Source organism: Lemur catta, chromosome 2 (assembly GCF_020740605.2).
Source record: "Lemur catta isolate mLemCat1 chromosome 2, mLemCat1.pri, whole genome shotgun sequence".
Classification (NCBI taxonomy): Eukaryota; Metazoa; Chordata; class Mammalia; order Primates; family Lemuridae; genus Lemur; species Lemur catta.
In genome coordinates this window covers 57,136,584-57,275,891 of record NC_059129.1, presented here as the reverse complement: position 1 = coordinate 57,275,891, position 139,308 = coordinate 57,136,584, and the positions used below count along the sequence as shown (strand labels likewise).

The 139,308-nt window shown below is 36.5% G+C and overlaps 4 protein-coding genes across 11 annotated transcripts; 1 reads left to right on the top strand and 3 right to left on the bottom strand.

Annotated features, from left to right (window-relative positions):
• Nucleotides 1-19,598: 19,598 nt before the first annotated feature.
• C2H6orf141 (chromosome 2 C6orf141 homolog) lies at nt 19,599-24,062 on the bottom strand. Of its 3 annotated transcripts, none has more exons than XM_045542147.1 (3): nt 22,785-24,062; nt 21,945-21,998; nt 19,600-20,387 (listed from the first exon to the last, which is right to left on the bottom strand). In XM_045542147.1, the coding sequence occupies exon 1, from the start codon at nt 23,663-23,665 to the stop codon at nt 23,084-23,086; it is 582 nt and encodes a 193-aa protein (XP_045398103.1). In that variant the 5' UTR covers nt 23,666-24,062; the 3' UTR covers nt 19,600-20,387; nt 21,945-21,998; nt 22,785-23,083. The 3 variants fall into 3 exon arrangements, with proteins under 3 accessions (XP_045398104.1, XP_045398103.1, XP_045398102.1); XM_045542146.1 differs by having other exon boundaries at nt 19,603-20,387; nt 21,945-22,201; XM_045542148.1 differs by lacking the exon at nt 21,945-21,998 and having other exon boundaries at nt 19,599-20,387.
• Nucleotides 24,063-44,388: 20,326 nt separating this feature from the next.
• On the bottom strand, nt 44,389-60,299 carry GLYATL3 (glycine-N-acyltransferase like 3). Its single transcript, XM_045542145.1, has 6 exons — nt 60,248-60,299; nt 56,485-56,601; nt 53,272-53,379; nt 52,331-52,457; nt 48,923-49,049; nt 44,389-44,815 (listed from the first exon to the last, which is right to left on the bottom strand). The coding sequence occupies exons 2-6, from the start codon at nt 56,560-56,562 to the stop codon at nt 44,389-44,391; spliced, it is 867 nt and encodes a 288-aa protein (XP_045398101.1). The 5' UTR covers nt 56,563-56,601; nt 60,248-60,299.
• Nucleotides 60,300-65,462: 5,163 nt separating this feature from the next.
• Nucleotides 65,463-85,422, bottom strand: CENPQ (centromere protein Q). 4 transcript variants are annotated; one of them, XM_045543709.1, is made up of 10 exons: nt 85,333-85,422; nt 84,933-85,007; nt 78,716-78,823; nt 77,878-77,932; nt 76,748-76,868; nt 76,083-76,151; nt 74,266-74,395; nt 68,587-68,706; nt 68,372-68,449; nt 65,463-66,338 (listed from the first exon to the last, which is right to left on the bottom strand). In XM_045543709.1, the coding sequence occupies exons 3-10, from the start codon at nt 78,815-78,817 to the stop codon at nt 66,207-66,209; spliced, it is 807 nt and encodes a 268-aa protein (XP_045399665.1). In that variant the 5' UTR covers nt 78,818-78,823; nt 84,933-85,007; nt 85,333-85,422; the 3' UTR covers nt 65,463-66,206. The 4 variants fall into 4 exon arrangements, with proteins under 4 accessions (XP_045399665.1, XP_045399667.1, XP_045399666.1 ...); XM_045543711.1 differs by lacking the exon at nt 78,716-78,823 and adding an exon at nt 77,416-77,528; XM_045543710.1 differs by lacking the exon at nt 85,333-85,422 and adding an exon at nt 85,162-85,300.
• An 80-nt stretch (nt 85,423-85,502) lies between these two features.
• Nucleotides 85,503-119,577, top strand: MMUT (methylmalonyl-CoA mutase). 3 transcript variants are annotated; one of them, XM_045543707.1, is made up of 13 exons: nt 85,503-85,582; nt 89,432-89,855; nt 91,102-91,469; nt 94,639-94,796; nt 96,580-96,751; nt 98,305-98,553; nt 100,737-100,848; nt 101,902-102,017; nt 106,837-106,952; nt 109,906-110,037; nt 111,692-111,839; nt 115,644-115,811; nt 119,034-119,577. In XM_045543707.1, the coding sequence occupies exons 2-13, from the start codon at nt 89,471-89,473 to the stop codon at nt 119,160-119,162; spliced, it is 2,253 nt and encodes a 750-aa protein (XP_045399663.1). In that variant the 5' UTR covers nt 85,503-85,582; nt 89,432-89,470; the 3' UTR covers nt 119,163-119,577. The 3 variants fall into 3 exon arrangements, with proteins under 3 accessions (XP_045399663.1, XP_045399662.1, XP_045399664.1); XM_045543706.1 differs by lacking the exon at nt 85,503-85,582 and adding an exon at nt 85,598-85,707; XM_045543708.1 differs by lacking the exon at nt 85,503-85,582 and adding an exon at nt 85,791-85,938.
• The last annotated feature ends 19,731 nt before the right edge of the window (nt 119,578-139,308 follow it).

Below are 139,308 nucleotides of genomic sequence, written 5' to 3'. Positions count from 1 at the left end.
TAAAAGAAAGTCTATCATTTTGATGTGCTAAGGAACCGGGTTGGGATGGCCACCAACCCCTGGCTTGTGAACACTCCCTTCTGCTTTCTTGCAGTGCAGTTTCTACGAAGAGTAAAGTCTTATTCTTTAAATCCTGGGTTAGTGGTCCTTTTTTATCTATCTTACCTGGACTTTAGCGAAGCAGTTTAATCTGAAGACTTGAGTCTTCTTCTGTTCAGATAAATTTCCTCCTAGTATTTAGTAACTTCCTCTTCTCTATCTGTTCATTTTTCTTTTTCAGGTCCTTTTCAAAGAGCCTATTTAGTATAGGATTTATGTATTTCTTATCCATTTAACATGGTGTAAACTGCACTTTCATTTTTATTGGGTTCCGATTTTGCGTGTGTCTCTGTGGGGGGGGGGGGGTTGTGTGTGTGTCACTGATGAAGTGTTTCAGTCTCGTGCTCCAACCTCATTTTTCCATAAGCCCTGTGATTTTTATCATATGATTCTGCATGGCACAATAGATTCAAGTAATGTGTATGCCATGTTATAAAAGAACTCACTTGATTCAAAACTGTAAATTCATGCAAATATGTCTAATTCTAATCCAATGTCCACGATTCATTCTAGTTTTCTCCTTTTCTGTATTTGGAGCCCCCTTGCCCAACAGTGATAAATCTGACTCCTATTATCCTTAGTACAATTACTTACTTGGCCAAGCTCCTGCGTGTAACCAGTCTCCCTCATGACTGTGGCCTCATCATCCATGCAGACGGCTTCTTGCTACCCATACTCAGGCGCCATTGCTGGGGTTCTCCCTGCATGGATGCCACTTCACCCTGCACCAGGCTGTGACAACTCACAACAGATCACCCTTCCATGTGGTCACCTTCCTTTCTTTCTTGTCTCTTATTCTCCCCAGTGAGCAGCCCTCTTTCACAGACACCATCCTTACACTGCTCAGGCTCCTGCAAAATGTTCTAATCTGAACCATCACATCCCATTCACCACCAGGTGTGGATGCCTATCTTGTTCTGCTTGAACCAATGGCTATATAACAGAATCATTCATTAAAAGAAGAAATGGGAAGGGGAAGAGGAAGAAAAAGTTACAATTTTTGGTAGCGGAATAAAAAGTAGTGACCTGTCACCCTGGGGTTACTCTATCTTGTGGACTTGCATTATAGAATTAGCTTTTTTCTACCTTGGAAGAGTCTTTTAATCTTATTGAAGGAGCAAGGGACTCGTATCTATACTAAGCCAGAACAAATTACCAGCCATTCTTCTCCCAAAATTCTAGTGCAATATATACAAAATGGGGCATGAAGTAATTGCAAAATATGGCTCCATAAGCTGCCGGTTCAATATGGGGTGGATGTTTAATGTGTTGTGCACTGAGGAAATCCAGTTTATCCTTGATTTCAAGAAGCTAGTGCTTGCTTTTCTGTCCATGTGAGCTCTATGTGGCCGTGATGACAACATATAGAACATAGTTCTCTTACAGACAAAGTGAGGCCAAGAAGGCAGGGTAGGTGCACAGGGACCAGAGCACACAAGCAGTGAGCTGTATCGTGGTGCTGCACCTCTGGACTGCACCAACAAACAGACAGCCAGGACTCGGTTCAGAATAGAGAAAAACCAAACATTTGTAAACCAATTGATAAACACCTCTCCACTTGCGTGAATAAATGCATAGCCTAAATTTAAAATCTCAGGGTGAAGTATCTGAAGGCAAAATACTGAAAGATGAGACAATTAGGAGCCACAGGAGTATCTCGAGGATCTAATCTAAGAAGAATCTAGTTCAGCCAAAACTATTCTCTTAGACACACTCTTTCTTTTATCACCAGCTGACCCGTTCTTTTTTTTTTTTTCATTGTGAACTTTGTACAGTTGGGATTATTGCCCATTAAATGATCCTTAGCTAATAGCCACTAACTTTTCAAATTAAGGAAATTATATATAGAATACTGTAAAAACACAGTAAGAAGACTGAAGTTTGCCCATTTCTGCTCAGGAAGTCCTTTCACTCCCTAGCTTCATATGTTGTCCTTTTAGCTCCAAAATTTACTACTGTTTCTCCTCCTTTTGATCTTCCTTTTGCTCCCCCGTGCTATATCACCAGTTCTTGAGTAAAATAGAAATGAGAGTTTATATCAGATCCCATAACCCATCCCTTTGAGTTAATCAACCATAAGTACACATAGTAAAGTGCAAATATTTTGCATTATAACCTGGAGTTTCAGTCATTCTGTACAAGTCCTTTCAACATCTTCAAAAAGTCTTGGTTAAAGGAACCCTTTGAGGATATCACTATATATTCATACATAATGATTAGTAAAAAATTCATATGTCTGAAGTGAGAAAAATCAAGCAAAATAGTCTGCTTGTCATTTTCTTAACTAATATACAATATTAGTTTTCTTTTTCTCACACCCACTTTACTGAGCTCATTGAGTTAAGCAAAGCTGTGCAGTCCTTTTTAAAACTCAGCAAGATGAAAAACAAACAAACAAACAAAACCACAGCAAGATGCCCACAACAAGCTGAAAGCTTCCACATGATGCTCCCTGGTTTGAGTGATACCAGTTTTCTCCTATGTTCACCATTATCTGTTTATACCAATTATACATGTTGCTATAGTCATAGAATTCAATTACATGTTACCAGTTTACTTAATACTTGCTTGAATGATGCAATTTTATTAATAGCTACTTGCCTTTCTAAAACATCCAATTTCATGCTCACTTATGTTTCATGAGAGTACTTACTGAGAACAGCAATTTCTATGTTGACTACATTAGTGCAATGTTCAGCAGTCCCCAAGACCACTCTCAAATTCAATAATTTCTTTTTTTTTTTTATTTCAGCTCATCATGGGGGTACATAAGTTCAGGTCATATACATTGTCCATGTCCTGCCCATCCCCCCGAGTCAGAGTCCCAGGCGCGTCCGTTCTCATTCTCCAGACAGTGCGCCTGGCACTCATCATATAGTCATACCTCCATCCCCTCCCCACCCCCACCTCCCCGGGTCTGCATGAGGAGTGCGTTGCACACCCTCTGGGGAATGGTCATGCTTGAAGGTGCAAATTCAATAATTTCTTAGAAACATTCACAGTATTCAGAAAAATAATATTACACTAACGGTTATAGTTTATTACAGCAAAAGGACACAGATTAAAATCAAGCATGGAAAGAGGTGCATGGGGTAGGGCCTAGGAGAATTCCAGACACGAGCTCCCAATTGTTCTCTGCCAGTGGGGTCAAATGAGCAGGGCTTATTTCTGGCAACGATGTATGGCAAGACACACACGATATTGCCAACTAGGGGAGCTCACCTGATCCTTGTGTCCAGAGTCTTTTCAAGGGCTTGGTTATATAAACATGTTTGTCCACCCGCGTAGCTAACCTTAATCTCTGGTCCCTCCAGAGGTTAAGCTGATTCCCCATGGCCCAAAGCCTATACCATAAATCACATTGTTAAGATAATCTGTCTAGCATGGTCCTAGGCCTCCAGGTTAAAACAAAACAAATGAAAAACCTCTTATCAGGCAGGACATTTCAAGCGCTTAGGGGTTACCTCCTGGAAGCTGAGAGCAAAGGCCAGACCTCCAACAATGATATGTTATCAGTTTACTTAATACTGTTTGAATAAGGCAATTTAAACATCTTGCCTTTTTGGAGTTTCTAAAACATCCAATTCAAAGTTCAGTTATGTTTTATAAGTGCACTTAATGAAAGTGGTAATTTTTATGTTAAACATATTAGAAAGACTACAAAGGCAAGTTACTTAAAAAACAACAATAAAAAGGAAATGTAAAACCAAACCGTATCTTCTGCATTAGATATAAGCAAGACAACAACAGAAGACTGGAAAGATACAAACTTAGAATCTTCGTTCAGATTGCTTTTCAAGTTTTTTTGTATTCTTTAAAGAACCTAAACTGAACATTTTAAACAATGCACTTTCTGTGTAGTTTATGCCGGGAACAAGACAGAAAATTTCAACCAGCAGTCTCAAAGGAAGGCCCTTTGTCTTGCAACACAAGGTTGGTGAATAAATGCATACACGTGGATCTTCATCCTCTAATTATTTTCATCATTTTTAAATAAGTTTTTCAGTTTAAATGCCAAACATTAAATTGCAGAGATTTGACAATGTTGGATTTTACCTGAGCCCTGTGCTCCCGGAAAATAGTGGAGGTTAAAGGAATCCCTGACACACATACATACCCTTTTGGGTTCTGGAAAATGGCTTACTGCAAAACAAACAAAAAAACAAACCAAAAAAAAGTTTCTCCATATGACTCACACAAGACTTAGACTTAGATGTCCCCTTGTTTGCCTATGACAAGGCCAGGCACAGCTCCTCCAAATTCCTAGCCTTTTTTTTTTTTTTTTTTTGAGACAGAGTCTCACTCTGTCACCTGGGCTAGAGTGCCGTGACATCAGCCTAGCTCACAGCAACCTTCACACTCCTCCTGGGCTCAAGCCATCCTCCTGCCTCAGCCTCCCCAGTAGCTGGGACCACAGGCACGTGCCACCACACCTGGATGATTTCAAATTCCTATTCTTAACCTCACAAATGATTAGCTGAGCTACTTGTCCTCACTGATCAATCATAACAAAAATGCATGTTAACCAAACTAGTTAAGCCTCTTTCCTTCCTCCAGGCTGCCGAACTTTGGCACACCCTCAACCAGAGCCAGCACACAACCCCTCCTGAGAATAAGCCTGCCCCAGGATAAAACATTCTCTGATCCACTATCCAATCATGCCACCCTTTCATCCTACGTTCCCACACCCAACTCTTTCTATCCTCGTTTACTCCCCTCTGTACTCTTAAGACACTTGCAGACCTATGGTCATAGCATGCTCCCTATGTCAAGATTCCCTCCTCCCACATTGCAAGAGTCCTCCTTTTCCTTCCCTGGCAAAATCCTTTGGAATTAAAGTCTCTTCTTACTAAGTTGGATTTGTTTCTATTTGACAGGTTCTACTGAATGTTGAGGCTGAATAGATTATGGGGTGTATTTATATAAATTTAATTAGGTCAACATTCACACTAAAGAGTATTGCAAGAAAAATAAGACAAAATGCAAGGGTGAATGTGAAAATGGAGATAGGAACTCCCATTCACTTGCTTCAAAGACTGATGTTAGGCTGAATATAGTGTGTGCATGTGTGTAAATATTCATGAACCTAAAAATATTGTATATTGTAATGGCTATCCATGAACCTAGAATATTTTTTCTTCCTTTCCTTATATCTCTTCTCATTTTTTTCTTTCTAACATTCTTCTTTTTATTTAGTCTTTTTCCACTTTTATTGCACTAAAAGGCATCTCTTTCTTTCCTCTCTACTGCCTTTGAGTTATTGCCCTGCTGTCAGCAGCCCCACCTCCATCTCAACTTTCCATACCCTTATTGTCTCAGGCTTGGGCACAGAACACCAAGCCCTGCAGCCTAGCCCAACTCTGAGGCACTTAATGAATGTTTTTGGTATGTTTGTGCTATAAACTAAAATAAAACCTTAAGCTCCAGCCCCCAGCAGACTGAATGTATCCCCTCTTGGCCAAGGGGACCCTAAACGAACCTTAAAGCTGAGTTGCCAGCCATGAGGAGAAGGGAGATCAGACTAGTTCTGCTACTTCCCTTCTGGAGTTACTCTTTATAACAATAAGATGCTAAATCATTAACAGGAGCTAAGGCCTTGTAAAACAAAGGTTAAACCATACCTTCAGGTCACCCATTTACTTAACAGATGACTTGAGTCTTGGTATATGTCGGGTGGCTTGTCTCTGATTAACAGACTACCTTATCTTAACTGAAAACATTCTTAAGCCTTTAGACAAACCTTCCTTTCCTTATCCAATTGCAAATCAAGGAATCTTTAAAACCACTTATAACCTGTAAAACTCCCCCTTCCAGATGTCCTGCCTTTTCAGGCTAAACCAAGGTACACCTTCCATATATTGATTGATGATTTCAAGTGTAATTCCTGTCTTTCTAAAATGTATAAAACCAAACTGTAACCCAAGACATGGCAAGACCACTTGCTCAAGACTTCTTGGGCATGCCTCTCTGGGCCATGGTTGCTCATATTTGGCTCAGAATAAATCTCTTTAAATTATTTTACAGAGTTTGGGCTCTTTTCTGTTAACAGTGCCTTATCTATTTTAAAATCACTTAAAGCAGTAGGCAATACAATATAGATTGATTGTATGATTTGATTAAAAATTTCAAACTACTCAGATGACCTATTTCTGTATTATTTTTGATTCACATTTAAATCTGAGAGATTAGTTTATAATTATTGGTTATAATTAGAGCCAGTTGGGTAAAAACTGAGATGTTTTCAGGCTTTACCGGTCTTTGTTTATGACAATAATCTTTAACCCAGGTATTGTACAACTGCAGAGAGCTCTGCTGAATAGAAAAAACAAACTGTTTTCTCTCTGCTGTCAGACCACAACAACCAACACAGAAGATTTCTGTGACCTCTGGTCACCAAAAAGTTGTGGGGATTTCTCCCTACCAGCAACCACTCAATCACTTCTGCAGCAGACACCAGCTGGTTGTCCAATTCAATTCTCGCACTAGCTACCTGAAAATATTGCAGCATCAGATCACATAGATTGAGGGCTCGGTCCCAAAAGACTGCCCCCCACGTCAGATGTCAGTCATAAGCCCCAGGATGTTTTACATGTGCTTCTCACCAACCAGCTATACATTAGGGTTTCCACAACCCTCTTTGGGGGTTTGATTAATTTGCTAGAGTAGCTGACAGAACTCCAGGAAATATTTAGTTATGTTTACTGGTTTATGATATATAACGTTTTATGATCTTAAATGTCTCAAAGTGGAGTCACTTATTTTTTTTTCAAGTTATTGTATTACTTTTTTATTGATGTATGTTTTGGGAAAAAGCATTCTGTAGCAGCAAGAGCTGTGAGCTGGCTGTTTTCTTAATGCTGAATGGGTGTGGACGAAGCAAAGTGGAGTCCACGCTGGCAGAAAGCTGTCTGGTCAGCAGTCCGAGAAGTTGCAGTAAACAGCCATGTCTCCAGTGACTGCAGTCATGTAGGAGGTCTGGGAATGTTCTTTGAACAGAGCATTCTCAAAATGTAGAGACTGGGGAGTAAACGGCCATCTGTTTCCTGCCCTTGAGTTCCCTCATTCCCTCTTGGGTTGTGCGAATAAAAGCAATGTTCGCACCAAGGATGGGCTCTTTGCTCTTAGAAGCACGGAGTACCCTGCGCCCACTTGTCCTGATAATTAGCTACTTTGTCTTCATTTCTGCGGAGCCACTTAGTTTTGAGTTCCCTGTGCTGAGCTGGACTCAGCAGCATTCTACCCAAAAGTACACATTATGTCTGATGCATTTCCATGCTGTTTACATCTTTTCATGTCATATTTCCATCCTTTCTCAGCTTGTGTTTTTTCATAGCACATTGTACATCCTCTTCTGGCAGAGCCCATGTTTGTAAGAGAACAAGTCACAAATGGTGACAGCAGGGGCATCACACGGTAGGTGTTTCATCTGCCTGGAGCAGTTTTAGGCAAACCTGTTCTTTGAATTTTGTGATCCAGATCTTCTCTTTGTTTACAACTCTGTAGAGAACCAGTGAGTTCACCAAAGCTGATCATGTGATTAGCTCTATTGCTGATTTTCTGAACCACTTTATGCCACGTCTCAAAGAACATGAATATGACTTCAGTTGATCTGAGAGGTCAGTGAATGCCTTTGAATTATTGTAATCTGCATTCATATGTGGTTTTTGTACACCTTTTCTTTTTTCAGCTGCCTTAGTGTCTGCATGGTACTTAGTATGCATGGTACTTAGCATCAGTACGTCTCTCTTGTCCTTCCATTTGAAGACGGCGACTCCCTTGTCACTTTCTTGAGCAATTACTTCATTCTTGTTCACCTTCACCTTTACTACATCTGGAGGGTTTAGTTTCCTGTTACTTCCTAGTGTGCTCACCATATATGTAGAGCACTCAAAGAGTTGATGAGCTAGGTGGATGCTGGTGTAGTATATGTTCATGTATAAAACACGTCCACTATCTGGTAATCTTTCTAATAGCTTCATGACAACTGAGGATGAAACAAAAATGACATGTTGCTTCCTTCCCACAATAAATTTTCACATTCCAGGTGTAACCGTCTTTTAGGCAAAGTTTGAAAAGTTTTATTCCAAATTTATGGTCCTTGTTTATGTACTGTATATGAAACTCAAACATCCATGAAATGGCACCATTGGTTCTTCAATACGTATTTCCTTACCTGGAACTACAGCAACCTGAAACCTTTCAAGATGAGGATCAGGAAGTGGCTGGATCTTGAAGAGATGGTCACCAGGAGGACATACTCCATTGTTGGAGAAATGCCACGTTCTTGGAAGCATTTTGTTCAAATCAGTTACATGACATAAGCGTTTCCACTGAATTGTGATACAAAATGTTTTTTGACCAATAGTCTGGAAGTCTTGGCTTCTTGCTAAGGCCCATCCAAAATAATACTCCCAAAAATCATTCCATTTCTTGAGAAGTAACATCATACCAGTTTTTTAGTCAGGAATGGGGTTTGATATTACCCTTTTGTAAAGTCTGACTTACATAGATACTAATTTTCTTCACCATGTAGTCAATAACATCATCTGTTATGAAGAATCTGAAAAAAAATCATAAGGTGATTTTTCCTGGAGATTTACTGCAATTTTGGTTGGAACACCAGGGTTACTTTCAACAAAGTCAAAAATCTTCCTGTTACTTCCTGAAAGCGGACCCCAGGTCAGAGAACTTATACTAGTCACTACAAGTTCTTCAGAAACATCTGACGAAGAATCACTCTCACTGAATTGGCATGAAGCCTTGGTATGCCCATAGCACTAATTCTTTTTCTGGAAACCCAGTCTGTTCATTGCTTCTGGGCCCACCTCTGCATGAAGCCACAGGGCCGGTGGTTATGTGGACCCTCCCCACACTGTCACTTCCTGTCCTGTGGGAGCAAGGAGAACACATTCATCTTCAGAGTTTCTTTTCTCAGTACACATGAAGTACACTGTTGGACTGAATTAATCAGCGATGACATGGAAAAACAAACACAAACTATGTCAAAAAAAATTTTTTTAAAGGAGACTCTCATAAGAAAAGTAATAGTGGCAGGATTTTAGTTCCAGCTATCAACCTTGCTAGGGAGTGCACTGTATTAGAAAGTTAGAGGGCGTCTAACTGGGTGGGTCACCCAGTCACACTGAGCCCAAGTCATCTCTTTTGTGAAATGAAAATGACCTAGGACAGTTGCTATGAGGAGGAGAAAGTCTGTGTACAATGCCCAAGTGCATATAAGCATTCACAGATAGATAGATGAACAAAGTTTTTTTTTTATTATTATTTTAGACAGAGCAGTAATGTTTCCTATTTCATTATTATTTTTTTTAAAGACAGGTTCTTGATATGTTGCGAGGCTGGTCTCAAACTCCTGGCCTCGAGCCATCCTTCTGCTTCAGCCTACAGAGTAGCTGGGAATATAGGCATACTCCACCACACCCAGCCTAAAGTTTTAAAATAGATTATTTTAAAGCAATCGTTTGCTTTGCATGACTCAAAAGCTATACAGATTCATGTGAAATAGCAACTAATCGTGAAGATAGTATTCCTCAGCCTCCTTAAAGAGGAGGCAGCAGTGGCTGGACATAATAGCTCACTCATGTAGTCCCAGCTACTTGGGAAGCTGAGGCAGGAGGATCGCTTGAGCCCAGGAGTTTGAGGTTGCTGTGAGCTTTGATAATGCCACTGCACTCCAGCCCAGGCAATAGAGGGAGACCTTGTTTCAAAGGAAAAAAAAAAAAAAAGAGGTTAGCTGTGATTAATCAAGATGAAATAGTGAATATGAATATATTCCTAAATTTTAGGGGTTTCTTTTTTTATCACTATTTTATTCTTGTTTTTCTTTTGTGTTAGTCCAAATGTTTTCACTATTTTAATCATTTTAGTTCTCAGAATACCCTTTCCTCTATCACAATTAAAATTACTTTTTCTTTCTAGAAAATTGTTTCACAGTATGTGGCAAGCTATGGAAGCAGGAAAGCTTATTTTTGAGAATTTTTTTTTCATGGGCTTCTTTGATTAAGCATCCACTACCATAGTCCCTGTAGATAAAAGAGCAAATCCTCACTGAGCCCCCAAACCTGACAGGAACTGTGCTAGGTTCTTTCACATATGTCCTTTCCTCTAAGGCTCATAGTCCCAAATGAAGACTATGTAACTCTCATCGTATGAATTTAGAAAGTGGGGTTTATCAAAAGTTAAATAACACACTGTTATCACATAGCAACTACATGACCACGTAAAAATTTGTTCCCAGTTCTGAGTCCAAGGCTCATGCTTCTCAGTAGGTACTGGGTAAAAATGTGGTTGGGTAAATGAATAGTCCACACTGAATCACAAGCCCCGACTGCCACCTCTTTGGTTCCTCCTCTTCCATTTCCTTCCAGTACATGCTGCTTCCGAAGAACTGCGAACCGAAATCACAGTATGGCTTTAGAGAGCTTCCTTTTTAGGAAGGAATTTAATCTCTGTCACTAACATTTTTATTTCTAGGGCACTGAAGTCATCATCTTTTTGACCTCAGTACTTCGGGACCAAACACAGTGGGAAAAACAAGACATTTTTAATCCTGAGCATTTTCTCAACTCTAAGGGAAAGTTTATCAAGAAAGCAGCTTTCATGCCCTTTTCAGCGGGTAAGGTATATGACTTGAGAAAGGTGGTTTGAAAAATCTAACGAGATTGAGCATGTCTTAGCACTGTGCTAAAGTTTTGTACTTTCCCGTGTGGCACTAAACTTCAGAAGTGTGGAAGAATGGAAAGAGCAGGGATTCTATTCTCTCTCTGCCTTTAAATTGGCCGTGGGACATTAGACATTGGACAACATTTTCTGACAGAATCCTTGAAAATTCCTTGTGGCTAAAGCTAGGGTAGAGCCTCAGGAGTTTGAGCAGAAAGTTAAACAGGGAGACGATGGGCAGCCTACTTCACCCCAACCAGAAAAGCTTTGCTTTAATATGTGTAAATTCCAGTGTTTCTCTTAAGATTTCTTTGGGAAGTGGGAAGAAAGAGCTTTTCACTAATGTCAATTCTGAAATCAGAGAACTAAATGAACTGACTCTGTAAGTGTCTAAATGCCTAAGAGCCTGAAATGAATTCTCTGTTCCTAGCAGACTTAGCAAACTGCACCACAGGTAGTTTGTCATCTTGGCCTCTACTTAGATTAATACAAACAATGGCTTACATTTACTCCAGATACTCATTCAGTGAGGGGTAAACAGCAGCCACCCCAAGGATAGGCTTTCTCCACCCACCGATAACTAAGTAATACAGAGATACAACGTACGATCCAGTCTCCTCCTAATTTTCACACACGCACACACACACACACACACACACACACACACAGGGAGAGAGAGAGAGAGAGAGAGAGAGAGAGAGAGGCAGGGATGGGGACAGGGCTGGGGGATGATACCCTGAGAAAATGTTACATGTATTAATGACTTTAAAAAAAACCACATCTAGAATAAGAATTAAAAGAAATGAAAAACAATGTACATATAATTTGCAATGTTATGAGCTCCGTTTCTCTTAATTCTTCCTTACTTTGTATTTCAGGGGGGAAAAAAAGCTATAGAAACATAAATATAAAATGGTCTCTGGAGGGCACTTTAACTACCTCTAACTCCAAACCCTCATTTTGTAGGAGACAAGATGGAGCAGTGATTTTATCACTCCTAAAGTTATTTTCCAGGCCCTTTTTTTTATCAACTCTTGGAGTTACTGCTATTAGCATTTAGAGAGAAGGAATTATGTTCTCCTTGACACCCCATTTTTACTGTGAACAACAATTACCTTTCTTTTTTCTCTTGAACTCTGATGGACATCGTATTCAGCCTCTCCCTGGTTGCTCACACACCTAGGACTGGGGGCTTCTTTGGACTATAAGATAAGTAGTAATAGTCTAGATTTTTGCACAATGGTTATTCTCAAAGGATTTTGCCCAGCTTAGCTCAGGAATTCTAAATTTCTCTATTTATACCGGGACATTTTTTTGTTTGTTTGTTTTAATCAAGGAAATCTATAAGTAGTAATACTGGTTTTATCACAAATGGAAATATTCTTAAAATATTAACATAATCATGATCAAACTGTCACAATTTAGGAAAAATATTGTCAAATAATTTTGTGCTTCAACTGTGAGGGCTACAGTCTCTCCAAATCCTCACATTCTTCTAGTTCATTCTTCTAGTTGTGTTTAAGGCTCCTACCAATTCTTTCCTTGTCATTTACTAATTACGCATTAAGATAGAAATCTTGCTCTCTGGAAGGTTTATTTGGTCTAAATGTCTTTAATTGGTCTCCAGGATTGCTCCTAATTTTGCATATAGCATTTCTTTTAAAAATAAATAAAATAATCCTACTATGTTATCACTTATCCTTAAGAGTGAACAATAATGATGCATGCCTTATCTTCTTGGATTGCTAGACTTTAAGCAACAAGCTGAATAAGGCCTAAATATAGGGTAGATAACTCACACCCTAAGTTTCTTTAATTATCATCCAGTTAGATGACACCACTCCATAATGCATTTATTCCTGAATAGGTGGGAAAATCTAACCCAAAAGGCTGGATTAGGTGTTCCTTCCCTGGGCAACCCCAACATCCTATCATAATCTTATGGCACTGTATTATAATTACATATTTACTTGGAGGACTCACCTACTACACAGTAAATCCTTTGACAGCAACAGTCTCAGAGCCAAGCTGATTACCTGTAACTTGTTGACATTAAACATTGACATTAAACATACATTTGTGGATTGAATGCTTAGCTTTTATTTAATGAACATTTCCAGGCAAAGAGAGGTAATATCCGTGGCTTTTCACCCCATAAAAAATCCTGCCTTGTTACTAGGCATAGGGAGAAAATGTTTCCCCATTTGTGGAGTTAACACATTTACTGGAGGTCCTGTATAAACCAAAATACTAATTTGGGATATTTTCCCTATATTATAAAATATCTACATTTTAATATTTTTATGAACTTGGAAATCTTTTTTTTTTTTTTTTTTTTTTGAGACAGAGTCTCACTCTGTTGCCCAGCCTAGAGTGCTGTGGCATCAGCCTAGCTCACAGCAACCTCAAACTCTTGGGCTTAAGCGATCCTACTGCCTCAGCCTCCCGAGTAGCTGGGACTACAGGCATGCACCACCATGCCCAGCTAATCTTTTCTATATATTTTTAGTTGTCCAGCTGATTTCTTTCTATTTTTAGTAGAGACAGGTTTCGCTCTTGCACAGGCTGATCTCGAACTCCTGACCTCAAGCGATCCTCCCACTTCAGCCTCCCAGAGTGCTAAAACCAATATGTCTTATAACCCTCCAACATGTCCATCTCTCCAGGTTGCCGGATATGTGCTGGTGAGTCACTGGCCAAGATGGAGCTTTTCCTTTTCTTCACCAGCCTCCTGCAGAAGCTCACCTTCCGCCGTCCTCCCACCCCGCCCCCGGAGTCTGCCATCTGGACCCGGACCTGACCCCCGACATTGGCTTCACCACTCGACCAATGCCCCAAGAGATATGTGCTGTGGTCCGGGCCTAGGCTCTGTGTGTGCTGTAGCTCCAGTTCTCGATGTTAGCTTGGGTCCTTAGCCCAGGTTTCCCCTTCCTGCATTTTGCCAGGCACAATATTCTTCCGAGCACTTCAGGATTATTTAGGCAGTCAATCACACCTTCACAGAGTTCTCATGACCCATCAGACTGAGTTTCCAGTGTTAACTTCTGTAGTAGAAACCTCCCTACTGCCATCCTCCAAGACAAAACAAATAAACATTTGACAAATAGAACCTTCACTTAGTGCTCTAGGGTTTTGTCCTTCAAACATGAAACTGTTGTGGTCCTCCAAGGAGTATAAGACATCTAAGTATCACCAATGAATAATCCTAATTGGTGTGGTGTTTTGGGGGAGGAGGGATGTACCGTATAACACTTTGCCCTGGGATCAGGGACATTATCAAAACTGCAATGAAAAAAAAAACTGAAATGAAGAAAATTCAACTCTTAAGTGAAGCTCACACTAAACATAAGACATTGATTTCATTCTGTGAGTAACCAAAAAATAGTGGTTAATATCAGACAACTGGTTGTGAGTTAAGTCAGTTGGCTGAGATCAGAAAGTATTCACTCCTGCTCCTAGCATAATTGGAACTTGAAGACCCCACATCTCTGTGTTCAGTGCTCTGAAGCCCCAGTGAAGGCACGTGCAAAGGACTCTATCAGTACAAAAATCATTATCCGTTCTCCTGAGACAGAAAGCGTCTTTAGATTTTATGAAGTCAAATGTGGGTCCCCATCAACATAAGTGCTTCTCCCTGGCTCTTACCTAATTTCTGTCAAAGAGAAACTTGTGCTGGATAAACAGTCAAGGAAGATTTTATTTAAGGCCATTGCAATATGCAAGACAGGCCAGAACTCAGTGTAAACTCAATTCTGCTGAAAGGTTTTTAAGGGCATAAAGGTTTTTAAATGGTGGGATGAGCTATGGGAAAGTACAGAAGGTTGGGGGGAGTCTGATCAAGAGGATGATGTGTCCAGCATATTGAGTTGCCCCTGAATTTACAAATATTTTTTTCTGTGATCAGCCCACCTGTGCTTGCTAATTGGTGCCCACTGAAGTTGGGCTCCTATCCTCTTTAGTCAAGCTGAGAGGAATATTAGGCTGTTATCCTTCTTGGTGTCTCCAACCAGCATTTTCTACAAAGCCTTTTTAGAATAAGTCAACTGGGGAACACTCAGGTTCCCTGACTTCCTAGCTGAACTAAAGGAAAGTGTAAATGATAAAGAAATGGGACCCACTAATCTTAATTTATTGTTTGAACATATTTATGGGGTAGTTGTGTTTTCTGAGTTACACTTAGTTAATAATTGGTATTCAATAACATAGCAATTAATTCTGAATCCAAAGTCAAAATTAATTCACAGACTTCTTTCTCTTATAAGGGAATAGAAACAACTTTGATTAAAGATCAGGAAATCTCAGTTTTAGTTCCAATCCTGTCAGGCTTCCATTTTTATGACTTTATGGCTAGCAATGGCATACTTAGTGTATCTGCCATCAGAAGCAGGTAATTTTTATACCGATATGAGAAAATAATGTTTAGTAATATCATAAAGTAAAACAAACAAAATTTGATCCTTTGGTTACAGTCTAACAGTATTTTATATAAATGATAAGTAAACTTTCACAAAACTAAATGTCTGCCAAAGAAACAATTAAGACAACAACTTAATTGTACCAGTCATGTGATGTTTTATTTTCTTGATTCATTCTTTAGTGTTAAAAAAATTAACAATAAAAAAGAATAAATTTCATGTTAAAGGTATTAATTCAAATCTAGTAAAAGTTCACCTGTGAGCTACATTTGCACTTAACAAAAATACTGCATTTTCCTATTTCCTATTTTAAATTTTACATATAAATGACATATAATGTCAGTATTGGAGTAACTCAAATCCTTTTCCTTAGTCACTGTAATTGCTGTGTTATTGTTTACATTGAATCCACTCTTGAAATGTAGAAACATACAGGCATTGAAGACACAAAATGCACTTGAAGTGAGCTGGAAAGATTCTGAACCCTTAGGAATTTACTCTCAAAATGAATGCATGTAGCTGAGTCTGTGTGTGTGTGTGTGTGTGTGTGTGTGTGTGTGAGTGTGTGTGACAGAGAAACAAAAGAGAAAAAGAGAGAGAGGAGACAAATAAAAACGGAGACGACAGAGACAGAGAGATTGGGGGACAACACCGAGAGTGTTTTAAATGATCTTCCCCACAGAAAAAAATATATTAAAGGAAAATAGAAATGTGCTAATTTGAAATTTATATCTGTTTTATTAAAATTCAAATAGTAACCACAGGGATTTTTTTTTAGAATTTAGATCAACAATACATTTTCCTCAGAGAAGAGTATTTTTTATCACTATTCTATCACATGGCAATAAAAAAAAGCAGATAGGGTTTTAGTCTGGATTTTTCACTGTTTTACAATCTGTAAAGACAATGCACTGCTTATTGTTCACTCCTGGGCAAACCCTGCCCATTGCCCAGTCCTTGGCCTGCCACTGAGTATAGGTCACAGAATCCCCTTTCTTCCACTCCAACATACTCCCAACAGAGGAGAAATATGACCACTTTTGATTGTAAGATGAATCCATTTGGAGCTTTGTACATTTTTCCACCCAGCTGGGATGGAAGCACTGTAGAGCCTACACCTCATAACCTCAGGGACCTGGGTCAACACTGAGGCTGGCTTGGCAAGTCTATAAGTTGCTCAGGTCTTCCAAGTAAAACATGGATATCAGCGAGAGAATCCTTACAGAGTTGACTGCATTCAGAAGACCTCCCTGAAAGTTGTCTTGGTCTGGTAAAAATTATCTGGCACCCCTTATACCTCCTTACTCCTCTGCCCACTAAGTTGACTTTGGGACATTCAATTGTACTCACTTCTCCATGAATCTCATGGGCTGGCAAAATAAGCTCAAAGTCACAAAATTTTCTGGAAGTATTACATATGCCTAAGGATGATCCAGTGGGCACAGGGGTTTGGGGTGGGGGCAAGTCATACAGTCTCATGTATCCTATAACCTCAGTGACCACTAGGTAATATCCCATGCTTAGGTAGACTCTACCCAGGGTTTACTTAGCTTTCAATAAGGTGGCACTAATCCATCACATGGCGTTTTGGGTGCCAACGTTCAAGACTAAATTATGCTAATGTATATTTTACTCCCATAAAAAAACTCCTTGCAATGCTGTATTCTGGACGTTTCTACAAAATAAGTATAATGTGATTATCTCAAAAAAAGAATTCTGTGACTGGTTCTTCCAGTTTCTAACTCCATCTTCAATGTCTTCCAACATTAATGAAAGACTGAATATATAAATGGACAATGGCCAGATCATGTTGATGCAGGAAAGTAATTCCCAATGCTGGGATCACGTGAAGTCCAAGTGGATCTTTGGCTTCATGCAAGAAAGAATTTAGGAGCAAGCCAATAGTGTAAAGTGAAAGTGAATTTTATTTAGGAGGTATAGATAATCTGCTCCACGGACAAGAGGAGAGGCTAGTTTTCCCTGCAGAGAACAGCCCTCGTGGTTCCTTTAGTCCCTTTATTTAAGCAATGACTTAACTATAAGCTAAACAAGGGGAGGAATATTCATGTTACTTCTTGGAAAGGGGAGTGTCTTCCTAGAATTAGGGTGATGAAGCCCTCCTTTTGACTAAATATGGTCAATCTGGAGCTGTCATGTTGTCAGGTGCATGACAGGAGTGGGAGGTTTCCCTATAAAGATTTTATGGTAATGAGGGTTTAATGAAGCCCCAAGGTCAACAAGGGGTCCACTCCTCCACCATCTTGGTTCTAACCGGTTAGAACTTGTCCTGCCCTCATCCTGTTTTGATCAGGGTGGTCTGAGACTTCCTGACTCAGTTAAGCAATGCCTGCCAGTGCCCTATCTTGATATATGGTAATATATGAAAAAAGACTGAAAAGAGTCTTAGTAAAAACCACTGCTTTTGGTCTGATATTACTTCTTGCGTTGTATGTCTTCTGCTCTTTGCTATTAAATAAACACTAAAGCTCAGTTAAGATGAAAAGAGAACTAAACAGTAACACCACAACTACTAGTACTAGCTATAATAATATCTAATTCTGATTATTTGTTATATTCCAGACACTATTCTAAGTATTTCTCATTTAACTTAATCCTAGAAAAATCCCTATGAGGTTGATACTGTTTATTACAGAACGCCAACCTACAGCTTCTGTGACAATTGGCATGGGAAGCCAAACCACGGCCTGTGCAGCAGTCAGCCCAAAAGGTAAGAACTTGGTTAATGACTCCCGGCTTCTCCATTTCTTTGCCCCCTTCCAACTCAGGACCCATCTGGGAAAGTTCTAAACCAAGCATATATTATAAAAAGCTGCCCTTCCCATAGCATGTCTCCAGCTTCCCCGTACCAACAGGCTCCAGTCAGAGCATACCTAAAGCCTTTCTCTTTTCACTATTGTCAAAGAAATATTGCATGGGACAGAAGTAAACAAGCAGGGAGCCTATTCCAGACTACTGCATTAGGGGAGAGAGACTGAACTCAACTCCTCTGAAACAACAGGTGGGAGAGTTTTAAGTACTGGGGTGAGCTAGCGGCAAAGTACTGGAGGGAGATAGGGAGGACACATTGGTGGATGTGATTGTGCCATCTATTTTGCTAACTGACAACTTAGAGGTTGGGCTCCTGCCCTCCCAAAGACTGGGTTTTAGGGGCCCTGTCCTAGAAGATTACATTTCAAAAGGATGACTCCCAGGTCCTTAAAACAGACATTCCTACCTTGTTAAGATTAGCAAGAGGTTGGGGAAAGATTTACACCTCAAAGGGGCAGAGAAAGAATTTACAATTGCAAATTTTCTAAAGTAAATGCTCTCAGAAAAGGGAGGTCAGGGACCTACAGTCAGGAAGAAACCTATCTAAACTTTAGTCAAGCTGGCAGAATGTTAAGATCATCTTGGTCCCTATAAAGGGTTCCCACTGCCCTGCCTGCCTCTGCTCCCCTGCGAAGCGCAAGTGATGCTGGCTGACTCCCTTACTATACCAAGCTCTGAACACACAGCCTCTGTTTGTTCCGTTTTTATGAAGACTGCAGTCTCTTCAATGTACTCTTATTCTGTTTTAAGCTTAGAAATATGAGTTTGACTTCAGTTAATTCCTTACTCTTAAGATAACTGTGTCTTAACCTTTTGTTGGTGACTATTGGCGGCATAGTGCCTAAGAACTAATCAAAACCCCTTACTTACTCTCTCCAAAGTAATCTGAACTCTCTTATCTTCATCCAGAGAAGTAAATTCACAAGTATTTGCCCTCCCTAATTAAAGAGCAAAGTACTGGCTGCAACTACAGAGATGTCAGGGTGTTCAAGAGTCACAGCCTTTTGTTTTCTTATCTGAATCAGTTGATTCAAATTCTGGCTCACCTATTCCCCACCCCCTCACAATTCATCACAAGTGGCTGACAAGTCTTGACTCAGGCCAGCGGAGGTTTGCCCTTGTGCAATGTATTAATGACTTCCTGCTTATTCTCCCTTATGGGTGTTTTCTGAGAATGTGTTATTTTACATTCTTAGACAATGAAAGAACCACATTTCTGAAATAGTTTGAAATACAATAACGAATCAATGGTTCATTAGAAAAAAAACTTCAAAATAATAAGGCTTTTAAAAAAGACCTTACAAAACTTCTTAGAGATGTCTTTGCCAATTTACAAAACCATATATACTATATCTCACCCTCCTGAAATCTCTAAATGTTTTCATAATTCTACAAATTATTATCTTCATAGCATTGTTAACAATGAGGAATACAAAAAAATAAAAACTTCTTAGTTTTAGTAAGGGATAAAGTAAGATGCAGAACTTAGGTCAATGTTTCCCAAACATTAATTTGAATTACCAGAGATCTTGTTAAAATGCAAATTCTGATTCAGTAGATCTGCGATAGAGCCTGAGATTCTTCATTTCTAAAAACTTTCTTGAAGATACACATGTTGCTGGGTTCATAAACCACACACTGAGCAGAGCTTAGTTAATATAAACACAATACCAAGAAAATATACAGAGGTTACACTATTTAATATAGTTTATGATTAGAAAAGTATATGTATATATTTTTATAGAGAGACACAAAAATAGAATAAAATAAAACCAGACTTGAAACATAACCAAACATTAAGAGAGATTTTTGGTAGTGGGCAAGTTTTTGTTTCCTTTATTCTACTTTTCTTTTGCCTCCCAAAAATCCCAAATTTTTCTGCAGTGAGTATAACTTATTCTTTTAACAAAAGCTTTTTCTTCCTTTCTTCTTCTTCTTTTGTTTTTTTTTTAAAGCAAAGAGCCACATCAAGTTTAATCTCCAAGTGCTGGTAGTGTCCAAGAATAAAAGCAGCAAGTCAAATGTAATGAATTTCAAAGGTGATTATGGTTGTGGACAAAGGGTTTTAAGAGATGGGGACACTTGCCTGATCCATGGTGGTCACGTGACACTTACATGTCTTATGGTCACTGGGTCACTTGAGCGGCCAGGTGGCTTCTGGAAGTTTTTGATGTGATTCATCCATCTAACACAATTTTAAATGATCATATTTTTTCGGTGAGGTGGAGGTAAGATCAAAGAGCTAAGACCCAGCCACTCTCAGAGATTTTCAGAGTTTCACTTTGGATGCACTCCCAAGACACTTGTGAATGAGAAAAGATTCCTCAGGCTCCTCAAAGGACAGGGTTCTGCTTGGTTCAGGAAAACCTGTGAAGCAAATTCAACAGTACTTCAACACACTGCTTTTTGTTTCCAGTGAGAAGAAAATCTAGAAACATGCTATAGGCAGTTAACAGTATAGGCAGTTTACACAGAGATTAAATAAGCACTTTAAAAATAAATGTTCTGCCCTGACAGGGATATTTAAAAAAATAAAACAAAATAAAAACATAAATTTTCACTTGAAGGGGATAAAATTAACTCAAACATATTTGGATTAAAGGGGGTAAGCTAACTTTTTTGGCAGAAAAAAGATCACATGAAAACTAATTGTGCGTATTTTGCTTTTCTAGTTGATAGGGCAGCAGATATAAAATCCCAGAGGGAAAACAAACTAACCAGACAGGTCCTAAAGAAATTATTCAAAGCTCCCAACTGCCAAGAACGAGGCAGTCTGTGAAATCCTTTTAAAGACTCTGTCAAGCATAGCACACCTTAGTCCTAGTAGGAGTCTTTATACAAGATGGGGAGGTCATTTCTAAGGAACTTAAGCAATGTATTTATTGATCCATCAAACAGTGAGAAAAGCTAGCAATAAGTCCTTTCTTTTAGGAGTACAGAAGAGAGTCTTAGTAAAAACCACTGATTTGGCTTTCACTAGATTTCTTATGCTATATACTTTCTGCTCTCTGTTACTAAGTAAAAGACTAAAGCCTGGTTAGGATAAAAAGTGAACTAAACAATAACAACTATGCCAATAATCATGCACTAACTTTGAGCAGTTACTGTATGTCAGGCAGTATTCTAAGTATTTTCATTTAACTTAATCCTAAAAAATAACTCTATGAGGTTGATATTATTTATTATTCCCACTTAACAAATCAAAACACACAGGCACATAGAGATTAGGCACTTTGTCCAAGGTCACACAGTTAGTAAGAGGGGGAGCCAGTTCTGAACCCAAGCAGTTGAACTGAGAGCTCCTCTCCAGAGAGAAGGCCACTGACTGATGCTACCATTTTTGGTAATTGTAAAAGAGGCCTTTTTTTGTTGCTTACAGATAATGATTAATCACCTGGAGCGTCTGCCAACTAAATGAATAAGCTCAGGTCTGAAATTCATCTGCCAAAAAGGTTAACTTCACATTGAAAACAGGTAGGTTGTTAGTGGAAAAGAGAATTCATTCTTAGGGATCAAATATAACCTGTTCTATCTATCAAGCAGTTTTGAACACAGATGAGCTCAGATGCTGAATTCCTCTCTTAAGTGAGGGTTTCATAGGCCTGAGAACTGGTGGTGGTCATTCTCCAGCCAACAGGCCTTGTAGGGTTCAGGGACGTCAAGGTGATTTTAGTACTGCTCTTAAACATGAGTTAGAAAACCTAGGATGTCCTTAGTCATCTTGTGACCCCCTCCCGCTATCCCACCCCCACGCCACCAGAAATAAGTTCCTTTAAAGGCCATCGCCAAACCTTGGGGAGGCAGATGATCACATTCTTTGTTCACTTAGTAAGCATATGCAATTACTAGCTGTGTGACTTCTACAAGCTACATATAACCTCCAGGCCTCAGTTGGCTCATCTGTAAAACAAGGACGTATCTTACCTATCTGGCCTGCCAGGAGGTGGATCAGATGATCTTTTGAGGACAGTTCAACCTCTAAAATAAAAATAAGGGCAAAGGAGAAGGACAAGGATAGGAGGCACTCTTCAACCCTTTACTCATCAAAAGCCAGAGTCCCACTTGTTTTGTTAATTCTTGAAGGAACCAAATACTCCTTCAATAGTGGTAAGGTCAAGCAGTTCACCTCTGGAGGGCTGCATTGCTTCTCAAAGAGCTCCAACTAGGCCAGCTACTAAAGACTTAATACAGATTGAGTTTAATAGAAAAAAAAATGAATAAATAAAATAAGAAAAATAAGTTGTTTCAATAGCACCAGGAGAGATTTGTTTTTAACAACACCAGGAAAGGGGTATTATCAATCCATTCTTGACTACAAATCTCATTAACAAAGACCTATGGACAAGAATAAAACATGCAGTCATTTTACCGCAAACTATACATTTCTGCTTCTAGATCAGAAAATTTATATGCAGTATTTTTAACATTAAAGTTAAAAATGGAATTTCACCTTCAAATCTATCCCCCACTCCTTCTTGCCCTTAGCTCCTCTCTTTTTCTTCCTAACACTGAAATGCGGGGAGAAAACTGAGAACTCTGCACATCAGAACAGAGTGACAAGAAAAATTTTGGAGAAGGGCGGTGGGGGTAGGAGGCAGATCAATTGAAAGTTATTGGAAAATGCGAATTAACAACAGATTTTCTCATTTCAAAACTCCCACATTCTGCCCATTTGAAAATATCCTTTTTCCCCGTCTTCTGAATGACTTAGATCCCCAGACCGTCACGGTATTTAAGCCACAAAGGAGGTATTACGCTGCTTACAGTTCTTCAAGCTGTCCTGGGTGTCATCTGCTTCCCCGAAGCGCCGCGCCAGCGTCTTAAAAGGTCCCTTCTGTCGGCTAATTGCAGGCTGGGGTTCCCGTGATGGCATTTTCTTTTAAGGATTATCGCTCATCCACTGGACCCGAACGTTCCTCGCGCTCCTCTTTCGAGTTTAAGCGCCTTCGGGCATCGTGTCGCCGGAGACGGCGAAACTCCTCTGCGAGGGCGGACGCGGGCGCCCCTCTCGGTGCCTGGAGGGCCCGGGGTTGGGCAGGGGTCCCGCTGCCACACAGCCTGCCTCACTCTCTACCGGCGCGAAAAGTGACCGCGGTCATGGAATGTTCCTCGGTCCTCCTGGTCACGCGCCCCTTCGTCCACGCGGTCTGCAGCACTTCTTGCGTCACCTGATAATCCACGACCCGCACGAGCACTGGTTTAGCGGCGGGGGCTGCGGGGACCCGCGGCGGGGCTGTGCGGGGAGCGGCCGCTTGCCCGCCAGGAATTCGCTTTTCTCGCTGAAAACCAGCAGAAGGGCAGTTGGGTCCCTGGTCGTGATGGTTTCCGCTCGCTGGAAGAAGGTCCTCCCCGCCGGCCACCCCGTCCCGTGCAGGGTCCCCTTGAGTCCCCAACCACCTCTCTGGGTGCAGAAGAAAGAGCACTTTCTCTCTGACCCAGGAGTCACGGTCCAAATTCTCTCTGGCTCGCGGTCCGGGGGTGCGACCTGCCGCCCGGTCCCCGTGGCCGCCGCCCTGGGCCCGGGGAGCCCCGCGCCCCACTTCGCGCGGAGAGGAGCCGGCGCGCCCCCGGCTGCGGGGCCAGTCCGTGGGATTCGCAGCTCCCTGGGGCCCAGGAGTCCCCATCCTGCCCAAAGGGTCATTCATTCGTTCCTTCTCGGACGGGTTCAAGCAGCAAGTTCCTGCTGAGCTCTGGAAAGCGCGGGGCCGGCGGGCGCTGGGTGTGGCCTCCGCGGCCGGCAGGGGACTCCCCGCCCCGGAGAGCAGGGGACGGGGTCAGCCCCAGGGGACTCGGTGCCGGCGCGCGCCTCTTCCACCTCCACTCTCGGCCTCGTCCACCTCGAGGTTTTCCGTCTTTCAAAGACAGAATGCCCGGCAGGAACGCCGGTCGCTCCTCTTCTCCGTCCTACCCTGTCCTAGCCCGGTTCCCTTTGTCATTTACATGGTTACTTCTCAGCTCTATCCTGGTTTCCCAGCCGCCCTTCGCAAAAGACACCTTCGCACTGCGCTCCCCCGCAATGCCCCAAAGTATTTGCTTTCCACAGACGCTCCTTGAAGTGAAGGAACGAGGAAGCTTGATTGTTTTTTTTTAATTATATGATCTAATCAAATTCTTCTGAAAAGGATTTTGGGTCCACTCCGAATCCACCCCCACCGTGCGGCCAAGATTGGGGAATGTAGATCAGAGAGTAAGATTGGAGAAGTTGAGGCCTTGGAGAAAATAGATTTTGGTTTAGCAGTCCTTCTTCCTTTGGAATGCCAGGGTCTGTAGGACAGTGGTCACACCTGTTTTCACTCTGGTTATAATCAATGCTTATCTCAAGAAGGGGCTGAGTGGCCTTTGGTTTAAAACAAGCTATAAAACCAGAAGCAAAGCAAATAAACCGCTGAATGAACTTCTTCAGGATTTAAAACTGTGTGTGCGTGTGTGTCTTTTTGTTTTTTTTTAAATCCCCTCTCCACCCACCCCTTCTCCTTAACCCCAGAGGTTAAAACAAATCTGTATCTCTAGCTAGGCTTTCAGAATCTACCCATCTCCACCAGGCCCTCTGACACACTAGTCTTGACCTAAGGTTCATGGGAAAGGCTAGATAATGGAAAAAGAGGAGCATAGTTAGTGATTTGTACTTCACCTTTGTTAACAGGTGCTTGTTTTATAATATGCCCAATGTTTTCCTGTATGATTGAGAAAACTGACTGAAATAGTGGAAATTTCTGCCCACATATGAAGGACAAAGTAGTATGGTGAAAGAAATATTTTGGAAAGGGAGGACATTCTGATGTTTGCCAAATCATATAAAGAAGAAAGTGTTGTAGGAGGTGTGAGAAAATCTGGGTTGGATCTTGCTGATTAGATGCTGACCTTGGGCTGGTTATTGCTAAATCACAGCTAAAGTTTTTAAGTGTTTTAGATAAGAATTGGTCTAAGCACTTTATATTTTTAAGCTAATTTATTCTTCATAACAAAAGGAAGTAGTGCTATTTCTTTGGTTTCCTTGAGAGCTTTGAAGCACAGAGAGGTTAAGTATATGCCCAAGGTCAAACACTGATAAACAGTGGAGCCAAGATTTTAACGTGTTTAATTTTGCTACAAAATGACCTCTAAATAACCTTGATATTTTAAGCTTATGACTTCATATTCTTTTGTATTCATTTTCTTAACCAGTAATTACTGAGTACATACTAAATGTCAGCCACTTTTCTAGGTGATAGAGACATCTGGAGGAACAAGTCAAATTGCTTATCCTCTTAATGTTTTTATTCCTGTATATATACAGTAGCATACATTAATTCTCTGTTCAGAGGTAGGAGATAAAAAGATTAACTTTAATGCACATGAATACCCCAGGAGATCAATGTCCTACCTTACTCTCAAAGATTCTGTTCTTACAGTTTTGGGGTAGGGTTTAGATGAATATAGAATTTTACCACGGCCCCCAGTAATTCTGATGCTAGTGGTCCACGGACATTATGATCATCAGTTCAAGTTCAAATCTATATGGATAAGCTCTAGTATATTTTTGGTGCTTTAAAGTGGTAATGAGGATATTACAGTTTCCTTCCTTGCAGGGATATTGGAAGAATTCCAGTGAAGGTGCCTGTATTGAGGGAAGCATAATGTAAGCCACATGATTGATTGCTTTCAGATAGTTTTCTTGCCATTGGGGATTGTATGAGGAATTAAAGTGGGGGGTGAGTAAAGGGAAAAATGTATTTGCTGAGGAATGAGGTAGACTTGTTCGTCATGTAATACCTGCATTTCTAGATGTCAAGAAGTTGTGTATTAATGCATAAAAGAACATTAAAGGGACGTGCTACATAAATCAATCTTCAAAAGTCTAAAAAGAATATAAACCAGAAAAACAGGTAGCTTGTATGGTGTCTGCTGTGGTTTAATATCTCAAATGCCTAAAAGACTGAAAAAGGATGCTAAAATGAATCCATTTATTTCTTCTCTGAATTTCCCATAATAGCTGCAAATATGCAGGCCAGTAAGGAATAATAAAGCAATTTATATTCCTGGGGTCCAATAAGTGATGAGGGATCACCAGTCTACACTATGCCCTGGTAGGGTTCAAAAGCCCACTCTTGCAAGGGCTAAGCTCTCTCATTTTGTGTATTAGAACCAGAAGTCATTTTAAATTCTTGTGAAATTATTTTAGACACTCTTGTTATTTTAGTACCTCTGCCTTTAGAAGTTTTACCCTCCACTTGCAGGGCTCTGGCTTTAATTTATACCTGCAGTAATATTTCATAGTTTTCTTCCATCATATCTAACATTCTTGAGTTGAAAAACTGGTCTAGTAAACAATTTTTAACTTGTGAGAAAGTAAAAAGCAGGCCTTCAATCCGCCAGGCCATGATGATCCCAACTGAACATAACAGACACTCACGGAACATAAGTCCATAGAAAGCCACTCTGTGATCATGTTTGGAATAAGACAGACAGCCATTACAAAACCACAAAGAAAATTAAACATTTTTCTCTTATATCTAACAGAAACGACTATTGCTCCTTTACCAATGATAGCTCTGGTCTACTTCTGCTTTAATTCTCTCTCTCTCTCTTTTTTTTTTTTTAAAGAGTCGGTGTCTCACTCTGCAGCCTAGGCTGGAGTGCAGTGGTCTGATCATAGCTCATTGTAACCTGGAATTTCTGGGCTAAAGGGATCCGCCAATCCTCCTGCCTTGCTCTCCTGAGTAGCTAGGACTGTAGGCACATGCCACCACACCCGGCTAATTTTTAAATTTTTTTGTAGCGATGAATGTCTCACCTTGTTGCCCAGGCTGGTCTCGAAATCCTGGGCTCAAGTGATCCTCTCACCTCTGCCTCCCAACGTGCTGGGATTATGGACCTTACAGGCGTGAGCTACTGCACCCAGCCAATCCTCTCATTTCCTGGATAGAAACTACTGGGATACCCTATCACTGAGTTTACCCCATTTCTTGACAACATCTAATGCAGCACTGGCTCCTGCTTCCTTAAATCCTCCTTAAGATCATCAGTTCAAGTCCAAATACTATAAAAAGCCCAACTCCCAACTCTCCTTAATGAATTGTCTCTTAATTAATTAAGGGTGCATTCTTACCTGCTGAAGCAAGAAAAATAAACCTAACTTGTTTTTCTTTATTATGGTTGTGTTCCTGCTGTTTTTTGTTTACTAAGATTTAAACTTGTCGGTTTAGAAAGCATGTAACATCGTACCCACAAATGAAATAGGCATATGCATCGGGAGTAGGGGGTAGAAAGTGAGGGAGATGAACTGGGACCAGAATGGATGTGTAGTTGTTTGGCTACAAACAGTTTGAGGTGGCTCTGGCATTAGAAACTACAACAATACATCAATTGAACCAATATATTAATCAAATGAGCCAATACAGTAATCGGACTTCACTTTTAAAATTTAGGAAATGCAGAGGGTTGTGGAAAGTAGAGTGACAAAGAATTTTTCTATTTCAGCATATTGGCTATAATTTGTGTTTCTGTATCTGGTTTTAGAGCTAATGTGACACTATAGAGATCCTCAGTGCACTGTCAGATTAGTTTCCCATTATTGCTTTTGGGAACAGAATTCACAATTCAGACAACAGTTTTTCTTTTAGCAAAGACTCTTAGACCCACTTATTCTTACTGGGTCAGTTGGTAAGGAAATTTGTTTAGATAATGTTTTTCATCTTTAAAGATAAAAGAGCCTGGCATTTTATAACAGATTGTGTTCACTCACATATCAATTTCATCAGGAAATAGGTTAGTGGTGGTTCTCAACTATGACTGTATATAAAGTTCAGGCCTCACCTGATACTAATCAATCAGACAATGGGAGGAGGGAGGTGCAGGCAAGAGTATTTTTCTTTTTAAATCACATTGTGGGCCGGGTGCGGTGGCTCACGCCTGTGATCCTAGCACTCTGGGAGGCCCAGGCGGGCGGATGGTTTGAGCTCAGGAGTTCGAACAGCCTGAGCAAGAGCGAGACCCCGTCTCTACTAAAAATAGAAAGAAATTATACGGACAGCTAAAAACATATATAGAAAAATTAGCTGGGCATGGTGGCACATGCCTGTAGTCCCAGCTACTCGGGAGGCTGAGGCAGGAGGATCGCTTAAGCCCAGGAGTTTGAGGTTGCTGTGAGCTAGGCAGATGCCACGGCACTCACTCTAGCCCAGGCAACAGAGTGAGACTCTGTCTCAAAAAAAAAAAAAAAAAAAAAAATCACATTGTGTAAAATGGGTGACTAGGATTAAGGACCGCTGCATAAAGGATCTTATTATTTGGTTGCTAAATATGCACACTCTGTATAACTATGTTACTCTTGCTAAGTAAATGCAAAAATTTGTATCACTAGCGTTTACAATCAGGTTGGGATATAAAACTGATAGACACAAAACAGGCAAATTTTCCAATTTGTAAATGAGATTTGAAAAATACCACAGTAGTTGTCAAAATTGACTGTACATTGGAATCAGCTAGGGGTGATTTTTTTTAAAAAAATAATGTTATCTGTTGCATCTAAAAGGTTTTAACTTAATTGGCCTGGACTGGACCTTGAGGCACTGTCATTTTTAAAAACTGTTCAGATTCTTTTTTGATGATGGTGTTTCTATGTGCCTGAGCCAGTGGACTCACACGGTGTGCGCTTTTGGGTTTCCCCAGCCCCAATTTTTTCAGACCCTTCACTTTTTTTTTAATTAAACTGTTTTTAGGGAAAAAAAACTGTTCAGATGGTTCTAACATGCCACCAAGTTTGAGAACCACTGAAATAGATTATCGTTAAGACTATGACACTAAATAAGGAAAAATGAAGAATAAAGTGTATATTAGGGACCACAGTTTAATAAAGGGAATTTAAAGTAAAGAAATTTAGGCCAGGCATGATGGCTAATGCCTGTAATCCCTAGCACTTTAAGAGGCCAAGCCAGGAGGATCACCTAAGCCAAGAATTTGAGACTTGCCTGAGCAACATAGTAAGACCCTGTCTCTATAAAAAATAGAAAAAATTAGCAGGCATGATGGTACCCACATGTAGTCCTAGCTATTTGGGAGGCTGAGACAGGAAGATCACTTGAGCCAAGGAGTTTGAGAGTTTGAGAGTTTGAGGTTGCAGTGAGCTATGATGATGCCTCTGCACTCTAGCCCAGGCAACAGAGCAACACACTGTCTCAAAACAAAAACAAAACAAACAAACAAAAAACAGTAATTAAATCCCGCTCAGAAATATCCACGGGCTGAGTTTATGCTACCTACTTACCCCTTGACAATACAGGGCAGTAGAAGCAAAGATATAGTTGAAGAAACCTTTGGGGATGTCCTTGGCTTCTATAATGGAAAAGCAATCAGCTGAACAACAAAACACTTTGGATATGAGAGTGATAAATAAGGTATTCTGAATAAAGCAACATTGTGAGCCATTGTTGGTAAATGGTAAGTATAGAGGCATATGAATAGAACAGTTTTGGTCTTGCCATTTCTTTTATCACAAATCTAAAATATTGTCCATGATTTTATCCATTTCCACGGCTTCAACCACAACCTGTGCACTTAATTCTCAAATTTATATCTCTATTCTAGACCATGCTGTTTACTTCTAAACTTGTGGTAAATTATATTATTGTCTCAAATTATTTAATTCCTCTTCCCAAAGGAGGATCATACTTCCTGGTTTATTTTCCATGTGACTTATAATACTTCCTTTATGGGGATACACTTCCCCATCGCACTGATGTTGACATTGGCCCTGTGACTTGCCACAGCTTATAGCGTATAAGCAGATGTGACATTGAATGCATCTGAGTGGAACTTTGAAGAGTCATTGCAAGGTTGGCTCTGGGAATGCCCCAGATCAGGGCTACTATCTTGGCCATGATCCCAGAATGAAGACAACGCTTGGAACAGAGCTGAGTAGAATCCAGCAGAGCTGCAGCACCTAATGTGCATTTTGAGCAAGAAATAAATTGTTGTTAAAATAAACCAATGAAATGTTGGGGTTGTCTCTTACCATAGTCTAACCTAGTAAAATACGTTTCCCTTCAGTTTTCTACTGGACTTCTCTTATGAGAGTTCTACAGTAACTCTAAATCTAAAATGCCTAAAATTTAATTAATTGTTAATTCTCTTAAATCTCCCTCCTCTTTCTGTGTTTCTTATTTCAAAGATCAGCATGACTGTCAATTCTATTATTTTCCCTTTCCTTCAGTGGCTACCTCTATCCCACGTATCTAATATGTAGCCAGTGTTGTACATTCCACTTCTTTAATGTTTTTTCCTTTCTCTTCTTTACTTTCCAACCCTTGAATATTATAGAAAATGAAGTCAGATTCTTAGGCGTGGCATAAAAGATCTTCATAATCCTACCCCAACCAATGACTACACATAGCTGAATGAATAAATAAAAGAAGAAACAAACAAACAGCCTAAATGAACACAAAGTGCAGGTTTGAAAATAGTGTAAGTTTATTCTATATAAATATTATAAAATCCAGCCTTATTATGGGCAGACCTTGGAAACTGCAAGCCTTTTAAGTGAGATTTTAATGATATTTCCTTTTATAACTAAGGTTCTCATGACTTGGAGAACCCAGACCGGGCAAAGAAAAACAAGGCTGGACTCAGGAGTCAGGAGGCTTGGAGGGATCATGTTACCTCAGGCAAGTCTCCGATGCGTCCAAATCTATGTTCTCATCTGTGAGGTATAAACAGTACCTGCCCTGCTTACTTCTCAGGGTTATTATGGAGTCCACATGAAACAATCCTGCTGGTAACTCTTTGTATACTACAGAGTCCATAAAATATGTTTAATTTAATTTCTTAAAGTTTATTGTTCTTTAGAACTGGGAACACAAAGCATAGTTTTTAATGAGGTTCTCAGGGAAAGATGAAGAAGTCAAGGGCTTAAGGTAGAAAATGAGAACCAGACAAATAATCTTGGGATAGAAAGGCAAATTTTGGTAGTTATAAATTTGGCAGGGGGGAAAGAGGAACAGGCCAGGCATGGTGGCTCATGCCTATAATCCTAGCACTCTGGGAGGCTGAGACAGGAGGATCACTTGAGGTCAGGAGTTCAAGACCAGCCTGAGCAACAGTGAGACCCTGTCTCTTCTAAAAATAACAGAAAAAATTATTTGGGCAACTAAAATGAAAATAGAAAAAATTAGCCAGGCATGGTGGCGCATGCCTGTAGTTCCAGCTACTCGGGAGGCTGAGGCAGAAGCTGGAGTTGAGCCCAAGAGTTTGAAGTTGCTGTGAGCTGGGCTGATGCCACAGCACCCTAGCCCAGACAACAGACCGAGACTGTCTCAAAAAAAAAAAAAAAAAAAAAGAAAAGAAAAGAAAAGAAAAAAGAGGAACAGAGAGAAAATGGCAATTCTGTGAATATCAAACAGCTTAGCTCAGCGGTCTGAGATAAAATAGAAATTGAAGTAATTTTTTAAAAAGGGGATCTTTGGTTTAAATGTTGAGTGACCGATATGTGTTCCTGGGAAAAAATAAAAGAGGCTTAAGTTTACCTAACATATGGCCCTGAGACTAATATGCGATATACATATATGGGTACACACACACGCACACATATATTTTTGAATGAAACATTTAGGTTCTTCCACTCCACAGAGAGGGGGCAACTCATAAATGATGTAGACAAGACACTTTGAAATTGGGGGTTAAAAGACAAGAATACTAGGTTTGTCGGTTAACTGCAAAGAATGACTCATGTAGCACTCTGAGTAGCAGCTGCGTAGCAGTACAGAAGTGGAAAGCTGCCTGAATTGTACAAAGTTTTAAAGTATATGAATCATCATTCTCTCCAGTCAGAGATCAGGATTTAAGACCTGGCTCTCTGATTGAATATGAATAAGCAACTTATTAAACAGGAAATTTCATCACCAGTAATTGAGTCAGTATTTAATGATGATAATAAAGAACCAATATTCTTTAGCCCACATCCATTATGAGCACAAACAAAGGTTTACCTGTTTAACAGCAGCATGTAGTGTAATTCCAGAGAGATTTTAATCTTTGAGTCAATATAAGTTAATATTTACTAAGTATTTCAAAAAAACAACCACTCATATTAGTAAAAAAAAAATCACAATCTTAGTATTCAATCATGATTAGGTTATAATAACAACATTTTACGGGGGCAAGGCAATTTTTTTCTGTTCTTTTATTATATAATCAATGTACAAGATCAGGTTAGGGTACAACAGTCATGGGACTCCTCAATATCTTACATCCACAGACACTTCATTTCCCAAATATTCCACTCCGTATGAAAATTTATGAATGTGCTACATCAACAAAGCAAAGAGTAGGTGGGAAATACTGTTGTTTATCAAGTTTACAAACAAGTTGATCCAGAATGTCTATGAACTCAAAGAAACTGTTAGTAATAATCCCTCTTTATCTCCGACACATACTTCATAATTCACCCCTCCAGGGCAAGGCTTAGACAAAATGATATAATAGGTTGAGCTGGTCATTAGCCAACCTTGATCCATACCTCTACTCCTCCTTTTTCTCATCCCCTATGTTAAGAACAATCCTATGACATTTTCTTATTTTGAATACCATAATATTTCTAAGAAAGCCATGAGATTTAGCCTCCTCTCAGTTTAATATTCCTGACAGCCATCTTTTCTTCAGGCCATGCTTTGCATCTATTTTACTCTTTCTTTGCAATTTCTCACTTTCTCCTCTTTTTTCTTTCTTTTTTTTTGTTTGTATTGTATGCGATCTGTTTTAATCCATTTAATGTGCTGGTATAACAGATTAGCACAGACTGGGTAGTTTATAATGAATAGAAATTTATTAGCCCATGGTTTTAGAGGTTGTGGAGTCCATGACTGACAGGGTTGGCATCTGGCACGAGCCTTCTTACTGCATCAGCCCATAGCGGAAGGCAGAAGGGCAAGAGGGAGGGAGAGAGAAAGAGACCAAACTTGTCCTTTTATAATGAACCCACTCTTGTAATAAGGGCATTAATCCATTCATAAAAGCAGAACTCTCATGGCCTAATACCTCCCATTAGGCCCCACCTCCCAACACTGTTGCATTGGGAATTACGTTTCTAATACATGCTTTCTGGGGGACACATTCAAACCACAGCACATTCCTTCCTTACTTTCTAATGTGATGTAGTGCAGAATTAAGAGTGTGAATAGTGGAGCCAAACTCCCTAGATTTAATTCCTACCTCTGCTATATATTAGTTATGTGATCTTGGGCAGGATACTTACCTTCTACTTGCCTTAATTTCATCATGTGAAAAGTAGGGTACGAAGAGAGCCAATCTCGTATGGTGAGTTAATACATGTAAAGCCCCTAAAAGAGTGCCTGCCACTTAGCAAAAGCCATTTCCTCTAGAAGGAAGGCATTGATTTGATTTTTTTTTTCTTTTGTTCACTGCAGTGTAACCATCACTGCTGTAACCCCAGTACCTAGAACAGTGCCTGACATCATTGTTGAATTAATTTGGCCCTTTCCTTTCTATTCCTATCACATTTATCCTACTATTTTTTTTTTCCTTTGGAGCTCTGCTTTCTCTTTCTTTCTTCTGTGATATGTCTTTCTTTCCACTTCTGTACTTTTTTCTTCTCAGGTTTCCATCAACTCTCTCTGACACTCTTGTGTCTGGGTTTAAGGTTTTTGAGTAGAGTAAAACATTGCAAATTCAGTACTTATTAATAATTATTACTTACCAGGTTACTAATGAGAAGATAGAGAAAGAAGAAATCATTAGTCAAGGAAAAGTGAAAATAAAATAACATTTTAAATATATTTTACATTCAATTTGTGGTAACTTCTGAGACTTTGTACTCAGTTTGAGCTGCCAGTTAGTCTACCACTTTTATCAATAGTTTTATTTTAATTCAAACATAACAATAATTAAAAGAATGGTATAATAAACAGCTATATAGCTTTCACCTGGATTCATTAATTATTAGTATTTTATCACATTTGATATCTCTTTCCCACCTCCCATATGCATGCATCTACACGCAACTGTGTATATATCCCTTCACTAGGAAAAACTTGAAATTAAGTTGCAGATAACATACTTTACCATTAAATTCTTAAGCATACATTAAAAAATGAATTCCCATGTAATTACTTTACCTTATCATACCTAAGAAAATTAACATTAATTCAATAATATCATTTAATATAGAGTCCATATTTAATTTTTTCCAGTGGCCCCCAAAATGTGTATTTTAGATTTTATTCCCCTGAAGGTTCATAAATTATAGTTAATTAAGTCTCCTTAGTCTCTTACAATCTAAAATGAAGCATTCTTTTTTTTATGATATTGACTTTTTTGAAGGTTTCAGGCCAATTGTCGGATAGAATGTTCCACATTTTGGATTTTTCTGATTGTTTCCTTATGATTAGATTCCAGTTAAACACTTTCAACAAGAATTTTCCATAGGTGGTATATTGCAGTTTTTATTGCATCCATATCAAAAGGCACATGGTATAAGGTTGTTCCACCATTACTCATGCTAAGTTGATAAGTTGATCACTTTGGTTAAGATAATGACCACTGCACATCCTATGATAAAGCTACATTTGCCCTTTGCATTTAATAAGTAATCTGTGAGATGCACATTTGATACTATGTTATTATCCTGTTTCCCAACAGCCATTCATTCATTGACTTAGCCATCCATTGATAAACCTTGCCCAAATCAATCATTAAATTGGGTATTGCAAATGGCAATTTTCTAGTTTTGTCATTCTTCTACATTCCTTAGTAGGTATTTTTCTGTAAAGAAAAAATTTTGATTGTCATCTCACTCCCCTTTTCATATCATGGTAAGTGCAAAGAGTTTTTAAAAAATCAGTGTGTTATCCATTAGCATTATTGTTATTTTTGATGTTCAAATTATACCAAATTTGGAAAGTTGGAGTTCTGTTACACCAGTTCTGTTTTCTTTTGACATGATCACATTTAATCTTGTATTTCCTCACTTTCTTGCCCCAGCTATTCTTTACCTGCCACAGACCCAGACCTGAAACCAGTCCTTTCTCCAAGAGTCCTATTCCCCATAAAAGGTATTCAGAAACCAAGATCCGGGTGCTAGGAATGATCATTGCTTTCTGGGTGTTGTTACTTGTAGATCTTTTCAGTGGGCAGAGCTAGGGAATAGATACTATTTTTAACTTCAGGTTTATTCATTGTTCAAAAGGGATTTATTCTGGGAAGTCTTTTCTCTAACTCTCTCTCTACTACTTATAGGTCACTTTTTGTTAAATTAGTTTCTGTTTTAATTTTCCTGAGCTTCTATTTGCAAAATTAAGCAGAGATCTATATTGATACACACTTTTCTTATTCTTTTTTACATACTCTGTGCACTTAGCTTTTTTTAAACTTTAAAAATATATGATGAAAATTATTTTATATCAGAGGGAATTTCCTTACAACTATATAATGCTCCATTGTGTGGATGTATCATAATCTATTCAACTAGATACTTAAGGATGGAAATTTAGGTTGTTTCCAAAAGTTTGTTGTTACATATAACATCAGCATGAATTACCCTGTGCAAATATTTGTTTTATATTTATGAGGAGTCTTCAGGATAAATTCCTGGAAAACGAATAGCTCAAGTACATGCATATGTACTTTTTAATATTACTAAGTCTCCCTCATCAGAGTTGTAATATTTTGTATGCTTATTACAGATGTATGAGTATGCCTCTCCATTACAGCTTTATCAACTTGTGTTTTCAAGATTTTTGATTTTTGCCAATCTGATAGGTGAGAAATAGTATCTCCATATAGTTTAAATAGTATTTTTTTTTTAGTAAAATTAGGCATCATATGTTTAAGGGTCATTTTGTTTATGTTAGTTTGTGAATTGACCATGTCACTTGCCCATTTTTCTATTGAGTTTTAACTATTTTTTCATCTCTCAATTTTAGGGATTGTTTCTCTTCTATGGAAAATAGCCCTTTATCTGTGACATAAGTTGCAAATAGTTTCACCTACTTTGTCATTTGTATTTTGGCTGTAGTTACACTGTTTTGGGATTGAGAAACCACGTACATACCTGTTGATTTATTGAAGTTAATTTTTTTCCTCTATTGCTTCTGACATTGTAGTTTTGGTTGTAAAGCTTTTCCTTGTGTCTAGGTTATAAAAAAAAAAAAACAAATGTTTTCTTCTGGTAATAGTATGACTTCTTTTCTTTTCTTTTTAAAAGTATTTAGTTATTTATATCTTGGATTAATTTAGAATTTATTCTTGTATAGGGTGTGAGTTATGGATCAAATTTTGTTTTACTTTTTCCAGATCATTGTCCATTTGTCTCATTACTGTTATGGACCAGAGCGAGAAAGTCAACCACGAAAGACTGATTGAAATTTAGTGAGTCTTTCTTAGCTGGCCAGTGGCACGCTCTCCAGCAGGGAATCCCACCGAGCTCAGAGTGCAGCCCTGAGCACGAGTTTTGTGACAACTTATATACCCTTCACCATTGCACCATATGGAACATTAAACATATACACCTTGGGACATCTTAGGCAACAATTTCCAGCTTCAAGGTTATGAGACTGTCTAAAGACCCTCCAGTCCTATCTGATTAACTATTTTAAACAATCGAGTAAAATGCCAGCAGGTTCACAGAAGCAGATAACATCAGTTAGAACAAAGTACAATTTCCTACAACCTAAATAAGCATTGTAAAATTTAACTTCATATAGCTGGGCAGTATTGTTAAATCAACTCCCCCTTCCCTTGGACCTAGGACCTGCCTTACATCACTTTGATTATTCACCCATTGTACTATGCTAGCAGATAATCATTAACACAGTTAATAACCACGAGACCTTCTTTCTTTGCTCTGCATCTGGGGTGAACTCTGGCCTTCCGCCTAACTGGAGAGATCAGAATTTACGTCTGCTTATCACAAATTACCATTTATTTAAAATTCTATTTTTCCCAGTGGTTTGAGATGACAATTTCATCTTATTTCTAAACTTTTCTAGGTACTTATTGTTATTTCTGGTGCTTTTTGTTTTCTGTCTCATTGTTCTGCATAATCAAGTACCATTACTACATTGTTTAAATTATAGAAGCTTTATATTTTAACACTAAGGGGGTTAACCTCCCCTTTTACCCAGCCTTTTCAGGCTGGGTACTGCTATTCTTAACCTATTTATTTTACATATGAGCCCTAGAGTAAACTTTCCTAGCCTCAGAAAGCCAAAAACTTTTTTTAAAAATCTTATATTTTCCCCCTAAAATTGACATCTTTATTATGTTGAATCTCTTGTTCAAAAACAAGAGGTCTTTCCATAAATAATGGAATATTTGAAAAGAAATATTTACCTATCAAACTGACAAGTAAGGCAAAACAGAACTGCTTCAGTTTAAGATCTTGGATATCTTTTAATAAATAGATAAGAACCAATAACGATGAATTTGTTCATGATTTGAACATATATGCTAACTTATGGCTATTATAAAGGCTCAGGTCACTTATTTATAAATATTGTTTAGAAAACTTCCTAGTAGTTATAAATAAAATTTGAATTCAGCTTATATCTCAAACCAAAGTAGATTTAACATACGTTTAATTAAATCCAAAGTTGAAACTATTAAATTCCACTAAAATTACATATAATCATTAAAAGCAAAAAATCAAACCGTTAGATTTTTAGAACAAGATTTAAGTCACCATTTGAATCTTGAGTAGAATATACTTTTAGTATGATCATTTAAAAGAAAAAAAATTGGTATGAACTACCATAAAAAGATACTCAAGTAATATTGTTAAGACAAAAAGTAAGTTGCAAAGCAATGTATATAGCATGATCCCATTTTATAAATGATAAAGTGTATTCATGTGCTTTTTATTATATTATATGCATATATATACACATACACATGCACACACACATATATAGAGACAGAATTCTAGATGTGTACATAAACTATTAACAATTGTTATTCTTGAAAAGTATGGCCGGGCGCGGTGGCTCACGCCTGTAATCCTAGCATTCTGGGAGGCTGAGGTGGGCAGATTGTTTGAGCTCAGGGGTTCGAAACCAGCCTCAGCAAGAATGAGACCCCTGTCTCTACTAAAAAATAGAAAGAAATTAGCTAGACAACTAAAAATATATAGAAAAAATTAGCTGGGCATGGTGGCGCATGCCTGTAGTCCCAGTTACTCGGGAGGCTGAGGCAGAAGGATTACTTGAGCCCAGGAGTTTGAGGTTACTGTGAGCTAAGCTGATGCCACGGCACTCTAGCCAGGGTGACAGAGCAGGACTCTGCCTCAAACAATAAATAAATAAATAAATAAATAAATAAATAAATAAATAAATAAATAAATAAAAAAAGAAAAGTAGCAGGCATGAGAGATAAGAGATTAGGGACTCAATGCTTGCCTTCTATGTAGATAGTTTTATAATATTCAATATCGATTTTTAAGATAAGAATGTATTTCATAATGCTTTTAATAATTTTTTAAATTTAAAAATGAAGGCAATATAAAAATAAAAGCAAAAGATTTAAAGAATAGAAACTTAAAATATTTAAAGGTTTTTAAAGCATATCTAACATTCTACTACATGTAAAATCAAAAATTTTTGTAGCAAATAACAAAGGAGCTTATATTCTCAACAGGTAAACAGTATGCTCTATTTTTTGGTTAAAGAAATACATCAAAAACACAACAAAAAGAATACAAAAAGATCTGATATACAAAAAATTTGGGTTTTTTGGGTCTTATTTATTTTTTAGAACCAGCATCTCTCTCTGTTGCCTAGGCTAGAGTGCAGTGGAGCAATCATAGCTTACTGTAACTTCAAACTCCTGGCTTCAAGTCATCCTTCTGCTTCAGCCTCTGGAGTAGCTAAGAGTACAGGTGTGGGCCATTGTGCCCCACTGATTTTTTTTTTTTTTTTTTTTTGTAAGGACTAGCGTCTCACTCTGTTGCCCAGGCTGGTCTTGAACTGGCCTCAAGTGGTCTTACTGCCTTGGCCTCCCAAAGTGCTGGTATTACAGGCATGAGCAACTGTACCTAATCAATAATTTGTACCATTACAAATGAGTATTAAAAATACTGATGAAAATAATCTCATTAAAAATTAAAGGCACATAAATTTTAATAAACATAAGTGCTTCCCTCCCAATTAAATTAGCAAAGCGTTTATATTTACTGCTTACAAAGTAAAACAAAACTACTCAGCTCTGGGATAGTGAGGTCAAATGGGATAAGTTGGCACAATCATTTGAAACAAGCATTTCCTATTACATATTGAGATTTTAAAATGTTCATATCCTTTGATGTGGTAGTTAAGCTTCTAGGAATCAACTGAAAGGACGTAGTCCAAAATGCAGGAAAAATCCTAAAGAAACAACTAGAAACAATTCAAGTGCTCCCTCTGTTGAGAAATAATACAGAACTAAAATCTGACATCTAGTGTTCACTTCAATAACTGCATAGTATTAACTAAAGGTGAAAGTCATTTGTTATATAAACAATACCTTTTAACAGTGTTCAAAATCTAATTGAGCAACACTAAGGTGCTCACGTGGTAGTGATATTCACTGGATGCTGGTCAGGTAGGGGGGATGGGAGGGCGGAGGATAGAGGGGGTGGGGGTGAGGGTAAACTCACAGCTATTGGAAACGGGGCACACTGTATGGGGGAAGGACATGCTTGTAGTCCTGGCTTGAGTGAGGCAAATGCATTTCATGTAACTAAAATTAAAAATAAATAAATAATAATACCCAAAATCTAAAGCATATTTTGCCTCAGAAACATGTAGATCTGTTACTGGAAGAGGAAATTGCACATAAATTAGTAAGAGGAATACCCAGACATTAGCTATGCTTTTCATAATTTCTTCAAGAGTAGGAATAAGGGGAAGTGAATAAAAGTCCCCTCAAGATAAAAAGTTCCCTCAAGAACTGAACAAAACTGGGACAGGGCTGGGCACATGTGTAACACCAGTACTGCTGAGGTGGGAAGTGGGAAAAGAGCAGAGGTAGGAGTGGCTATCTTCCCTCTTTTATCCCATTCCTCAGGTATAAAGCATGGCCAAGACCAGAAAAAGCAAAGGGTTGTCAGCAATTGAGTTTTATAGTTAGAGCTAACATTGAGAATCTTGCATTATTATAAACTTGGGAAATGTGAACCAGGTTGTTAATTCTAGCTAAACTGACACAGAAAAAAAATATGTATTTCATACCTCTAGTATTTTCATTTTCCTCAGCGAAATAATTTTAATGCAATCATTCCAGGCAAGAAGGAAAACGGCGTCTTTGTACTTGGTGCTGTGCTATTCCACCTATCTTTCACTTTCAGTTCCATTTTTTCCTTGCCTCTGGTGTTTACTGAGGTTAGGGACAATGGTTACGAAACTTTAGGTGGGTCATAGACAACTTAAGGGAATTTAATATATAATTATTTCATATTCTTTCTGGAGATTCAAAGCACCAAAAATTACTTATTAAAAATGTAAAATTAGTAGAACCAAACCTTATGCTATCAAATGAGGTTCTATTCTAGAGGATGTGTAAATGTCCCTAACATTGCACTGCCTTATCTTATTCCCAACATTAAAGCAGATTGAATTATCAGTTGTTCCCCTCTATATTTCAACAATGTATCTGAGGTAGGGTGAATACTCATTCTTGCTGAAATATACAGATTCTTATGAAACCTAGTCAAGATCCATCCAGAACAGACAGGACAAGTACACATCTCAGGAGAGCTGAGCGTGTTATCTGCACCGACTCCTTTTATCATTACTTACCAAGGGCTCCTGTCTCTTCAGTCAAAGCCATGAGCTGATTTCAGAACTGTTTACCTATCTGCTTACTCCATTTTTACCTTCACAGGTGAATTTCAAATAGATTATATTAGTATATACTTTTCTATCATTGCTCTGCATTGCTTTGCATTTAATCCTATCATGTACATCTTTTCCATATCAGCGAGTGTAGTTTTCTAGTGTTCCATAGAATTCCACTGGATGGTTGTACTATATTTAATCAGTGAGTTATATAAAATATTTATTTTTTTGCCTTTACAATGTTGTAATGAGCATCCTTTTATATAAATCTTCACATACTTTTTGTTACACCAGTAAGATAAATTTTAAGAAGTGGAATTGTTAGGTCTAAGGAATATGCATTTTTCCAGATGCCAGGTTTGTTTTCTATTAATTAATATTCCTTATTGCAGTACGACATGATACAGAAAAGTAGATATATAATAATTGCATAATTTGATGAACTTGCACACAGTGAACATACCTATGTAGCCTAACCAGGTCAAGAATCAGAATGTTACCTGAAATTCAGAAGCCATTTTCATGTCCTCTTTTAGTACCTATCCTTCTGAAGGGCAATTACTTATTGACTTCTAAAGCTGCAGAATAGTTTTGTCTGGTTTTGAACTGTTTATGAACAGAATCCTACAATATATATTTCTGTTGATGGCTTCTTTTTGGTACACATGTTTAAAATATTTGATAGTGCAGTGGGAATTTCTCATTCCTTATGGATTCTTGACTTCTTAGCATAATTAGACACCATTGACCATCCCTTTATCTTTTTCTTTTCTCTTTTATATCTTTCTTCCTGTCTTCCAGCTGCTCTTTCTATGCCGGAACCTCCTCCTTCACTCACCTTAAATGGTTGATGTATTCAAGATCCAATCCTAGACAATCTCAGCCAAATCCATGGCTTCTGTTGCCATCTATGTGCTTCCAAATGCGTGTCTTTATCGCAGATAACTTCTCTGAACTGAAGACTCAGAAATGTCCAACTCAGTTCCATCATTTGTACATTTTAATACTCAACATCCCCAAACTGAACAATTTCCCCTTCTCTCAATTGCTCCAGACCTGGCATTGTTCCAGTGTTTCTGATCTCAGTGAAAAGTACCACCAGCTATGGGTTTCCCAACATAGAAGCCTAGGAGTCATGCTTGACATTTCTCTCTCACCATACCCTACAGCCACTAAATTACCAACTCCTGACAACTTTTCCTCCTACATAGCTCAAGCAACTGTTCATGCCTCGCTATCATCATTGCCAGCATTCAAATCCAAGTTACTGTCAACTTTGGCTTAGACTGTAGACTCCCAACTAATTTCCAAACAGATTAATGCTCTGCTCAAAACTCTTCATTTGTTTATATATTACATTGAAGAATTTCCTTAAATTAGCAAAGCAAATAAAGCCCTATATCGATCAAACCCTTCCTACTTCTTGAGTCTCTCTCTTCTTGTCCTTTTCTCCTTACTCCAGACATTTCTCTGCATATTCATTAAAAGGGTCAGAGACAGAATTGAAATTTGAGCAATCATACCCAACATGATTAGTTGCAAGAGAAAGTAAGAAAAAAAGGTAAAAATCTTTCAAAATATGGGGTCCATTTTGGGGTGGAGGTGGAAAATTCAGAAAGCAATGAGATAAAGGACTATCCATCTTCAGTGTTCCAAGATGCTTAACGGGCCAGTTAGCATAATGTCTAGTAGTACAGGCTTTGGAATCCAACAAACCCAGGTTCTGATCATGACTTGGCCACTTATAGCCTGCACAACTTTTGGTGAGTCATAATACCTCTAAGCTAGATTCCCACAATAAGACAATAACTTATCCTTCACAAGCATTAAGTTATACATAATATGTCTAGCATTTGGTGCAATTATCAGCATATAGAGGCAAATTATCATTAGGAAGAAAATAGGCTATACTACTATTGCCATATGTAAGGCAGGAGCAATCCACGCTTAATCAATGCTAAAGATAATGAGCATCCCTAGGGCAGAAACTAGATCGTATTCTCCCAAGAGGTTTATAAACTCCAGTTACTTGGTGTTCTTCTGTCTGGTACCAAGGATAAGTTTCCAGGTAACCACAGGTTCAGGATGACCTAAGCACATATTTACTCTCAAGGAGTCTTCTTTTTTATTAAAATGTGCTTTATAGTATTATCCAGTTTGCTTGCTTTTCTCAGAATAAATATCTAAAATGTGGATTTTCCCCTATCTTTGTTGTCATGATTTTGTGACCTCCCTGGGTATAAGAAACCAATATTTTCTATATGGCTAAGTGGACTTTATACAGATTAGACAAATCTAGCCATTGTTTTTGTGCCTGCTTCGGAAAAAACAACTGGCGATGTTATTTCTTTCTTTACTGCCCTTGAAAGACACACACACACAAACACACACACACAAGCAATTGGAACTCAAATTAAAAATAAATGACAAGCATAAAATAATAAAAGTATTATTTTAATTATTTAAGCATTTAAATTTTCTTTAAATGCTTGGATATGTGATTTAGTGAGAATAGATTGAAATGAAAACGAGAGCATTCTGGCTTGGCCTCCTACACTGATTACACAGAATATAATCTTGGAGAAATTATTTTCCCTAGTCCTCAAGTTTTTCATATGTAATGAGAGAGTTAAAGTTTATTATCTTATCAAAATTGTATGAGTATACACATATGCACATAGAAGACATGAATGGAATATATATATAGGTATATATGCTTACATGTAATTTGCATACCCACATACACATCTATATATGAATCTTAGTTTCATATGAGAAAGATTACAAATAAGGGGGCTGAAATAGATTATAGGTAACATCTAGTCCTATACTTACAACCATCTGTTTATAGCATTAAAATGCCCGTATCTCCATCCAGCCAAGGCAACTGTTAGAAATGCAAATTCTTAGGCCCTACCCCATATTCACTGAATCAGGAACTGTGGAGGAGAAGCCCAGCGTCCTATGTTGCAACCTGCCTTCCAGGTTCTTCTGATCAATACTAAAATGTGAGAACCATTGCATTTGAACATTCCCAGGGAGAACTATAGGCTAGAGTCCTAAGCAGAAGTGGTGAGCAAGTAATTAAAGGTAAAAAAACAGGATACTGTACAGAGGACTTGAGGTAGAGGTGGTAGGAACACAGGTTGGTGAGCAGGGGACAGGGGAATATTATGGCAGGAGGGAATTGGTGTGGTTGTGAGAATACAGAGCAGAACCCAAGCAGCAGTAATAAAGCAGTAGCCACATGGTCTTGTGTTCAATCATTTGTTCTCATGACGTAATTCCTGCTAGTATGCTAAGAACTGCTGGCTTTGGAATCTATTCCCCTGCAGTGGATCCTAAAGGAAAACAATCTTCTGTTCTCAGCCACAGACGCCCCTGACCCCTATGGTTATTTACTGTGGAAACATGAGATGGGAAGAGTTAAGGCTTCTCAGGTTGATCCTCTATGTCTTCTCCAAGCCCTTTTCAACAACCCAAGATTCTCCTGATTCCAGTTTTAATTCTTCCCTCATTGGCAGCCAGAGTGTGTTCAGGAAAAGTAAGAAAATTCCCAGAGTTTCACTGGGCTAGAGGGGAGGCTGGCCAGAGAAAGTCGTAGGGGTGAGAATAAGCCTATGAAAACGACAAGGTAAAAATTCAACATGGAGTCTCTTCAGGAGACTTATAGATGCCGTGTTGTCATCCAGGACATTGCCCTGGGAGGGGAATCCCCGGCTTTGCAACTTCCTAGCCAGCGTGAGGGCCACCAGCTGGCTATAACCTTTCCTGCGATGCTCTGGCAGGGTGTAGCCATGGCACATGGTGGAAAACTGGTCTGTGATAGACCAGGAGACTGGGTTTCCCTTGTCATCACGGACACACACACTGGGGAAGCAGTAGATGAGGCTGGCGATGTACCGGAGACATTGTTCATTGCCACCCCGAGACCAAGTCCGGTTGAGTAGATCAGCATCTGTGACACTCAGGTAGGTGAGTCGTGGGGAAGGCCCTTTCCTAGAAGAAATGACACGAGAAACAGGAGCTCAGAATCGTGTGACTGTAAACAGCTACTTCTCTTTCCATACCGATTCAAACTGAGAAACCATCTCTGAGCCAGTGCCTGACATTTTCAGTGAGTTAAAATAGGCTATTTCCCACTTACAAGCATCTTTCAGGGTTTCATCTCTGATGAAACAAAACACTTATTATCTAATTCAAGTCTTTCCTGCTAATTTTATGTCCACCTGTTTTTGTCCTCAGTACAGATTAAGGAAAGCGTTTCTGTTATTAAATCAACTTAAATTCAGCCTGAGGCTGCCTCCATACCTCAAGCCCCTATGTACTGAACTGCAATCTAACTTAGTATGTAAACAGACCTCCTAGGAGTAAAACAAACAGCTGAGTTTCAGCCACTCATAGGCAGCTAAGTGCTCAGACCATGCCAAGATAAGGCAGGCATCTAGCTGTCGCCCATCAGGTGATTTCTGTACTTTGCATCTGTGTCTGGCCTGCAAAAGCTCTCTGTGTACACTGCTGGGTGGAATTCTGAACCTCCACCTGATTCATGACCCATTCTGTGCTCAAATAAACTCTGCTAAATTTACCTGAAATTTTTCTTTTTTTTTTTCAGAGACAAGAGTCTCACTCTGTTGCCTAGGCTAAAGTGCAGTGGCATGATCATAGCTAACCATAACCTCAAACTCCTGTGCTCAGACGATCCTCCTGCCTCAGCCTCCCAAGTAGCTAGAACTACAGGGGTATACCACCATGCCTGGCTAATAAAGTTTTTCTTATAACACTGTCTTTCTGTAAAAAAGATCTCAGAATTGCTCTTATTAAGTCCTGACTCTGCTGAAATCTTCTGTGAGGCCTTGGGTAAGTCCAGATTCTTGGAGCTCTAATATTTACTGCTCAGTAAAATAAGTGTTTTAACATAGAATTTCTATCTTACATATCCATGGCCAGAAAAGTAACACAAGTTTCTTAATTTTCCAGGCATATGTACATGCTTTGGCCACGTTAGTTCTTCTATACTGTCCCCTAGGCCTACTCTTCTCTAGGTTAAATATTCTCTACCTCCAACTTCTCCGCTAGCAGTATTTTTATAGGCCACTAGCCTTCACTATATTTATTTTCAAGTTATGCAAGTTTTTATCAATTGACCATATAAAGCCCCTGATATTAAGATAAAGAAAATGGAATCGGAACAATTTCTAAGAACTGAGATGGATTGCTTAGCAGAAAGCCTATGAGGCTTGACAGCACCTCAGAATTTGCTTTCATTCTTGAAGTTATCAATATCATTAGACCATTCCAGTGACTGGTAAGAGATTGCTAATGTTCTTGCTATGATTTTTATATATATACATATATATTTTTTATTAGCTGTCTGTAGTGTTAGCTCACATTCCACGTTTACTGCTAGCTATGGAACTGGGCCAGTCATCTATCCATTAAGCGGGGAGGGGGGGAAGAAAACAATAATTGGCTTAATGAGATTTTCAATTTTTGAAAATTAAAGCAAGGACAAAGAAGCCTCAGGCAGAAATGTTGCTGCAAATAAAAACATTACCAAGGCACGTGTTCCAGGAATAGTTTATGTTAGAGATGCTAACTTGTATATGAAGGTCAGGATATTCAAAATAGAGTTCACAAATTTGGGTAATAATTTAGGTGTTAAAAACAAATTGTCTAACTTCCTGCAAAAGAGATCAATTAAAGTTAAAACCCTGTTTTAAAAGGCCTGACTGGGGACAGAGGGAAATTTTAAGTAATACCTGAGGGATACAATATAGTAAACAGACTGTGGGTAACTCTAAAGAACAAATAGTCTAATTTCTTCAACAAAACATAAAAAATAGGCCAGGCGCGGTGGCTCACGCCTGTAATCCTAGCACTCTGGGAGGCTGAGGCAGGTGGATCGCTCAAGGTCAGGAGTTCGAGACCAGCCTGAGCAAGAGTGAGACCCCATCTCTACTAAAAATAGAGAGAAATTATCTGGCCAACTAAAAATATATATAGAAAAAATTAGCCAGGCATGGTGGCGCATGCCTGTAGTCCCAGCTACTCGGGAGGCTGAGGCAGTAGGATCGCTTAAGCCCAGGAGTTTGAGGTTGCTGTGAGCTAGGCTGATGCCATGGCACTCACTCTAGCCCAGGCAACAGAGCGAGACTCTGTCTTAAAAAAAAAAAAAAAAACATAAAAATAAAGATGAAGGGGAACATACATGTCAAAGGAAACTTCACTTCAGATATATTAAGCAATCCCAATGTATGGATTTTACTTAGATGTTGATTCAAAACAGACTTAAAACCGTATATTGAAAAATCCCACCAGACTGTCTTATAACTTTGAATTCAACTGCCATACATATTAAAATAAAACAATTAATAAAAAGACTAAAAAATCTTATGAAAATTTGAGAAATATGACTACTAACTAGTTATTTTACTTTAAGGAAATATTGCTAACAAAATTTTAAGGGATTGTGCAGAAAAGTCATAATACAGAAGGCTTGAGCTATTACCCTTAGAAAAGCCTGACTGCCAGGGTGATCCTTAGCTGGTGTGTCTGGGAACTCGGATCTGGGAGGGGTCCTGCCATTCCCAGGACTCAGATCTAAGTGGTTCACTGTGACTAAATTGCAAGAACAATGTAGTTTATGCTGAACACCTGCATTTCTTCCAGGAGTCTAGGAAATTGGTTCGTGCTAGGCAGAGGATGCCTCTGATAAAAATCCTGGGTACTGAGTTTCTATGAGTTTCACCGCAGACAGCATTTTACTTACATTGTCACACCTCATTGCTGAGAAACAGAGCACATCCTGTGTGATTCTACTGGGATAGGACTCTTGGAAGCTTGTGCCTGGTTTCCTCTGTACTTTACCCAATACACCTTTTCCCTTTGTTGATTTTGCTTTGTGTCCTTTCATTGTAATCGATTGCAGCCATGAGTATGACTACATTTGCTGAGTCCTGTGAGTCAACGTAGCAAATCATAGAGTCTATGGGTGGTCTCAGGGACCCCTGACACAGAAGTGATATCAGCATTGTGCTTTCTTTGGGTAAAGAATCCTAATCTTTTAGAGATACATCTTAAAATATTTAAGGATAAAATCTGGGACATTTCCTTCAAAGCAATCCAAGAAGTGGAAAGAATATACAGGGGTATGGGTCAGATAAGATTGCATTCCTGTGACTTAAAATGTACATTAGGGTTAATCTTGTTTTGCTCAAAAATTCAACATTCACTGTGCAAGTGAAGAAAACGGACATTCACTGAGGTGGGTACTCTTCAAGTATCCTGCTTCATTCTCTTACAAAAAACATATAAAGAAAATATTAACTCAATATTAATAATGATAACTTAATTTTTGAGAGGAAACAATTGAGGTTTATAAAAGTTAAGCTGAAGGGAAAGGATTAGTAAATGACAGAGCGGGCACTACAGAGTAAGAGAAAAGAAGAATGAAGATTAAAACCTAACAAATGTTTTTGAAAGATTACATCCTGGAGTTGGACTTCTTGGGATTATTTCCTGGCTCTACAATTTACTCCTATGTGTTACTTCAACTTTGTTAAACAAGGGTATAACAATAGTCCTGCTTTGTAGTGTTGTGGAAGGATTAAAGGGGTAATCTCTTTAAAACATTTAGTGTATGGCCCATAAGAGCTCAACATAAGTCAGTTATGTACCCTTACCCCTGAAACAACAAAAACAATAACTTTGGACTCAGACAATAGAGATTAATTAGAATTATTTGGGGGAGGAGGACACCAAGGAATGATTTTTTCTATGTATACTATGAAAATACAGCTATACTGATTTCACTTATAACTATGGACAAAGATACTGATTTTATTTTCAACGAAATTATGAGCAGTCAAGCACAGGGGAGAGGAAAAGAATACACACACACACACACACACACACACACACACTCTCTCTCTCTCTCTTTCTCTTTCTCTCTCTCTCTCTCTCTCACACACACACATTTAGGCTCAATGGCCCAAATCGAAAGTGTCTAAACATTCTGTAATGACACTAAGTACTACAGTTACTGCTATCTGTACTTCTATAGAAGTCAGTCCTTCCCCAAATGCAGAAACTTGGTTTACATACAGGAAACTGACGTCTGGAGGAGTTGAAACAGGAGGAAAATGAACGGCCTTGAAGGAAGTTAGTTTTACGTTCAACTGCTTTGAGTTGGCCACAGCTTTGGAGACATCATATAACTCACTCTGCAACCCTGTATATAGAAAGATAATTTAAAATGTGGCATTTCATTTGAAAAAGCAAAAAGGAAAATTTTGGCAGTATTTTTATGCTGCGTATCGTCAACATCACCAGTTTGCCACCTTGTATTATCCTAAACGCTATACATTTACATATGAATTATTATAAGCTAGTTGGTGTCTGATTTGCAAATTTTGGGAGAATTTTCAAATTCTCATCGTGTTGCCCATTGTGACCACCCCTCATGATCTTTCATGGAAACTTCTCATGGGAATATCACATGGGAATTTGGAATATTCTGTGGGAGTTTTAATTTTTTTTGACTCCTTAGACTAATATTAAGCTCCTTGAAGTTAGTGAGAATGTTTTATACCTCTGAAGTCCATGACCTACCATATACCTAGAACTGTAAAAGAGCTTAGACTTGTATGGTGTGGCAAGTCACTAAAGACTCTTCCAATCTGTTGCCAGAATGGTCATTACAGAATGTAAGGTGTAAACTCAGTGTTGGTGGGATTTATCTTGAACTTAACTCATCCAGATCCCACTTATTTGTCATAGCTATACTATTTTACCTATAAATCTTCATTCAATACTTGTTATATATAAAGCACTGTGCTGGGCAATGCTTCACAGTGGTACACAAAAATGGTATGGTCTCCACTCTAGCTGTGCTCATATTAGTAGTATAACTCCTTTCTCTAGCCTTCCAAATCCCCATCTATTCTGTCCTTTTTAGTCTGTGTCTTGATTGACTGAACTCTCTGGAAACTGACTTTCCCTTTTCCTTCCATATCTAATGGCTTGTGTCCTCCCCTCTGGTGAGGGACTTCTCACAGTGACCCTGAGACTTGAAGAACACATGAGTGGGAAGGTGTATTGAACACAATATGATATCTGAGCCTGGGTTTCTCCCTCAGGGAGTTAGGCCTCAGAAAAGATAAGCAAGTCTTCAAGTTAATGCTATTAAAATTATAGGTGCTCTGGCTAGCATCCCATATTATAACACTGAATTACATCTAAGGAATTCAAAGGACTATGAGAAAGAACTAGGTAGGCAGTGCCAACCAAAGGTGTGGATGGTAGTTGAAGCAGAATTCCTTTCTCCCAAGTTAAATAGAACCAATTAATTTTTAAAACTTATTTAAATTGAAATATAAGAATATTTTTAATTTTTTTATTTTTAATTATTATGGGTACATAATAGTTGTATATCTTTATAGGGTGCATGTGATGTTTTGATACAGGCATACAATGTTCCTAACACAAAGAAATAAACTAATTATTTTTAAAAGTCAGTTTAACACATTTTAGAAAACTTTTAAAATTATAAAATATGCCATAGAAAACTGCGTAAGACAAATGCATAACTTAATTTTTATATATTTTAACTACTACTACTAAAGCCACAAAATAGAAATTTACTAACCACTTCTATTTACCTCTCTTTCAATCACAATTCATTCTCTTCCACTAAAAATAACCAGTATCATAATTTTTATGGCAATCATATATTTTCTTTATAGTTTTATTATCCAAGCATGTGTTCTTAATTTTGGCCTTTTTTCTTGTAAATCTTTTAATCTACATATTTTCCTTTAATTCCCACCTTTCTTGTTTTAATTCTTTCAATTTATTTGTTAAAAAATCTGGTGGTTTGCTGTGTAATTTTCATAGTCCTGGAGTTTGCTAATTACCCCTTCCCGGTGTTGTTGACCATGTCCTTCTACCCTATGAATAGGTTACCACTTTCAGTGAATGATTTTCTCCTTCCCCGCAAGAGAAAGGAACTTCCACATATTGCTTGTTCTCTGTCCACCTACCTCCTTAGAAAGGGAGGAGTCGCTAATTGGATAAGCCAGAACTCAGGACATTTATTAGACCAGTCACCAGTGGGTAGGTTTCTGAAACTTTCAGGTTAATAGACATTCCTTCTCTCGTCCATGCAACCAGTATTGAGCAGAAGAGCCTGGCCTGTCTGTGTAGCTGTGTGCTTCTTCACTTCCTGTCCTCACATGGCAAACACAAGAGGTTTGCCTCCTCTGGGTATGTTAGTGGGTTAAACCTGATAAAATATGGTTTATGAATGGCTTTTAGATGAAAAACAGCAAAGGCATTCTTGTGCAGTGTGTGCCGTTCCTCTGGACACCCAGTGCTGAAGCAGCTCTACTGTCGAATGCTTGCATCGACAAGTAGTCCAGCTAGCATCTGTGACTGGAGTCTGCACTGTGGCAAAGGATAAAAGACTGACCATTTATATGGGCAGTAGACAGGGTCTGAAGTTTTCATGATTTGGGGCTGTTATGGAAACAGAGGATTCATGATCTTTTTAGATGCTGTAATCAAGAATAGCAAAGGTACTGAAGACTTAGAAGATATACAATATTCTAAGGAGATTACAGTAATTAGCACAGAAGTCTACAGTCACACAATTACATCAGAAATCAAGAGTAATGCCTAAAGTGACATTTTTACTAAATAAGTGGCTTTCACCACTCCAGCTATATTAGGTGCTACTAATTCACATTTGTCTCCACCAAAGCTTTGGGAAGAATGATTGGGTCAATTTGGATAACTATGACTGATTCACAACTATCAGCTCAGCCTTCTGAAAAAAAAAAATGGCAATGGTAGGCATGTTTTCTCTATAATGATGGATTGAGGTGATTTAAGAATAGTAGGCCAGAAGCGCCAAGATCTATCGAATTACTGCCATGATTTTTCACAGCAAGGAAGAAATTTCCTCATTTCCGCATTAAAGTAATACTGGTGAGAATTTTTTTTCTAAATTGGCTAAGGGAGTGGTAGAACCATGTCTTACTTCTAATGAGCATAACTGGGATAAATCTATAAAGGTGAGAATTCAATGCTTCCTCCATAAGGTCTTTTCGAGCATTTACAAATGCATTTTATACAACATCCTAAGTCTTTAGGTTATGAATGTGTGTTAGTCATTATTTGTAAATTTTCTTAGTGGATAGAAGCTTTTTTTTGTTATAGGACTTCAGCTGTATATGGTTGAAAAAATTTGCTAGACTTTGTATTTCCAACATGGAGATCCCTACCTTCCTGTCAAATGATTAAGGAACTCATTTCATTGGAACAGTCATAAACAGAAACCTCATTGCCTATATCAACCCCCAGTCATTATGAAAAATTGGAAGGGTAAGTGGCACACTCAAGCACTGTATATACATTTCATATATATTAAATACCTATCTGTATCTATCTGATATATACCATAAAGAGAAGAAAAAAAAGATTGTATAATGTATGTCTTGCACTTGACCTCACCTTGTATTTGAAAAACTTGGTCCCAATTAATAACATTGTGCTCTTCCAACAGCTGTCGGTAAGCGCTGACATCCTTGTAGAACACAGCATAGGCATTAGAATAATGGTCAAGGTTATCTGTCTCAGCCTAGGACAGAATACATAATTATAAAAACATAAATAATGTCTCAGGATAATCCAAATCTTAGATAAATTAGGTACCATTAGCTGGGCATATCTAGCTAATTTTCCATTAATGAAATTAGCCACCTATAAAACGATGGCTAAGTGGGAATAAGGCTAATATGCCATAGTGAGGGAGAGAGGAGAAATTTTGTAACTTCTACTTGATTCTCTCCTCTGAGATTAGGAAAGTTTTAAGACATCTATTTCACATTTTTCTAGGACTTATTTATTTATAAAAACAGAAAGTTTATAACTCAATGGATTCACCTCCAAGAATCAAAACTCTCAAAATCTTTCTACTGTCGTCAGGGCAGCATCTCTTTGATCACTTGAGCTCTTGCTTATTCTCAGAGGCAGAATGGAGTGGTACTGTCTTCTTCAGTCTTGTTCCATATTTACCCACATGACCAAAGCCGTCAGTCATAAGGAATCATCCGCCCAGGGGAAAAGCTAGTATTTACAAATCAGCCACGTGTGCTTCGTGCTTCCAGAGATTACAAAATGCTAAGGAAACACTTTATTGAACAGGTTGGGACTGGAAGTTTTCCATATTCTTGATGGAAACAGGTTGGGACTGGAAATTTTCCATATTCTTTTCCATATTCTGAAGCCAGCCAAATTAGAAACTAATTTGGAATATGGACTATTAGAAACTAATTTGGAATACTAATTGGAATATGCAGTGTGGTAAGCTAATGTATATGGTTACTATGGTTATACTATCTCTGTTATCTAATCTTTCTTTCCAATCCTTTTTTTTTCCTTCAAAATTGTACCTCTCTCTGTCGCCGGGTGATGACAGCTTTGAAGTCTGGCCATGAATCCAATACCACTTCCTTTTGGAAGGGATTCCCACGATTTATGTTCATCACTGCTCCATAAACCTGAGCCAGAAAACCCAGAGAGACAAGCCAACCACACTATTAGCTGTTTCGGTTGCATATTACCTTCTTCACTTCTTGTTCTACTGTGCAATCCCGGCCATGATAGGGGACATTATATATTCACACATGCACAATATACACACATATAAACTTTTCTACTGTTATTTCATCAGTGTACGTGAAAACTGGTAAAAGTATGAAATCCTACGAAAACTCTCCCCAAACCTACTTTTTGTTTACAGTACAATAGCGAGAAGTACTAGATTGATACAGGCCTACTAGACAGGTGCTTGGCGCATAGGTCAGAAATAAACGTTTGTTGAATGAATCAGAATATGATGTGTGGATTTAGGGCTCATACATATTTAAAAGGTTCCACAGAGAATCCTGATGCTCAGCTGCTCTTCAAGTTCAATTTATTATCTGAAAATAACCTACTCCTTCAACTCTAAAATAAAATTAAATATCATTTGAGGGTGATATAGACCCAAAGCAAAAAAAGAAAAACCTACATCTCAGATTTTACAGAGAGAGGGTCTATAGCATTCCCTGAGGGTCATAACTATGTCTCATTCATTATACCCATGGAGCCTGACGTAGCTGATTGAATGCTTGGTGACTGAACAATACTGAAGTAACACTGGAATTCTGCTATGTGGCCTTCCACACTTTTTTCTCTATGGAGAAAGATGTCTGTTCTACAAAACAACTTTTATATGCCACGTGTGCTTATAGAGGTTGGAGAAAAATATAGGGATAATGAGGACTGATGAGCTATAGGCCGATGTTCATAGCATTTTCATAATTAAAAAAAAAAAGCTGGAAACAACCTAGATGTCCACCAACAGTGGAATGAATAAATTGTGGTGTAGTCATTCTGTGGATTACAAAACAGCAATGAAAATGAATAGACTGATGCTACATGAAATCACTACAAATCTCACAAACATAATATTGAGCAAAAGAAGCTAGATACAAAAAAGATACTTATGATGTGATCCAATTTATATTACATGCAAAACCAGGCAAAACTCAATTACAGCTTTGCAAGTAGGATGGTGGTCACTTTTGGGGAGTAGGAAGAGGCAATGGTTGGAAAGGAGCACTGGGGGTGGGAAGGAGTGGCTTGTGAAGTAATGATTTTCCCGACTGGAGTGGATGCTACACAGGTATTGGCTTTGTGAAAATTCATTGAGCTGCGTAATTCTACTGTGTGCACTTTCTAGTACGTGTTAGACTTCAATGAAAGAATTTTTTTTTAATTATAAGGGCCCTGGAACCTACCTACATTTTACCTGCTTTATACATTATCTTAATCCAAATCACCCACCTTTCATCAATGCCTAGAACATCATGCAACTTTCTTCTTTCTCACCCCATCTGGGCCTTCATTCAAATATCCTCATAACTAGGTCCTTCCAAATTGAGTACAGCTTACATTAATGTGTAGCATGTATCACCCTAAGTGAAAATCCAAGAACTAAAGTATTCTGGAAGGATCTTGCTTGTTCCTTTAGTCATTAACGTCTGTGGCTGCTCATCTTACACATACAGAGTGATGTTTGTTAAAATGGTTTCACGTAAGGAAACTGCACATCCTTATTCCAGAATGTAGCCTAAATATGACTGGAATGTTCAGAAGGTTAAAAGGGAAAAACTCTTCCTATATTTAGATTCTGAGAGAAAAAACTCTCCATAACTTGTTTGTATATGATTTGGCACCAACTGAAAGATCTGACATTGGTTAAAAACAAATAAACAAACAAAGAATAAATTCTTCCAATAGCTATTTATTCAGAGGGCAAGTGTTGAGTGGAGAGGGGGAGTGGCTAGAAAGAAGTAAAAATACTAGGGAAATGAGCCGATAGAGTTTATGAAGGAACTTTGGAAGGATATTTAATCACTTAAACACTAAGCTGAGGTTACACAATACATAGCCACAAACTCCAAAGAAAGGAGGAAGGGTGGTAAATAAACAAAACTATATGTTCTTTCATTTCTTTTTATTCTCTAACATCTTTTATGATCCTATAAAGATCCCTGAAACCTTTTTAGTTATCTCTGGCAAAAGAGTTAGCCAGACATGTTATTAAAGCAAAGTAGCTTTGCATTTTATTCCAGTAATTCACTTCAGGGTCAGCATTCAACAGGGGAAAATGTGGGTTAGATTGTCCATTTGGTACTTTTTTTAGCCAGATGATCCCAAATTATTACTCAGATTTTCCCTACCACATACAGTTTAAACACAATCCATAGGACAAGATGAACCAGATTTAATCAACATAATATAGTGCATTAGAGGATTCCCTCTAGATCACCTTTGTTTGAATTTTCATATACATAGGATCATCCAGGGTGTCTGTTAAAAATTCAGGACCCTGTTCTCTATTTTCAAAAATTCTGATTTGTTATGTCTCTCCTGGGTGATTTGCATGCCAATCACATTTGAAAACCACTTTTCAGGGAAATCTCTTTGCTCAAGAAACTCAGCCCTCAAAGGCAATTTCAATTGCATTCTGCATTTGAATGCAGTGCTCATTATAGTAAGCACCGAAGTGCTTATTATAACAGTTCTAATTTACATTTGCTGCAATGTTTGATTATTGACATTTTCCACAGTAGCACTGAATTATCAGCAGGGTCTCCTGGACTTTAAAACAGATAGGAACTTGATGACCAACAGAACCATTGAAAAAACTTCAAAAATAAAGATCTTGAAAGCAACAAAAAATTTTATTAACAATCCCTAAACTTCAGTTCTATTGTTTACCTAGGTTATATCCTCAACTGCAATGTCGCCAATTCATACTCTTCTGCCATTTAAAAAATTTTAGAACTCAAATTTACTTAAGAAATAATCTAGCCCAGTATTACCTAAATTTCCCTAGAAGTTACCTAGAGTGAGTATCAAAAGGATAATTCCCTGGGCCTTCTCCATAATCTTTTCAATCAGTATCTAGCATAAGGGGGCTGGGAAGCTGTATGTTTAACAAATGCTCCTAGAGTCTTTTTTAGGGAAAAAAATGGGAAACAGCTGCAAGTTTGACATTATTTTACAGATTAATAGCATAAAGCAATAAAATAAAATTCTTAACTTTATAGTACCTTGAGGGATTCAGGAAAGCAGCTCTTCAACATTTTCTCCAGCGTCAGTAATTTGGTAGAACAGTTTAGCACCAACATCTTCTCCAAGGCTCTTGCAATTCGACACCTAACTAGAAACTTGAAGGTAGGCGTTTAATTTTTGCTTGTTAACATTTGAATCTATTTAGGAATACCCTTGTAGTCCTGTTTTCATTGAGTATAACTGACTGCCATTGCTCCCTTAGGAGAGGCAAAAAGGAAGATGGGGAGGCACAGGGATGGGTAAATCAGACTAACCTAGTGAAAACGTGGAAATGGAGTGTTAATGACCTAATCCTGGACAGTTAGATGTGAGTATCTACACTGGATTAAGTCTTTCTATTAGACACATTCATTGCACTCTACACTCTTCCTTTGGGGCACTAACAATAGTTGTAATTTTACATTTATTTTTGTTTTCTTAAGTCTGTCTCAAGGAGCCTATGAGCTGCATGAAGGTAGGGCCCAGGTTTGCTTTGTGTTCCACTGTATACACAGCACCTGCCACAGGGCCTGGCACATAGGAGGGACATTCTAAATAGTTTGTGAATGAGTAATACGAAACTCAGGGTAAGAATCTTCAGCGAAGTAGGAAAACTCCTTTTTTACAATGTGGGACAAAGACTAGAGAAAGACTTGAGTGGGTCAGGTGGTTATGAGGAACAACTTGGAGAGAAACAACTAGAGTGAGGAATCAGATGTGGGAAAAGGCTAAGGCTTATTATAGCCAGGCATCATTAGGGAAAGAAGAAGGGCCTAAATATTATATAATGTATGCAAACTCATTCATTCACATGCACTTAACATTTTCTAGGTTTTGATGCTTCAACTCCCCTGCTTTGCTCCCAAGAAAACTTTTTCCCCAATATTCCAAGCAGGGCTTGATTGAATTAAAGAAAAAAAAATTCCTGCCGTCAATGTAGTGAAGCTTATCTACTTTCACTTAGCAGTCGGGCACTAGGAAGGCAAAGGTAACTCAGCTAGACATGAGAACCTGGTGCTTTTGGGATTATGGTGGAGGGCTGGGACCATTCCTTTACAACACATTTTCCAGGTAGAAAACACTACTCAATTTCCCTATGTGGCGTACCAATGTGACTACATGATACCCTGAATGTTCGATTGTAATCTACCTAAAATTTACTGTAAACCTCTATCATGTACTTTATGTGAGTCTGAACTTCTAGAAACATATGATCAAGGCCTATGGGCTCTGGTCCACTGAGTGGTACACTTGAGGTGTTTGTGTTCTCTATAAGCAATATTAAGGGTATACTTGAGTGGTATACTTGAGGTGTTTGTGTTCTCTATAAGCAATATTAAGGGCCAGGGCAGCACCAGAAAGTCAGGAGGTTTTTGGATCTTCATACTAATTGTCTGGACCACTGTTAGAAAGTTTGAAAAGATTGAGTTTCCAGATTTTAGGATGGCAAAGAAAGAAGTACAGCCATCATCTGTTTTCTCTCTTGTAGCTGCTTGACTTTTCACTCATTTGTGTCATCTCTAAATTTTAAATTTTAGTAGATACTTATTTTAAACATAGTTATTTATTCTAATTCAATATCTCTTGCTATGAAATGGAGGGCAGTAGGTTATGAATCTCTGAATTAGGTTTGATGTCTAGAGATCTTTTTATGCCCTAATATTTAGCAAAGTAGCTAATGCAAAGAGTAGGAATTATAAGTATTTCTCGATGATTTGCTTATTTGTTACCTGTTTTTTTTCCCTGGAGGATCTAAAACCATTTATGAAAATAGGTAAAATATGAGAAAAATTAAATTTATTTTAAAATTCAGGCAAGAGGAAAAATAGAGGGACAAATTAATATGGAGTCAAGAGTAAGGTTAGTATGCAGAGCATGGACTATAATCCTACATTTACAGTTGATTCTTTTTATTGGTGGATTCATTCCATGTTTGCAAATTCACCTGCTCACTAAAATGTATTTGTAACCCCCAAATCAATACTGGCAGCACTTTTGCAGTCACTTGCTGACATGCACAGAGCAGCAAAAAACATTGGGTGTCCTAACACATGCTTCCAGCTAAGGCTGTACAGGGCATACTCTGCCTTCTTGTTTCCATTCTCATACTGTAAACAAGAGTCCTTTTCTTTGTCTATTTAGTACCATGTTTTTCAAATGTTTGTGCTTTTTGTTGGTGACTTTGCTGTTTAAAATACTGTATAGTGCTTAAATGCTGTTTAGGTATTTCTAAGTGCAAAAAGGCTGTGATGTGCCTTACAGAGGAAAAACATGGGTTAGATAAGTTACATTCAGGCATGAGTTACAATGCTCTTCAATCAACAATATATATTAAGTAATGTGTCTTTCAACAAAAACACAATAAGGTTAGATATTGATCTGAAGACCAAAATATGTGTGACCAGAGGCTTGCAGGAACCTAACTATTTCCACCAGGAGCTATGTTTCAGTACTGACTAAGACAGTGTAATTTTACTGAACATAGCTACTACAAACAATGAGAATCCACTATACTTGCAGGACGTGAAAGGCCACTTTTGACTCTAGGCTTTCTAGCAGTTCACACAAAGAGAAACAAACATAAAAAAAACATTGTTAGTTACATAATTCAGTTTGCCCATAAAGTTATCCTTGCTTTCTTTCCCCTAGCTTGCTCTTTCACTTATACCGTCTCTAAAGTCCAGTTATCTAACTTCTTAATAGTCAAAACTCTTCTCAATCAGGCTTCAACCTACCTTTCCAGACTATACCCTTGCAATTCACAAACATTGCTCAGGGTTACAAATTAAAATCAGAGAGACATTTCCCCTGTGAGTTCGCACAGAGAAGACACCATAATTAATGCACAACATTTGGCAATAACTTTGCAGTAAACAGTGGTGAATCTCATAGAGATCTTTCATTAAATACAAAGATTTTTTTAAATGCCACAAAATAGAATGTGGAGATTCTCATAGATGAAGAAAATATTTTTTTACACACTTTTGAATTGTATTAGAAAGTTATAAGGACAACTTTAACTCCAAAAGCTACAGGATCAGAATGTCATATCCTTATTGCTCAATTACCACTCAATTACGGTATATGTGTTCCTGTTCTGGATTGCCCATAATCAGTGTGTGTTCCAGAACAGAAAGTTAAAGGTTTGTGACTCCTTTTATCAAACTATCAACAACAGACTCACTGAGTCTTTGTCAAGGAAAATAACAATGACAATGCTCATGTAAGTTTTAGGAAGTGAAGTTTCTTTGGGGCATTTGAGTGTTCATCAGCACCGGGCAAGCATCTAAAATATTTTATTAATTCATATTAATCATACAATCAAAGCATGAAACTCTGCTAGGAAACTTGTGTTTCTTATAAACAAAACATAAGATCTCTGTATAATGTAATTTACCGTTTATATTTCAATGGGTGGGCATTTGTTAAGAAAAGTTTTTTTAGCACTTGCAATCCAATGCTAGTAATTATTTTTCATCTTATAGGATTTTTTTTCAGTGAGAACAGCTCTCTTATCTGTTGCTCTTGTGTCCATATCACAATGTAAAGAATATTGGTATAATTCATAATGTTTATTTTCCTTATATCAAAATTTAAGAGTAAAAAAACAAAACAAAAACAAAATATATCTTTTCCTCTAAACCTAATTATATTCTTTTTGTATAAGGTTGAGTTTCATTTCTCCTCTATTTCTCCCATTCCTTTCTGAAATTATAAACTGATGACTTGGGGAATTTATTATTTTAATGAATAAATGCTTACCTGCTGTTGAGAGTTCAGTTTGAAACTGAGGGTTTTCAGCTGTGTATCAGTGCAGTGGCTCTGTCTATATAAATGGTAAGTTCATTCTTCAAGGCTACTTCTCTAATGAGTCCTTAGTGGAAAGAGGAGAGGGGAAAAAAATTGCCCACACCTGTGAAAGGGGAGGGGTTATGGTGAAAGTCGGTCAGGAGAAAATCATTTCACATATAGCACAGCCCTTTCTGCTTCATCTCTTTTTTTCCTGTCACCTTCAATCTTGTGGTGTAAAAGCCAACAAACACTACTCTTGATTTAGAGATGGACATTTTCTAAACATAAAACCCATCTATTCATCAGGATCTCATGGAAAATAAAAAGGAATGGGACTCAGGCAAATGGGGTACAATGAGAAAATAATATTGAAGTTTTGTCCCTTTAGGTACTTTTACCTATTCTGAAGATTTTGCTACCCTAAACTTCCAAGGCTGAAAGGGGGTAAGTAATCTCTAAAGAGGATATTTGTGGGAATGAGAGTGATTTTGAAAGTTTTAATTTCTTCACCCTATGCTTTTAAATGAAAAGTCATTTAGAGTTTACTCATTTCCCTTAAGTGGCCACAATTTCAACCACCAAATAAATGTTTACTTAGACATTTCAGCACACAATGCCTGAGTCTTGGAATAACAAGCAGTACAGATGTCTGAATAGCCATGCAGAGTGCTTCAATTTGAATGTGGTCACATGGGAGGATACTATTTACCATCTTTCTGTTTCATAAAATGGTAAGGTAGGACATTTTTTACTAGAAGTTAGGGCATTCTTTACTGAGCTAAGTAATGCAATGGGCAGTTGGTAAAAGTGACTGGAGAAATTGTATTAGATGTCAATTACTGGATGTCAAAATAAGAGTGTTTTTGATCCTGGAGTATTGATAACTTTTTAAAAAAGGATGTCATTGAGAGCAACATACACCTGTTTGCGGCCCTAAGAAGCCTCTATAAATATGATCTTTTATAAATATTAACTGAATGAAATTAAAAAAAAATTAAACAGAAGCTGTTATTTGTAGAACAGAAACTCTTTTAGATATTAAGTACAATATCCTAGGGAAGACTTTAAAAAGTTAGAGGTCAGGTTATTTTTTTTTTATTTCAAGGTCAGGTTATTTATGGACTCTGGGAGACGTATAAATGTCTCCCAAAATTTAGATTACATTCTGTTTCCAAGTGCATTCAAAACAGAAGCTTAAGTTTGTCATTGTCTATAACACATCAGAACTAATTAGAACAGTTGCTTTCCACCTGAAGGAAAATAACCAAAATTATATCCAGAAAAATTCACGGATTTGTACTTTGCTGTAATATAGGTTGTACTCATTAGATTCAGTAGCCCCTTCTATTTGTAGCTTATCAGAAAATTCTTAAGTCAAAATTTTAATCATTCTCGGGAATGATTTTATCATTTACTATTTTTATGATCTTAAGACAGTTACTTAGCCACCCGATGCCTCAGTTTCTTCACCTGCAGGGTGGAGATAATAATAACTGTTAGGAGGTTTAATCCCCATAGGATTGTCATTAAGGTTAAACATCAGTATGAATACACATATATGTGCAATGGGGTTAGAACAGTGTCTGGCATAAAGCAAACACTCAATAAATGTCAGCCATTTTTATCATGGCTATCATCGTCATATGTCCCTGTTGTCCCATTTGAAAACTTATATTAACCATCTCCTTGGGGGTGGAAATGGGGTGAAACTGGCTACAGCACATTTATTTCTATTGGTTAAAAAATGAACAATTTCATTTTAAAAGTGTACTCTACAGTCGTCTTACTGGACTTAGAAAATGTCTCTCCTTTATCTTCCTCTTTGTCCAATTTTAACAACTATAACCAATCTTCGGATACGGTTGCTATAGCAACTTCAGAGCCCTGTTAACAGCAGAGGCCACTTTAACGAAGAGAGCAACACCTAAGCCAAGAGAAAGTGGTTCTGTGGTAGTTAAGTAGTGAAGAAAAACATTCAACAACAGCGGCTCTTAACCAGAAAAGCGAATTAGAACAGAGAAATGGCTCAGTCGCTTTTCAACATGATAAACCCCAACTGAGAAGTATGAATTTCTCTCTGAGTTTGCCTTCCTTCTTTCCTTTCTTTCTCAAAGCTAAATATTTCTTTACAATGAAAGAAACATGAGAGGATTTAGACATGTTTAGAGACTAAGCCAATTCAAATACTAATTTTGACAGGTGCAACTGCATATTTTTGGTAAACAGAGAATGCCAAGAAATTCTATCCAGCCAGATAAAAGAAAGTAAATCCCTTAATTTTAGGTTCCAGCGCAGTTGTCTCATATTTAAACAGCTGAAATTTGAGGAAAATGGAGGAGCTTATATAAAGTAAGAATTTTAAATGACTGACATTACACTAAGGTTCTGCAATGTATCTGTATATCCTCTCTCAAAAGCTATACCAGTTTATCTTCTTCCTTCAGCGGAATTACCGGGTGTCCATTTTCAATAATAAAAGTGTGTTGCATAATTTTCCTTTTTAGCTTTTTCCAGTCTTCGTTAATCTGATAAGTGAAAACATTTGTTTTAATTTGCATTTGAGTGGTTATTATAAGATTGAACATCTTTCAAATACTTAAGATATTCAAATATATCTTCCTTTGAGTATTGTTCATTTTCCTACCAGTATTTAACCTATTTGTCACTGATATTTTAGAGCTCTTTATTAATAAGGGTTTTCTTTGTTTTATATATGGAGATATTTTCTGGTTTCTGTTGTGTATTCGCCTTGGTTTTGGGTTTTTAAAAATCTTATTTTAAAAAGCTGTTTTATGTAACGACCTTTTTTTCCCCTTTATGTTTTTAGTTTTGCTTATATGTGTAATAGGGCATTTGCTACCCTGGCATCCACTATTCATTCATAATTTCTTCTTAGTTTCTATTTTTGTTTATTTACTTGAAATCTATTTTGGCATAAAGTGGGAACATTAACCATCCTCCACCCTCTCCTCCTGGGGGGTTAGCCAGTTTTTTCAAGACCATTTATTGAATTATATATATTTTTCTGCATTTCATTTGAAATGTGATTTTCATTATATTTTTACACAATTTCCCTCTATTCTTAAATATGTGTCTTTTTTAGATTTAAAGTTTCTGGGATTGGCACTTATCAGTCACTAGACATGCATCATAGGTGGCATGGCCCATGCATGGGAGAACATAGATTAGTGAGGACACTACCCAGGAATACTGTTATCTGAATTACTGGGACCATGTACAGTTGAAGTTTAATTTTATTTGGATCTGTAATTAACTCTTAAATTCTTCACAAAGAGTACACCAAAATGCAGCCTTTAAGAAATATTGTATGTTTTGGATTGCCTGCTACCTAACAGAAGATACCATAGATCTCTCAAAGTTACATTATAAGCTATAAGAGGGTTAGTATGGCCAGTTAATGCAGGGGGAAGAACTATCACTCAGCAACAATGGTCAATTAAAAGTCTGGCTGACTTTCAATAATCTGTTAAGTATTAAGGTTGGTGAAAAAGTAATTGCAGGTTTGGACCCTGAATTTTAAATCATTATAATTAGGCTCAAACACATCTTTATTAATCAAAATGGGAACCATTATAATCCACACATTTTTGCCAGTGAGAAATAAGTTTGTTTATTCCTGTAGCGTAAAAATCCATGCTTCGGAATTCTATAAACACTTGGAAAGCATTTTCTGCATCCTGCTGGTTGTGGAAGCACTTTCCCTGCAAAAAGTTGTTGAGGTGCTTGAAGAAGTGGTAGTCGGTTGGCGAGAGGTGAGTATGGCAGATGAGGCAAAACTTTGTAGCCCAATTTGTTCAACTTTTGAAATGTTGGTTGTGCAACAGCAGTGGAGAATTGGGCCCTTTCTGTTGACCAATGCCAGCTGCAGGCGTTGCAGTTTTTGGTCCATCTCATTGATTTGCTGAGCATACCTCTCAGATGTAATGGTTTTACAGGGATTCAGAGTGCTGTAGTGGATAAGACTGGCAGCACACCACTGAACAGGGACCATGACCTTTTTTGGGTGTAAGTTTGGCTTTGGGAAGTGCTGTGGAGCTTCTTCTCGGTCCAACCACTGAGCTTTTTGTTGCATGTTGCATACAATAAGAGAAGACAATACTTCAAAATGGTGATTTTTTTGATTTTTGGTCAGCTCATGAGGCATCCACTTCTCGAGCTTTTTCACCTTGCCAATTTGCTTCAAATGCTGAACCATCTAGAACAGTTGACGTTGAGTTCTTCAGCAACTTCTCGTGTAGTTGTGAGATGATCAGCTTCGATGATTGCTCTCAATTGGTTGTTGTCAACTTCCAATGGCTGGCCACTGAGCTCCTCATCTTCAGGGCTCTTGTCTCCTTTGCAAAACTCCTTGAACCACCACTGCACTGTACATTCGTTTGGAGTTCCTGGGCCAAATGCATTGCTGATGTTGCAAGTTGTCTCCGCTGCTTTATGACCCATTTTGAACTTGAATAAGAAAGTCACTTGAATTTGTGTTTTGTCTAACATCATTTCCATAGTATAAAATAAATATAAAATAAACACCAGTAAGTCATTTAGCAAAAAAACATAAAGTGAAAAATGCACATGTGCACTGTCTAGGGGATGGACACGTTTGAAGCTCTGACTCGGGGATGGGGGGGCAAGGGCAATATACATAACCTAAACTTTTGTACCCCCACAATATGCTGAAATAAGAATACAAAAATAAATAACAAATAAGGAAAAAAAAAAGAAAAAAAAGATGTATAACACAACCACATTTAAGAACGTAATCCTGTATCAAATGGCAAATTTCAAAGATGCTAAGACTGCAATTACTTTTGCACCAACCTAATAGATGTCCTGAGAGAAGCAGCAGCATGTTTAATGCAACTCCTCCCTTCTCACCAAAAGCTAATAGAAATGTCATGATTAATGTTAAGAATCAATGAGTTAGGGGTTTACTAGTCATTCTAAAAGCATGAAGCTTTAAGTTTCCAAGTGAAGGGTTTTTAAGACATTTTGTAATATCTTTTATTTTTAGTCTCTTTGCCAGGCTTCCTTTCCTAAAGACTTTCCCTCTAAAATCCATCAATCCTCCATTACCGTTATTTCTTATGGGGATATTGCTTTTGACCCTTTCACTGAGCTGCCCCAGGATCCATATAATGTGTTATCTCCCTCATTACAATGAGCATTAAAATCCAACTTGTTTAACTACAGGTGTGCTCCTGGTGGTGTTTGCCTGAAGGGTATTAACATAATTATGGCATCTTCTACATTAACTGACAAGATAACTGAAAGATAGAAAAAATAATAAAATTGCAGTTATTTTATTTTACAAGTAAAAGTATGCTTTCATGACAGCAGAAAATAAAATGTTCAACATCTATTCACTAACCAACCAAAGAAATAAAATGTTAATGTTACCTCCAAAGTTAAACATACCTGACAAATGTTAACTAGTTCACAAAAAGATTAGAGACTTAGGTGAAAAAAAGTGAAGGCCCATGAGGATTTTTCAACTTCCAGATGATCAGACAGAAAATGCAAACCATCAGTACAGAATGAGTGAGAGCAAACACTTGTGCTTTTATATACTAGGTACTGTACATAATTTACATACCACAATTCCATATTTAACCAATAAATGAGCTCCATTTAACCATTATAAACTATTAGATCATGACTTCTTGTTTCATGGTTTTAGGCAAATAATTGCAGAGACAACAATGTAAGTGTTGATTTCCTAGATTTGGCAACTGCTAAAAAGAATTTTCAGAAATCCATTAGATGCTAATGATAGATCTACAGAAGCTAATTTTAAAGTGCATATCAGGGGATACATCCTGCAGAAGCCTCAGCCTCTGTAATATCATCGTGGGTTAATAGTTTTACAAATTCATAAACATTCAATAAATATGCAACAATCTAAAAAAAAAACTCTTCAAGTGGCATCCAGTTTCTCATAAGCTTCTTCAATGAACATTAACATGTTCTTAATCTGGGATGAATTATGAAGAATATCCAAGTCCTTTAGAAGAGCATTCTGGTTTGGAATCAGCGTCAAAATTTCTTTCTGTGGGTAAGATAGTATAATCAATTTTTAACAATTTATGAAAAATGTCAAAGGTATGTTATTTAGAGAGCATGGTACCCACCACCCAACTTCAAGTACCAACCCCCAGCTTCAATAATCATCAACTATGGCCATTCTTCTTTCAAATCTATCTTTCCCTCCTCTCCCCATTCCTGCTCCTTTTTACCACTGGAGGGTGATAGATAGGAAAATTTTAAATTACTTTTTGAAAAAACATGAAGACTTTCCACTGGCTCAAACATTTACACTGTAATATGTACTGGGTCCTTTGAAGAAAGATTTATTATCAGTGTGGGGTTTACTATAAATAAGACAGTGGTATTTTCTAAGGAGTTATATGTCACTGTCAGAAGTATAAACAAAAGCAACTGTCAATATTTATTTACTGAAATGTGTCTTACAATTATGACTATACAAATCTGTAAAGATATATGTACAAGGGTGCACCCAGTATTATCTGAAATACAAAAACTTATTTATTTCCATAATATAAAAATTATATTATAAATCCATGAAATGGAATGTTATATAGCTACCAAAAAGAATGAGAGCTCCAAATGAACTGACAAGGAAAGACATTCACTACATAGTCAAACGAGAATAGTAATTTGCCAAATAGTTGATATCAGGATCCCATTTACATAAAGAAATAGGACATGATGTTTTATATGCATGCAATGCGTACTGGTGATATACAGGCATACCTTGTTTTATTGTTCTTTGGTGTATTGCCCTTCCTAGATATTGACTTTTTTACAAATCGAAGGTTTGTGGCAACCCTGCATTAAGTCTGTCAGTGGCATTTTTCCAACAGCATGTGCTCACTGCATGTCTCTGTCACATTTTAGTAATTCTCACAATATTTCAAACTTTTTCATTATTATTTTATCTGTTTTGATGATCTGTGACCAGTGATTTTTGATGTTACCATTGTAATTGTTTTAAGGTGACACGAACTGCACCCACATACTATGGCAAACTTAACTGATAAATGTGTGTGTTCTGACTACTCCACGGACTGGCTGTTTCCCCATCTCTCTCCCTCTCTTCAGGCCTCCCCATTCCCTGAGACAACAATATTGAAATGAGGCCAAGTAATTAACACTACAATGACTTCTAAGTGTTCAAGTGAAAGGAAGTTCCCACGTCTTTCACCTTAAATCAAAGCTATTAAATAGAAATGATTAAATTCAATGAGGAAGGCATGTCGAAAGCTAAGATAGGCTAAATGCTAGGCCTCTTGCACCATACAGCCAAGTTGTGAACGCAAAGGAAAAGTTTTTGAAGGAGTTTTTTTGTTTAAGAGACAGGGTCTCGCTCTGTTGCCCAGGCTAGAGTGTAGTGGCCTGATTGCAGCTCACTGTAACCTAGAATTCTTGAGCTTAAGTGATCCTGCTGCCTCAGCTGAGACTATAGGTGCATGCCACCATGCCTGGCTAATGTTTAAAAAAATTTTTTTTTTTGTGGAGACAGGATCTTGCTATGTAGCTCAGGCTTGTCTTGAACTCCTGCCCTCAAGCTATCCTCCTGCCTTGGCCTCCCAAAGTGTTGGGATTACAGGAGTGAGCCACTGCACTTGGTTGGTTTGAGGAATTGACTACAATTTTGAAAGCTCTAGTGTGGGTACAATGCTATCAAAGAACATCGCATGCCACAGAGAAATCTTCCTTGAAAGGAAGAGTCAATTGATGCAGCAAACTTCATTGTTATCTAATTTTAAGAAATTGCCACAGCCACCTCAACCAGTCAAAAAGATTATGACTCACTGAAGGCTCCAACGATCATTAGCAGTTTTTAGCAATAAAGTACTTTTAAAATTAAGGCATGAACATTGTTTATTTAGAGATAATTCTATTGCACGCTTAATGAACTATAGTATAGTATAAACATAACTTTTATATGCAATGGGAAACCAAATAATTTCAGTGACTCATTTTATTGAGTTTGGTCTAGAACCAAACTCATAATATCTTTGAGGTATGCCTGTAGTCAGTATGGTAAATAGTATTTACCTGAAGTGTGGGTGCTTTGAGACTATTCTGAGAAAGTTCTGGAAGAGACAGTACACCACTACTATCCACTTGGAGCATCTAAAGTAGAAAAGAAAACTACAGATTATTTCAAAAGGCTGATTTCTCTCATCTTATTATACTCAAAAGTTGCCTTGGCAGAATTTAAGCATTAAAAATGATACCCAAACTGCAATAACACATTTTTAAACTATTACCTGTTTTAGTGTCTTCTCTTCTTCTTCCACCTCACTTGCCAGAATTTCAATTTTGTTCTTTAGGCTCTGAATATTCCCAGTCATCGACTCTGTGGTCTCTACCATTTTATCTATTTCTTCCTGAGTCAGAAAGAAAAAATTCATATTTCAAGTTAAATACATTATTAAACCATAACATATTGTTATACATATATACTTTAAAAACACCTCATATATTAAAACACTTCTGGAAGAAACCAGTGAATTTACTTTTGTTTTTCTTTCAAAAAACAGACTTCCTGGAAAGCTGCTTTGCCAATGTGATAACATATTATAAGGAAATCTAATTTCCCTAGAATAAGGAGATACACTCCATGTACATGAACAATTCCTTAAAACTTATCAAAGCTGCTAGTATCAGAGATCCTGGAAGACCCAGTCTGAATCTAGAAGAGCCTTGGGCCAATGAGATAAATATAGAAGCTTTCCTTAAGAGCATCTAACTTCCGTACTTACTCTAAAATTTTTTCACTTATTTGAGAACATTTGAGTATCTGCTATTTTAATTTGCCAAAAGAAAGCAATGCTGGGCATAGGGCAAGGACAGTAATAATAATATTAATAAAAAAAACCCGACAGTATCCTATACTACAAGAATATATAATTTATAGGGAAAGACAAAGAGAAAATGAGAAATGAATGAAATGAGTATGGAGACATCAGGGATTTGCTGTTTGTAGGCCAAGTATAGAATTAGTTAGCTTCTAGCTTTCTAAAGGGAATTAAGTATTAAATTGCTTTCAAATCTAGGCCTAGCAACAGTCAATGATAACATTGCCTCTGGGGATTAGGAAACCAATGAATAATGCAAACATAAAATATGCAGAAGTAATAACTCTTAAGTCCTGCTCAGCAACATGGTTGATGCTATATCTAACATTATTCTCAAAATACTGAAAGCAGAATTGTTGCTGGTAACTACAGTGGTCTTCCTTAAGAAATATATCTTGGCTTCTAAATGACCACTTTTTTTAAAAAAGGGGAACCAGCAGTGGTTGGCAACTGCCCATGGGATGTTTTTGTATATCCAAGAACTATGAATGGTTTGTACATTTTTAAAGGGTGGTTAAAACCCAAAATAAAAGAATATGCAACAGAGACAAAGGCCAAAATATTTATTGTTTGGCCCTTTATAGCAAGAGTTGTGCTGATCCCTGAATACCTAAGGTTTTGGGACTGTGAGCTCCGCTCACTAGAATGTAAACTCCACAGAAGACTGTTTCGAATTTTTATTATAGAAAATTTCAGACCAGGTGCAGTGGCTCACACAGGTAATCCTAGCACTCTGGGAGGCAGAGGCAGGAGGACTGCTTGAACTCAGGAGTTTGAGACCAGCCTGAGCAACAGCAAGACCCCATCTCTACAAAAAAATGGAAAAATTAGCTGGGCATGGCATGTGCCTGTAGTCTCAGCCCCTTAGGAGGCTGAGGCAGGAGGATTGTTTGAGGATGCTGTGAGCTATCATGACACTACTGTACTCTAGCTGGGGCAACAGTGAGACTATCTCCCCCACCCCCCAAAAATACAAATATATATAACAAGATAGAATGTTATCATGAAACTTCATGTATCTATCACCCAGATTTACCTATCAACTCATGGCCATCTTGTTCCACTTCTAACTCTATTTATTTCTCCTTCCCCTATAAATCCTAGATGTCCTATCATTTCATCTATACATATTTCAGAATATAGCTCTAAAAGACTTAAAAATATATAATAATATCATTATCACATTTGAAAAAAATCTCAATATATTACTTGATATCAAATAGTGTTTACATTTCTGATTTTCTCAAGAATTGGAATTTTTTTACATTTTGTTTGAATCAGGTTCCAGATTGGTTGTGACTGGTTGATTTGTCTTTTAGGTCTCTTTTTTTCCACTCCAATATTTTTGGTTCCTTGCAATTTATTTGTGCAGATTAGATAGTTCGCTCTGTGGGATTTCCTTCCCACAGGCTGAATTTTGTGGACTGCATTCCCTGGTGAAGCTTAACCTGTTCCTCAGCTCTGCATTTTCTGTGAATTGGTTGTTGGATCTAAAAACAGAGTGTTGTCCAGTGCAAATTTAAAGTAAACCATGTTAGTTTTTTGTAACTGCTGTACCACAAACTTGGCTTAAAACAACAGAAATTTATTTGGTCACAGTTCTAGAGGGCATAAAGTCCAAAATCAAGGTGTTAGCAGGGTCACGATCCCTCTGAACCAATAGGGGAGAATGCTTTGTTATCTCTTCCAGGTTTTGGTGGTTGTCCACATTCCTTATAGCTGTATCACTCCAATTTCTGCCTTTGTCCCCACGTGGCCTTCTCTTTGTTTCTGTGCCTTCTCTTGTCTCTTACAAGAACACTTTAGGATTTGGGATCTACCCATGATAATCTGAGATAATCTCATTGTCAGATCCTTAACTCAATTATATCTGTCAAAACCCCTTTTCCAAATAAAGTCACATTCACAGGTTTCAGGGGTTAGCTAGGACATAGATTTATCCTTTTAGGGGCCACAATTCAACCTGACACAGAGGGGAATGAATAACAGCACTGAATAAAGAAAAGAGTTAAATATAATAAGGATTAAAAATTTTCGAGGCCGGGCGTGGTGGCTCACACCTGTAATCCTAGCCCTCTGGGAGGCCGAGGCGGGTGGATCGCTCGAGGTCAGGAGTTCGAGACCAGCCTGAGTGAGACCCCGTCTCTACTAAAAATAGAAATAAAATTATCTGGCCAACTAAAATATATATAGAAAAAAAAAAATTAGCCGGGCATGGTGGCGCATGCCTGTAGTCCCAGCTACTCGGGAGGCTGAGGCAGTAGGATCGCTTAAGCCCAGGAGTTTGAGGTTGCTATGAGCTAGGCTGACGCCACGGCACTCACTCTAGCCCGGGCAACAAAGTGAGAATCTGTGTCAAAAAAAAATAAATAAAAAAAAAAAAAAAAATTTTTCATTATAAGATTTATTTTGTTCCATTGCTTCGCTTATATTCTTTGGGTAATACTACTGTAACCATGCTGTATCTTCTTTGTCGAATTCTTATATTTGTGCCTTTTTCTCAATTCCTTTTAAAAATATTTTATGATTCTGCAAATTTCCTCCTTAGTTTCCATTTACCATAAGCATTATCTGGTGTGTTTATTTGCTTTAGTGTTTCTGCCTATCTAAAGGATTTTTTCTTTTATGTCTAACTCTTTCCTAAATTCTGTTACTTCATTTATTCATATTTCTAATTCCATTTATGATTTTTTCCATGTCTTCTATCATTTTTCTGAATTTCTTTCAGCTCACTTGAGAAATTAGGTTAATGTTCATCTGTTTTGTGCACATGTCTTCTTGGCATGCTTTGGTTGTATACAGGAATGTTATTTTTGGTTCTTATTCTCATATTTTCTTATGCTAACTCAGATATTGATTTTTTTTGTATTTCAGAATATTACAAGGGTACACAGGTTTTGGTTACATAATTTGCTTTTGTACAGTTTGACTCACAGTTATAAGTGTGCCCTTCACTCAGTGTGCATTGTACCCATTAGGTATGAATTTCCCTATTCCCTCCTATCTCCTTCCACCCATTTGATTTCTGTTCAGTTTTACTTCCATATGTACACTTAAGTGTTGGATCGATTAGTTCCAATTTAGTACTGAGTACATGTGGTGTTTGTTTTTCCATTCTTGCAATACTTGGCTCCATTTTTATGATAAGATCAAGGGAGATTAACAAACTATGCTTCAGCAGTTCTAATGCTGTCTTTCCCCAGAATCTTTCAGAGACTTTGATCACCATCACCTTTCCCTAGCACCATTGCTGAGTGAGAGGGCAATGAAAATGTTGTTGAATGAATAAAACTTCTGTTACTACTATAGGTTTTGGGAAATCACCACCAACCATAACTCTAGGGTGCAGTGGAAAAAAATCAGTGATTCTAAGTAAGGCACAGAGAAGAAAATTAACAGATACAGACAGAGTTTACAAATTGCTAGTTCAAAGATCCTTTTACACCGGTGAAAACTTTCCAGCTCAAAATGCCAATGGTGCTTCCATTGAGTAACTGTCTACCAAGAGAACAACAGACTGTCTTTGTGCTTCTGTCTCATGGAGGTCCAATTTTAGTTGTAAGCTAGAAATGCTTCCCAGTATTACCAAAAATAAAATAAAATAAAATAAATCACACTGTCATTTACTATTTTAGAATACCTTTAACTGATTTGTAGAAATATTAAATGTTAAAAAAATTCACCATTATTATATTTTAAAGCCTTTAAAAATAACTTATATTAATGTCATCTAAGTGTCTAATAAGTTGTGAAGCTAGTGCCAATACTGAAAAGACTCCCTGAAAAAGTATAACATGGAGATGGAAATTAAATACAATATCATACTATGAATAAAGTGAGGCAACCACCAAAAAATACCACCCTATTAATTTGCAAGATATGAAGATTTGTTGTTCAGAAGCCTATCCCTTCAAATTTATTCTCAATCCTATGGAAAAATTGGAATTATTTGTGAATTTCGAATTATTAGAAAATTTGGGACTATATTCCATATAGAAACTACTACTACCCTGTACTTACTAAATTGCTAATAAAAACCTAAGCACCACACCTACAATCTACTTTAAAATGTCTAAAGGATATATGGTCCAATCTGTTTTAGTTTTTATAATTATTTAACTAATACACTCAAGTTTGCTTTTCTTAATTATTCAGATATCTACTAATTAAAAGCTTGAAGTTCTAGCCTGAACAAGAGTGAGACCCCACCTCTACTAAAAATAGAAAAAAAATTAGCCAGACAACTAAAAATAGAAAAAATTAGCCAAGTGTGGTGGCATGTGCCTGTAGTCCCAGCTACTCAGGAGGCTGAGGCAGGAGAATTGCTTGAGCCAAGGAGTCTGAGGTTGCTATGAGCTAGGCTGATACCATGGCACGCTAGCCCAGGTAACAGAGCAAGACTCTGTCTCAAAGAAAAAGGCTTAAGTTAATCCTGACAGCTAATGTTATCTCCCATTATCTTCCATAGTACGCAATATATTAATAACATAATGATCAAGAATCATACTCTAAAGTTAGACTGACAAGGTTTGTATCTCAATTTTAAGCAATGTTTTGTCTAAGGCTTTGTTAGGAATAGCAATATGTCTTTTTTTTCACATTTGTAAAATGAGAATAATTTAGGTCAAACTCTCTAAGTCACAGTGAGAATTAACGGATATAACTATAAAGTACTTAGAATGGTACCTGGAACGTGGAAAGTCCCCAATACACGTTAACTATAATGATGATGATTGAGTCTTCTTGCCACTCAGAGGACAGGAAAATTAATGTGTTCTGAAATTCCATAACATTTAGTGACAAGTTCCTATACCTTGATAATTAAAAACACTAACAGTTCAGTTAAAGTCTAATGAAACAAATAGGGCTGCTAACTTAACCACAAATGTATTAGAAATACTGCAGAGGCCCAAAGTTCAGACAAAGTTTTTGCTTTGATTAAAAAAAAAGTAATAATTTAATGAAAAACCTGGTCCAAGATCCAGTATTTATTACTGGAAGAATGTCATGATAATTTAAAAAACTTTTTGGTCTCTTCTTCTTTCCACTAACTCTCTAAACAATGGATTCCCTGTTCAAATTTCATACCTGTAGTAATTCCAGACTTTCCTCATTGGCTCTGTCCCGTGCCCTTTCCATATTCAGTAGACTGGACACATTGGCTAAATCTTTCAGCTTTTCAGGAGGGACTTTCAGGGTTTCATACAGTTGTAGCAATCTTAAGGATAGAATAAAAACATGATTGTTTTGTTTATTTTTGAGTACCATTAGTGTTATTTATTTTGAGATAGTTCTCATTTTTTTTTCCCCCATATGCCTAAGGGTACAACATTCTTTTACTAACAGTGGCTAACTACGGCAGGAGGTCCCTTTCCCCCAACAAAAGCCTAATAAATCATCATTTAACCTTCCAATTTATTAAGATTTGCCTCAAATTATGGGGCACTGAGGTTGCTTTATAACAGAACAGTTCCTATTTTATACATTTACCAGTTATTAATACACGTTTCAAAATAAAAACTTCTTTGCATCATTTACATGTTTCCTAGGCTATTGCAGTACATATGTCTATCACTTAATGTGAATTGTTGTTGGGTAAGAGATAGAACACTAGTCTAGAAGTCTTAAGTATAACCCTGAGTTGTTATGTTAGACAATATCACCGATAAAAGGGAAGTTTTACATTAATTACTCTAAATGATTTTAAAGAAAACTGAGTTCCATAGAGTTTAAGGCAAATAAAACACTAAGAGTTAAGTGCTTTGCTCTAAAGTACTATTAACATGAATGGTATTTAATATTAAAGTTAAAAAATTCTCCTACAAATTTGGGTTGATTAGATCACCAGTAGAAACAGATCTACCTTTTCTACCTTTACATCCAGCAGAAAGCAAGATAGCTTTCTTTCTCAGATTTGATTTTTGAATTCTGTGAGGAAAAAAAATCAAGGAAGAAAAGCTAAATTTGGTTCCTTCTACCTAAAAGCAGCATCTTTGGCTTCTAAAAAGTTCTACTACTTAAGATTTGAAGGAATATGAACAAGAGTGGAACCCACGATCCCACTTCTGGGTTCTTATTAAAAACCTTAATTTTAAGGTTTAAGAAAAAGGTAGGCAGCATAAACTGCACAAATCATAATTATTCTCATTAAACTGTTGAGACAAACTACAGTTATCCTGAAAATCATCATTGGACTATCACAATTAAGCAAAACCAACCTGTCTATATAAGTCTTCCTAAGAGGGATAAGTTTTTTTTTAACTAAAATAAAAATTTTATTTATGAAGTATCTTCTAAATGTTTATTAAACCAATTGTGTAGAAGGTTCATTTGCTGTGTTGAAACTGAGATGCAGAGCATTCTTTTCTGAAAAAGTATAAATACTACAGAAAAGTAATGCCTGAAAATCATGGGCAGTGATTTAAGAACCCTTGAAAAGAAACCTCCATTGGTGATTTACCACAAGATGAAGAACACTAATATCTTGGAAAATTATACTTGTGGCTTGTACAAATAATGTAAGACAATATGAAGTAAAGTTAAAAACACAGCAACAGGATAAATATCAGATACAAGTAGTAAACTGTTAACTTCAAATCATTAAAAATGAAGATGAAGGGAGTTAAAACTGACAAAGCATTTTTCAAATCCCGATACAGAAGAGTAAACGGTGGAAATGGGTATTTTGTGATTTTCAGAGTTTTTTGTTTTTTTTTTTTTTACAAATTCTCTGACACTTATTTCAGAAATGCATGCAGCAGCAGTTAGGAAAGAAAAAAAATACATATTTCCAAATTGCTCATCTTAAAAAACTGATCTCACAAGTGTCTGCTTTGGCAACATAGGAAGAAGACAGATTTTTAAAAATTATGTTTTAATCATTTCAAATAGCATAACTATAATACCTTTTCTTCAGGAAGTTGAGATGATACTGTATTTCTTCTTTTTCTTTAACATTTTTACTTAAAATTGTTCTTGAAAAGAGAAAAAGATTGAATAAATAGCAGTCTGAAACACAAATAATATAATCTGTGTATTTTTTCTCTCTGATTTCTCTCAAGTGTTTCTACTCACTAGCCAGGCAGAATCAATCACTTTTCCTTTCATATTAAAGCATTTTAAGCAAAGATACAATGAAAACTGATTTTTTTTAAAACCGCATGTATTATAATTTATATGCCCGGCTCTTCAGATGGAGTTCAGCTCCATGATGGCAGAATTCTGTCTAATTCTCTTTGTGTCTTCTCCACCATGGCAGCTTCTACATAAAGTGTCCTTTTGAACTAACTTCTTCCTAAAGAATTCCTATTGACAGAATAAATTAAAATTTTATAGATAGCAGGTGGGGCTACATAGACTTGCTTTTTATTTCACTGATAGAATCTCAAGTGTTTAAAGTTAACAAAGATTTTTTTGCTAAAGGCTAATGCCACCATAAGACATTAAATATAATTCTTCTGAAATAGAAAAATACTCTATCACTTAAATAGTAATACTTAGAAGGACAATGTCCATAGGAAACACATTAAGTAGAAACCAAAAGAATGAAATGAAAAAATTTTATACTCACATTATTGCTGATTCCATTATAGTTTGCAAATGGTCTCTGCTACTCTTTGAAAGAGGTTGCCAGGTTTTTCTCTTGTTGGATGCTATCTTTATCTGTTTTACATTAGTATGCTTTGTTTGTCCTGTCATTGATAACAGAAAAGACTATGATCAATCCAGAAGTTTGCATATTTTTACTTAAAAAGTGATTTTTTTAAATCTAAAAGTTTATGGAAATTATGAGAACAAAATATTATAGAACTGTATAAACTGTTCAATTTACTTTTTATTATACAGCCATAATATGCTACCTGTTGAATATGAACATATCTATTGTTACCAAAATACTAGGTGGATATTGCAATATAAACCCCAAATAAGTAATTTAAAATGAAGAACCAAGATATAATTACTCAAAGTTTGGTTCTCAGAAATGACCTGAGCTCTTTAAAAACATTACTGAGAAGATCAGAGAACTATTTCTACCAAATGTTGGGTGGCAACTGGAACCAAATAGACTAATCAAGCCACAAACAGATTCAGTGTTAACTATGTTGTTGGTCCTGTTCTACTTATAAGGGCTACACAAAGGAGATATAGTATTGGCTCTCATGACGATCAGTTTTGGAGAGAAGAAATATTAAACAAATTACAGGTGTACAATGGAAGTATAAAACTAGAAGACCTAACCTGGTCTTAGGTGAGGAGAGGTAGAGAATCCTTCCATGAAGAAGTGATGTTTAAGCAAAGACGACTACTCCAAACTAATTTACTCCGAACAAACTTAGTGGTTCCAAACTAATCTATATAGAACAGAAAGCATATTTGTCTTGAAGAGAAATCAGTAAGGTTTGTCTTTATATCATAGATCATTAACAATTTAGACTATGGGCCACTTTGATTTTTTCTAGCTCCTATCAACTTAGTGGCATAGAAGCCTCCACAGTATTTTGCCACAGGTGTTAAGCAAAATTTCAGTTGACCAAAATAACTGACTAACCAGGGCCATCTATTTTTGCAAAAATGCAAATGTAGCTGTTTATTACTATCTTTCGCTTTTGTAGAACTCATAAACAAGATGCTGAAAAATTTTTCATAAATACAGATAGCTTGAGAAAGCAGCAGGTTAATAAGATAATAAAAAAGAAATACCTTCAGAAGACAGATGCTTTGGATGATTTTTCTTTCTTTTTGCTATGTTTCTAACCTAGAGGGAGAAACACATGCAAACACACACAGAATAAAACATGAGATAAAAAGACACTGCTTTTATAATAGATTCATCATGTATGTTGAAGAGCATTCATATAACTTCTGGTAGGTTGAACAATGTATATTGTGACTTCTACAAAAGAAAGGTGTGTATTTATCACAGGCAGAGGATATAATAAATCAATTCTTGGACAATGGCGATAATAATTAAATTTTATAAAGTGTCAAAGAATGTTTTAAATAAATCATTACTCATTTTGCCTGTGAAATAGTGTTACATACTTTACCTGCAAAACAAATATAAGCATTATCTAATGAACAGGTTAAACAAAAAAAAATTTTGATTAATTCATTTATTCTAAGACAGGGGCAAAGTTATGGTAGGAAGAAGCTAATTCCTTCCAAACTATTTGTTCTATATTTTAATAAAAATCTCCTTCATGAAATGACAGATTCTCTTGTTTTTTAACATTTAAATGCTATAAGAATTTGTGCACTTTATTCCTAATCCTCCCATTTAAACACCTTAGCAATGCCCCATGACTCTCTAGAGCCTTCTCAAAGAAGTCCATGGTCAATACTTATTTTTAGAAATTGAAGTAAATAGTACTTTTTATCTGAGAATTTTACAAATTATGCTGCAAAAACTCCCATACAATGATATGAATTGGTATAATTTGTGGTAAAACTGAGCCTTAGTCTTCATTTACTCTTTTCATAAAATAGATGATATTTCTAATCAAAGAGTTCTAAATGATAAACTTGGTATTTTCATTACCTTTTTCTCTGACAACTCTACTTCCTCATCATCAGTTTTTCTTTTTGAATTTCTTTTTAACTGTTGAGACTTTTTCTTGGAACCATTTGCTTTATCAGGCATCTTGATCTAAATAGAACAATTAAAGAAAAACTCCATAAAGACAAAAAGAACACAGAAAAATGCTAAAGCTTTGCGCAATATTTTCTTAAAAAAACTCCTTGTAAATGTTCCAAATTCTCCTTTTAAGAAAAAAATCATAACAAAAGTTTGGGGATAGTATTGTGTATTTTTTAAACATTTACTTAAAACAAGTAACTTTGGCTCTCATCAGAATAAGGATATCTAATTCAATTTCATTCCTAGAAATTATTTCCATTTGTATGGCTTTAAAAAATCATTTAAAAATGCTTTTGCATCTCTTACTTTATATATATTCCCTTGTATAATAAAATTATTTCCATGTTTAAATCCAAGAAAATGGAAATATAAAGTGGTCACAGATGATGTCAGCCTGAACGATAATATCCAGGTCTTCTCATTTTAATTAACAGATTTACCATTACTCAATTTTTGCCAAAGATAGGAGGAGATAATTTTTAGGATTATACCACCAATCTATGTTGTGGAAATTCAGTGATAGTCTGCCACTCATAAGGATTTAAGCTGTAACCCTATCTGTGCTATGTGCATTTTAATAAGAGTACAGAAGGATACTGATTACTTTCTCCTCCTACAAATTACAAAACAGACATGGGAACACAAAAAAATGCTAAAGCTTTGCACAACATTATTAAAAAAAAGTCCTTATAAATGTTCCAAATTCTCCTTGGGAATGTCAATGAGAAAATTTAGAATAGCTCCTTTTCCCTCTCTAATAGCCCTTTATTACCAAACTCATTTCTGATAACAGGAACAAGGAATGGGTTAGTTATTCTCACATTAGACCACCTAACTTAGAAGTTAGGTACAATACACAAGGAAACATGTATATACACATAACACATATATACATATATATGTGCATGCATGTATATTTTTCTAGGCCTGTATAGCTAGATCTATATATTAGTTATCATTCTTTTTCTAAAAATTCCAAATTAATTGTATTAATACAGTTAATTACAAAAGCAGATTTAGAGACAGGCAATAAAGGGATACTCTGGATAAATCTATTCCCTCAAATTTTAAAAGCTTCAAGCTTTCTTTTTTTTCATTTAAGTCTGAAAACAATAGTTACAAAGAATTAACTGAAAGATCACAACCTACGTTTAGCAACTACATGTCAGATCAATTATAAAAAGGAGTAGAAGGCAAAATATCACTTTACTCTGATTTTGAACAATGCTGTACCTTACTTTAAATCCAGTCTCTATCCTCTGTTCCATTTCTAAAATGCCTAATTCCATTCTCAATTTAACATCCATGCCCCTACACTTCCCCTACTTAAAAATCCATCCACATGCGGGAGTTTCACTTGTGGATCTCTGTTGGAAAGGCTGACATGTGCAGCAGGTTGTTCACTGAACAAGAGCATCCAGGTGAGGGGCAAGTGACAGCTGAGATTTTTAGATTAAAAATGGTACAAATTCTTTTCCCCTAGTGTTTCATGAGAAATAGGGTCTATGTACCCTTGTCTTAAATCTTGGCAGACTCTGCAGCTGTGTGAGCAGAAGAATACGGTAAAAGTGATTCTGTTCCATCTTACACATGAAGAGACTGGAAGCTTCACCTTCGTCTTGTTTGGAATGCAGCCACCATCATATGAGGAAGGCCAACATGGAGAGGAACTGAAACCCCACGCAAAAGTCCTAGCTGAGCTTCCAGCCATCAGTCAGCACCAACTTACCAGCTTGGTGCATGTACCTGAGCTCACACTGCATGGACAAGACATGAGCCAGCCCTGCTAAGTTCCTTCCAATACCAAATTTTGGAACACATAATTGATTAAAAAACCCACCCAATACCTATCCGTATAACATCCAAGCTCTTTACCATGCCATTTATCGTCCTTAACAATCTAACCCTGCCTAGCTTTTCATAATTCTCTCCTCCTACTACTCCTTAATCAAATCTCCCTCTCTAGCTAGATTTGATGATTTCTTGAACACACTTTGAGTAATTCTGCCTCCATGAACATACTGTATCCTCTACCTAAGCTGCTCTCTCCTACCCTCTGTTGAGGGTATTTGCCTACCCTTTTAGGTGAGCCACCTCCTTCCCAAAGCCTTCCTAACCACTCCACTTCATTTCTCTTTAAAGGTTTGCAGGTTCTATGGTCTCTCTCATTTGGCACTTATAGTTTGGTTTTAATTATTTTTTCTTGATGTTCTTTATTCATTAACATGTAATTCGGTGCTCTCCAAATTGGTTCACAAAACTGGCATAATCCTTTTATGTACATAATTTCAGAGTAATCACTTAGAAACTTTTATAGCAATTGGACAGAGTAATTTTATGTATGTTGAATCTAACCATAAAATAATTAGTCCTTGTCATTTTGAATCTCATTTTTAGTAATTAAGATTTTTAAAAAATACTTTGTCAGAGCAGTTTTGGGTTTGCAGTAAAACTAAGCAGAAACTACAGTCTCCATATATCCCCTGTCCCTCCCCATCCCCTGCAAGCTCCCCCACTATCAACATCCCACACCAAAGTAGAACATTTGCCATAACAGATGTTATGTATCAAGTACATTGATACATCAAATCACCCCCAAATCCACTGTTTACATTAGGGTTTACTCCTGGTGTTGTACATTCTATGACTAATTCACTTTTGACTAATAATTTATTTTTAATTGCATTTTACATAAGTATCAGTTATGACTGATTAGAAATAAAGAACAAAACAAAATTGGTCCCTTATCACAGTTTGAGAAGTACTATCTTCACTGATACGTACTTGAGGCAACAGATCATAGTGCAAAAAGTTTCTCAACCACAGCACTATTTCGGGTAGGATAATTTTTTGTTGTGGGAAGCTGTCCTAAGCACTGTAGGATGTTCAGCAGCATTCCTGGTGTCTACCCACCAGATATCAGAATCCCTCCAGCTCTCACACCCAGTAGTACCAACCAAAATTGTCTCCAGACAATATCAAATGTCCCCTGGGGCAAAACTGCCCCAGGTTGAGAACCACTGCCATAATGGTTAAGAGTAGTCCAAGGATGAAGATAAACTGTCCAAACTCTAAATCCTGGCTCTGCCACTTAATTAGCTGTAAACACTTGGGCAAGCCAATGAACTCAGTTTCCCCAATGGTAAAATGAATTAATAAAAGTACATATATCAAAGGCTTTTGCAAAGTTAAAACGATTTAGTACAGAATATATAATGTGCCTAGAATAGGACTGGGCACATAGTAAGAACTCAGTGAACAAAAAAGCCACTATTTCTATCACTGTTGGGCTAGTTGCACTGTATATAAAAACAAATAGAAATTTTGTTCTGTTCTTAGATCCACAGGAAACTATAGCCTAGTGGTAGTGGATAGGTATAGACAGATACGAAAACAATTACCATATATACTGCAGTAAATGCTATGAAAGGGACAAGTGAGTGAATAACTACCACACATTGGTATGTGTGTATATGTGGGAATGTACAGGCACATCTCGTTTTATTGTACTGCACTTTATTGTATTTCACAGACATTGCATATTTTATAAAGTGAAGGTCTGTGGTAACCCTGGGTGGAACAATTCTACGGATGGCATTTTTCCTACAGCATGTGGTCACTTCCTGTCTCTGTGCCACATTTTGATAATTCTTCCAATATTTCAAACTTTTTCATTATTATTGTTATCTGTTATGGTGATCTGTGAGCAGTGATCTTTGACGTTATTATTCCAATTGTTTTAGCACCACAAACCACACCCATAGGGTAAACATAATCGAGATACATGTTGCATGTATTCTGACTGCTCCACCAACCAGTTGTTCCCCATCTCTCGCCCTCTCCTCAGCCTCCCTATTCCCTAAGATACAATAATATTAAAATTAGGCCAATTAATAACCATACACTGGCCTCTAAGTGTTCAAGTGAAAGGAAGGGTGCCATGTCTTTCACTTTAAATCAAAAGCTAGAAATCATTAAGCTCAGTGTGGAAGGCATGTTGAAAGCAGAGACAGGTTGAAAGATAGGCCTCTTGTGCCAAACAGCCAAGTTATGAATACAAAGAAAAGGTTCTTGAAAGAAATTTAAAGTGCTACTCCGGTGAACACATGAATGATAAGAAAGCAAACAGCCTTATTGCTGATATGGAGAAAGTTTGATCTGGATAGAAGATCAAACAAGCCACAACATTACCTTAGCCAAAGCCTAATTCACAGCAAGGCCCTAACTCTCTTTAATTCTATTAAGGCTGAGAGAAGTGAGGAAACTGCAAAAGAAATGTTTCCAGTTAGCAGATGGTTCATGAAGTATAAGGAAAGATGCCATCTCTGTAACATAAAAATACAAGGTGAAGTGGCAAATGCTAACGTAGAAGCTCCAGCTAGTTATGCAGAAGATCTAGCTGACATCATTGATGAAGGTGGCTACATTAAATATAAGACTTTTAATGTAGACAAAACAATCTTTTCTTGGAAGAAAATGCCAGCTAGGACTTTCATCACTAGAGAGAAGTCAATGCCTACTTCAAAGCTTCAAAAAACAGACTGACTCTCTTGTTAGAGGCCAATGCAGCTGGAGACTTTAAGTTGAAGCCAATGCTCATTAATCATTCTGGAAATCTTAGGACCCTTAATTCTACTAAATCTACTTTGTCTGTATTCTGTAAACAGAACAATAAAAGCTGGATAACAAGCATATCTACTTATAACATGGTTTACTGACTACTTTAAGCCCACTGTTGAGACTGACTGCTCAGAAAAAAGATTCCTTTCAAAATATTACTGCTCATTGACAAGGCACTTGGTCACCTAAGAGCTGGGATGGAGACATACAAGGAGATGGTTGTTGTTTGCATGCCTGCTAACTCAGTATCTATTTTGCAGCCCATGAATTACAGCCGTTTTGACTTTCAAGTCTTATTACTTAAGAAATATATTTGTAAGGCTATAGCTATACTAGATAGTGATTCCTCTGATGCATTTGGGAAAATTAAATTGAAAATCTCTGAAAAAGATGTGCCATTCTAGATGTCATTAAGAACTTTGTGATTCACGGGAGAAGGTCAAAAGGAATTTGGAATTAGTTGATTCCATGCCTCACAGATGACTTTGAGGAGTTCAAGACTTTAGCGGAGGAAGTAAATGCAGATGTGGTGGAAACAGCAAGAGAACTAGAATTAGAATTAGAGCCTGAAGATGTAATGGAATTGCTATTATCTCATGATAAAACTTGAGTAGATGAAGAATTGCTTCTTATGGATGAGCAAAGAAAGTGGTTCTATGAGATGCAATATACTCTGGTGAAGATGCTGTGAACATTGTTGAAATGAAGACAAAGAATTTAGGGTATTCCACAAATTATTTGATAAAGCAACAGCAAGGTTTGAGAGGACTGACTCCAACTTTGAAAGAAGTTTTACTGTGGGTAAAATTCTATCAAAGAGCATTGTATGCTAAGAAATCTTTTGTGAAAGAGTCAAGAAATGCAGCAAATTCACTATTGTCTTATTTTAAGAAATTACCACACCCACCCAAACCTTAGCAACCACCACCTTTAGGCAGCAGGCATCAACATCGAGGCAAGACCCTCCACTAGCAAAAAGATTATGACTGTCTGAAGGCTCAGATGATCATTAGCATTTTTTAGCAACAATGTATTTTAAAATTAAGGTATATACAATGTTTTTCTTAGACAATGCTATTGTACACTTAGTAGACTACAGTATAGCGTAAACATCACTTTTATGCATTGGGAAGCCAAAAAAAATTTGTGTGACTCCCCTTATTATAATATTCGCTTTATTGCAGTGATCTGGAACCAGTCCTGCAACATCTCTGAGACATGCTTGGACAGTTATTCAGAGGAAAAAGTATTATGTGAATTACATTTTGAAACATTTAGCCAGAAGGAAGGGAAATGAAGCATTCAGAAGAAAATAGCAAAACCCGGATGACAGGACAGTTCAAAAGAAACTGGTGTGTTCCCGGGATAGGAAAAGTTCAGCGAAGCTTTTAATCAGTATGGAAGGAGTGAAAAGAAATAAGGCTGAAACGGTAGTTGGTGGCCATGCTATATACTGTAACAAAGAGGAAGACATCCTAGGTTGCCCTGTTATCCTTACCAGCTTGTTGAAACTCGTGGAAATCAAGTATCTCAATCTAGGCCTCTACGTGGACAGAAGAGGTGAGCATAACATCTGGCAAAACAGAAACAGAAAAAGACATTAATCTCTAAGGCTGCATTTCGCTGCACTACGGCAGCGGGAAAGATTCAGAAATGGGGACAAGGATGACACGGGGGAAGTAGGGAGGAACTAGTACGGCTTCACTCCCTCCTCGCGTATCAATTACCTCAATCCGCGACCCCAAATGGCAGACCTTCCAGAACATCGGGCACCTCCCATTGAAAAATCCCCTCACGCTCCTCAAATACAAACGGCAGAGTTGGCCACCAATGCGTCGGCCACAAAGCTCAGCCCTTAACCTGGATCCCCCAGCGGGTTAAGCGATTTCACAACTCACCGCAGGATCCCCTCGAACCCTTCGGGGAGTCGCGCTCAGACTGTTTCGCGCCCAAACAGCCGAAAGCGGAATTGGACCGGAAGTGGGCGGGACGAGAGCGGAAACGCCTGTGACAGGAGGCGGGCCCTCTAGCCGTACCCCTCAAGCCATCGGAAACGCGCCCGCGGGAGCGCGGTTAGATTGGCTGGCGGGAGGGCGGTGTCGGCCTACGCCCCCTGACTCCTCTGGCCGGAGTCGGCGTTTGCGCGGGGTGTGTGTGTGTGTGTGTGTGTCTGTTGCGGGCAAGTCCGGGTGTGGGGGCCTCTGACTAGTGAGGCTGGGGGCGCGCGAGTCAAGCCGCCCTCTCCTGTTGCGGAGTCTGAAACAGGCCAGCCCGTGAGTAGGACTGTGCACCTTTAAGATCCTTCCGTGGTTTTCTTTTCTGCTTTATTTTTGGTTCCTCTCTCTCCTCTACCCCTCTCCTTTGAGCTTCTGGCCTTTCCTTCCTTATTTACTTTCCTTCTCTCACGGGATCCCACTCTCCTCTACCTTCTTGAGATTCTCACCTCGACCAGCCTCTCATTTTGGCCAGATCCTTGGGAATTCGGAGGTGCCGCTGGAAAGAAGGTGTTTTTAACACCTCCGAGGGGTACCCCATCTTCTCTGGCTACCCGAGCACCCCGAGGTGTTCCCATAGGCAAAGGTCACTTTTTGTGCGGTTCCAGAGGCGGATGCCTGCTCCATGGCCGCCTCCCTTCTAGGATGGGTCTCATGTTATATTGTTAGGGTTTTTGTAAAACTTGGCAGGACTAGAAGTGATTGTATGTAAGTGGGGTTAAGGGTGAGAGGTGGAATAGGAAAGACAGGTCTAACTTGGCATAAAGCGTAAATGACTGACTTGTTCTCAGTTTTGTCTAGAAAGAAAGTGGCCTTTCAGAAGGTTGAAGCCCTGCATAATATGTATGTGTAAGGTTTTAAACCATTTGATAACTTTCTCCCGATATGGTTTTGTGTTTAATGATTTACTTATGCTAATATTAAATATAATTCACATGCCCTTTGTTTTCATCTCTGACCCAAATTGGTTTAACACTGGAGGTAGGAGCCTTTCTTGAAGTATTAATGTGGAACCGCATGTCAGCAGTCAATACTTGAAAATTATTTGGTGCAGATTTTTTTTCTCTTATGAATAGTATTTGGAGGTATGAGAGCGGGCTTCATGGATTCTGTTTAACACATTCTAATCATCAGTAACTTATATTTGCTTTGCATGGTGTTTCTTTGATTACTTGAGACCTCTCTTGATGAGTCTTAGAAAATTCAGAAGTCCCATTGCCATCAACAGTAGTTGTGTTCTTATCTAAAAATGGTGTTTATTTCCAGCCTCCACCAATTTACATGTGATTTTTCAGGAAGCCACCGTTATATAGGGTTCTTTCCTATCATTTGTCTAGGTTTAGGAAAGCCCCACAAGTATTTTGTGTGAAATGGGTATGATATTTCCTGTCAACAATCCAGTCTCAGGTAGTTTTGTATTACTACTACTGAAACAATTCACTTGTAACTTTGTTATTTTTTTAACCACCTTTTAAACTAATGAATGTAGTGGATGGCTTGCAAATATGGATAACAAGGACCCGTAGATTTAGTAGAATAAAAATCGTAATAGCTTAAAAAACAACGGGAGTTGTTTTTGTTGTATTTCCATTTAGACTTTGTTCTGTGCACTTTTTACCTGGTTGAACATATTGCATTTGCAATTACGTATACTGCTTCTTTCACTTAATACTTTTTGAGCCTTTCTCTTTTTATAGAAACTATGCATAACATAGTTTTAGCTTTTTACTTATACATTAATATTCTTACAGAAAGTGCACATAATGTAATTGTACAGTTTGATAAATTTCCACAAACAGAATACGTCTATATAATTGGCCATGCCCCAAAAAGTACCCCTCTTGCTCGCTTTCTGTACTAGCCACCATAAACTACTCTTCTGACTTCCGACATTAAAGATTAGTTTTGCTCGCTTTCTAAGAATATTTCAATAGCTACATAAAATGGTATCATTTATGTATGCTGTAATTCACTTACTCTTATGTTGTTAGACATTTATGATTTTTCTAAGTTTTCTCTATTACAAATAAAACTATAGGGGACATCTATTTTATATACTGTTACAGTAGCTTTCCCAGGAGTGATGTTCCTCAGCAGAAAGGCATAAACCTTTCTGAGGCTTTTTATTACATTGACAATTTCCTTTCCAAAGTAGTTAAAACAGTTAATACTCCCACCAATGGTTTATGTCTTGTTTTATGACCCCATAATGGGTGTTGAGTACTCATTTCCTTTAAGCTTCACTAAATTGATAGGTAAGAAATGGTATGGAAAATAGAATTTTAAACTCACTTGTTATCTTAGCCAGTATAAAACAACATGAGATGATGATATATTAATAAAATTTGTATTTCAATATCTTTTAAAACAATTGGCTCCATATGTTTAAGCTGTATGACTCTGACAAGTATTTAGTAATTGAAGTGAACAATTAACTGCTTTGCTTGGTAGGATTTTGATCAAGCCACTTTATTTCTCTGAACTTCAATTTCTACATCTGTAAAATGATGAAGCTGGACCCAGTCACCTAATATAGTAGACTGTGCTAGTTATCAGGCAGATACAGCTCTAATGTTGGAGCAGTTTATAGAGTAGCAGAGAAGTAGATTACTGAAGAGGCCTTTTAGCTCATCTTGTGGGTTCAGGGATGGGTTGTGAGCATATTAATTAAATGCAAAGACTTTGAAACAGGCTGCCTAGGTTCAAATTCTGGCTCTTCAGTGCCTCAGTTTCCTAATCTATAAAAAGGGGATAATATTAGTTCCCACTTCCTGGTGAAAGACACCTGCACCTGAAAGTTTATTGCAGCACAATTCACAATCGCAAAGATGTGGAATCAACCTAAGTGCCCATCAATTCATGAATAGATTAAGAAACTGTGGTGTGTGTGTGTGTGTGTGTGTGTGTGTGTGTGTGTATGTATGTATATATATATATATATATATATATATCATGGAGTACTACTCAGCCATAAAAAGGAATGAAATAATGTCTTTTTTAGCAACTTGGATAAAATTGGAGACCATTATCCTAAGTGAAGTATCTCAGGAATGGAAAAACAAATACTACATGTAATAACAGAGCTAACCGATGGGCACACACGGGCACAAAGAGATATAAAGGTCATAGGAAAGGGAGGAGGGGAGGGTTAAAAACCTACTTTTGGGTACAGTGAACACTATTCGTGTGATGGGCACACTAAAGCATTATAAAAGTTATCCATGTAACAAAAACCTTTGTACCTACTTAATATTTTGAAATTTAAAAGAAATTTAAAAAGTAAACAACACAAAAAGTTAAAATTGCTACTCTATGTGAAGTCTTTATCGCTCTTTATGTGCCTGGCATATAGAAACTGAGTTCTGGAGATAATACCTTAGCTGAATTAGCCAAAGAATGACATTCTAGAGAGAAGAAGAGCAAGAATAAATTCACAGAACTTTGACATATGCAGTGAACTGTAGCTAGTCCAGTATTTCTTAGAACACAAAATGTGTAGAGAGGACAAAGGCAGAGATGAATCTGAAAGGCAAGCGGAGACCAGGTCATGAAGGCCTTGAATGCCTGTTTGTCTTGGTCACCACTTTTTCTCTATTGCCCAACATAATGCCTATCATAAATTAGGTATTTAATAAATGCAAAAGCATTTTGAATAAAAAAAGTTAATTGGAAGGCTATACTGCATCCACATGATACAGAATCTTTGAAAAAATTCATGGAGAGTGTGACATAGATTTTCACTGGTGTCGTTGTGGAGAATGGATTAGAGGGGGCTAAGACTGTGGTAGCTAAGAGGTACTGAGGAAGAAGACTGAAACTAGAATGCTGATAGTAATTGTGGAGAAGAGGTGACAAAGTTATAAAATATTAGGTGCAGGAAGCAGAAAAGGGGAAGAGATGAAATCATACTAATATGCCCTCTTCCTTCTCTTTTCTTTTCTCATCAATAGCTCCTATTTTTCCTCCCTCTACTGAATGTATATACACTGTGTTTCTTTTCTAGGTTGGTTCTTGTTCCTGTTGGGTGTTTCCATGCTCCACCATGTTGAGGGCTAAGAATCGGCTTTTCTTACTTTTCCCTCATTACCTGAAGCAGGTAAAAGAATCATCAGGCTCCAGGCTCATATGGCAAAGACTTCTACACCAGCAACAACCCCTTCACCCAGAATGGGCTGCCCTGGCTAAAAAGCAGCTGAAAGGCAAAAATCCAGAAGACCTAATATGGCACACCCCAGAAGGGATCTCTATAAAGCCCTTATATTCCAGGAGGGATACTAAGGACTTACCCGAAGAACTTCCCGGAGTGAAGCCATTCACACGTGGACCATACCCCACCATGTATACCTTTAGGCCCTGGACCATTCGCCAGTATGCTGGCTTTAGTACTGTGGAAGAAAGCAATAAGTTCTATAAGGACAATATTAAGGGTGAGATTTTAAAGTAAGACATAATATTTATGATAAGATATATACCTCCTAATCTTGGCTTTTTTTGAGGGGAGGCTGGTTAATCTCCGTAAAGATGATAGTCACTTTATACTTTTATAGTTAAAGATTATACTCTGAAAAAGTAGATGTTTTTCAGCTTCCGTGGTCAAAAAGATGTGAGTCAGAATAAAGTGCTAAATTCTTGAAAGTAAACAACACTTACATGCACATTGTTTAAAAGGAATTAAGTGAGGTGCATGAAGAAGAGAGACATTGGCTTTGCCTTGGAAAACTTAACATTGTCAAGATAGAGATTGGAGGTGAAGATAGGCTATCTTCAACCTGCGGCCTTAAGGCCACATGTGGCCTTCTAGGTCCTCAAGTGCAGCCTTTTGACTGAATCCAAATTTTACAGAACAAATCCTTTTATTAAAAGGGGGGCAGCAGAGAAAGATGAAGCTTTTCTTGCTGCCTTTGGTGCTCAAAAAGAACAATCTTGAAATCAGAAGGCGGCAGGTTCCCCACCCCTGGATGCTCAAAGAAAGTAATAAACAAATGATAATGTGGTACAGATATATTCAGAGCAATCTGGTACTCATTCTCTAAAAATTATCTTAATATTTCTTCTTTCTGATCTATAATAAAATCATATTGTTTGAATGTGTTAAACCTGAGGATTTTTAAGTCTGTATTACTCATGGAGGTATATTATATTTAGTGTAGGCTATTTTAGTTATTTAAAAATTTTATATGACTGTCATAATTCTGTTTCCCAGAATATTTGAATAGCCAAGACATCCTGTTATGACCATATTAGATAAAAGAACAAAAAAAGTAAGTAAGCATACAAATATTAAATTATGTTAACTATATATGAACAAGAAGATCTTTTCATGAATTTTAGAAATATTTCAGTCAAAAACTGTTAAGATAAAACATGATTTGGTGCTTAAGCACCAAATATTCAGATAAAGATAAGACGAGTGAGATATTGTATTCCTTCCATTCTTTTCTATAGTGATGTCAGGGATTCGACTTGTGCATTTTAGCACATGGGAAACAGCTAACTCTTAGGAAGTGAAATATCTTTATTTAAATTTGTTTTGACATATGGGAACATAAAAATATTTTGTTATAAAGGTATACTAGGATGAGATAAATTAACACTTTTAGTAGTGTTAAAGTAAATCAGTTTACATTGATGCCAGACTCTTTAATCTTAGATTATTTTTCTTTATATATTTAGCTGGTCAGCAGGGATTATCAGTTGCCTTTGATCTGGCAACTCATCGTGGCTATGATTCAGACAACCCTCGAGTCCGTGGTGATGTTGGAATGGCTGGAGTTGCTATTGACACTGTGGAAGATACCAAAATTCTTTTTGATGGAATTCCTTTAGAGAAAATGTCTGTTTCCATGACCATGAACGGAGCAGTTATTCCAGTTCTTGCAAATTTTATAGTAACTGGAGAAGAACAAGGCGTACCTAAAGAGAAACTTACTGGTACCATCCAAAATGACATACTAAAGGAATTTATGGTCAGAAATACTTACATTTTTCCTCCAGAACCATCCATGAAAATTATTGCTGACATCTTCCAATATACAGCAAAGGTATACTTTGTGGTTATTGTAGGTTTTGCTATAGTTCCTTGAATGTAGGAATTTTTACAACATGCTTTGAATCTGGTAACTGAATCTCAATAATAGTTACAGTATGAAGTCAGGGTGTTTTGTTGTTAGTTTTTTTGTTTTTAATGTACTAATTTTATGGTTTGTCATTACCTGTAGGAATCTGGGTAGTAGACCTTTAATATATTTTCCTTACGTTAAAATTTAGTTATCTGATAATTATTAGAATCAGAGAGGTCTCATGATTTACATTTCTTTATTTCCCTCCAGAATTTAGATGCAGTTGTGTAGTAGACACTGGTGTCAGACAGATAGAGATAAGAATGTCAGCTTTTTTCTGCTAAAATCTGGGTTGGAAGATATCACTCATATCTGCAACCTCAATGAGGTTCCTAATATTCACCCCTGAATTTGATTCATCTTCCTCAGAGTGGTAGGAAAAGAAGTTTCCCATAGTGTTCTTAGAGTAGCAGCAGTACCTCCACAGTGAAACATTTTCTTTCTCCTTCATTTTTTTTTGAGCAATTAATGTATATTTCCCCCCGTTATTCACACTTTGCTTCTTGCTAGTGATGATCTCCTTCTATTTACTTACCTTAAAGTTAAAGCATTATTTCATGGCAAAGGGAAAATCTCTTCTCCATCAAACCTTTTTCTCTCTTTCACTCCTTTTAATTACTATCATCTCAGAATTCTAGCAAGGATTGCCCGTATTCCTCATTTGATATTTAGCCTTTACACTTTGTAATTTTATTTCTTCTCATATATTCCATCTGCCCACATGAATTTTATTGCATAAAGTTGTATATTTCTGTCATTTATGATTTAAAGAACATACGCACTGGAAGATTGTGGTTAGCAGCATATGACAAACAAACACATACAAATAGTAGCTTAAACTAAATAGGAGTCAGTCAATTCTCTTTCATCTAAAAGAGGTCAGAAGGGAGTCTGTCAGGGGCTTACCTTTATGGAATCTCCATGGACTAGGTTCCTTTTATTTTGCTTCTCTATTGGTAGGGTGTCAGCTCATGGTTAAGGAAGAAGGGGTGGGTAGGTGTGTGCTGGGGGGAGAAAGGCCTAGCTCCTTTTATTTAAAGTGAACTTCCAGAAGGAACACACCAAACTCCTGCTTATATGTCAGTGGACACACATAGCAGTAAGAGAAGATTGGAAATGTAGTCCTTGCTCATTGGCACTCTGATTTTATGGTTCATCTATTACAGGAGAAGGGTGGAGAATGGTTATTGGAGTAGGTAGTAGCAGTCTATGCTGTTATACACTTGGGCATTTCACCTTGTGAAAGCTCTTAATGTCACCCTTAAGTTCAAAATTGCTTCATATAATCTTTCACGTAAGTTGGTGAAATGCCAATTTCAGACACTGATAAAAATGTTACATTGAACTACTTTGTAAATTGTGAACTTTTGTATTTTTAAAAAAAAACTTAAATGTGACAAAATACATAAAACATGAAATTACCATCTTAATTTTTAAGTGCACAATTCAGTGGCACTAAGTATATTGACATTGTCATGCAACAATCACCACCATCCATCTCCAGATCTTGATCATCCTCCCCAGCTGAAACTCTGAACCTATTAAACACTAATTTCCCATTTCCCCCCCTCCCTAGCCCCTGGCAACCACCATTCTATTTTCTGTTTCTATGAATTTGACTGCTTTAGGAACCTCATATAAGTGGAATCATACAATATTTGTCTTTTTGTGACTGGATTATTTCTCTTAGGGTAATGGCCTCAGGGTTCATCCATGTTGTAACATGTCAGAATTTCTTTTCTTTTTAAGGTTGAATAATATTCTAATATTGTGCTATTTTTATTATTCTTACAATTTTACACTGAACTTTTCTCCATAGAAAAGCGCCTATTTGTGTCCTTGTTTCTTATTTGTAAACTCTAAATATACTCAAGTAAATCTGTCAATTCCGTGTGATTCAATCCCTTTACTGGTTTTGTGGTGAAACATTTTTTAAGGGCTTTCGGTAATAAACATTTATATAGATAAATATAAAATATGTATCTATATTTTGGGTATATGATATATATATCATATATGGTATATGCATGGTATCTATGTACATACCATCTATGATATATGTATGTATGGTGTATTTAATCCATACCATACATTAATAACAACACTATGTCCTATATAATACTAAGTGATTTAAATGAATCATTTCATTTAATCCTATAACTTCCATGAGGAAGGTACAATTATTATTTCTATTTTGTGGATTAGGAAACACAGAAATAATAGCAAGGTTGAGAAATTTGCCTACAGTTAAATTATGCAGCTAGAATTCTGAGCACTCTGGCTCCAGAGCCCATGCTCTTTACCACTGTACTAAGTTCCTGTGATTTAGTTTTTATTATTTTATGTTTGGTTAACTCTTCGGAAAGATAATAATGTTTTGGTTCTGCAAGATATGCGTGATATGTACTTTTAGGAGAATAGTTGAAATGTGGTTTTCTTATGGTTGTGATAGAAAGAACCTGTCTGGGATATGCTTAGCATTAAATGTCACAGTAAATCACAGTTAAATTTTTGATTTTTAAGCCATACATTTTATCCCATTTTGTTTCCATATATAGTATTAATACTAAGGATCGAATCATTTTCTTTTTTATCCTTTATGCACGTATTCACATTTGATGCCTTCATTCAAATAAGAAAATTAGTAACTAGTAAATAATATTAAATTTATATATCTTTAGCAGATTAACCCAAAGTTATAGGGTCTAATAATCTCTTATGAGGTCAAAGTCATTGGTTTGGAATTAAAAATGTCTTCATTTAGTTCTCAGGCCAAAGTTTACATTTCTAATCTCAGGTAGCTAATTCAAAGTTTAAACGTTTAGAAGGATAGTTAGTGCAAATTCTTTTCCACTGGAAAAATAAGACAGGTATAGTCCTGAATGATGATGGTTCATGAACCAACCATTTAAATTGGAGAGTGAATTAAATACAACAAATAAGCATTAAATATTTTCAGTTAACATTATAAACTACCAAGTATATTTGAGCTGAAGATGATTTAAAAATAATATTTGCTTTTAGAAAATATGTTTAATAGAACCTTTTGATATTTTTATTTATTTACTATTATAATTTTTATTTTATGTAGTACATGCCAAAATTTAATTCAATTTCAATTAGTGGATACCATATGCAGGAAGCAGGGGCTGATGCCATTCTGGAACTGGCCTACACTATAGCAGATGGATTGGAGTACTCTAGAACTGGACTCCAAGCTGGCCTGACAATTGATGAATTTGCACCACGGTGAGTAAATTAAACTTAGATATTGTTTCAACATTAAGAAAATGCATAGGGCCATTTTATGAGTAAACAGCAAATTATATTAGTAAAATGAATTCGTAAATATAAATATTAGTTTAGATTTTCTCATGTTTTATCTGAGTGGTAATGAGAATAAACTAGTACTATTTATAATAAAAAATCAGAATTAAAATTGGCCATACTTCTTTGTAAATTAGCAGAATATCTTGTCTGCACCTATTTGGAGAACACAATTAACTTGCACATTTTAACAAATATTAAAATGTAAACAAAATGTCAAGACAATTTTACTTTTATTTTAATTTTTCCATTTTAACATATAGAAGTCATCTATTATGTTTTATTTTTTTCTGTTTCATGTATGTAATGTAAATGTTTTGGGATGCACAGTGCTGTTGAAAACATTTCATGACAGCTTGTTAATAGAGTATGACAAATATGGAAAAACTTAAGTTTATGAAGTATTTAAATTTGGGGATGAAAAATCAATCATTAGTTCAGTCAGTTCAGCAATCACGTAGTGAGCTTTGCTTTGGGCCATGAACTAGCCTATATGCTGGCAAAAACTACGTGGAGAAAACATGACTTCTTTCTTCAGAGTGTTTATAGACTATAGAATGCTCCTTTATACCAGGGATCTTGTATACTTATTGTGACAGTAGTTCTCAAAGTATAGTCCAAAAATTCTTGGGTATTGCTAAGACCCTTTCTGAGGTCAAAACTGTTTCCATGATTATATTAAAACTTTATTTGCCTTTTTAACTTTCATTTTCCCAAGAGTTTATAGTGGTGTTTTCCAGTAGCGACATGATATGTGATGTTGCAACAGATTTCAGAAACAGACACGAGAGTGCAACTCTCTTCTCTTAAGCCACACATCAAAGAGATTTGCAAAAATGTAAAACAATGACTTTTTTTATTGTAATTTTTTTATTTAAAGAAGTATAGTTTTTCATAAGAAATATTATTTATGTTAACATGTAGGTTTATTGTTATTTTTAAATGAACTAGTAGGCAAAATATTGATTAATATTATCCAAATAAAGAAAATTTTGGGGGGATCTTCAGTAATTTTTAAGAGTAAAAGGGGATCCTGAGATCAAAATATTTGAGAACTACTATGTTAAGAACTTCTTCCAAGTATACATCAGGAATTTTTTTTAAGTTTTGGTTTCTTAAAGTTCACCTTGTTTTGTTTAGGGATTCACAACCTTTGTGCCTTTAGAGGCAAGAAAATAACCTAAATGTGTAAATCAGCTATAGAATATAAGATAAAAGAGAGTAGTGGAGGTTGGGGACAAATTGGAGAAATATATGCATAGACCAAATACACAATCAGTCTTTAAAAAAAAAAAAAAACTTTCTTGTCATCTAAACAAAGCAAGTTTCTCATTTTATTCACTTTGTCGGTGTCCCCTACCTAACATATTAGGTATTCCTAAAATATTTTTCTTTTTAGGAATTGAATCTTTATTTAATTAAGGACACAGAGGAGGTTCTTTCCTACAGAAAACCAATTGCAAAGTGAATCACTCTTACCTGAAGCAAATAATCACAGCTGTTTCTTTCACATGCATAAAATTTAATTTGTTATGTGACTTTAAACTTAAAGTCACATAAATATGGGTATTAATTTTAATTCAGATTCAGTTGTTTGGAATTAAAATGTGGACATTGATTTTCTAGTGTGTGATACAATTAGTTTTATTTTCTGTTTTATATTGTTAAGTTTAATTAAATTCTGGACTTAACATTACTACTTTAGGTTGTCTTTCTTCTGGGGAATTGGGATGAACTTCTATATGGAAATAGCAAAGATGAGAGCTGGGAGAAGACTCTGGGCTCACTTAGTAGAGAAAATGTTTCAGCCTAAAGACTCTAAATCTCTTCTTCTAAGAGCACATTGTCAGACATCAGGATGGTCACTTACTGAGCAGGTGTGTATGTAATTTAAAATATAAAATTTTAATAAAGTCATGTATTTTCTTTTAAGTAACATGGCATAATTAGGAAATGGATTTAAGAAGCTATCTGCTAATATTTGAAAATCATGAACATTCTGAAACATAATACACACTTGGGTTTGTATTATATTTACACATATTATGATAAATAGGATTGGCTCCCTCTAGTGGTTAACAATGTAAAATCATTTTACATCTTGCATGTAGTGCTGTTTACTTTTTTATTTTTATTTATTTATTTGTTAATTGATTGATTCATTGAGACAGAGTCTCACTCCCTTGCCCTGACTGGAGTGCTGTAGTGTCCTCATAGCTCACAGCAACCTCAAACTCCTGGGCTCAAGTGATCCCTCTGCCTCAGCTCTTGGGTAGCTGGGACTACAGGTGTGCACCACCATGCCCGGCTAATTTTTTTATTTTTAGTAGAGATAGGTCTCACTCTTGCTCTGGCTGGTCTTGAACTCCTAGGCTCAAGCAATCCTCCTGCCTCAGCCTCTCAGAGTGCTAGGATTACAGGTGTGAGCCACTGCGCCTGGCCTACTTTTTAAAAAGTAAATAAAATTTGATTATGAGGAAGAAGTAAATGTCATAACTTAATACTCTCATATAATTTTAAGAGTTAGAATTCTTAGCATAGAACTGCTTAATTAAAATTTGATTTTATACATACACAAATATTTTATTTATTAAAGTTATATGTTTAAACAAGCATAAAAGCAAACTGATTAAAGATGATTATTAGGTAATTTAATTTAATTTTATTCCATTAAAAATTGTGTGGTGATCTTTTTATATATTCTCCTTACATAATAGATACATATAATTTATATGTGTAAAGTTATTATACATTGCTTTTATACATTTAAAAGTGAATAACAACTAATATTCTCCATATGAAATATAACTTCAGGTCCTTAGAGAAATAGAGATTTTTCAGGATTGGAAGAACCTTTAATAATCGTTTTAGTCTTGCTTAGTTTTACAGCTAAAGAAACTGAAGTTCAGAGAGGTCCAAAGACTTTCCCAAATTACAATTACGAATACAATAAATTAGAACTCAGATTTCCTGTGTCACAATCCATTGTTTATCTGCTTTATTAATCATTTGTTGAATGCTTGTTTTGTTTACATCATTGTGGTGGATACTTTGAGGTATACAAAATACTTAGGAGATAGTGAATTATGAGATGAAGGATTATATAATTAAAGTAGAAAAATATACATTCTTGATATACTTATAGAAAAGTATTTAGGCAATATAAAAGTAAATACAATGAATATTTAATATTTCAGAGGATTATAAGAGACAATGTTTTAATGCCTAGGCACAGAATAGACACTTTGGCTCTTATTTCTATTTCTGGCTTGTTCACTAATTTGTCTAAGTTTATTTGATATTCTGAAGTCTAACGTGGACATTGGCATAGAAAAAGCATGCAGCAGTTGTGTTTGATCATATTGTCTTTTATAGCTGCAATATATTTTACCAGTTTCGTTATTTTGGTTTTTGTAAACAAATGTTTTAGGATCCTTACAATAACATTGTGCGTACTGCAATAGAAGCAATGGCAGCAGTGTTTGGAGGGACTCAGTCTTTGCACACAAATTCCTTTGATGAAGCTTTGGGTTTGCCTACTGTAAAAAGTGCTCGAATTGCCAGGAACACACAAATCATCATTCAAGAAGAATCTGGGATTCCTAAAGTGGCTGATCCTTGGGGAGGTTCATATATGATGGAATGTCTCACAAATGATGTTTATGATGCTGCCTTGAAGGTTAGTTTTTCCTCTTTGCAATTTTGCTTTCAGGATTTACAGATTTATAAAGATTTATAGATTTTTGAATTTATAAATCATTTATAGATTGATATAAAGATTTATTAAATAGAAAAGAAATTTAGATTTGATTTTATAGTTTTCACAACTGAAACTTAATTTAAAAAATACATTTCTATTTGTATTATTTTATTCAAAGAGTTAAAAAGCCAACCAGTATTTAAAAGCTTATGCAAAAACATCAGTTTTTTGTCTTCCACTTGCTTTTTCCTGTTTCCTGGAGTAAGTAAGCTACATACTTCTTTTTTTGTTTATTTTTGTTTTTATCTGCATGGTTTAAAATCCTACATGTATACTATTTCTTCTAATTCCATCAGTTTTAGACATTAGACCTTGGACATTATCTATTGCTTTCCTAGCATGGTAGTTTAGAGTTTAGCTGATTCATACTCCTTCTTTTCCACCAATATAGTCATTTCTCAATATAATCCTTCCTGAAGTTCTCTAATGCTTTCATTTGCTTTAAACCATTCTGTCTCTAGTTCTGCTGACCGTTTCTGTTCTTTGACTTCTCTACTATTATCCTGGGACAATGTTTTCACTTCTCCTATGTTGAATTCTGAATACTGAATCCCATGTTTATCTCTTTGCTATTTTGAGGTATATCTCATAGCAACCTGCTGGAAAAATGGTGCATGAGAGAGAAATTACTTGAAACTTTGCCTGTTTGAAAATATCTTTATTTTATTTTGTATTGATTGATAGTCTGACTAGTTTTGAAATTATTTCCATTTGGGAATTCATAAGCAACTTTGTAAGCATTGATGTGTTTTTTTATTCTGGATTTTTATTCTGGCTTTTAATATTTATGATTAGAAACTTGATGCCATTCTCATTCTGGATCTTTCTTTCTGAAAGCATCAGGATCTCTTCTTTACTTTTGGTCTTGATGTATAACTTGGTATCTGTATTTTTTCCTACATTTTACAGAATCTTTAATAGGTCTTTTTAATCTTACACCTTTTTTATATTTTTATAGCTCTGGGAAATTTTCTTGTATTATTTCTTTGATAATATCTTCCTGCCGTTTTTCTATGGTTTCTCTTTCTAGAACTCCTAGTCATAAGCTATTGGACCTCCTTGAATAATACACTGATGTTCTTATCTTTTCTGTAATTCATCTCTTTGCCTTTTTGTTCTGTTTTCTTGGAGATTTGTCAACTTTATCCGTCTACTGAATATTTTAACATTCATATGTCATATTTTTAATTTCTAAGAGCTCATTTTTGTTTTCTACTTTTTCCCTTGTATGTCATAAATTTGTTTCATTAATGTAGAATCTCTTCTTATTCTGAGGATATTAATGATATTTTTTGAAATTTTCTTGTGTATCCTATATTGTCTCTGTTTTCTCTGTATGCTTTTTGTCTTTAGTCTTGTTCCGAATAAATACTTTTATTTCATTAAAACATCTTTCCCTTGCCTTTCTCTGTATTTAGTGTTTGATAGTTCATTGCCTCTCCAGTTCATTTTCTGTAGACAGTAAACTTTGGTTCTGCTGACAGAATGGGAGAGGAGTCATTGCAAACTCTCAACTAGTCTCCCTCTTTTTAGCTTCCCATCTTATCCTTGTCTTGTGTGGCGTCGAATACAGATTATTCTTCAGGGAGAAGCAAGTTTGAATTTGATCCTTTCTGCTAAGTCATATACCATTCTACCATCTATTTTTATTTTTATATGAAGCTGTGATTGAGGTTTAAATGTTTTCTGGTTTCATTAAAGATGAAGTTATATCATTTCTTCACTGCTCAAATAAAAATTAAATTGTATTTTAAAATACATTTTTCTTAGAATCTTTATTTATGTAAGTGTGAAAACTATTTATGTAGCTAAAAATAAAGATTAGAGAATTGATATTATCTTTAGTTTTCTCCTAAGACTTGAGTGAGAGGTTTTGTGTTTTCCAGAATATACTTGTTAATTTTTCTATTCAGATAACTTTAAACACACAAATTCTAATTAATACCCTTGATGTTTACTTAATTTTTTCTTATGAAATATTAACATTTAGTTTATAATTTCATTAATATTGTTAGTAATTATGTAACACTCATAACAAATTTGTATAATATATAAAAATTTTCTATATTCTCTTTTAGTTTTATTAATATTTTTCTTATTAGCTCATTAATGAAATTGAAGAAATGGGTGGAATGGCAAAAGCTGTAGCTGAAGGAATACCTAAACTTCGAATTGAAGAATGTGCTGCCCGAAGACAAGCTAGAATTGATTCTGGTAAGATAAAGTGAAAAAGTTTATATAGGAAATTTAGTATTTAAAAAGAAATAGTAATTTCTGTTTGAGGATAATATATAAAATTAATAAAACAAAAATAATGAAATTTAAATAAAATTTCTTTCATGTTTACATATGTATATACACATATGTATATATGTGTATATTTGGATTTTTGCATACATACATACCACAGGCAAGCATGTGTACAAAGTGTGTGGATGGATAACCATTATATGTATGTACGCGTTTGTGGGTGGCTATCACCAACATTTTGAAGATGACACTATTGATGGTCATAGTACTCTGCATTAGAGTATTCATTAATTCGATCAATGAACACTTTTTTTTTTTTTTTAGTCTATTTGAGGCACTTGCTATGTTTGAACATACAACTGTGAACAGGATAGTCATAGTCTCTGTTCCTGTAGAGCTTACATTCTAGTAAAAGAGAAAAATGAACAAGTAAGCAAATAAAATATTACAGATTGTGATAAGTGCTATGAAGGAAATAAGAAGGAGTATAACCTGGGATGGAGTCATGGGGATGTTTTTAGATAAGAGTAATAATCTGATAATTTGAGGCAAAATAATATATTCTTTATTATGTAAGGAAGTATCTTTTTAATTTTGATTTGTTGCTCATAGATTTTAAAGTTTTTTTTAAAGCAGTTGGCTCTAAAAGAATTCAAGAAAATATTAGAAAAGCTACTGAGTGTTAATTATTTACCTTATAAATCTTAGATGGTAACTGCTGGGATTATTTTTATTTTGTAGTGTTAGAAGATTTGTCAGAAACTCTGGGAAAGTATATAGTTTGGAAAAATAATAAAAGTCCTTTCTCACAGACACTCTGATATATGCCTGTTCTTCCCCTCACGCTGCTATCCTAGATTGGGATTTGCTGATCTATATTTAAGTTTCATTAAAAGTTAAGAATACTACTTAAAAACATTAAACTTACAAGGAAAACATGTGATAATCAGAGCATTACTAGTAGGCAATTATTTGTGAATAGAATCTTCATATTGTTTTCCTTTGGGAAATTAATAGGTTCTGAAGTAATTGTTGGAGTAAATAAGTACCAGCTGGAAAAAGAAGATTCTGTAGAGGTTCTGGCGATTGATAATACTTCAGTGCGTAGCCAGCAGATTGAAAAACTTAAGAAGGTATGAATAGCTATTTTTTTTTTTTTAGTATTTTCTGTGTTCTGGACACTGGCTAAGCCCTTAAATTGTCCTGCTTAATCCTTAAAACAACCACATGAGGTGGGTATTATTTTTCATCATTTCAAATATAAGACATTGAGAAACTTGCTTAGAATAAATAATTGGACAGCCAGGACTCAATCTGGATCTATTGACAACAAAAACTTGTATTTTCAAACCATGATATCTGTGTCTGTGAAACTTATTTGTTGTTATTAAAAACCACACTACAGTAATAGTACCTTCTATCATTTATAGATAAGAACTATAAAGTTTAGGTGATTATGTAACTCAATCAAAGTTAAAAACAGAATAAAGTTTAGAGTTAGTATTTGAACCCAGGGCTTCTCGTTATAATTTCTTTCCACTGGACCATGGTGCCTGATACTACTATGAAAGAATTACTTGCTTTCTAATGTTTTAAATTTAACTATATTTGGTAGTGCTTTAGGAAGCTACAGTTTATACTGAACTTTATTTTGATTGAAACTAGCATACTGTATTTCCTTTTTATTTTCAGTTTCTCACTGAGATGAACCAAAGTAGATGAAATACTAAAATAGATAAACCATATTAATTGTCACTGTTGTAACCGATATATTTCTGTTGTATGATGCTACCTTGGCCTCCTAATCTTTGGCCTTTGTAATTACTGCTATTTCCAAGGTAGGAAGCTTAAAACCTCAATGGTGGTTGTCTGTTCATTTTTCCTGTGATTGTTTAAGATATGACTTTTTTCTCCTTAGTTGAAATATTCTATAAAAATCTAATAGACTTTGTCCAGTTAGATGGAACACATGACTATAATCTTCAGTTTTTTTCCCATTAGAATTAATGGTAGATGTTTAATGATGTTATTTTCTTTTTTACCTTCAATCTAATCGGGAATAATAATCACTCATCTATTACATTTTGTCATTGTTTGAAAGGCCCTATTTAGCATGTGGCATTTTATTTTCAGTGACTGTAAAAGTCTCAGTATTTATTATATTTGGAAAACCTCTTTTTCCTCTCTCGTACTTTAGATTCTTATTAACTCTATACCCTCAAAGTTTGAGGTGTTCCATTTATCATAAGTGATGATGAACTTTATTTTGGGAAAGAGAGAAAAATATAATAATTTTCAACAATATAGGAATAATAGTTAACATTTATCGAACACTTACCGTGTACCCTATACCGTGCTAAGTGCTTTTCTTGAATTATTGTTTTTGTGTATTATTTTATTTAACAGGTATTTACTATTTTTATTTTCATTTACAGATGAGGGAACTAATGATCAGACAGTCTCATTTAGTTACTCAAGTTTAAATTCTAAGTGGGAGAGCTGGGATTTGAATGCAGGTTTCTTGACTCTAGTGCCAATTTAGGAGAAATAGATGCTCTAGTATAACGTTTTCCTAATTTTGAACCTTCTTAGAACCATGACCAAATCAAGTTCTTCTATTAGAAGAATTAACTTTCACCATAGCTAAAATCAAGAGATGTTTTTATACCTAAATGTATTTCTGCTACAGTACTGTGAATTCTTTTTGCCACTGGACTAATGTTTATATTTCCTCATGCTTCCCTTTTACAAATGGTTGTAACAGTATTTTTACTTGTAGTGTTAACACTTATTTTCAAACTGAACAACCTCAACAGTAATTTCATATTAAATTGTTTTTCTACAACCCTAGCTGGAGTTAATTTTAACATTATTTTCACTCCATGAATTTTAGTAATCTGTTGTTCATGTAATTATAACAAACAACCTAATCTAAGAGGACTAGTTTTTAGTAAACCAGAAAAAGTGTACTTTTCAGGTCTTGCTCAAATGTCATCTTATCTAAGAAGCTTATAGAGATCCGTATCTGTAACAGCATGCTACCCTGCTGCCTCAGTCAATTCTTTATTTACTCTGTTTTTTGTTAAATTATATATTTATTTGTTTATGTGTTTGTTTGTTTCTTTCTCTCTCTCTACAATAAAATGTAAAGTCCATGAGGGCATAGACTTTGTTTTGTTTATTGCTATATCCCCATGATTAGAACAATGCTGGCATTAATAGGTCCTTAATTAGTACTCATTATCTATTTTAATTTAATTAGAAAATGTTTGCAAATGATAATTATCATTTGAGTTGAATAGCTTGGAATTCTGTATATTCAGGAAAAGTCCTGTGTCTTAAAACATAATTGCTAAAAATACACATTAAGAATTGAATTGTTAAGTCATATACATATTATTATTCTGGCTATAAATATAGATCATATTTGCAAAAGCTCTTGTTTTCTAAAACCATGACTCTCTACATTCTTGTTATTACTATTACTTTTATAAAATCAAGATTTATTGAGTGCCTGTACTATGCCAGGAATTGCCTTAGTTAGGCATTTTCTCATTTAATCCTAATAAGAACCATTTTCTTTTCATGAATCCCATCTGACAGGAGATTAATATGGAGAGATGTTAAATAAGGTTCTTAGGTCCATTCAGCTAGCAAATGTCAGACTGGAACTTGAACTCAAGTGTGACTCCTGTGCCCATGCTCTTAACTTCATACTGATGTTTTCCCAACTTTTATGATCATGACTCACAGTAAGAAATGCATTTTACCTACATGCCTACCTAAACACACACACACAAATTCACGTGTATGTGAACACACATAACTAAAATAAAAGTCTCACAAAACTACCTACCCAAACTATGTGCAGTGCACTTAGTTTCTATTCTATTTCAATTTTTTTTAAAGTGCTAATTACAATCCACTAATTCTACATCACCATCCATGGATTAGGATTTACTGTTTAAGAAACACCACACTGTACTGTCTTGTCTCCCCTTAGATTAGAAATTTAGATCACAAAAAATACAGATAACTGTATAAGGTAAACAAAAATGGACATTTTCACAGAGAATTTGGAGTCGTTGTGTTTTTCCATGCCTTAATATAGTTGGCCTCCATATCTGTGTGTTCCATGTCCATAGATTCAACCAACCATGGATTGAAAATATTCAGAAAAAAAAAAATGAATCATTATGTCTGTACTGAACATACACAGACTTTTTTTCTTATTATTTAGGTTGGTGCAAAAATAATTGTAGTTTCGGACTAAATTTTAAATCATTATAACTAGGCGCAAACACATCTTTAATCAAAATATGAACCATTATAATCAACACATTTTTGCCAACAAGAATAAGTTTCTTTGTTCCTGTAGCTTAAAAATCCGTGCTTCGGGCTTCCACGAACTCTTAGAAAGCATTTTCTACATCCTGCTGGTTCTGGAACCATTTTCTCTGCAAAAAGTTGTCGAGGTACTTGAAGAAGTGGTAGTTGGTTGGCCAGAGGTCAGGTGAATATGGTGGATGAGGCAAAACTTCATACCCCGATTGTTCAGTTTTTGAAGCATTGGTGTGTGAACCTGCAGTCGGACATTGTCATGGAGAAGAATTGGGCCCTTTCTGTTGACCAATGCCGGCTACAGACGTTGCAGTTTTCGGTGCATCTCATTGATTTGCTGAGCGTACTTCTCAGATGTAATGGTTTTGCTGGGATTCAGAAAGCTGTGGTGGATCAGGCCAGGAGCAGACCATCAAACAGCGACCATGACCTTTTTTTGGTACAAGTTTGGCTTTGGGAAGTGCTCTGGAGCTTCTTCTCAGTCCAACTACTGAGCTGGTCATCGCTGGTTGTCATATAAAATCCACTTTTCGTAGCATGTCACAATCTGATCGAGAAATGGTTCATTGCTTACAGAAAGAGAAGATGACACTTCAAAATGATGACACTTCAAAATGCTAAAACCCCAATTCCTTTTGCACCAACCTTAATATTTAATACAGCATAACAGCTATTACACAGCATTTACATTATATTAGGTATTATAGGCTATCCAGAGATGATTTGAAATATTTGGGAAGATGTGCATAGGTTATATACAAATACTAGTTATGCTATTTTATATAAGGGACTTGAGCATTTCTGGATTTTGGTATCTGTGAGGGGTCCTGGAACCAATTCCGTATGAAAACTGAGGGATGACTGTATACATTTTCTGTCTCACCTCTGCTTATAAATACTATATGATTTCACTGATATCTTGAACAGTGTCATATTTTAGACTCTTACAGGTGGTACAACTTATAAAGATACTGGCTTTTGACAACTTTGTTTTGGTGAATTGTTGGCAGAGTGGAGTAGAGTTAGGACCTAGGGACAAAGTTTTTGACCATGCTTTTCATTGTCTTTCTCTCAGTTTCTCTTTCTGTCTCTGTCTCTCTTTCACTGTTTTGGGATTATTTTTAAATGCAAAGATCAGCAATGTACGTATATATTATTACGGATATATTTTATATATCTAGCTAAAAGAAACTTAAAATATAACTAAATTATTTTCCAAGTTCTTATCTATTTTTTTCTTGTTACTATTTTTAATGTTCCTTGAAAATACTTAATATAAAAGACCCATGTATTTTCAATGTCTTCCAACTTTAGAAAAGCCTAAGCAGTATGTGCTAGCTGGGGAGGTCGCCGCTATTATTGCCCTGCTTGTTATTGCTTTGTCAGGGTTACACCAAAGTTAGTGTTATTTTAGGAAGTTCTGAGTGAATGAATGACCTGCATGAATGAAATTCCTAGTTTATGTATTATTCTTTTCATTTTTTCCCTCTTATTTTTGAGGTTAGGATTATGGAACAGTTTCCATATGGTACACATGAGGATCTAATCTCTTGATCTCTGTTTTATTCCCTGTGCATGTAAATTGTCCTTTTCCTCAACCCTTTCCATAAGATCAAATCTAGCAGGGATCAAGCTTTGGCAGAACGATGTCTTGATGCACTAACCGAATGTGCTGCCAGTGGAGAGGGAAATATTCTGGGTCTTGCAGTGGAAGCAGCTCGTGCAAGGTGAGGATATGTAAGTTTGGAGATTTCCAAAGACTAAACACTAACCAGTTTAGCTTTTCACAGTATACTTAAGTAAAAGGTTGATCCTATAAACCTTGTGAGCCCAAAAGAAAATAATGGTGACCATAATAAATTTAATTATCTTTTAAAAATATCTCTGCATTTAAAACATTCATATGTTTTGAATGGAATATATTAATACTTAGGTATTTCACTATGGCTCAGAACATTTAAAACTGTTGTAATGAATCCATTTCACTGATTTGCAGGTTGAAATTGATGTACTCTCAAGTATATCATCAGGCTTATGCCTACTATCTTGATCTTACACCAGTTAAAATGGCTCTTGCATGGGGGGACATTAATCTGAGAATTCATAGGAAAAACTTGTGATGCTATTGCTTTTGAATTACGTTTAATCATGAAGCAACCAGAAGAGCAGCCATCTTCCCCATCCCCATCCCAGTCTTTCTTCCCTTGTTAGAACCATATATTCTTTTAAGAGTAGAATAATTTTTTTTTTTTTTTTTTTTTGAGACAGAGTCTCGGTCTGTTGCCCGGGTTAGAGTGCCGTGGCATCAGCCTCGCTCACAGCAACCTCAAACTCTTGGGCTCAAGCAATCCTTCTGCCTCAGCCTCCCGAGTAGCTGGGACTACAGGCATGCGCCACCCTGCCTGGCTAAATTTTTCTATATATATTTTTAGCTGTCCATATAATTTCTTTCTATTTTTAGTAGAGACGGACGGGGTCTTGCTCTTGTTCAGGCTGGTCTCAAACTCCTGAGCTCAAACAATCCACCCACCTCGGCCTCCCAGAGTGCTAGGATTACAGGCGTGAGCCACTGCGCCAGGCCTTTAGAGTAGAATAATTTTTAATTGTTCTCAGTCTTTTAATTCCTGTTGACATTTTGGCCTACTGCATTTGATTTTCTATTGTAATATAACTGGTTTTACTAAGTTCACCAAAGACCTCCTCTTTATATATTGTAGAAATTTTTTAGTCCGTATTTTGACTTTTCTACAGTGCTTTACGTTACTCATCACTTATTCCTTCTTGAAACTTTTTGCCTTTGTAACCCGTAACCTTTGCCATCCTACGTTTAAGAACAGGCTGAATAGAAACAGGGCTAATCACATGCTATATCTGCTTCTGTGTTATCATAGGCACAATATGGCAAGGTGGAGCTTTTTATACATGCTACCTAATAGGGTTGTTGTGAAGAGACCTTAAATCATTAAAATTAGTGCTGGGAACAGAATATGGCACTTAATAAAATTATCTTGCTATACTACATATGATACATAAATATATTAATATATATAAATAAATTTATTATATTAAGAAATAGAAGGGGTCTGAAATTTTACCCTTCTTGCAAGCTAAGAAATTATTCTGTACAGTTTCATGAGATGTTGGTTGAAGATATGAGACCCCTGAGTCAGAACTGAAGGACAGTTCATTACTGTAATAGTAGTAGCCAGAGTATCAGTAATTTTGGAGCTAGTTTCTCTGAGTTCCAGTTCCTACAGAACCATGTAAAAAGGGCCAGATGATAATACTTCATGTGCAGTGGATTGAGTTACATTCCAGTGGAGAAAACCTGAGCTTTGGGATTCTGGATCTTTTATAATGGGTAAAAAAATGCCCATCATTCTAAAGGGAGACGTTATTCTATTGAACAGTAAGCAAACAGTATTTGCTCTGAAGGTCGCCAATATCTCTGTCTTCCAAGACTATTGACTATACAGACATCTTTGAAAAGACAGTCCAGAGAAAAGGGCAATCAGTGCTTTGCTTTGCAAGACATGCAGAAAAATGAGTGACCCATGGAACATTTTCTTCCAATATATGGTAGTGTCACTAATTAAATGCCTTTTGCTTTTAAGTATATATTGCTTAACAAAGAACTTTTTAAAAAACATGTTGTCTTAAGTGATTAAGGCTTAGAGTAAATAGTATATGTTGATTTTTTTTTCCAGTTTTAATTTCATAAAAGAAATTAGATGTATTCTCTGATTAAAATCCTCTGATGATCTCCATTGCTTTTAGATTAAAACTTAATCTTATCATGGCCTGCAAGATGTACTAGATGTGACTCTTGCCTATCTCTCTGACCTCATCTTATCTTACTTTCCTCATTATGCTGGGTACCCAATGCCATTCTTTTATTTTTAGAATGCAAAACATGTTTTCCTACATCTCAGAGCCTTTGCATTTAGTGTTTCCTTTTTCAAACACGCTTCCCCTTTATGTTCCCTTGGGTTCCTCATTCTTATCATTTATGTCTTAGTTCAAAAGTCATGTCTTCACATCTTCAATAATTTTAACATAGCTCTCCCAGACACTCCATTCCACCTTTGACTGTCTTAGTGTCTTTATAGTATTGATTATCATATGAAATTATCTTATTAATTATTTGTTTGTATATTGTCTGCATCCCTGACTAGGTAGGTGATAAGTTCTATAAGAGCAGGCACTTTTTCTTTGGTGCCATTTATCATTATAACTCTAGGACATACCTGGCACATATTAGTCACACAGTTAATGTTGAATGAATTAATGAACAAATGGATGGAATGTGCTAAAAGATTTACTTCTTATCCAAAAATATCAATGGAAGCCTTGTTCTTTATCCATTTTTATTGTTATGTGGAGAATTATTTAGTAACCTTTAGATATTGTCTATTTATAGTTTTTAGGTCATTCAGTCATTTTTTGGTTGACAAATGTTGAAAAGAGATTAGGATGCATAAAGGCATCCAGAATCACTTTTTTGTAAGTATTCTCAGGAAAGATGCTTTCATAATACATTTAAAAAATTCTTATTTAAATTTTTGACAGCCTATATTTTACTTCAGTAATAAAATATGTCAATTGTATTGAATATTAAAGTAAACAAATATCTTTCTCTCAAAATAATGATGTTAATGGAACCACCATTTAATATTTCAGATGTACAGTTGGAGAAATCACAGATGCCCTGAAAAAGGTATTTGGTGAACATAAAGCTAATGACCGTATGGTGAGTGGAGCATATCGCCAGGAATTTGGAGAAAGTAAAGAGATAACATCTGCTATCAAGAGGTAATTTGTGAGATTTTTTAAGCAAGAATTTCGTCTTTTCTGTTAACACAATTTTCTGGGAGCTTAATTTCACATACAATGTAGAAAATATTTGAATCAGCTTTCCTATTAGTCTGTAGTTCTAATAAAACTAATAAATAGTAAATTAAGTATTCATTATTATTTATATTATATATATTACATATAACCCATAAAATATACACAATTTATTATATAAGTATATCATTTAACTTGCATATGATATATTTACTGAGTAATAAATATTAAGTTAGATATTAAAACTAATATTATTTTTCATAAAATTAATATTTTGAACTTTCACCATAGTCCCCTTTAGGAGTTGCTTATTTCAAACAGATGTTTAACTAACAATGAAATTGTTTCAATCCTCCAGGTATTTAGATTTCAATCTGCTTACTCTGGTAGACTTTCATATTCTCTTAAATTTGTTTACATTATTTAAATGCTTGAATAATTATAAAATGTTACTTTTCCTAATTGAAAGTAAACATTTGGTTGGCATCTATGCATAAATTAAAATCAGTCTTTAGCTGGGTGTGGTGGTTCATGCCTGTAATCTTAGCACTCTGGGAGGCCAAGGCATGATGAGAATCGCTTGAGTTCAGGGGTTAGAGACCAGCCTGAGCAAGAGTGAGACCCTGTCTCTACTAAAAATAGAAAGAATTTAGCCAGACAACTAAAAAAATAGAAAAAATTAGCCAGGCGTGGTGGTTCCAGCTACTCGGGAGGCTGAGGCAGGAGGATTGCTTGAGCCTAGGAGTTGGAGGTTGCTGTGAGCTAGGCTGATGCCACAGCACTCTAGCCCTGGCTACAGAGCAAGACTCTGTCGCAAAAAAAAAGAAAAAAAAAATTGTCTTCATTGAACTGATAATGAATAATACTCCCACAGCATGAATTAGAAATGTAGATTAATGTGATCATGTTTCTCAAGAAAAAAAACTGGCTTTTTGGTGCTGATCTTCTCAACTTTTGTAACAAACTTCCCATTAAAAATTTTATGTCAATACATATATACTAGATAAATGTCAAAACAGCCAATGTGAAAGTCATCAAAATGGAACATTTTTTTCTTTTAACAAAAATAAGTGCTTTTTCATATTGGATGTAAATTTGTCAATGTAAGCAGGCAAACATTTTTATAATACATCATTACAGAAAAACAGATTTCAGTCAGCTCAGGTACAGTTTACACTTGTACCCCTTGTGAAGGGTACATGAGACATGGACAATTCACAGCAGCTAGTGGGTCACATATATGCGTTATGTATAAATGACTCTGACGGCACCTTTTAGTTTATATTTAAATATTTCTACATATTGTACTCTGTAGACTGACTGGCTTAGGAATGTGGAAGGTTGTCATCTTTTCATCTTACTTCACTGTGATGTTCTCAGTGTTATGTACGTATAGGCTGTGCCATCTTTTCAATTTCCTCTAAGGGGGAGATGGTCAACATATTCAGGGTTTAATGGAGCTCTCAATGTAAAATAGAGATATTAACAAAATAGAGGTAAACAAATTAGATATTTCTGAATGAACTTGAAATATTTGCTGTAAGTAAATTACAGTTTTTATATCCTACCTTTGGACAATTAATATTTAACTACTGTTGTATTTGAAAATGTTTCTTAGGGTTCATAAATTCATGGACCGTGAAGGTCGCAGACCTCGTCTCCTTGTAGCAAAAATGGGACAAGATGGCCATGACAGAGGAGCAAAAGTTATTGCTACAGGATTTGCTGATCTTGGTTTTGATGTGGACATAGGCCCTCTTTTTCAGGTATTAAAAATTGTTGTGGGGAATTTCAAAAAGTATGCCAGTAAAATGATGATACACCATGTTTTTAAATTTATAAAAGACCATATTTAACAAATTCTCTATTTTTGAATGCCTGTAGTCCAATTAATTATGACAGCAATAAAAATAACATATAAAAATATAATGCATGTTTCAGACTTTGTAAAAGTAAATGTCAGTTCAGAATGAAAACTTTTATTAGGGCTCTGAAACTATGAAGATTACTTTCAAGGATCTTATTGTGCTTTTTATTGAGATTTGACTACTATTTTGTGGGAAAGATAGCCCACAGGGGATTGGTGGAAAATGTTTTGAAAAGGAAATCAAACATCATACATCAGAATAAGCTCGATTCATAAGTAGGTTTTCTCTTTTTTTGCTCTCTAGTATTCTGTTTAGTCACAAAATATTAGACCCTGAAAGGAAAATAATTTGTTGGAGATAAATGAGGCTGACATTAATTATTCTACTACAAAAAAATTCTGTCTGAAAAGTACATTATAATAAATTTTCTACTAAAAACTTTATCCACTACATATTATTGATCATCTACCAGATGCTAGGCTCTGAGTTCAGTAGAGTACAATTTTGTCCTTAGGGATGTTACAGCCTCCTAACGAAGAGAGGTTTGCTTATTAGTGATCACAGCAGAATGTGATAATTACTGTTATAATTAAGGTATGGCCGAGGAGGACACCTCACTTGTTTCAAGAATCCTAGGAACTTCCGGGCACAGTGGCTCACGCCTGTAATCCTAGCACTCTGGGAGGCTGAGGCAGGAGGATCATTTGAGCTCAGGAATTCAAGAACAACCTGAGCAAAAGCAAGACCACGTCTTTACTAAAAATAGAAAGAAATTGGCTGGACAACTAAAAATATATATAGAAAAAATTAGCTGGGCATGGTGGCACATGCCTGTAGTCCCTGCTACTCGGGAGGCTGAGGCAGGAGGATTGCTTGAGCCCAGGAGTTTGAGGTTACTGTGAGCTAGGCTGACACCATGGCACTCCAGCCCAGGCAACAGAGTGAGACTCTGTGTCAAAAGAAAAAAAAAAAAAGGAATCCTAGGAACTTATGTTTGAGCCTGTCTTTCAAAGAAGCACAGTGCCTTTTACTTTCTAGAAAAAATCACTCTCTGGAGTGAATTAAGGAGAGCTGTGATTAGAAGCAAGGAGTGTGGTTAAGACAAACAATGAAAAACAATTTACTGAGCCAATGTCAGGGTCTCAGCAGAAATCAAATCTCAGCTAGGTGTTTGAAGAAAATTTAATGAAGGACTATTTACAATTCTGTAGGCAGGATTAAGAGAATCAGCCAGGAGTAGAGAGGCATCCAAGAATTAAATTTCTAAGAATTTCAAAAGCCGCTTGTTTCACCATGCCATTAACATTGCTGAATAAATTATCTTAAAAGCAAAGATAATAAGTACTTAAAACTAACTCATCACTTCCTATTTATCTTACTATATTTTATTGTTATCTAGACTCTTGAGGTTACTTTGATCTATTATATCTATATGGTGGAGATACTGTATAATTGTGTGGCTTTTGTACATCTTTTTCCTGCTTTGCATTCAGTAATGTCGTATTGGTTGACTGAAATTGGCTATGGTTAGAGTATTCACAACATAGAAATCAGCAAACACTAAAAATTAGGGATTGAGTTATTATTTTCTAGATTATCTAGATGTATAAATGTGATGAAGAAAATATAAATAATGCAAATTAAATTTTAAAAGTTTATCATATCTATAGCCATTACATTTGGGAAGAACCCCCAAATTTGAGGAAATAGTCTTCTAGTATTCAAAAATTACTATATGATTTAGGAAAGAAGTTACTTCTGTCATTTATAAACAAATGAAGTTCTGATATACATCTGTTTAGTTTTCATCTTTCTAATATAAATAAAAATATCAGTCAACCCATGTCAGAACCGCACGTATTCATCAATGACATGAATGACATCTTTACGGAATCAGATCATAATTAAGCATTTTTCTGTAGTCTGATTTTGTCAAATCATGTTTGAATTGCAACTATAGGTTGGCTACAAATACAAAAGTTTGCCAATTGTTTTTTGTTTTGTTTTTTTGAGACAGAGTCTCACTCTGTCATGTGGACTAGAGTGCCATGATGTCAGCCTAGCTCACAGCAACCTCAAACTCCTGGGCTCAAGCGATTCTCTTGCCTCAGCCTCCTGTAGCTGGGATTACAGGCACACGCTACTACGCCCAGCTAATCTTTCAATTTTTAGTAGAAACGGAGTCTCGTTGTTGCTCAGGCTGGTCTTGAACTCCTGAGCTCAAGTGATCCTCCTGCCTCAGCCTCCCAGAGTGCTAGGATTATAGGCGTGAGCCATTGCGCCCGGCCAAGTGTGGCAAAATTTAATGAAAGCATTCTGTCAAATTGACTATTTGTTATTTACAATAAATATTATCAGATATTTTGTTATTATTTGTAAATTATCTGTTATACATCCCTTGTATCTGTAAAATTTATCATTAGCACGTGTGTGTATGTGTACATGCATGCTTTTATTTGGTGGTGGGGAAGTAGTTGTTTGTCATTGACCAGCACAACACTCGAAGAGGGTCACCTGATTAAAAATTAGTCATGGAGGGATACACATCTGCCAGAACCATGGTTCCATGGTAGAGAGAAAACATGGAAAAAATTTGCTGACCTCTTTCTCTTCCATTGGGAAAATGCATTCGGAGCCAGAGAGCAGGGGAACCTCATGTAGGGCTGGGATCTCTAGGGCACTGAGCAGGGCAGAGAATGACTCTTAGGGCGATACTAGGTCAAAAGAATTAAAGGTTATATAGCAAATAACCTACAGCGTTTGATGGTCTAAATGTGGACTGTCTCACATTATAATTTTTTAAAGTGTATCTGTTATCTTCATTATCAACATTTATTGAGTGGTTGTATAGTACAAGGCAACATGTTATAGTAGCTATGAAAAAATCAAAGACTACACACAAAGTACAGTGTAAAAAAGTGAATCTTGGGTTTTAAAACAGAATGGGAAAGAATGATGTCAGCAAGATGGAGGACTAGGAAGGAAGCTCTAGATCCTTGTTCTCCCACAAAAATACCAAATTAACATAAAAATGTGGACCAAATTACCCTTGTAAAAACTCTAGAAACTAGTTAAGAGGCTACAGCACCCAAGTGAGTGGATAATCAAGAAAAGAGAAGGCATCGAGGAGGATGTGCTGCTCATCTATTAACTGGATTTAACCAGTTTTGGATATAAAAATCATAAAATCATAAATTACAAGTATCAATTATGAATTGAGATATCCAAGATCATATCTACTTTCTATAATAATGAGTTTGTGACATTACTTTGCTAATTACATGTATTTAAATAATTTCATATAAAAGGTATAAGATTCTCATTGTAAATATAAATTTATTTATGTATTTATTAATAATTTTATTGAGACAAGCTCTCTTGCTCTGTTACGCAGGCTAAACTGCAGTGGTGTCATCATAACTCACTGCCACCTTAAACTCTTGGGCTCAAGCCATCATCCTGCCTTGGCCTCCCAAAGTGCTAGGATTATAGGCATGAGCCACCATGCCCAGCATAAATATAAATTTAAAACTTAGGAAAGAATGATGCCACCTGTATTATTTATTTATCTTGAAATGTATTTTTTAATGAGGAGAATCTTAGAATGTTGATTTAAGTAGTATAACACTTTTAAAACAATTGGTTTTTTTAGTCATTGCCTAGGAATAGACGATGATTTGTCTCTTTCCTTTCTGACTTTAGACTCCTCGTGAAGTGGCCCAGCAGGCTGTGGACGCAGATGTGCATGCTGTGGGTGTAAGCACGCTTGCTGCTGGTCACAAAACCCTAGTTCCTGAACTCATCAAAGAACTTAACTCCCTTGGACGCCCAGATATTCTTGTCATGTGCGGAGGGGTGATACCACCACAGGTATTTTCTATGTCTTATATTTTTCTAGTAATTTTTCCTGAGTAATGATAGCTTATATGTAGTTCTAAAGATAAATTTGTTGTAGATTTAGGACCATATTATTTCCTTATGATTTCACTAGGTAAATTCTACAAAGCACAAAAGTGGGCAGTGTTGTTTTCTATTCAAGTTATGCTGTAATTCATTACGTTTAATTTAAGATAACAGTTTACAAAGCTTTTGTGAGAGAACTATCTCCTTGCAAACCAGTAACCTGTGATAGATATCTACCTTCTTCATATTCAAGAAACAATGATGGAGAAGGAACAGGATAAAAATAATAAAACCTCATACCTGGAGTAGAAAACAATGGTAAACACACAGTGAATATATGAAACCCTAGCCAAAGATATAGTGAGGACTCCTTGTCCTGGGGGCAGAGTGAGTCCTTTGGTTAGCTTGCTTCTGTTTTGGAGTAGCTACCTTATTCATTTTCTGCATGTTCCCATTCCTAAATGCTGCCCTTGCCTCAGAGATATCTCAGTTACATGGTCCTGTAAAACACCTTTATTAAGTTAATTTGATTGGGATATGGTTTTCTTGAGCTAAAAATGTCCTAATGCAGACATAAATGGAATTAGCTTGTCTTGAAAGTTATGAGTGGGGAAGAGGTGTATACTTAAATAAAAATATGGGTCCTCTTAGGAAAGGAGAAATGGATGCTCGGTAACAATAGTATCAGTTAATTTATTAATGAGGTGAGGTGATCCATTAAAGTGTTAGTTAAGATCTAAATAGAGTCTGTTTCTGATCCAATTTTTAATTATATTGAGGTTTACTTTTTTACTGAGAATGAAAAAAATATTGAGTTAGGACTGTACATGAGGCTGCTCTAAGTAAATGATTCATAGATGCTACAAAAGCCCCACCGCTATAGCCGGAATCTGTCAGTGAAATGTGACCTTGTTTCCAGCTCTTCAGTTTTTTTTCTCCATTACAGCTCAGAATATAGAATAGAGAATTTACACACCACTTATGAAAGGAGAAAATACGTATGTATGAGGTCATGAGACTCGTGATAATGTGGGGCTAGTGAAGAAGTTACATATAATTTATTTTCTTTCTAACAACGCAGCATTTAATGTGATACAGCCAACACAAAGTTCCTTTTGTTAACAAACTTGCCCATTATTTTCATAAATATAGTTCATTATTTAGGAAAATAAAGGGCCATTATTCTTTATTGCAGTCTACTTATGGAAGTCTATCTATATTGCAGTTTTAGCGTCTGTAATAAGTAGGCACGACATTAAAATGTAAGAGCCAAAATAATTAGGCAGTAGAAAATACTTGAATTAAAATGTGTTGAGAAAAAATGTAGGCCTGTTATATAAGTGAGCTGACATTTTCAAGAAATATATTTCATACAAGTTGTATTAACCCTCTGGATATTTGAATTACGACATCCGTAGGTGTTTGCCATACTCATTTCCCTATGAGTTTAACAACTAAGGACAATTTTCTGTTAAACTTATGTGTTAATATGAGTGTGCTTTATTATATAATTATAGTAGTTAGTACCCTTGTATTTTTCTTGTTATTTGCACTGAATATATAAAATGCTGTTATTATTCACTTAGTTTTTAAATTAGAAGGTACTAATACATAGTGATTAATCAAACAGAGCTTAAAGTGTCTGCAGTCTAATTAGATAAATGTCTATTCTCACCAATATGTTACTACAATCAGGATTTTCTAACTCTTTTAGTAGCAGTGGCCTCCAAGTATATTAGGCAAGTTTAGCAGACTCATGATTCCTGCTTCCATCATGCCTGGCCTGGCTAAGAGGAAGATATTTAAAAATAATTCTTGATTTGGAAATCATTTCAAACTAACAGAAGGTACAAAAATAAAGATAGTACAAATAACACCTGTATACCTTTACCTAGATTCACTTATTGCTAACATTTTAACTCCTCACTAAGGTACATTTTACAAGACTTATGTAAGACTTAGGTAAGTCAAATACCCTTTTTTTAGTTGTAACATTTTACAGTCTTCTTCCAGTTGAATCCTCCATTCCAAATTCATAACTCAGATGTCAGGACAAATGCTACACAGCATTTTTAGGAAAGAGAAAAGATGATAACCTATTACTCTGACCATTCCCAATGTGGAGATAATTGTTATTTAATATTTCATCCAGTCCAGTTTTCTTATAAACTCTTAAAATCGATAGCACCTGCTCAGAAACAATGACAGGTTTTGAGCACCTTTATATGTCAATTGCTGGGGATACAAAGATGATTAAACATGATCTCTACTCCAGAAGTTCATAGAATAGAAGGAGTCAAGTTCAATAGGATGTGTTAAATACTATTGCAAAATTCTATTATCATATAAGAATATTAGAAAGATATAATAGAGATGGAAAAGAAGTAGTTGGGGCATAATTAGTGTGACCATATAATTTATCATTTAAATATAATCGCTTGAGAGTACGAGTGGGTTCTGTGAGTAGGAATGCTGCAACAGTAAACACAAATCAGACAGTCCTGTCATATGTGATCACCCCAGTGGATAAGAATCAGGGTTTGTCTTAAAGGATGTATATCTTAACCTTGATATTATAGCTACAAATGTTCTGATGTTAAAGCAGTCTGAAGTCTGGAGCAGTATTTGTGCCCTAGGAGTCTTTACACTCAAACATTAACTGTCATTAAACTCACAAATAGCAATAGCAACAGAAAATGAAAAAAATGAGCTTAGCTTCATATCTAATTCCATCATGAGGGCAAATTCAAAATACTACCATTTACTAGCTGCAGACAAAATGCCTAGGAGGAAAATACTCTTATATACTCAAAGCTATAATGTGTTACCAAATTTAACACAAATAATGACAAGTAGTGAAAATTTATATGAGAGAAAATTATGGTTTAGGGTTCAGAAGTTCTTAGGGCCATTCAGCTTCCTGCCACAAATAATACACTAGGGTATTTGGAAAATCGACAGAGTATGTCTGGTTCTTTGATGACTTGGGGTAGGAGGGTGTGCTATTTGCTATTAATAGCAGTCCCAATCAAGGAAGAATTTTTTAGCCCCAGATACCAATAGTACACCAATTGAGAAGGTTTCAGGCACTGGGGAACAAAGAAGAAAGGAACAGGGTTCATTGTTATTTTATTTCCTTGAAATTGGAAATAATGTCTCTTTTACTAATTAAGAAAATTCTTTCAACAGGATTATGAATTTCTGTATGAAGTTGGGGTTTCCAATGTATTTGGTCCTGGGACTCGAATTCCAAAGGCTGCTGTTCAAGTGCTTGATCATATTGAGAAGTGTTTGGAAAAGAAGCAGCAATCTCTATAACATCCTGTTTTTGCTTTAGCTCTTTTCTAAAATATTCTTTTAGTTATGATCAAGGAAACAAGTAAAGCTATATCTGCAATTTAATTTCAACACCTGGTATGTACTTCCCTGGAAAGGTTTACATTGAAATACCTTAATTATAAGTGTGTACAGTTTCACTTTACAAATAAAAATAATTCCTAAAAACCCTCTGTAGTAATACTTTATCATAAACTCTAGACAAAGGTATTATTTTTAAAAACCATGGTGTTACATTTATTAGAAATATTTCTTATAAATCTATTTACTTTTTAAGAATTAAACTTTACCTAAAAAGATATGACTAGTCCCATTCTTCAATTTAGCGTTACATTGACTTGAACCCCAGAAAATAAAATCCATATATTCATACAATAAAACACTTATCTTGAAAAAATAGTAGAGAATGTTTATGTGGGGAAATAGATTATGGGTGTGGTCCTTAGCCAGACTCTACCAGAATCACCTTGATAAAACAATTTTAAATCAAACACAGCAGGTTGGAATAGAGGGGAATTGGCAGCATATTTCTTCAAGTCTGATTTTATTAATACTTTCTTCCTGAGCATGATCATGTGACCTTGTTATTGTGAAGCTTGGCTCAAGACCCGGGAGAGTAGATGCTTATGAACGTTCCCTTAAATCAAAGTACTTAGGTTGCTATTATGATTTCGCCAGAATGGTGATGTCAGTGGTGGGTGTAGGCATATGATATAGAAAGAACTGAACTTTCCAGATCCAGAAAGATGCTACCTTGCATATATTAGCTCATTAAAGATAAGTTGTAAAAATAAAAATAGCACAAAGAACACCTGTACTTTGCTTGTTGAGCAATTTTGCTCATTACAGAAGGAAAGTTGTCCTTTATTGTTAACATGATCTGTTACATAAATATAAAATAAGTAACAGTGATTATTTTGTAATGAATTTCTATTGTATCTTATTAGATCAGAGAACAATGTTTTGGAAGGTATTATAAGATTTATATATTGCTATAGAATTTATAAGGTACATTGTAACACAGCTTAAATTTAGAACATGATTATTAGAATAGTATTAAGTCATGATTAGTGTTCCCATTTTACAGATGAGCAATCTAACTTTAAGTCCAGTGATATATTCACTAAGCCATTTTATTTACTTTTTCTTATAAAGAAATGCATATTAATTTAATAAGTATTTGGTTTTTATGATGTGTGTTCAGTTATATGCTGGGTGACATGTGAAATAAACTCCTTGAGAAATTTACAATTCTTGACATTCATTGTCTTTTGAGTAGGCCATTTTGGGAAAAAGAATGGGAGCTTCCTGCTGCCAAATTTCACATCCATATGTATTTTTTACCTGAATGCAAAAGTACTGGCTCCAGTAACCTCAATGCTTAAAAACCTATTTCCTGAAATATTCAGTGGCATAGGCCATAGGAATTAAATTTGGCTTGACTCTAGGATTAAATTTTCTGTTATTAAATCCAGAAAATGTCAAAACTTAAATTTTTTAGCGTTACTTATATCCCAAAAGATTCCAAAAGAAATTGTACCTTATGTCTAACTTTTATTACTATCCTAATATTTGGATGAAAACTTCTATGACCATCCATGAGCACACTTTTGGAAATGATCAGGACAATGACCAAGTATACAAAGAAAGTGAATGTATGTCTCGTACAGACAAGCTGTCCCATAGTCACCAAATAGTATTATAAAATCACTTCCCTAATTTCTTTCTGATGAAAACATCTGATTCAAATAGAAGATTCCAGTGACAATTATAAAGCACAATCAAAATATACTGTACCCCCGTAATATGCTGAAATAAATAAATAAATAAAGGTACATTTAGCTACCAAATAAAAAAAAAATATATATATATACACACATATACTACACAAGCACTTTAACTTACTAAAGTATATGTTGTTTCATAGGTCAGCACACTCATCAATCTAATAGTGCCCACATCTTAGTTACAGCTCTTTCATCTTTGATAAGATTAGATTTAGAATACATGATGCCAGTGGGAGCAAGATTTTGCATTCATACCCCGTGTAATCTAGATATCTTTGTTTGCTTAAAGTGTTCAGAGACTAATGAAAAAACAAGAGTTTCATCTGTGAGAAACACACCACATACGTATACATGAACTGAAGAAGTAAGTAACTCAGGCATTACCTAACTTAAACTTTGCTTCCATCAGGGTTCAGAGAAGAATCAGCAGGATAAATGTGTGTGTGTGTGTGTGTGTGTGTGTGTTTATACATGATTTATTATAAGGAATTGGCTTACACAATTATGGAGGCTGGCTAAGCCTCCCAAAATCCACAGGGCAAACAAAGGGAAGCTCATGAGCAGGTTGGAACCACACAGGCATAAGCTGAGGCTTAATTTCTTCAGGGAGTCGGTATGGAAGGGAAGGTAACTGGGTGAAGAGAGAACAGTTGTTGATTTCGCCGGGGTTTGGAGTCTCGGCTCAGGAAAGTTTCACACCCTCTTTTAAAGGGCTTTTAACTGATTAAATCCAATGTCTCACTCAAGATAATCTCCCTTTTGATTAAAGTCAACTGATTAGGGACTTTACTTATATCTACAAGATCCCTTCCCAGCGTTATCTAGAGATTAATGTTTGAATGATTAACTGGAAGAAGGTGTGTTTGTGTGTGCGCTACAGAATGACTCGTCTCCTTTCCATCCTCCAACTCTCAGGAGGGAATATCTCATCCTTTGTATCCCACCCTAACTGGAAATACAGTAGAAAGAGAATTGTGGAGACTGTAGTTCAGTCTAGTCAAATTGACACATTACAAAGTTATTATATGCCCTCACTGTAGATAGGCAACTGTGGAAGGAAGATAAAAGTGACATAGTATTTATAGCATGTTTGGAGCCTCATCTGCTGGCTCAAGGCTCAACAGTTTTCATATTCATATCTGAAGACAGGCACATCGAGAAGAGTCATTCCTACCCATATTTGCTATCCATCATTCAGTGGAAAGGTCCAAAATTTAGAGTACATATACAATCCTTGATAAAAAGAATTCGAAGAATCACTTTCGTATTGATTCAAACTTTTGCGTCAAAGTTATCCAGGAATGTAGTTTCGCAAAGGCAGTCTTCTTAAAATACCATCATTCTCAGATCTGCTATGCCATTAATAGACCTACATCAACTGAAATTAGTAAATAAGGTTTTTCCGGGATGGTCACAACTCTCATTATACAGAGTGGGCACCACTTCTTTACTCTAAAGACTGCTCTGATCATAGACGCCATTTCATTGAATTCTTCTTCCTAAGTGGGTCAAAGTAAAAAGACCTAGAGGGAACTTGTAGAGTCTCATAACTACAGGGAAAGCAAACAAAGTATTTCTAGCAATGTATAAGTAGGCGAGTTGTATCAGATCTTAGCTACCTGTAGTGTTTTATCAAAAAAACTAATCTTGAAAAGGGTAGGTCATTTGTTGATACTTAGACTCTTTCAAAGTCCTGTACAATGTGTTATTGAAAAAAATACAGGAAAAATACATAAAATATAGAAAGAACTCCAGACTGGAGAATCCCGGAGATGTGTCTCCAACTAATAGTCTTCAGATAATAGAGTGTTAGTTAAGTAAAACAAGTATTCTGAATTATATTCCTTAACTAAAAGTGAGGAGGCTGTTTCCCTAACAAGAGTGCCATATTTTTCATTCAGGTACTGTTTATCTCTAGGAGTTCCATTTATGTCTCTTCTGTGTCTTTCCATTTCTCTTATTTATCATGTTTTCTTTTACATCCACGAACATGTTTGTAAGATGTATATTAGCTGTGCTAAGGTTTCTACATGACAATTCTATTGTTTCTGTCATTTTTGTGTATGCATCCACTTACTGATTTTCTTCCTCCTGGTTAGGGTTATGTTGCTGCTTTGTACACCTGGTAATTTTTTTACTGGATGACAGATATTGTAAGTTTTATGATGGTAAGTGCTAGTTTGGGGTTGCATTTCTTTACAGAGTAATGAACTTTGTTCTGGCACAGTTAAATTATTTGCAGATCAGTTTGACTATTTCCATGCTTGCTTTTAAGCTTTGATAGGCTGGGTCAAGAACAGCCTTTACATTAGAGCTAATTTAATGCCACTTGTAAGGTGTGATTCTTCTGAGGATTTTGCTTAACATCATGTGTAATATGAGGTCTCTTTACTTAGAATGGTGGAAAGGTAAATCATTCCTAGCCCTGTGTAAATGCTCAGAATTGTTTGGCCTACTGCTATTTGGTGGTTTTTTTCCTTGATCTGGAGAGATTTTACAACATGCATGTACAGATCAGTCCTCAACCAGACTGAAAATTCCCAGGTCTCTTTTCCTGTGCAACATCTCCCTCTTTGCTATGCTGCCCTGCAAATTCTAGCTACCTTGGCCTCCTCAACTTGGATCTCAGTCTCCTCAATTCGGTGAGATGGCCATGTTCTGTTTTTGTTTCATTCCTTGTGCTGTGGCTTGGAAACTGCCTCCAGGAAGTAAACTAGGGCAATCAAAAAATGGTGTGGTGGTGTTGGGCTGGGCTTTGGTGGCTCATGATTGTATTCCCAGGGCTTTGGGAGGCTGAGGCAGGAGGATTGCTTGAGTCCAGTAGTTTGAGGTTACGGTGAGCTATGACTGTGCCACTGCACTCTAGCCTGAATAACAGAGTGAGACTCTGTCTCTTAAAAAAAAAAACAAAAACAAAAAAGGAAATAGTGTTGGGAAGACTAAATATCCACATGCCAAAAATAAAGTTGGGCCCTTACCTTCCTTACCTTGCACCGTCAAACATCTAAACATAAGAACTAAAACTGTAAAACTCTTAGAAGAAAACACGGGAAAGACTTCATGATATTAGATTTGGCAGTGATTTCTTGGATATGATACCAAAACCTAGGCAACAACAACAACAAAAAAATAGATAAGTTGAGCTTCATCAAAATTAAAAACTTTTTTACATTGAAAGACACTGTCAACAGAAATCAACAGACTGCAAAGGCAATCCACACAATTGGATACTATATTTGCAAATCCTATATCTAATAAGGGATTGATATCTAAGATATATAAAGAACTTATAATTCAACAGCAACAGAAAACAACCTGATTAAAAAATGGGCAAAAGGTTTAAGTAGACATTTTTCCAAAGAAGTTACACAGATGACTAATAAGCACATAAAAAAATGATCAACATCACTAGTCATTAGGAGAATGCAAATCAAAACCACAATGAAATACCACACTTCACACCTGTTAAGATGGCTACTATAAAATAAAAAAAACAGATTGAACAAGTGTTGGAGAGGCTGTAGAGACATTGGAATTTTATGCATTGCTGGTAGGAATGTACAATGGTGCAGCTATGGTGGAAAACGATATGATGATTCCTCAAAAAAAATTAAACGTAGAATTACTATATGATCCAGAAATTCCACTTCTGAGCATACTCCCAAAAGAAGTGAAGGCAGGGACTTGAACAGATATTTGTACACCAATTGTTATGAACTGAATGTGATTCCCCCGAATTCGTATTGTGAAGCCCTAACCCCCAATATGATGGTGTTTGGAGGTGGGGCTTTTCAGAGGTAATTAGGTTTGGATTAGGTCATGAGGGTGGAATCCTCATGAGGGAATTAATGCCCTTATAAGAAGAAACAGGAGACCTTGCTCTTCCTCTCTCTCCTGTCATGTGAGGATACAGAAAGGAGGCAGCTGTCTTTAAGAATGCAGTCATTGGGAGCTGGATTGGCTGGCGTCTTGATCTTCCACTTCACAGTCTCCAGAAGTGTAAGAAATAAATGCCTGTTGTTTAAGCCACTCAGTCTATGGTATTTCCTTATGGCACCCAGAGCAGACTAAGAACAAATGTTGATAGCAGCATTACTTATAATAGCCAAAAGGCAGAAGCAACCCAGTGTCCACTGACAGATGAATGGATAAACAAAATATGATATATACTTACAATGGAACATTATTCAGCCTTAAAAAGGAAGGAAATTTTGACACGTTACAATATGGACATGTGCCATTGAAGACATTATATTAAGTGAAATAAGCTAGTCACAAAAAGACAAATACTGTATGATTCCACTTATATGAAGTTCCTAGAGCAGTCAAATTCATAGAGACAGAAAGTAGAATGGTGGTTGCCAGGGGCTGTGGAGAGGGGGAAATAGGGAATTAGAGTTTAATGGCTTCAGAGTTTCAGTTGGGGAGGATGAAAATGTTCTGGACATGGATGGTGGTGATGGTTGCATGACTAGTGTGAATGTACTTGAATCCACAGAACTCTACACCTAAATATGGATAATATGGTCAATTTTATGTTATATATATTTTGCTACAATAAAAAATGTATTTAGGACAATGCCTGGAATATGATACAGGCTTTATAGGTATTAGTTATTATTATTGTTGTTATTGTATTATTATTCCTGTTATTATTTTAAAAAATGAATGGATGGCAAGTCATGAAACCAAGAAGGTAGGCAGAGAACAGACCATTTAGAAGCTTATCCTGATAAGGGATTGGGATTGTTATCCTGAAGGTTACAGAGATCCATATAAGGGTTTTAACCAGGGAAATAATCCGATAAGATCATTTTAGCACAGCAGATGGAAGATGCCTTTTAATGGGGTCAATATTGCAGATAAGAATTAAAAAGCCATTATAGTGATTTAATAGAGAAATTCTAAGCATCTAAGCTTATCTGCTTAGGTGCTACTCAGAGATGGCAGTGATGGAGAAGATATGATCTTATTTTGGAAGACTGGCTTGACAGAAACTGGATTTTATCTTTTAAAAAAAGTCTCTTGATCCTTAGGTATTTGCTGTATGGAATAGGCTATGTCCCCTCACCTATTTTAGTTGTTCTCTCATGGACCTCTTTTGATGTGCAGTGATCTCATGACTGAGTACACTGGTATAATGTCAAAATCAGGAAAAGGTAAAATTATGGGATTTTTTTCCCTAGTGAAATTTTTGCCAATACTAGAGCTTTCTAGGCTTTTCTGGCTTCAGCAGCACACCAGGGTGATGTCTTTTAGGGGCACTGAAGACATCAAAATTCATTTCCTGCAACTTAATAGGAATTTATTACACAAATATTATAATGAAGGTATAGGAAGGGAGGAGAGCTTTGGAGAGTCAGCCTTTCTGAGTGAAACCTATATGGAAGTAGGAGATATATTAATATTAATAAATTAAAGTAACAGAAAACAAAAGAAAATAGGATGATTACTCCCTCCTTTGATTTGCATCTCAGGGAGTGGGAATTCATATAATGTGGGGTGGTGGTGAGGGTAGGGGCTTTTTCTTTTTTTTTTTGAGACAAAGTCTCCCTCTGTCACCCCTGGTAGAATGCAGTGGTGTCATCATAGCTCACTGCAACCTCAAACTCCTGGGCCAAAGTGATCTTCCTGCCTCAACCTCCCGAGTACTTGGGATTACAGGCATGTGCCACCAGTCCTGGCTAATTTTTCTATTTTTAGTAGAGACGGGGTCTCACTCTTGCTCAGGCTGGTCTCGAACTCCTGAGGTCAAGCAATCCTCCCACCTCGGCCTCCCAGAGTGCTAGAATTACAGGCATGAGCCACCTCGCCGAGCCAAGAGGGGTTTTCAAACAGTTCTGGACTTATCTACCCACTAACAAAATTATGCCGTATGTCACTGCCGCCCTCTAGTGGTATCCTTAAGTTACCATCTACTTCATACTATTCAAAAACCTATTCTTAAAAAAAAAAGATATAATAAAACCACGTATGTTAGGGTAGAAATATCTATTAATGTGAAATATATTTGTTCTACAAGGGATATTTTTATTTTAACTGAGAAAAAAAAATCTTATCACAGTGATTAATATCTAAATGTACTTGTTGCTGTTTGGTAGACGCTCAATAAAAATGGTGATGATGATGATAATGATAACAACTAATGTTATTTCTACCAATAGGTAAATCCTGACTCTCTTTCGAAGAGCTAGGAGCCATCCTTTAGGCCATTAGACAAAGTTTGGTTTTAGAAGTAGCCTAAAGTTGAGAGATAAAAAGAAAAAAATATATATATTTGTTAAGGTATTCTTGTCTATGCTGTGCTTATCATTATGAAAAATGGTCTCATCATTCAAAAATATTTTCAAAGAAAATCCATTCTGGTTTTCCTAACTAAATACAATATTCGTGTTTTCTGTTTCTCAGATCTTTTATTTTATTTTTTCTACTGTACCTGTAGGTGTCTCCCTAAGTTCAGGATTACTCTATTTCCTTGGCATTATATTTGAAATGATGCCCATCCTAGAAACCCAGAGGTGCTATATAAACACTCTCAGAAAAAGCACATCTGTTTAATAGTTTACTTAGACGTTCCTAATGTTATCCTTTATGATTATGATCTGTGGTCAATAAAACTAAATGTTGATAATTGTTTATGAACTGTGTTGCATGTTGTGCTAAACTGATTAGCTCATTAGCAGTGAAACTAGAATAACATGAGATTAATATTGAATTATATTCTGTAAATCCATCCCTAACTTACATTTACTCATTTTACATTACTAATTCCTCATGACCTGTTTCCTCCCTTTGCATTCAAATCTCTTACTGTTATACTGTCCTCTTCTTACTACTTACCATGAGATCAGGACATGATATTTGGGGTATTTACACGTAGAAAACAAAGTACACATTCCCCTAAAATTTTTTAAAAAAGAGAAATGCAGAATTTAATAACTTACTTAAAGATTATTTCAGTACCATTTTCATTCTGAGATCATGGGCAAAATATTAATTCAGATAAATGCTATGAATTCACAATAATGTATACTTTTATTTATATTTATTAGCTGACTATTATTGGTTAAATTTTAATATGCTATTACTTTTGGAAAATAAATATGTAAAGATTTTTTTGTGATTTTGCAAAGCTACACATACCCAATAAGTATTGCGTATCTCCACAGCGAAGAGAGATTTCTGCTGTTAAATTCTTTCTGTGAATGGAAAACTCAGCCTAGGGCTTGCTTAAGGAGTAGAAAAATAAAACAATGGTGATGATATTCTCAGGTTTTCTGAACCATCTTTACTCGAAATCAAACAGTCCTGTCATCTTCTTTAGGTTTATCATTCCCATCAGACCATATGGTCATCAAAGCAATATTCGTGACTATTTTCTGTCAGACAGAATAGATGGTTATCTAGACATTGAGAGTTGAAGGGCACCAGACAGATGGCCCTTTTTGCCTCTAACATGTTCTCTCTGGGCTAGGACATCAACTTCTATAAAAATATTCTTTAAAATTGCAAATACACCTGAGAAAGTGCAAATATTAAGGTTGAACATTTTAATTTGATTACAAAAACATTGGCTGAGAGGGCCCATTACTAATTGTGCACGGGTTGTGCACTGACTCCAGAAAGAACCATTAACTTTGCTGTCATGCGCTGTCATAGCCCTGCATACATTTTGCTGCAGTTTTCCATCTTTTAAGACGGATAAAAACAGGGGCCAACTCAAATGTCTGTTGAAAGGATTCAATGAGATCATGCATATAACTTCTTTGAACTGTACATTATATAGTAAAAGCATAATAAATATTTTCTATACAAATGATTATTATACTTTATGGCAGCTTCAATTCTAGACCTTGGAAATAAAAGAAAAATGCATACCACATCATTCTTTTCCTTGAGGAGCTGGTAGCCAGTTTGCAGAAGGTGAACTTATAAAAAGACTGTGAGTACATGTTATAAGGATGTCTCCACGTAGTGCTGTGAAAACACAAAAGAAGTTGCTGATTTTCTCCTGTGGGAGAAACGAAAGTTTCAAAGAAGAGACGACCTTTGAAGCCTAAACAATGACAGGGACAGAGCGTCAAATTCATGAAAAGAGATAAGGTTGAAAATATAGAATATGGATTTTATCATTTATTAGCATCTTACTTTTGAATCTTTTTTGAAGTTAATTTCCAACTCGTAGCTCACCGATTTCAAGTTGCATTTTCTTTTTGCCTAGGATTGGCCAAGGCCTCTGTGATCAGGGAGATACTTCCCAAGTTGTGGCATATGGTTGACCTGCTTTGGAATTCTTTATGACTGCCTACTAAAAATGTACACTGTCTCAGAATAGACTTCTTAGTTTCAATCCATTTTATAAACCCCACACTCAAACCCAGGGTCATTGTACTAAATATGTGTTATTGGTCACAAAGGAATCTGATAACTAGATCACTGGCAAACCATTTCTTTGTTTAGGGGAGAAAAACTTTTCGATATGTGCTGATATAGTTTGGATATTTGGCCTTTCAAAATCTCAGTGTTGGAGATGGGGCCCGGTGGGAGTTGTTTGTGTCTTGGGGATAGATCCCTCATAAATGGCTTGGTGCCCTCCCCATGAAAATGAGTGGGTTCTTGCTGTATTAGTTCACACTAGAGCTGGTTGTTTAAAAGAGCCTGGCACCTTTATAGCAATGCAAAATGGACTAACACATGTACCTTATACATATTTGGATGGGCAGCATCGTTCACATAAAAATGTTCAGAGAGATAGTGTCTGGAATAGGCCAAATAATTGAGATGACCTGTGCTTACTGCCTTTTTCGATGAGCAAATTTAATTCCCTCCTATTTCACTTACCCAAATGAAAACCATTTTCCCCAAAATACTGGCCTCCTTGAGTAGAAGATTTATTTTGATCATTAAGTGAAGAATCCAGAAACAGAAATGGATTTTCTTTTCTCCCAAGATTCAAAGTATCTTTTCTGTCCTCTAAAATGTCAGACGTTTCTATAGAAGACACTTAAGATAATTCTAGACTTCCATCTGCTAAGAACCTAGCTAAGGGTTCTTTAAACATCCAATTATTAGCCAGTCTGTGGGTATGAACCACTCTCGAGTGGAGTGAAAACAGTTCTATGAAATACCTTTCCTCCATTGTTTTTCTGAGGATGTAGCTAATTGGAATTGCCATGCTTTCCATGATAGAAAATAGCAGCTTTACTCATTCAAAATTTCTGACTCTCATCAAAGTCGCCATTTGGGACTTTAAATTTGTAGACCAAGAGAAAAAGAATTACCTGGTATGATTTCAGAGATGCTACCCCAAAATATAGTTTCCTGCATGCTAAGTTGTGCCGAAAATTCCTTTAATGGTAGACTCCATCTTTAATTCTAGTTGGAACTGAGAGTAAACTAAATAACTCTGAGAGAGGTGTTAACAGGCAATCCATATTATATTATTTTACACCCATATATTTTGATCTAGGAGAGATTATAAAGGAGGTAATGATCTGAAAAGGGGATTTGTGTAAGTAATAGAATGGGGAAAGGAACAGGGAAGAAGAGATAATTGAGGCACTTTCTTGCAATGGACTTTCCTAAACAGTAAATTGGCAGTAAAGATAGTTTTACTCACTGGTGCACAGCTTACTATTACTTCACTACCCTACTGTTTACCCTCCATGAAAATATGGCTTTAATGAGCCAGATTTGCTTCAAGAACCAGGGAATCCTGGTTAAGGATTAGTCATCTTAATGGTAGCTTGGTTATGCCAGCATCAAAGAAGCCTGCAGAGCCAGTAGTGATGAAATTGCGAAAGGCATTTTCCACAGCTTGTTGAGAATTTAATATTCTTCCTTGTAAGAAGCGCAGTCTTCTTATTTTTCTTGGGAGAAGTGGCAGTCAGTTGTTGCAAGATCTGGTGAATGCAGTGGATGATAGAGAGTTTCCAAGTCCAGCCTCTGTAGTTTGAGCAGCATTGTTTGTGTGACACGTGGTTGAGCAATGTCTTACAAGAGGATTGACTTGTCTCTATCAATCAATTTCAGCTGCTTAATCACAAGCATGCTCTTCATTTTATCCAATTGGTTCCAGTAGACGTCCGCTGTCATCTACTGACCAGGTTTCATGAAGCTCTAGTGGATAATATCAGCACTGGATCATGAAATAGACACATTAGCTTTTTTTGATGATTATTCGGTTTTGGACTATGTTTTTGCACTTTTTCTTTATCCAACCATTGTGCAAAAGCTTGCGGTTGTCAAAAAGAATCCATTTTTCATCATGTGTAACAATACTTTGTAGAAATGGTTTCCCTTTATGTCATGATAGCAAAGAAAGACAAGCTTCGAGATAACTTCTCTGCTGACACTTGTTTAATTCATGCAGAACCCATCTATCAGCTTCTTTACCTTGCTGATTTGTTTCAAATGGTCCAATATTGTTGGAACAGTAACATCAAATCTTGCCACTAATTCATGCATAAGTTGAGATGGATTTACTTCCACTACAACTTTCAGCTCATGATTATACACCTTGGTCTCAGGTCGCCCACATGGCTCATTTTCAAGATGAAAATCACCAGAACGGAACTTCTCAAACCGTCAACGTACTGTGCGTTCATGGGCCAAATCCTTCCCAAACACTTTGTTGATGTTTCAGGCTGTCTGCGCTGCATTGGTTCCATGATGGAACTCATATTCAAAAATGACATGAATTCTTGACTAATCCATGGTTTCACAAAATTTGCTCTAAAAAAAAAAAAAAATTGAGAGATAATCACAAGCCAAAACGTGCGTTTGAAAGACTGAGGATGTACCTTCACAATGAAAATAAAACAAGAAGTCTCAAAGTGAAATGTCAGAAATATCAACTGTCAAATTTAGTACTTAAGGAAACTGGATATTTCATACTTAATAACCTAAATACATATGATAGGACACTTTGTGAGGATACCGTCAATAGAAACTCTGCACTCTAAGACAACCAAGAGTGGAAAGAAAACAGTGTGCTAAGAAATGCTGCATACACATCTCCTCCATAAAGACACATTTCCTCTGTCAAATTCTTTATTCCTATTAAATAATTTGAGTTTTTACAAACAGGTATGCATGTGTATATTTCTGTGTATCTGCATGTGTGCATGTGTGTGTGTGTGTGTGTGTGTGTGTATGCAGGTGATGTGGAAATAAATTACTCATGGGTACTGATAGGTATAATGCCTTCTAAGATTCTGATTTCAATTTGAAAATAAATTTCCCTTTCCTATTTTCTGTCCCATTGATCAAGCTTCCACTTTAGGCTTTCATAATTTTACACCCAGGACTTATAATGTCCCAGCTCAATCTTAGTGAATCATATTGTGTTATAGAAAAACAGGGGCTTGGGCACTGGAATGACTTAGGTTCTAGTCTGGTTCAGCCTGTTACCAGCAAGTTATCTACTTGTCCTGCTGAGACATAGTGTTCTTAATACTTTAATATGCTTCTTAATCACTCTATATGAATGTGTGTCTCAGACATAGTAAACTGAAAAAAAATGTTGGTTTTACAAATGAGAGAGAGAGAAACAAATGTGTAGGTTATCCAATAACACAATGGACAAAGTTTTTCACTCAGTTAAGACTGGAAGGAAAACAAAATCAGATTTTTGTATTTTACATTGACCACTAAAGATATCACAGGACACTAGTACATAAGATATGATATTTATTTAGTCAGTTTCCAGGGTGAGTATTTGTGATATATAGAAATCCACAGTAGCACATTCAAAGTAAGTCTTGCAAATGGATTTGATTTGAGTCACCTTGTCAGTTTGGAAACAATGTCATAAATATAAATGACAAAGTCCCAAGGAAAGGCAACAGGCACTCCACTTTGCTAGCTTTCACAAAACCTAATTTTCCATGCAGTCTCTGGTGCATTAAAAAAAATAAAATGTAACATTAGTGTTGAAGGGTGTTTCCAGATGGCCTTTTATTAGCTACTGAGGAGGAGGCTGTGTCTATTTTCCATCAACTGTGCACATCACAGCAACAATTTTCACTTTTCTATACAATAAGCTATTATTGTTGCAGGAGATGCTAAATGACACTTGGAGGGCTGGCCCTGAAATCCTTTAGAAAATACCGTGTGCATAGCATAGTTCACATGACTAAATCTGGATTTGCTCTATTTACTTGAAGGTTAGACAATGTCAGTAAATACCGCCTTTGCTCTTTCTTTATTAATTCTGTGTTTGACCTCTCTTATGAAAGTTCCATTAAATGTAATATATTTCAGAAGAATTTTAGGTGGGAAAAAAGAAATTATTGTTTGAGAGTTTATTCAGCTGGGCACATTCCAACTGTTCAAGACTAGAAGTTCCTGCGTAAAAGCAGGTCAAGCTAATTTTATTTAAAAAATACTGAGGGTGGGGGTAACTCCCAGCCTCACTTTACATTAGTATAAAGAAAAATCTTTGTCTACTTTCCATGAAATTTCTTATCATTTTTCAGTGCCTCTCTATGCTTTTAGCTGCACTACTTTCATAAAGATCTTCCTAGAGCAAATTCGGAGTTCCCTAGAGGTAGAGATTTAAGAAAAAAACCCATAAGAATAAAGAAGAGTTAGGATTTTGTAAATATATTTTAGGCTAAATTCTGGATAGACCCTAGATCTTGACATATGTTGATTTATGTGGTTGTTAAGAATGTGAGAGCCACGTCATGATAAACCACTGATCTGAATAGGAGGAATTAAGAAATACTAAGAGCAAAATATCAAACAAAATGGAAGCCAAGGACTCTCCTGATCCACTCATTCTTGTCCTCCAAGATACCTACATGAAGCCACGGAATGTGGCTCTCCCAGTGCATGCTCTGACCAAAAGTACTTGGAGCATTAAGAATATGGTGTACTGGCCCAAAGCCATCATGATTAATTGGTATTCATGTCAAATGATCTGGGCACCAAAATAGCTCTGTAATAAGAGAATAAATTTCCATTAACAATGAATGTCTCATTTGCAGGGAGAAGAATGCTGAGTAAAAGACCGTGGTAACCCGTAAAGATGAAGTCCTCAGTCAAAAAGAAAAGGCATGAAGGAGAAAGAGGAAGAATTGCAGCAGAGGGAAGACACATGGCATCTGCCCAGACTGTGCTGGCCACTTTACATTTAACTATCACAATGACCCTAAGAAAAATGTGTCAGGATTCCCAGTCACAGATGAGAAATGAGTCCCAGAGTGCTTAAATGGCTCTTCAGTCAAGTAGTGGAATCAAAAGTTGACACCAAGAACATCACCAATGTCCATTCCATTTCTGCAGATGACTCTTTCATTCTCCATGCTCCCCCTACCCTCCCCCTGCAGAAGCATCCACGGCCCCAGCCAGAGACGTTGGGCTCTTAGCCATTTTTGCTGTTTCTGCTCAATTGAGCTTTGCCTCCCACTGGCCTCTAGCACGTAAGGACTGTTCCCACCTGCTGCCCTCTCTGTTACCTGCTCCAGATGGATCTTGGACCAAAAGCCTCTTATCCTAAACTAAAAGTTATTTTCTATTTAAAGGCAAAAACAACCATGCATTTTTTTCACTGCTTCAATTGTCTAAATGCAATTGGGAGCAGTCCATCAGGAGACAGGGGAACGGGGGATAGTTCAGAAGACACAGGAAATGACTGAAACACAGTGAAGAAGGGCCAGGTTACTTGGAAGATTATATACTTGGACGATAGGTAGTGCCAGTGGTTTATTCAGGGTGGTGTGGATTGGGTACCACTAAGTCAGAGGGAGCCAAGGAGCTTAAATAGGACCAGCACAGCCCCCATGAATTTGACTTTACTATAATATGTGACTGTCTCTCCTCTCCCCCTCTAATGGGTGGGAAAACTGACACCGAGAAGGTGAAGTAACTTCCTGAATGTAAGCCGGTGCAAACCAGGACCAAGAGTCAGCAGTTGCTGCACACCCTGGGGCTAGAACTCGCCTCGGTATCTTCTGTACAGCCTAAGAAGATCTGACTTGCTTCCCTTCCACCCTCTCCCCTCTTCGAGTTCAGGCTTGCCTGAGTTCTGACAAGCCAGACTCCTGGACACGTCCCTTCTGGGTCAGTCCTGCCATGCCACCACTTATGTACAGACACAGAACCTTTATTTCAAGTTATGCAGGCGACGGATGATTACACACTTTGTATTATACAAACATATGGAAGTGTACAGTGCAAATGTGAAAATCCTCTTTCATCCCAGTCCCCGGGTGTATTCACTGTAAAATGTTTTATGGGTATCATTGATCTATATTTCAAATGTTTTGACATTGGTTTTACATAAATGAAATAATTCTATATGCATGGTTCTATGAATTGCCTTTTATAAAGTATTTATGTGTCTTAGTGTGTATGGATCTACCCCATTCTTTTTAATTCTCCACCACATTTCAGAACTACAGTTACATAACAATTCTTCTATCAGTGAACACTCAGGTTGTTTCAGCGTTTGCACCTGCCTGAATGTTTATTTCAAATTGTTCCCAGGATTGGAATCAATTTCATCATTAATGTTCGTTCTTCTATTAACAAATAGAAGAATCCTCCTCTAGGTGGCCTAAACTTGAAAGGAAAAGTTGTAATAATATGTCAGCATAGTCGGTGAGCTTTTTGTTAAAGAAGGATCGCTCCTTCTTGACCTCACCCCAAGTGAGCAATGACCAGGTCACATCCTTGAGCTTTCCCGCAAGTGGCTTTACCTGTGTTCACTTCTCCTAAAATAGGTACTGCCCAGACCTTGGACGTACAAGAAAAACCTCAGCTATGGAAGCCGTGATAACCAGTGCAAATAGAAGATAATTATCCCTTAATATTACCTTGAGTTGGAAACAAAAAGGGATTGTTTTAGAAACACCTTTTGGTCTCATATTTGCCCTTTGGAGTTCTGCAACTTTTACTCCTGCTTTCTGGAAAGAATCATTACAAAGGTGGGACTGACAAAAAGAAGGGAGTCTAGTGTTCCTGATATTTGCTCAAGAATTTCACAAAACACCAACATGATTCCCTTGTGACATTTTGGGCTTGTGCTAGAGTTTATATTGTATAAGAGAGACCAAAGCTTTAAAGTCAGAGGGCATCCTTCAGAGGGTAAACGCAAGGGGAGAGATGCACTTTCTAACCGAGGTGACAGAACTGACCGCAGCTCAGCTGAGTCCAAGTCCTCAGTGTCAGCTGTCAGGGGCCTCAAAGTTTGGGACAGTATATTTAAAAGACTTACTCCTGTTTGTCTGACTCTTTTGTGTGTTTTGTTCCATGGCATTCCTTCCCCTCTTCAGCCAGAGGGCTTGGCTGGATGTCTAGGTCACTTAATTTCAAAAATATTATTAATTTATGATGACACACACAAGAGGATAAAAAGAACAGTGACATTTTGGAAAATATTCCCTTTTCAAAATCACTGAAAACTTCACAGTGGTTTGAAGATCAAACGGAGGACACATAGCACTATAACTTTTCTTGCTGGGGAGAACAGAGGTATTGTGACAATGATGATGAGACAAGGGAAAAATGAAACAGTTTTTTATTCATTTATGTTTTCATTGCAACCTCAGAAAATGTTGCCATTACTTGATGTGTTATCTTCTGAATTTACTAAAATGTTATGTACCATGTATGTATTTTTTTTAAAATTCACTCTTCATTTCTTTATTCAATTACTCATCAAATATTTATTTAGCATGTGTTACGTGTTAATACATAACAGATGTGTAACCAATTGGACATAACACATATACAAGAATTCTAAGTAATCTTCCTTACAACCATCCTGCCTTCCATCCTTTCTTCCTTCCTTCCTTTCTCCCTCCCTTCCACCCTCTGATTTCTCTTTCGTTCCCTGATCCAAGTACTAACCCAGCCAGTTCCTGCTTAACTTCCGAGATCAGACAAGAGAGAGTTCAGGGTGGTGTGGCCATAGACTCTCTTTCTTTCTGTACATGTTTCATAAGCATCTGTTATGTGCCAATGTTATGAGCACTAAAAAATAATGTTGAGTAAGGCAATCTTACAGTCCAATGTAGCAGACAGTGGACATATATCCATTAATTAAACAACATAGTTTTAGATGGTGATGGCTACTATGAAGAAAATGGAACAGGGTGCTGTAATAAAAGCCAACACTGTGGTGGGGGTGTGGAGACCAAGCCCTGGGAAGGCCTTTAGAGGAGGTGGCTGGGAAAACGGAACGCAGGAAGGAGAACAGGAACAAGAATGACAAGTGGGGTGTTCATTCTTTCAAACTCAGACTAACTTTTGGAATTCTTGGAATTCTACCAGTTCCACAAATTTGGTATATATCAAACCAGACATTTTACCACGTAGACAAATTATTTCTCTTACCACTCACTTCTCTTAGTGACAATATTGTTCTAGTATTTCAGGCTAGAATGTTTGGAATTTTTTACACTTTCCTTTAATTCCCTGTATCTATTCTGTCGTCAGATTCTGCCCTTTTTTCCTTCTGAAATATTTATCACAGGCTCACGTCCTTCCAATGTCAAGTCCTTCTACCCTCTTTGCTCTTAGGCATTGTGTCTTGATGGCCATTGCCATACCTTCACACCTGGTCTCGCCCTCTCCAGCACTAGTTGCAACTTTCAGCCAAGCTAATCTTCCTTGGATACCACTTCCATCACGGCATTCCTGTACCTAGAACTACCGTGTCATGTGAATGCTCATCTACCCATACATTAATTCATGAGTAGATGCCATTCTTCATCCTTTCTCACCCAGCAGTTCCTACCTATTCCAACATGCCACCTTCATTATTGGGCTCCCTTCTTTATTCTTCCGTACACTTAGTTCCTAGTATTCTCTCTCTCTTTGTTAGTAGGTGTTGACTCTGTGTGTAGTGCACTTTCTCCTGATCTCTTAGCATTTCTTCAATGCTAAGCAATGATGCTGCCTGTATTTTCCCGTCTTTCCCCATGTGTTCATGGAATATTGGGATTCACATTCCTACAGAGCATTTATTAATTGACATTGTATTAGACCCTGCTTTCTGAAGGTAGAAATTAAGCCTAATTCACATTGATATTCGAAATTTTGCACATAGCAGGTGCTCAGTAAATATTGTGGAATTAAACTTCTCAGCTGATATTGCATTCATGGGCCCTGTCTTAGAATTTAGCCACTCATTCTGTGCTAATTGTTCTTGTTTGCTAATTTCCTCTTTTTCTAGATCATTAGCTAATTTTTGGTATCCATCCTGCTAAGTAGCACCTGGTTTCTCTGACTCAGTCTCTGGTCTTGAATGTCTCCATTCCAGTTTTAATTGATGTCTGTGATTTCTAAATTTGTATATCACTAGACTTAAAGCGTTGAAGAAGGCCTAATTTGTGCTATATTGCTAGTCTTTTTCATTACTAAGATTAACATCTCTTGTTAAGAAATATAGAAAGAGTAACTTAATCTACTTTTCAAGGTAATGTGAATATTGTGAAGTACTTTATCAACTGTCAATCACCATTCAGCATATTATTAGTCATAGTAAACCATAAGCCCCTGAGAATAAAATATACCTTCTACTGTGTTGCAGAGTGTGTTGATTGCTGGTCTACCAGCTGTCTGCACTTTACATGCTTCTTTGTGCTTCCTTTAATCTTGGTTCTTCTGTAGAGGCTAAATGTTCCTAATATTCTTTTTCTCACATGTGTGGCAGCTAGGACTTGGGCAGTGGATGCAATTCTGGCCAATGAATGCTGAATGGAAACCAGCTCTGTGGTTTCTGGGAAATATTATTTTACTCCTTGATTTTGAAAAAAAGGTGTAAAAATAAAATTCACTGTTTTCTGTCTTGCTGTGGTTTTATGGGGCCAATGATGGCCGTCTTGTCAACCCAAGGAGAAAAACCAAAACTGAGAGCCAGTAATCTAAGTGTGGCAGAGTAAAAAGCTGTAGGGAGCACGGGTCTCTGGTTCTATTGTTGAGCGATTACACAGAACCCGGAGCTGCCTTGCCTCCAGAACTTTGTGTATGGGAGAAAAAACCCAACTGTTCTTACCAATTAAACCACTTTTAGCTGCATATTCTGTTCCTTGTGCCCCAAAGTATTCTAATTGTTATACACTTCTATTGCATCCCTCACAGTGCCAAGATGAAGTTTAGGTTCTTAAGTATTCTCTGTTTGATTAGAATTGTATTCATTTTCATTGCATGTTTTTGGGAAATGGGTACTAATGTTCATAGACTCCTTGCAAAGATAAAGAAATTACACCCCAGGAAAACAAAGATTGCTTTTTCAGATGATATGAACATGTTATCAGCAGGATGCTGCAGGCCTAAGGCCTGAAATAAACAAGACATAAATTGAAAGCAGACATGCTATTGGCAAGAAA

What these genes read in the sequence shown, in the direction of transcription:
- C2H6orf141 (XM_045542148.1), bottom strand. Translation starts at nt 23,665, where the DNA reads ATGAATGACCCTTTGGGCAGGATGGGGACTCCTGGGCCCCAGGGAGCT.
- GLYATL3 (XM_045542145.1), bottom strand. Translation starts at nt 56,562, where the DNA reads ATGTTGGTGCTAAACTGTTCTACCAAATTACTGACGCTGGAGAAAATG. An exon ending in TCACCCGGCGACAGAGAGAG is followed by an intron (nt 52,458 to 53,271) that starts GTACAATTTTGA and finishes ATTCTGTCCTAG; the next exon opens with GCTGAGACAGATAACCTTGA. An exon ending in CCTCCAGACGTCAGTTTCCT is followed by an intron (nt 44,816 to 48,922) that starts GTATGTAAACCA and finishes CATTTCTTCTAG; the next exon opens with GAAAGGGCCTTCCCCACGAC.
- CENPQ (XM_045543709.1), bottom strand. Translation starts at nt 78,817, where the DNA reads ATGCCTGATAAAGCAAATGGTTCCAAGAAAAAGTCTCAACAGTTAAAA. An exon ending in TAGAGTTGTCAGAGAAAAAG is followed by an intron (nt 77,933 to 78,715) that starts GTAATGAAAATA and finishes TTCTCCCTCTAG; the next exon opens with GTTAGAAACATAGCAAAAAG. An exon ending in AAGAGAAGACACTAAAACAG is followed by an intron (nt 68,450 to 68,586) that starts GTAATAGTTTAA and finishes TTTCTACTTTAG; the next exon opens with ATGCTCCAAGTGGATAGTAG.
- MMUT (XM_045543707.1), top strand. Translation starts at nt 89,471, where the DNA reads ATGTTGAGGGCTAAGAATCGGCTTTTCTTACTTTTCCCTCATTACCTG. An exon ending in TCTTCCAATATACAGCAAAG is followed by an intron (nt 91,470 to 94,638) that starts GTATACTTTGTG and finishes TATTTTATGTAG; the next exon opens with TACATGCCAAAATTTAATTC. An exon ending in GTGGAAGCAGCTCGTGCAAG is followed by an intron (nt 106,953 to 109,905) that starts GTGAGGATATGT and finishes TTAATATTTCAG; the next exon opens with ATGTACAGTTGGAGAAATCA.